The following is a 140,350-nucleotide window of genomic DNA, read 5'->3' on the forward strand; positions in this document are numbered from 1 at the left end:
AATACTTTTCATACAAATAGCAGCACAGTAATTGTCAATTTTACATAAGAATTTAAAAATTGTTACTATTATGTTAGAAAAAGGAAGTTCATTCTTTTCTTAATTATAATACATTATACATTTAACAATATTAACAATTTGTATTACTTATATAGCGACAAACATGTACTGTTTTGTAATACTTTACATTCATAGGAGATAAAAGTTAAATGAATTAGGACTCATTATTCCTATACGTATAATTTAAAATTGTTATAATAGAAAAGTTTCATTTAAGATCATTATTTCTATTAAATAGAATAATTACATTCTGCAATGAGATTAATCTGTATGTATATTTATTTATTTTTTATGATATGCTTTTTATATATTTATTCTTTTAGAAATGACATTTTTTATATACACATCATTATTCAAGTCTTATATAAAAAGTGTCAAAATATATTTTTGTAGGAGTAAACTATATAAGTAATTAGTTATATATTCAAAGTTTCGTATAGACAAGTGTCTATAAATGTGTCGAAGAAAAAAACTTAATGTCTGAAATTGAAATCTTATTTTATGAAATTGCAAATAATAGGTACATTTGTATGTATCAGATTATGTAACTCTGTGCTTAAAACAGAAAAGAACATTCACAGAATATACTACCTTTTATTATATTTTCTCTGTGTTCAGACCTTGTACTTTAGATTATTTTATATAAATTCATCAAATTTATTATTCAAATCTATTTAAATAAACGAATTACGAAAAAAGCATATTAAAATGAATGTATAAAATTATAAATAATAACAAGATTTAGTAAATTTTCGAAAAATTGGCTTAAATATTTACTGCCATTTAAATAGTTTATATTACAAGTAATTTTTTAAATATTATGTATCGAAAAACCAATGAATTTTAAAACAGTGTTTATCGTGTATTATAAATCCACTAAAGAAGTAATAAAATAATTATTTCTTATAGTAATTTATATATACATGTATTTAAATTTTTATTACTATTCTACATCATTTATAATTTTATGTTTTATATTAATTAGATTTCTCTAAAGTGTTTCTTTGTACTTCAACTTCTTGCTCTTGTTGTTGTTGTTGTTCAGACATTTGCTGGGCTTTAAATAATTCAATTAATTGTTCAGTTGCAGTCGGTTCTGTTTTAACAGCTGCACCGATTTCTTTCTGTAATGTCGATAAATTCGAATTTTAAATATATCTACAGCGCGAAATAAATTTTTGTTAGGTTCAATTACATATAAACATTTAATTATATTTACGTTAGGAAACTGTACTAAATTATGGCTTGGATCTCTAAATGTTAAAGGTGTCCATGGTCCTTGAATAGAAGGAAATTCTGTATGCCAAAATTTTCTTATACGCAGTTTTGGACCATCATGAAATTGAGTACGTAATACTTCCATCCACTTTACGATATCCTCTCTAGCATAATTACTAACATTCATCCATTGTCTCTCTCCGTTTACTATAGAGGATACAATACTTATTTTACTTATAGTATATTATTATCAAATAAAGCATTGTCACTACTTACAATATTCTGCAACTATTACTGGCGATCTATGTCGTCTTGGTTTCAAATATACAACAATACCAGGGTTTTGGTTGGAAAAGTCTATCAAATCATGCTCCAAAAAATCTCTGAATAAAAGTGAAAAATCAATATTAATTTTTTTCATATTATAATAAACAGTACAATAAATAATTCAATAATATATCTATATATGTAGGTCTTTAAAAATAAATTCATTATGTTAACTTAACAAGAAAAAGGAAAGCAACTATAACCTACCTCATTCCTTTATTGGAACCAAGACTTTTACAGAACTTTAATGTCACTCTTTGTAATTGACACACATAACGACCAATTCCAAGTCCTAAAGGAGCACGTGGAAATCCAGATTTAAGAAATAATACTTTATTTGACATTTTTAATTAACTCTAATTATATGATCTCAGAGGTAAAAATAAAAAGGATCATTGCATGCTCCAAATAGGAGCTGTTAAACTTGATCGGTATCGAAATTTTCCAGTTATTCATTCAGTAGATAATTTGACATTTGAACGCCATCTAGATATCAAAGATTCGACTAATTTACGCTCCCTGTTGATAAATGGTAATATCTTTGCTTGTGTGTCATGAAGCCATAAAAGCTTACAAGTTCACATGAGCAGCATTAAAAAGTTAGCATAGAACTTCAACAGCTGAAAAAAGTGAATAAGTGCATTTAATTGCTAGCTATTTGTTAATTCAGAATCCATAATTGCTAACTTTTTAAATTAATTATTTAATTAGTTATTAATAATTATAAATGTGGATACCGTCATGAATGGGAGATATGTTATACGCATGCGCAACCACAAATTCAAAGCGCAAGAACACTTTGAAAAAAATCTTCCACTCATGACGTTTCCACATTTGTAATTATTAATAACTAATTACATAATTAATTAATAAAGTTAGCAATTATGGATTTTAAATAAGCATTTTGTTAGCAATTTAGTGCACTTATTCATTTTTTTTGCTGTTGCAAATTACGTTACTTTACTTAGAAATTAACAAAAAATGTTTACATTTTCAATTATCAATAACTAATTAAATAATTAATTTAAAAAGTTAGTAATTATGGATTCTGAATTAGCAAATAGCTAGCAATTAAATGCACTTATTCATTTTTTTCAACTGTTGAGGTTCTATGCCAACTTTTTAATGCTCATGTGAGCTTTTATGTACTTCTATATTCTTTAGTCATATATACGAAAAATTTTCTGACAATGCATAGAAATATTTTAAACATAATCCATAATAATATTTTACTTATTCGTATTTAATTAAAAAAAATAGAAAAAACATAGCAAAGAAAGATAAGTAAAATTTATATTCGAAGAAGGTATTTTTACTGAATTATAATACATAACTTTAGACATGCTGCAATTGATTTCGTAAATAGGAGAATTGTATAGTTTCAAAATATAATAGTATGAAGTTATGTTTTAGATGTTGTTGAATTTCTTGAAGGTGGTCTGCTGGAATCTCCACCATCAGACTTCTTGCTAGTGCTGTATAAAATAAAATAGAGTAACTGTGTTAAAAATTGTAATTAAAATAATTAAAAAGTTTATAATGAAAACAGTAATAAAATAATTAAATTAATTATATATACCTGCTGCTTCTGTTACCTCTTTTAAACATGTCAGATAATTTCTTTTTTAATTTTTTCTTCTCTTCTTTAACATCTTCATTAATGCTCATTTCAGAGCCTGAAGTCTATAAGAATTGAAATTTAAATATTTACATTTTATTTACAACATAGTTAATAAAAGTAAAATAATACGATTTCGTTTTACTCACTCGATAGTCTAAATTCATGTTTGCGTCGTCAACACTGCTAGATTTAACAAGCTTAGTTCGAATTTTTCCAATTATACCTTTATTGTATTTTTTCTCTCGATGTAACATTTCGCTCTTCGTGGAATCGCCAGACAAACGGCTAATATAAATAACGAAGACAAAATGAAGTAGTACAATTTATTTGTGATATTAATGATTTAATATATTTAAAATACATATACCTATCCACACTAGAATCCCGTTGTGAAGTAAATGCTCGTGGATTGGATTCCAACGATTGTAGACTGGACATGTTACTATCAGTACCCCAAACATTTTGAGACTGAAAAACATATTATTTCATAAATATTTAGTATTATTGTTATATGATATATATGTAATATTCATATATAAAAATAACACATTTTATTAATATATTGCCTATTGTTAAAATAATTATAATAGTAATATTAAATATAACATAGGGATAATAATATTATTATTTACATCTATGCTTCCTCCTCCTGTTGTTTGCTCTAAAGACAAGCTTTTCACTTTCAAACGTGGTTTGGAAGGATTTGGACTCGTGCCTCTTCTCGTTGTATTATCTACAGATGTTGATCTATAATTAAGAATACATTATTAAAGAAATATATTGTATAGGATCAATCTTTTAAAAAAAGAAACGTTTTCTAATGGTATTAATAATTCACCTTTTACTAAGTTTCATCAACTGCTTAGCACTTATGTTATCCAACGTTTTTTTAGATTCTTTAAGCTCTTTTGCTACATCCATTAATTTCTTTATGGTATATTCTAATTTTTCTGTTCTATTTTCCAAATGCTGCATAGAACCTACATATATGCATAAATATATTATTTATTATACATATGTATTAAACAAATGTTATTACAAGAAAACAGAATTGTAAAATACCGTTTTTATCTTTAATATCATTTTTCGTATCGAGCATAGGTGATGATTCTCTCGATTTAGGACCCTGTAAAACAATATATATTTATGTATATATTTTACTGTTATTAATAGAATTAATTTGATTATATTATATACTTTTAATCTTCTCGGTGGTGTTGGCGTGTATATTTCTGATTTTTCTGGAGTATGTTCATCATGTAATTCTGGAAATAGTCTTTGAAGATCATCTACTTGTCTTAACAATATATTTATGTTCTTCACTTCGGTATTATCTAATTCTCGTTGACGTAATATTTCATTCTTCAAGTCTTGTCTTTCTTTTTCATGACGTTCTTTTTCGCGTCTCATTCTCTCGTTACTTGTTCTTAATTTCGCGTGAGCATCCCGTAGTTCCAATAAATCACATTGTAACTATTTGAAATATAATAAAATATTGTAAAGATTAAAGAAAGAATATTTGAAAAAATAAACTTATAAAATTTGATCTTACTTCTATTAATTTTTTCTTATTTTCTTCTTTTTCTTCGTCAAATGCTTTCTTTAATTGATCTTGCTTTCTTTTATTTTCAAGACGTTCCTTAGCACGTTCTCTTTCAATCTGTAATGCAAAATTCATTTGAAAATATTCATTATTTTCATTATTATTATAATATTAAATCATTTAAATGCAAAATTAAAATTTTAAACCTCGAACAATGTTTGCCTCAAATCTCTTGCAAGAGTAGCTGTTTCTTCTAATAATCTTTGTTGTTCTTTTCTTTCCTTTTGCCAAGCCAATTCCATGCGTACTTTAATGCCTGGAATTTTTGATCGTCCACTCGAAAGAATACGTTCTTCTTCAAGCTGAAATTTGTATAAATATATATAATTTTGAAAATATTTTTAATGAAATAATTGTTTTTCTTACATATTACTGACCTCATTAATTCGAGATTGCATTTCAGATAATTTAACATTCCAGGCTGATTTTTCGGAAACTAATGACGTCTTCAATCTAGAATATTCAAGTTTAGTTTCTGAAAGTTCATCTTCCATGCAACTAATTTGTTGCTCTAAAACTGTAATATTAGCCTTAGAGGATTCTTCATCCTATAACAAAATTTTGTTACATCTTTTCTTTTCAAAATATATACATTATAACTTTTTTATATTTCATAACTTAATACCAACCTCATCTGATTTTTCAGAATTTGTATAAGATTGTTTACGTTGTCTAACTGACTTTAGGTCTGCGATTGTCCTTTGGGCACCTTCCAACATATGCTTATACGTGTCTCGTTCACGTTTATAACGTGATAATTGATTTTGTAATGATTGCATTTCGTCACTAATTGCTGTAATTCTGTGTTCATAATGCATTTTACATTGTGCTATATCCGCTTTTTTCGTTTTCTCAATATTGGTCAAACTAGTTTTTAATTTCTGTATTTCTGATTCAAGAGACGTTGTATCAGCTGATAACACTTGATGAGCTTTTGATACAGCATCATAATCTTTTAATTTATTAACTAAATCTTCATTCTATAAGGAGGAAAAATATAAATTTATAAACATAAACAATTTTTTGTTAATTAGTTATACATTATTCACTTACTACTTCTCTTGCATTATCTAATCTTTTCAACATTACATCGTTCTCTTTTTTCAGGCTATTAATTTCCGTTCTTAAGTCATTAATTAAAGGCTTGTGGGATAATGCTTCGTATTCTTGAATACGTTTCTGTGATAATAATAATATATATGATTACTATATTGATGAATATATACGATTAAATAAAAATCATATTTTAGTTACCTCAAAGCTAGATTTTTCTAATTGCCATTCATTTTCTTTTTCTTTTATTAAATCTTGAAGTGATTTTATTTCTGTTTGATTATTATTTAAATCAGTCTTGTATTGCAATAATGTACTGTAATAATGAGAGTAGATATTACTACTAAACTAAAGAGAATAATACATGCATTATTATATAGCTTCATATTTAATTGATTGAATTTACCTATTTACAGATTGATTTTCCTCTTCAATCTTTTCTTTTAAAACTACTAATGCTTTATTCTTTTCATTTAATTTATCATAGTCCGCATTCATTTTTTCTATTTGATTTGTGAACTCTAAGAAAGATACAATGTTAATATTTAAATTAAAAAAAAAAACAAAGAGAAACTACCATAAATAATTCAAATTTTCGAGCTGTAAAAAAGAAAACTTACTTACTTGAAATTTTATCAGAATAATTTGCTTTCATTTCTTTGATTTTAGTAGCATCTAAACCACTTTTTTCTAGAGACGTTATTTTGCTTTTAAGAGATGCTATTTCAGACTCTTTAGTAGATTTCTCTTTTTCTATTTGAGCAGTTAATTTGTCTTTATCTTTCTTAACATTTGTAAGCTCCGTTTTTAAACTCGCTATTTGTGTTGCCGATGAACGCCTAAGATTTTCCAATTCTTCTTTTAAATGTTTTGCTTCCTTGTCAAGTTGATTTTTGGTCTGTTCTATCTGTTACATAATTTCATAAAATAATATGTAAAATATGGTTACAAAACACTTATAAGAAATGATTAACTGAAAATTTTACAAAATGAAAAAAATAAAGTTACAATTAAACAATAAATCAATAACAATATTTACATTTGATATTGTTTCTGTCATATTTGCTTCCCGTTGAGTACACGATGATAAATCATTTTGTATTTCAGTGCACTTCTTCTTTTCTTGAGATAATTCTTTTTTTAAATCATTAGCTGTTGTCTCTAATCTTTTAATTTTATTTGTATACTCTTTCTCAGAGGACCTTATGGCTTCTATGCTTAAGCAAAAGTTAATTAAAATATTGTATATATTATATCGATATTTTATTATATTATAACAACAAATTTTAAAAAGTATAGTAAAAGAAAACAGTATATATATTAATACAACAAGAAAGGATTACACTATAGTTATAAATCAATCTCACCAGTATCTTTTTTTAACTTTTCCAATTCTTTATAAATTTTAAGCTTTTCAAACGATAATGATAATAATTCTGACTTAAGTTTTTCTTTTTCCTCTTCCCATGCTTTTTTTTCTGTCTCTCTAGACGTTACAGTATAATCCAATTTCTTTTTCACTGTAAATTTATATAATTTATATATTTAAATATATTATTAAAACGTACAAACTTATATCTCAAATAAAAATTCTTACTATTTTGAAAATCCATATTCATTTTATCATCTGTTATTTTTCCTTCGCGATGTTTATCTTTATCTTTGTCTTTGTCTTTGTCTTTTTCTTTATCTTTTCCTTTTTCTTTTCCTTTTTCTTTTTCTTTTTCTTTTTCTTTAATTAACTCCTTAGAAGTATCTTCTAGTTTTTGTTTGATTAATTCATAATCCCGTAATAGAGCATCATATTTCATAGTATTCTCATTGTTTTTCTCACGAGTAATATTTATTTCTTGTCCATCGTTAATATTAGCAAAAAGTGTAATAATATTATCTGGAAATGAATAATCAAGAGTAAACAAGAATATTGAAATTAGATCTGATAATATATAAATAAATATATGCAAATAAAAATAAATAAATAATTAGTAAACACCTATTTGTTTCTGCATATCATCCACCGTTTTTTTAAATTGTACTTTCGTTCCAAGTTCTGTAGGTTTTAAATCAGTTCTTTTTTTGGAATCGTTGTTTATTTTCGTCAACATCTCCTCTATTTTTCTTACCTACATAAATAGGTTGTAAAATAAAAATCAATCATAGTAGAAGATTAAAACATGCGTATTTCAAAAATATTTTACCTCTTGTAATCTTTTTTCAAAATCATTTTTTTCTTTCTGCAATTGTTCTGTCGTTCTTTCTAATTTTCTTAATTTAAATGAAAGAATCCGACTATTTTTATTTGACTGTTCTAAGGACTTTCGTAAGTTAGTGTACTCATTTGCTTGGTCCTCCCTTAAAGACATAAAAATTTCTTTTTTGAATACAGAAATATATGTCTCTTTTGACTTTTAATTATTTTTTTAATTCTATGAATATAATATCAATGGATACCTAAAATTATCTTGCATTTCACATATTTCTTCTTCCAATTCTCGGATTTCTTTCTTCATATCTTCATTTTCATCCATCAAAGATTCGCAAAGAGTTTCCGCTGCTTTTAATTTAGATTTTAAATCTTCACTTGTTTTATCAGTATCGCGTCTATTTAACTTATAACGTGATTCATTTTCTAAGTCTCTTATTTTTGATAATAGCATAGATTTTTCTTCTGTAAGAGCTAAAATTTATGTCTGATGTTAAATTATATTATTATTATTATTATTTTATAAAATACTGTGAAGCATTATTAATTATTTATACATTTTATTCATAACTGCAATTTTTTACTACTGAATTAATATTATATACCTTTTATTGACTTTTCTAATTTAATTACTTCACTCACAGATGTTTTATTCGATATTGTATCCATAGTACTTAAACGACGAAGCAATATTTCACTTTTTTCTTTTTCTAATCTCTGACATTTTTCTTTCATTTCATTTAAATCTTTTCTTAATTTTTTAATCTCACTCTAAAATAAACATGATATAAATTAAAATAATAATTTTTATTTTGTTTTGAAAATAAAAATTTGCAATAGAAATATTACCTCTTCCACGCCATTTTCCAGCCTTTGAATTTCATTTACTGATACAGTTTTTGTAGGAGATTTTTTCACCTAAAATGAAATTTAATATTTGAAAGCTCTAATGCTATTTGTACAACAACTATATACAATGAATAAATAAATATACCTGAATAATAAATTCCACATCGTTCCCTGCAGTATTTTCATTGTTTTTAATAACTTCTTTGATCTGTAATTTTGATGTGGAATCATACAATTGATTTTTAGAAGTAGAATTTTCACCTATTAAAGAAAGCCTTTTATCTTTTGCAGTATTTTGTTTCTGCAATTCTGAGACATCATTAAGTTGATTAGCACTAGTAGAAAAGTTAGACGTTGATACAGAATTGAGCGAAGAATCCAAGTTGGATGATCGAAGATCATTTTTAGTCAAATTTGTCGTCGATGCCCAAGATCTTTTTCCATCGCTATAGTTCAATGATATATTACAATAAAAATTCTATTTATTGATATTTTTGTTTTAATTTAAAATACTTACCGCTCTGATGAACTGTGTAATGAAAGATTAGGCGTCGATGATGTTACGTCCCTTAAGTTACCTCTTTTTTCACCATGATCTTTGTAATCTCTAGTAAATAAATTCTATGTAAATGTATATGTATAAATGTATTTAACAAAAAGTCGTCTGTAGGAAAATATTTATATATTATTATTTATATATTATTATTTATATATTATAATTTATATTGTATAAAACGAAATAAAATTAATTTATTTAATGAGATAAATAGTATTGGTTTAATAACAAAAACGAGAAGAAACATAATGAACGATCAAACGTCATACGATAAAATAATAAAATTTCAAATATACGCGCCATTACATACTACAAAATTCTTCCTTACCGACTGTAATTATTATTTTACCGCTTTTTGTTCTTTGTCTTTCAATGAAACTATTTTATCGACCAAATCTTTTCAGTTAAAAAAAAAATGTTTATATACATTACAGTTATAAAAATAAACTATGATTTTATTTTAGAAAGTCTATAAATTTGGTAACGAAAACTAATGTAATTATTTGAAAAACATGAAGTTTCTTATAATTTTGCTTTTATTTTTCCACTATGAAATTTCATACTTTAATGTTATATAAAACATACTTGTATAATAACTATTTGCATTATTTTTGATTAATAACGTAAGATCGGTAAAATTCCTCTATCTTAAGTATAAATATTCACGTGAAAACTCTGACGCATTTACGTGAACGAATCGTATTTTGGATAAGTTATATATATCTTTTCTATTCTTAGATTTATGCAACGATAGGATATGTGTTTGTCGAATACTATAAATCACTTTAATCTGATAATAAATCACGATAGTTTGTGTATTTGAAAGATGGTAAAAAAACGAGCCATTTATCAATGATTAATTGGTAGATTTATACATATATACATATATGCATACATTGTTACTAATTGAATTTCTTAAATACATGTAATTAGAAACTAAAGAGTTCTCGAAGGATCTGGTTTAGCTCAATCTGTTTATAGAAATCCGCTGTGACCAGTGATTGCGTACCTTGACAAGTTGGCAACACGAATAATGTAATTACCATTTATATTCAAATATACAAATGAGTTTTGATCATTTTTATTATGATCATTTATCGATCTTCGTTATTTTTTAATAGGGCCACGTGCAAAAGAAATAAAATAACTTTATTTTTTATAGTAATTTCAATTTTATTTTATCTAATATATTTATTATTAAATTTAAAAAATAGTAATATAAATATATTACCTGAAGCATCGTTTACATCGTGTTGGCCATCGAACCTGAGGATGGAAACCAAGAGGGCAAAGAGAATCTCCTTTTTTGGAGGAATATGCGTGATGCATTCCTATATTTTAGTTATTTTCAATTAATTAATATATCGTTATTCATTATTTATTTATTTATTTATTAAAATGATATTTTATTTAACTTATAAGTAAAATTATGAAAAATAACAAAAATGCTGGAATTTGAAATTCATTTGATTAGCAATTTATATAATACGAAAAACTTAGAGTACGCATGCGTGATATATGCGTTTTATTTCATTATTAAAGTACTGTATTTAAACAAAATATATAATTTTATGATTCCTTTAAATATAACAAATAATAATTATTCATTTTATTCGTTTAAATATTGCTGAAGAATTTTTTATTTAATGTTATATTTCGAAGTATTCAATTTCGTCTTAATTTAAAATTTTTTCCCGCCAAAGCGATACATTTTAAAATTTTAACAAAATATTCTTTATATAAATATCTATTTCTCGAAATAAATGTATCGCATATGTATGCATGAATAAAATAGAACGTATAATTATATCTTCGTAGATATTTCAATATAGAAGCTACGTACGTATTATAATCAAATTACAAAATCTATTGTTTGATTGACTTACTTTTATTAATTCAAATAATGATTCGCTGAACGAAAAGTACTGTGATTATACATTTTTACAAACAATAGCACTTTTATCATCCATGTTTATGCATAAAACATTTATTAGCTATGAAAAGAAAAATAATAAATGCTTCACTACATAATACGGAATCACTGTTTAATAAGTTTAAATTAAGGCAACATTGTATCAAACTTCTTTTTACTTAAAACTCCATGTTACGTATTCACAACCACATTTGAAACATTTTTCTGTGGCTCGACGTTACGCGGCGTCACTAATAGCACTGAAACTGCTGCTATTGTAGGATCAGTTGAGTAGTCATCGTTGTAAGATCACCTGGACTTTTGCCAGAATGTGTATTTGCCTGAAATATATATATATAATATAATACATATTCCATAGATATTTAATTACATCTTTTGAATGAAAATGGATTAAAATAATTATTATATTTATTTTCTTATACAAAATGTAATAAAAACATAAAATAATTTTATATTTACAAGTTTGTTACAATTTTTAATAACAATAACAATTATTGCATTATTGTATATATATATCACATCTTAATATCATCCAATAAAATTTCATATATATAAAAATTATTATTACACAATTTTATTAATTATTCTTATTTAAGAAACTTCTCCACAATGTCTTTCACGAACCATTCTTCTGTAAATTGTAAATGATCGCCTTCAAGAGAAATAAAATGTATTTTGCCTAATTTATCCATTTCTTGCAATCCCAGACGATCCTAAAATAGAAAAATTATGAAATAAAATATAAATTGATGTAAATTATATTAGTATTTACCTCTTTGTATAAACTAGATTCCTGTAAGCTTTCCAATTCTACGCTTTGGCCAGGTTTATAAAATCCAAACCATCCTGTTTCTTTAGGCTGTACAATAGTATCATTTTCAAACATTACCAGAACTAAAGATTTTAATTTTTTAAGATTACTTTTATATGTCTAGAAAATTGTACAAAACACGGTCATTTATTTTGCCATGAATAATGTATTGATATTATAATCATTAATTATATAAAAATAATTATATTATTTTATATTAAAGCAACATACCTCATTTATATTTAATTCATTATTAATATCTGCTAAAAAACGACTTTTATTTTTATACTCGTCTGTTTTTGTAGAATCATGCCAATACCCTGCTTGGATTATACTTTCTTGGACAAAACTTGATAAAGAAAAAATATATACATTAATAAGATTTCTTAATGCTTTATAGTAATTTTTAAATATAATATATTTAAGTACTTAGTATATGCTGCTGAACTAAGTAGCTGTCTAAAAAAATTACACATTTCATTATTTATAGCAATACAATGTGGTAATCCAAAAACACCTTGATGTTGACCACCAAAAGATATTAAATTTAACATTGGTGGAGTTGTACATCTTTCAGCTACAGCACGTCTGCAAATGGAGTAACAAATTTGTTTATACAAATATTTATAAGATACATGATACAAAATAATTTAAATGAAAATCTAAAGGTTTTCATTAGAATTGTATATATAGAATTTCTGATTCTACTTACAAAAATTGTGCACCCTGGGATAAACCAATTGCATTGTAACCATTTTGCAAGTTTACATCCATTTCTATTTCTTTGCATACTACCTCTACATCATTATTAATATTTCCCAAATAACTTTTTTCTATATCCTATGAACAAATAAGAACTTACTGAATGAATATACTTGATCTTTAATTCTAAAAGTATACTAATTAATAATTAATATTACCACAAATATATTATTTCCTTTATGTATGCATTTGACATAAACTCCAGATATTTTGTCTTCTAATAATTGTTTAATAGAATTGATACCAGGAGCATAACAACTATCACCTATCATTAAAACAAATCATTCATTTCAATTTAAATCTATTTATAATGAATCTTAATAATAAAAATATATAAACATCAATACGTACCCATACCATGCCAGATAACAATTGGCGTGGGAGAATTATAAAGAATAATTTTTATGTTCGTAAAAGTGATAAATATACTTATTGTAAACAATAACATAATGCAACATACTACTGTAAACTTAATATAATATAACATTGCAACCATGATGACAGATTATAAATGAATGCGAATACGTATGTAATTAATAAACTAACAACTTTCCTTTTAAAAAAAAACAGAAATAACCACAATTATTTTACATAATTTACAAAAATTTTAATCGACATCACAATGATAAAAAATAGTTCTGTCATTTATTATTTTATGTAAGGAAGCTCGAAGGATGATACTTCAGCGCCAAGTGTGGGTAAAATATGAACTACAAAATCAACAAGAGAAATCCCCTCTATAGACTACTGTTTTGGTATAAGTATGCACATTTATAAATTTGCTTAAATTTGCATAAGCTTGCACTATTTATCATTTTTTTTCTCTTTTATGTACTCCTAAGATTTCGAATTTTTTCTACAATAATATAAAAATTAATAAAACATAACAGGGTAGAGGAAGGTTTAAGAAAGAAGAAACAAAATATATTATTAGACTATTTTTCTTTCTAAATTAGAAATTCCATGAACACAAAATGTATATATACATTAATTTTTGTTTATATATCTATAACTAGATAACTTCATATTACTATAACTGAAGCAACATTAATCTTACTAAGCGAACATTTCCATACATTGAGAAAAAACCTAACAAGGGAATAGCAAACATGTATAACTTCTGATTTTTTTCGTTACACTACCAAAGCAAAAGACATAAATGAACATAAGAATTTTTGCAAAATTTCTACTCCAAAATTTCTGGAAAATGCAATGTACATTCCTCATAAACCACTGCAAGTGTGCAAAGTTTGAAAAAAATCAGAGGTTGCATATGATTGCCATACCCTTATGAGATAAACATTTTTTATTGCTTGTAAAATTATTAATATCATTTGTTAACTATAGCAGTTGATATAAAGACAATATTTATAGAACTGAGGCACTTACAGCTTTTGGCACATAGTTTGAATGTATTTATACAATAACAATAAAATAAACAAACAAAAAGTTACAAAAATACTTGGAATCAAACTGTTGTAAATTCTGTAGTATGCTGTGAAGGATTGTGATATAAACTAGCCATAGCTTCTTCTAATGCCCTTAAACAAGCAACATGTGCTTTAAATCCTCCTGCTCTTTCCGCTTTTGTCTCTGCACGAACATGCGATATGTATCCTCGAGTTTGAATTTCACGCCAACTAGGAACGTCTGGTCCTTCTGTTTGTTGTCTAATAGGATTATATGTAAACATTGGTCCTTCTTCTACTTTTGGAATTTGCAAGTAGCTTTGCGTTCCTTGTTTTCCAAACTTTATTCCCGTACTAAATTGAGTAGCTTTAGGAGAGGAGGTCCTTGCTTCTTTCTTGGAATTCTGTATCGCTGATGTAAACGTATCAACAATACTTTTAGCATTCCCTTCTGAGAATGTAAGTTCATCTATTAAAGCCTCTTTATCTCTGATTTTTTTCTTCTTTGCTTCCATTTCTTCTTTAGCAAGTTCTAACCGTCTTTCTTCTTCTTGCTGTTTTTCTAATTCTAAAAGTTCTTCCAATTCATATTCCTTTCTACCAAGTTTGGATTTACTCTTATTTATTTGATCCTTGTTATCTTTCTTATACTGATCTATTTTCTTATTTGTTTCAACTACGTCAATATCATTGGCCAAATTGTATATTATGTTTTCAACTGCTTCTAAATAATCATTGTATTCTAGCAATGTAGCAAAATCTTCTTCCTTTTTGTTAAAATCCCTAAGTATCTTTTTTCTTATATTTACTTCCTTCTCTACCATAGGATCTTCAAACATTTGAACACGGAAATTTGTTCTTCGTAGTGGAATATGACATTCTGGGCAGGATCCGGAGCCTTAAAAATAATTATATTTTATAAAATATGATATAATTTGCATGTACAATTGGAACTTTTATAAAATTTTATTAAAGTATATCACACAAATATAACAACAAACCTTTTAAAAATAATAGATCTACACAGCTCTCGCATAGAGTATGTCCGCAAACATTTACCATCATTTTTAATGACGGATTTCGATATTTTGTAGTTTTGCATCTTGGACAAGCTTGATCATCCATTTTGGTCAAATATTTATAAACTAACAACGCTGCTACTATAATACAATTGTATTATAATATAATCGATAAAATATATTTAACTGCATTAACAAATAAAATAATGTTCTATAATCTTGAAACACAACAAATTATTCAGTAACAAATTAATCATTTTAAATAGATAGATATAAATAATGAGATATATAATCGTAATCCGGTTAATAATTAATTAATATTAATAATAATAAAACATATAAAAAAATACCACTCCTGTAACTTGTTTACGAACAACATTTGACTCTAACCCTCAAAACCTTACTTTAGATTTTTCTGATGAGTATAACAACGAGTTTCAAACTTGCCATTCATGAAAATGTGTCTTAAGATTACTTTTGTAAACGAGTGTCAGCTTAGAGATAAGAACTGTTACAAATTTTAAGACAGAATGGGAATTGATTTCCTTAATAAAGGCAAAAATTTAACATCAAAACAAAGTACACAAACAAAATTTCATAAATAGAACCGACAATATCATAAAAGCTTATTATTAATTTGTCAGAGGATTTTCGTATTTTCCCGCGTCTTTCAAGACGATCATGCGCTTGCGTGTGCCTACGTGTACCTACCAATATGTGTCAGTTTTTTGACATTCTTCTGACATATAATAAATAATTTTTCGGTTTTTATCGAATAAAAGTTATATTTTTAACATGTGTATTAATTACTTGTCTAATCCGATTATATCCTGCTCTTCCTCGTTTATTTTGTGATCCTTTTTGGACATACAAAATTATCTGCATCATCATAATTCATAGATAATTTTTACGTTTTTCTTGACTACGACAATGGACGAAAAATCTTCAGGTAACAGCTGTACTTCATCATTCCTTTTTTTAAATAACGATTGTTGAAATACATAATGATTGGTAAAAAACGATATATACTTTTTTAAACTATTAGATTACCGTTTTATAATCTAACTTTTCACTTAAATAAACATAAACATAATAAACTTTATGTTGATCTACAATATATATAAGTAGATATTTTATTACAAATTATATAAATATTTTTTAATTCATATAAAATTTTGGTTTAATAGATAATGTTATTTCTGCGCAAAAGTCATTACCATCTTCTTACGATTCTGGTTGGAATGACACACCGAAATGGGCATCCCCATATGCAGCAAATACAAATATATCTACAAAAAGAATACTAAATAAAAGAGTTCCATTTCCTTTAATTTCTGGAGAATTAATGAAAAACAATAATGAATGTCAATCAAGTACAGCAGGCATGCCATTGCCACCACCATCAATTCCTCCTTTAGGTTTGAAGACAACACCTCATGCTCCTTTAATAACGCCTTCCGATACAAATACACAACTGACTTGTACTGTAACAAAATTTGATAAACAACAAGCCTTAGTTGATACAATGGCAAATTTGGAATTGGTAATTAAAAAATATGTTGTAGAAAATAAAATAGATGAGGTTCAAAAGAGATTAGATGTAATGAAATCTTGTTGGCTTGATAATAAATTAAATGATTCTATACAACAGAAAATACTTGACATTTCAAAGGGTGAGTTTAATAAAATGTATAATTATAATATTTTTTAATGGATAAAACACTGAAATTCAAATAATGAATTGTTAATACTTTTAGCATTGAAAGAAGAAGATGTTGATAAAGCAGACAAACTTCATATTGCATTGATGATAGATCACACCAGTTTGTGTAGTGCTTGGATACCTAGTATTAGGCATATCATTTCAGCTTTAAAGAGAAGAAAATCATGCCCTAATGATTTATAGATATATGCAATGCTTTTTTTCATAAAAAATATATTGCAAAAAATATTTTACTACTTAGGAAGCTACTTAGGAAGTTTTAGAATATTTTTTGTGTGCATTTTCTTTTATGCGGTCTCTATCTCCCACAGAAAAACAGATATGAGTGTATATTCAAATATCATTTAAATGAAATTCCAAGCAATTGAAACGCCGTTCCAGTGCATTACACCGCAAAAAAACTGGATATATAATATATAAATCTTCCATAAAGTAAATTGAAAATTTATTTATTAAAATACAGGTATATTTATTTATTATATTATTAATATATATATATATATAACTTACTTTTATGTATTTTTTCTTTTATGGATATAATTAGTTCAGTATATACAATATGTAGGTATAATATAATATTATACATTTATTTCAAAAGAAAATTTGTTAAATTGGAATGCACCATTTAAATTTTATTTTATTGTTTTCAATTATATTATACTCTTAATGTGTTATATCATAAAAAGTATGTTTTATTCAAATAATTTATTGTCAATTTACCTGAACTAATCAAAATATTTTTATCATTACTATATATTTCAGTTTTACGATAATCACTAACACAGTTTCATTGATAAATTTCAATGATTGTTGTTGCATCATGCTTAAGCTTATTCACATTGGATATAACTTATCAATTTATGCACACTTTTGAAAACTCAGCTAACACTCTGTTTAATGAAAGATATTTGCAAAATGCACCATATCATTCATATAATATCTTACAACTCATCATTATCACTAGGCTTTGCCAAATTAAAATCAAGAATTTCATCCGATGTTAAGAAGCGAACATCACTATCTTCAGAAAGAGAAGAATTTCCAGTTCCACGCTTATAAGTTTTTCTTCTTGTAATAATGAAAAATGCTACTATTGAAACAACAATAATTCCGGTTAATATGCCAATAATTAAACCAATAATACCAGGTCGTCCAATTTTTCCACTGTTATGATGAAATTTTTTGGGGTTTTCTATTCTCACACTTATTTCTGGATCTAAAATTAAATATTGAATGCATTATATTCAAGAAGTAAATATAATAGCATTAATTCAGTTATTATAAAGTACATAATCTAATAGAAACTAAATACATTACCATATTGTTTAGTTATTTCAACCTGTTTTGTAGTTGTCGTTGGTTTATATGTTTTCTGTGTTGTTGATGTTTTAAGTAATATAAAAGGTTCAGTTCCATGAGCAGTAGTAGTGCTCTTCGTAGTAGGTTTCACAAATATTTTTGTTGTTGGTGCTTCTGTTTCTCGTAGTTTTGTTGCATTGGGTTCAATATAATCTTTTGGATCTATTGGTATATGATTACGATTCATGGTTGTTGACAAAGTTGTCGTTTCATATTTCATTGGTTTAGTAATATTTGGTAATAATCTTGTAATATTAATTTTGTTTTGATTTGTAGTAGTAGTAGTGGTAGCTTCTGTAATCTCCTGAGTAATTCCATCATCTGTAAAAGCTGCAAATAATCTTAAATTAATTTCAAAGGATAATACATTATATAATATTTCTTTTTACAAACATTAAATTAATATCGCGATTATTTACACAATAATATACTTAAATAATAGATCACTACCAAGAACACAGTATTCTGCATAATCTGGGCAACAGAGAGCATATTCTGCACAATCTGATGTGCATTGGCACTGCTCTACAATGTATACATGTGGTTCTTCATCTTGTGGCTCAAGAGTAATGAACATAGATGTAGGTGAATTGTTACACCTTCCTTGACAAGTTTGCGCTGCACTTACTATTTCAACTTGATCTGAAAATTATATAATAATGTTGCATAAGTTCTAGTAGAAGTTAAAATTATCTTAACAAATTAATTTAATAATCATTATTATTTAATAGGTAATATACCATTATTATTAGTTGTCATGGTGGTAGTACTAATATCACTTGTGTTAGTATCACATTCTTTTCCTTGCAAAATAGCAATATCATCAACAGCAATATCACTTACATAGCTCATACCTCGTACACCTTCAATGATTAACTACAAAGCAATTAATTAATAGGTGAACTCTATAATTTCAAATGAAAATAAAAATTATATATTATAGCGTATATACTGACCTGAAAATTCTTGTCTACTCTTGGTAAAGTAAAAATACCATGTAACCATTGGTTTCCTTGATTACCCTCCTTATGAAACATTAACTGTAGTTTAGTATCCGTTTCTAATTTGAAATATACTCGTAGGGCACCGATCGCAACACCATACATATGATACCTAGAATTAATTAAAAATTATATAAATATATATGTTTGTGTGTGGAAAAGAGAGAGAGAGATAGATACATTATTTAGATATTATTTAATTACCAGAATGAAAAGCATCCAGATTCTGTTAATGAGGCGTTGTACAGAGGAGAGATAATTCTTGCTGTATCATTTACAAGACGTCCGGATGCCTCAATGTAAAGGTAATATCCTGAAGTTCAACAAATTAAAATCAATTAGATTTTTGTTTGATTTGATAGCAGCTGTTAAAATTGAAATATTAAAAAGAAGATTAAATAAGTACCTTCATTTCCAGCTCCCAACGTATGATCATGTGTCGGACCTGTACCAATGTGCGAGCTCGGTGTTTCAAAATTATATCGCCGCCAATCAAAATCGTGTAGAGGATCCTGTTCCCACCAGCATAAATCCGGCTTCTCAAAGTCACACTTAGTAGGTGCAGTCGCGCTCGTATCTATTTCATTTTCATACTCATTTTCCTCGGATATATACACACGTTAAAGTATATATGCTCGGAATATTAAATTACGAATAATCTATAAAATTACCTCTGCAATAGGGAGCTGTTGCATTCCAACTATGACCATTGCAATAAATTTCAGATGTCCCAATTAAAGCATACCCAGGTTCGCAGAAATACATAAGTATCGCACCATCATGCTTCTTAGCTACTAAAGCGTGTTCGGGTTTAGGAAGAGCCGCACATTCTGCATCTGTTGATATACAAGAATAATTATTTCTACTATAAAAATAATTACTATAAATAATTAATGTTTCTCTCAAATTAATAGTTTAATTTATATATAAACCAAACAAAATAACACTTACTAACACATACTGGTGCTGGTGTATCCCATTGTCCATGTATACACGTAGAATATCTGTTCCCCACGAGGGTGTAACCATGGTTACAATGAAATCTAACGATTCTACCTCTAGCCCGTGCACGTACTCTTCCATTTAATAATCGTAAAACGGAACATCGATCTAACAAGGAAGTAAATATAAATATTTAAATGTTATACAGTTACGCTTCATTTTTCAAATCTTCCTGAGCAGTATCTTCCTATAGTGAAACTTCGATAATCGGTATTATTTGTAATACTGTATATTACTGTATATTACATATAACGTAATAAAACACATAAGCACTATCAATTTAATTAACTTTTTTTAAAGCATAACATTAACTATTAATAAAGATTTATAATATAATTAAAAAGAAAAACGATATAACTTACTTTGCGGTGTTTCTTTTGAATAAATAACACACTGACTTAAATAGATTGATAATAAAGAAAGTAAAATAAACCACTTCATCACTATTACACTTTTGCTCAAATTAATAAGATTATTTGAAATTTAGATTGAAATGATTTTGTTTGGTATACGCATCGACGTTTCAATTCGACCGAAATAAAAAATTTTTCTTCTTTAGTAATAATTTGAAAAGAACTAAAATTATTATAACTTTTTCAAATGGAATTGTAGAATAAATTGTGATTAATACAATTTAGTAATTATCAAAAATAATAAGCAAATCGTTTTCAATATACGAAAATAATGTTCAACGATTAAACGAACTAAACGTTTGAATTCAAAAAGAACCTCTTGTTGATTGCGATGATCCTATTCTTCTGGTGGAAGTAGGGAGACGACTTCCGCTGATGCGAATACGATTCGGTCCATATCTGCTTCCACTTTCTTATCAGTCCTGACTATTGTCAGGCCTTGAAAGGAAATTTCAGAGAAGGCGTTTCATACGATATATATATATAAGTTTAGAATGTATATATACCATTAGTAGATAGCATAGCTAGAATTAGTAGATAAATATTTAAACAATAGAATCTATGATTACTTGTGTTAATTTTAATTGGTAAACAATGAGATATTTAATAAATTAGATGTCATGTATTTCATGAATAATTTTTAAATTAATTATATTTATATATATATATATATATTTACAGATTCATTTTATTATTCTGATTGAATTTATATGAATCTTAGAGACAAATAGTAGACTAATTTCACTGTAGCATAAATAATGAAGATTATTTAGAAGTTGTTGGTTTCCATGGTATAACTTTTGGTCTTGTTGTTGAATAAGGATAGTAAGCCTTAGAGGTGCCAGAAAAATTTGGTTCGTGATCTAACATCCATTCGTATTTTGGTCGTGATGGATCATGATGAGGTGGCAAATCAGTCTTATAGTGTAACCATCCAAACCATTCTGATGGTACTTGAGAACCATCATAATTTAGTCCTACTTGTTCTGAGTATATGACCCATCTATTACGACCTTAAATATATATTAATCGTATCATTTATGTATCCTAATCAATTTCTTTAAATATTAATACGCATATACATGTATGTATATACAGAGTGTTCAATGGTTATAGAACCATTCTCCACATATTATCATTCTACATAATAAACTAAGTCAAAAATGTAGAATAAAATTTATCATATAAAGCTTTTTTTGTTTTCGAAAAGAATAAGTTTGAAAATTTATCAAGTACGTGTACCACAAATTACTGAACACCCTGGATATATTTGAACTTACCTACAAAATACATATTATTCTCATAATATTTATTTCCATATTTGTCTTCACCAACCAGGACTCCTGTTTTTAATTCATCAGTTCTATTAAACATAAAAAATAATGTTAAAGTACAATATGTAAGAAAACATCATTTAAATTAAATGACAAACTTTCTGTATATGAAATTAGATTAACACATGTAGTATCATTTTAAAGTTATTATTTGATTACATAATGACATTAATATTTGGTTATAACAAAAAAGTTAATTTTCTATAGAAGACAAAACTGCATATGATAAATCTTATTTATTCATTAAATTTAAAGATTTGAAATAAATAAATTGACGTAAAAAACTTAGCAATTCCAGTAGAAGATTTGAAAAGAGAAATTGTATATGTTTTTTTTTGTCAATATATTTTCATGTAAATATATATGATAAAAACAATAACCTAAATATTGTCTTCACTGAATTAATAATTCCCTTATTCTCTTTTATTATTTTGAATAGTCTTGCGAGCTTATCCAAACCTAACAATTTCGCCATATTTATTATGCACTTCGCGAATGTAACATCAACATGTATAACTAACGTAATTCATCTATCACGTATCTAAACTGGACAAAATTTTGTGTATTCAATGTGCAGATTCTTCGTTCAGAGTGCGCTAAAAACAAAACCTTGATCATGTAATCGTTAAGAGTTAACATAAATTAATTTTACCTCGGATTAATCAATTTAAACTATTGATTATTTACCATTAAACTATGAAATATTCTCGGTCAGGTATTTTTATTGTTATAATCGTATACCAAGAAAATTATGATATGGCATTTTGATTAATATGATCGTATGCAGGAATATTTCTAGCAACAGCTGTTATAAAAAAATTTGACACTATATATATACACAGCTTATCTTATTAAATATAAATGAAAAATGAATTTTTTTTAAATCCTACTTAATCCGTAGGGTTAGGTTAGGTTAGGTTAATGAATAATTTGTTGATCCTACACCATCAATGGTTGGTTACAATCTTAATAAAGGACCTATACTTACCATTTTTGTAATATGAAAAAAAATAATATATTTATTTAATAAATCTTATAATTCTATATATATATCATAATACTTTAATTTTTATTTACATGTATATCTATTACAAAGGGTCCTCATGATTTTCTTAATTACTACCAATAAGGATAATTAATTTATTTTATAATAATTTATTTAGTTTAATAAAATTTTATTATCTTGATACACGCATGATAAAATTATTTAAGAGTTAGAATTAGCATTAGGTCCACGCCGACGTCCAAAGCTTTGAACAACGTTTACGAATCGACGATTGTATTGAATACGTCTTTTGGCACGACCAGTCTTCTTTTTGCTTTTTTCTTGCTTTTCAACCTGTTAAAGAATACAAATATATTTAATAAACATATTCAAAGAGTTGATTTTAAAAACATACATAAATTGTACATATTTATAAGAAATTAAATTAAAATTCAGTACTAAACTTCATTTTAATTTGCTTATTCATATTGCACTAGTACTTTTTTATAATTTGATTATACAAATCATAAATTAGATTCAATAGTGTATAGCTAAAGTTATAGTATTATTTACCTTAGGAGTTTGAGCCTTTACTTTTCCAGCACGTGCTAAAGAACCATGGACTTTACCTATAATAAAAAGAAAAGCAGAATAATTAAATAATAAAGAATAAATATAATTAAATTGAAATTAAAATGAATGCTAGAATTAAGTTTACCTCCACATAGAGGGGCAATTAATTCTAGGGTTTGGAATTCAAGATCCTTAACAATAGTATCATCTTCTAAGGGACGACCTCCACAATAAAGATTTACATCTCCATCAATGTTTACTAGCTCCTCAAGCTTTTCCTGTAAAGCATAATAATACAATTATTATAACAAGTTCCTAATGTAAATGTAACACATTGATTACTGAATCAATTTCATATAAATTGACATATTCATGTAACATTTTTCATAAGTTCTTGTAAATTTTTAAAATAAAGTTTGGCAAGTTAAGTATTACTCACTGGTATTAACCCTTTTGATACTATTAGAGACTAAAGTCACCTATTCGATGCTGATGGTGTACTATTAGTGATTATATTTTTAAATGCATTATGTTGTAATATCCCATGCATTATCTACTTCATGACAAAATATACATTAACATTGTAACTGTCTCATACAATGAAAACCTTATTCGCAATGAAAATAACTGTACAGCATAAGCATACTCATGAACGACATAGTGAAATTGAAAGAGTTAATCCAGAGTTAAATAATTGTCGAAAACAAGCACAAAAACAAAGTGTACAAACTATTGTTATCCGTACACAAATTAAACACGTTTTCTTATTACTTTTGCATTATTGCTCGTTCTAACATTGCAAGTAAAGCAATTGTTAGATTATCATTTAATGCAGTCATTGTATCTGATATAATAAAATAAAAAAATAAAATCTAGATAAAACTCTCAAGTGGAGATGTCTTATCTTAGTTAGATAAACAAAAATGGCTGTTTCAATGAATCATATATTTAATGATTTAAATTTATAATTTCAATATTTTTCTCAAATTAACTATACCTTGATATCCAAAATAGTGGAATTCTCTTCACATTCAACGATATGCGTTTGCTCGCCACGAATTTGAAGAAGCATGTTTGTAATTTCTGCAACATAATTTTTAATGTAAGTCCACGTGTGAAAGTCCGACATAACCGATCTAACAAAACGTCGTGTACATGTAAATTTTTATAAAATAAAATACTTTCTACATATAATACGTACATATTTGCGGAAATAAGATATATAAAAAGAAATGTTTAATTTGAGAATATTTAAAAAATAGGAAAATATTAATTATTAAAGCATAATGAATTATAAACCTTGCTAAAACGTAGTATACGATGAAAATGATACTGGACAGGATGTAACACTGGATTGCCGACTGATTTTCACGATACAGCACAACTTAACTTAACAGCGTACTGAACAGAAGTGAATCCAAACAGGAAATGACCGAGGTAGTTTATTGACTTTCTTATATACTAACTCACTAATGACTTCAGTAGCATTCAGGTCTACCAACAGATTAAATAACCCTATTTTCGGTTATTTCGGTTATTGTTTCCAACTTTAACTTCGGAACATTTTCAAGTATAGGGGTTTTTTAGTGATTCGTACTATAACCTATGTAGTAATTTTAAGTTTATTTCGAACTTAAGTTACCAACTATTATTCAAAATTAGATAATTTCAGATCATTAGGAGTTCAGAATTATTCATCGTAATTATATCATAACCTATGAATCTCTGTTTTAAGTAAATAACATAATTTTTATTAACAAAAATTGTAATTAATAATTATAATAAAAATGAATGCTTTTAGTATTCATTATTTTTTAATTTAAGCAATATAAAATGGCACGCCTTAAAGGTTGGAGATATGGAATTTTTGTAGGAAGTTTTGTAGGAGCTATTGGAGCATATTTGTGTGCTGTATTGATTCATCCTATGATGAATCCTAATCATTACAGTACGTATATATAAATTTGTAACTTATTTAAATTATTGGAAATATTAGTGATTGCATAATCTTAAAATGCTTATTTTAGAACAAATAAGAACAGAGGCAAACAAATATCTTCCCCCTGATAAAATTGTTTAATAAATCTATCTTATTGAATTAATTATATAAAATTAAGTAAAATATAGTATAATCTTATAGATAACAATCAATGAAATAATTAAATTATATAAGGTAGTATATTAATAATATAAAAGCATCTCGAAAAGATAACAAATGTAATTTTCAATCGTTTTTATCAAATAATTTTGTAATATATATTTAAATAATAATAAAAAATGAAATTTTAGGTCAAAGTTCTATTTATAATGACTAGATATTAATTGTTTGTTTTAATTAATTAAATATATGAAGATTAATAAACTTTCCTATAAAGTTTTTATTTATCGCAATAAAAAATTTTGAGTATGTACAAAATGTAAATGTCGCATATACAACATTGTTTTGTTAAAAATCATCATCACAGACATCAAGGAAGACATCAAAAGCTTCACGGTTACAACTACCATCTGGAGTAAACACATACTTATGAAATGTTCCATCCATACATACAGCTGAAAAAAATATGAGGACATATATTTAATGTTGTATTAATAAAAGTTAAGAATTATGGAAATAATGAACTGTACCTATCACAGAACTTTTCCTACCAAATGCGCAAACACAAGCACATTCTGGTGGTACTGTAAATGTAGCCATTGCCCACTGACTTTCACCATAATTTCCCAGGAATCCCATCTTTGAAAAACTATAAAGAGATCAATCTTTTAAAACTGGTATTATATTTGATACAGAAGTTAGTTAAATATTAATTCACATACGTAGATCTTCTGTTCAAATGAGTATCTTTTATAGCAAATATGTGTACAGTTCCCTTATCACTGGATACGCAGAGATATTCTGAATCTCTACTGAATGTTATACTAAAAGAATCAGATATTAGAAAGAAGCATAATGCTACAATATAATATATATATATATAATTTTAAATAATACCAATATACTGTAGCAGGGTCCGCACCTCTTCTTAACTCAATAAGTAAATTTCTGCGTAAAGAGTCCCATACTCTAACTAATGTACCCTTGGTAGAAGCTGTTGCTACCATTGTGCCACTTCCATTAACAGCAATGCAAGCCAATGCACCCTAATATAAGAATTTACAAATGAAATATCTTTTTAACAGTTATCGTATAATACAGTAGAACATTGATTATCTGAAAATTGGTTATTAGAATATAGAATAAAACATTCAGATATATAAATCGTTCATTTATAAATCGATGTTATAACATAATTAGGAATTTGATTCTTTCAAGATTAATTATCGAAACGAATTCGTTTCCCAATTTATTCAGATAATAGACATCTTATTGTATATATGTACGATAGGATGTTAAATATAATACTTGATGCGCTGCAAGTGTGGCAGGAGTAGTAGAAGTTCCTGCTTCTGTGGCACCTAAATCTAATAACTGTACACTACCAAGTTTGTTACCAGGAAAGACCATTAATTGTTTTTGCGCAGTTGCTAAAGTAGCTACTTCTATTAAACCTTTAGGATTGTCTCTTGTTTTCAATGAGAATAATCTTCTTGTAGGCATAGGGAATGAAAAGACATGTATATCTGTTTGAAGGGCCACTATCAATCTAAATCATAAAAATACGTTTTTATAATTGCTATTACATTAAATACTTTCTAATAATAATAAAAAAGTATAAAGTACAATAAAAACTTTTGTAACTTACTTATCTCTGCGTAATCTAACAGCTTTAATTGGACTAATAAAAGTAATTTCCATTACAAATTTTTTCGAAAGATCATCGTAAATAAGAACAGTATTTTCTGCAAATCTTGGATGTGTTCCTCCACCCACTATAGCAATAACATTTGTTCGCCAAAGCATTTCCCCAAGTGCAATGCTACCCATAACATCTTGGTCAAAGTGGGCTTTTTCAACTAAAGGTTCTACATTAAATATCCTTAAACCAGATTCCATACAACATGTAAAACATCCTAAAGTAATAGACAAAGAAAAATCATTTTTGATTTAAAAAAAATAATCTTATAATGTAATCAAGAACATTCATTTTAAGTAATGACTTAACTACACAAATGTTCAATTTCATTAATTTGACAACAATACGTACCTTGATCTTGATTAAATCGTAAATCAAGAATATCTTTTTTCCCTACCATTATTTATTTTTTTTCAACAGGCTATGGTTTTAGCTAACATAAGACTTTTTTGGTTGTTGAAATATATGGTTGTGTTCGTTTTTAATCTAATATCAGCCTGATACATAAATTACAAAACAATTCTATTTTTCAATGAGTGTTTTCATCATTGTAGAAATAACTCTTAGAGGCTCATTTTTGTAAGCATGATTATTGGTTATACATTGAAAATTGAGCTAATATTTCTATAATGGCCAATGAACGCTTAACATAGCTTTCAGAGTTTGCAATGGTACACATGGAAATGGAGGTTAATACCTTTGTTTTTGTGTATCACGCGACTGCGCAATTGATTTGCATTTTTGAACGAATAACAATGTACATAGAAGGTAGATAACAAGTTCTTATTATTTCATTAAATAATATACTTTCTATCTTTATTAAACATTTGAAATAATTATGACGTTTTTAATATATCATAATTAAGGTTGTAATATGAGAATTTTTTAAAAATAGAATTTCATTTATATATATATTCATTATAATATAAAGGAAAAAAGAAACATAATAGCAAGGTCGTTAGCAGTATTTGCAAAAGGTTTTTCATGGCTCTTTAAATTATACAGGGTTTCTTGTAACTAGAGGTACAAACAAGTAGGGAGAATTCTCTATGAAAAACTAAGTAAAAAATATAAAATAAATGTGCACGCGTACTCTATAAATTTTCAAATGTATCTTTTTTTAAAACAAATAAAAATTCTAGATTTTCAACTTAGTTTTTCATGCAAAATCACTTCTTGCTTGCTTGTATCAGTTACAAAACACTGTATAATTATACATGTTATAAATTTTTTATAACGTATAATATAATATTAGGTCATACATAAATTTCTCTGTATTAAGACTAGTAATGACCACTTTTATATAATATAATATAATATAATTTGATGAATTTTTTATACGAACTTAATAATAGAAGTGCAGTTTTAGTAATTCAGAAATCTCAATAGTTTGTTGAAAACAGTATGTATTCATTATCAGTCCAAATTGTAGCACATTTTTAATAAATTTCACTACAATGTCTTAGACTTATTCGGATACCCTTTTTGTCTGTTTTCTATCTTCTATTACTTAGTGCTAATATTAAAACACATTATGGTGTTAAAATGGAATATTTATTCCAATGCAGCAGCACCAGAAATAATTTCAATCAATTCTCTAGTAATAACAGCTTGTCTTGTACGATTAAATGTAAGAGTTAATTTGTCAATCATTTCTCCTGCATTTTTACTGGCATTGTCCATGGCAGTCATGCGACTGGATTGTTCGCTGCAGGCTCCTTCTTTCATTGAATAGAATAATAAGGATGCCAATGAAAATTCTAAATAATTTTGTATAACATCATCATCAAGAGAATCATAAACACTCAATTTAGGGGCACTTAGTACTGCATTTTTATCGAATAAAGGCAGTTGATCAACATTATAGGATACTACAGATTTGAATCGGTTATATACAATGCGACCAGATCCAAAAGTATAACTGTAAGTATGTAAAAACAATATGAGTAATGTATATAATAATATTTATATATATATATACTGAACAATTTTTACATACCCGCTGTTCATAATTTCTATAGCAACTTTTGCTGCGTCATTAAAAGTAGGTGGCTTACGTCCTACTTCGGATACAACAAATAACATATTTTTAGCGAACAAACGTGACAAAATAGCACGTGATTTTTCTCCAACGCAGATAATTTTAGTATTTTCTCGTTCTGCGGGATCTGCTAATAAGGCTTCTCGGATATTACGTGAAACGCCAGTATGAATAGCACCACATAAACCACGGTCACTGGTTATTGCTACAACTAGCTTTTTTGGTTCTTCTGATGGTGCAGCTATCTCAGCTTGCTCATAAAATATTTTTGTGCCAAAACCGAGTGGACGAGCCTGTTTTAAATCACGTTCTGCCCTATTATATTTGGCAGCAGACACCATCTTCATGGATTGTGTGATTTTTTGAATGTTTTTAACTGACTTAAGACGCATGGAGATAGCCTTAAGTGTTGCCATGCCCCGTTGCTGTTGCTCTTGCTGCTGTTTCGCAGCAAGGCGAATTATTGAAGACATACGATTGCAAAACATGTTTGTTGTAATTGTTATATATACTCCTGTAATAATATAAAAAGAAAATAAATAAGAGATTAGTTTTATTCACATTAAAAATTATACATTCATAATTTATTTTACTATATATAAAAACATTTCTGAATTAAATGTCAGTCATTTTGAAAATAATGAGTGAATTTTAAATATAGAAATGGTTTACTTAAAAACTGATATGATAACAGAAAATATGTAAAATATTAAATAATAGTATGAATTAATTGTTACGTAGGATTATTCATATTTTATAACATAGTTTTATTTCTACATATAATTTTTGGGTGGTAATCGCACATTTATGTAACTATTACCAATCAAATATGGCAATGTCAATGTCGTTTTTGAAATTTCTGTACTACTTTGTTTCTAAGCGAGATCTTCTAATTGTTCTTCATATTTTTTAATTGAACAAAAGAATTTATTTAAAGGTACAAAAAACTCACCAGATAAAATAATTAATCGAATTATGTAAACTCGTAACTATTACGGCTCGTCCACTATTCTGGCACGGAATAGTAATTTCATGTGAAAGGGGTACAATCTATACTATACTCCAACATAGTCAATGTTTCCTTCAGCTTTTTTCGTCTTTATTCGACGAAAGCTGAGACTGCGCATTTAACCTAACAGTGATGACAGAATGGCGCCAATTTTCAATTACCAATAAAATATTTTCAACAAATATGGTGTTTAACAAAATTTATATGTCATTTTAAAAATAAACAAAAAATATCACACATAATCGTCATTATATAAAAAAGTATTTTAGTAAATATTTACATATATTTTCCAAAAATGAAAGAATATTTGTGTTAATCACATGAAATAAAAAAATTTGTTGGTATCACTGCTAGAGTGGTCAAATGAAATTTTATGTTATAACGTTTTATGCACTATGTTTTCATTCAGAAGTAATTTAAATTGATGTGGATTTGTTCTATGTATTATTTAAAAGATATTTATTATTATGGAATGTGAAAGTGTTAATAAAACTGATTTAATATCTTTAATTAAAGATGAAAACACATTACATATGGATATTGAACTTGTCAATCCTACATTTAAAAATATTTCCATAAGTCCTACTATTTCTATAAAAAAGATTGAAAATAAACAAGAACAAAGTTCTAATAATGAAACAAATGTGGAAACAATACAAAAGTCTTACATCCCAGACAATACCAATGAGATATCTATTGATCATGCACCATATATAGTCAGTATTTTTGAAATATTTTTCATTAATATATGTATTAAAAGTTACAATTAACTTTATTGATACCTTATTTAATATATATACATTAAATGTTATAGGAATCAAGTGTACCTTCAGAACTAAATATGGAAAAGATAGAACCTAATTTATGTGAGAAAATTGAAGTAGACAATATAGATTTAACTTCTAAGAATACAACAGATGATTCTTTTTGTAGTTGTAATTGGATTGTTTCACCAAAGTTGATATGCATTGCTACTAAAGAATATCAACCAACTACATCCTGCGAAAATTTTACAAAAGGCTGCCAGTGGTCTCCGGATGATACATGTTTATTAGTACCATCAGAAGATTTTAGAATACGTTTATACGAACTCCCAACAACATTTTATTCTAATAAAATACCATTGGACTTTACAACATTAGATCTTAAAGCTGCTGTAGTTGTCAAGGAAGGAGGACTTGTATATGATACCTGCTGGTATCCTTTCATGAATTCATGGAATCCTGCAACATGTTGTTTTCTTAGTACTAGTAAAGAAAGTCCAATACATTTATGGGATGCGTTTACAGGAGAATTGCGAGCTACTTATAGAGCTTATAACGAGTTAATATTCATTGTTATGCTTATAATTATTTTATTACAAATGTTAATTGATTAAATTAAAATATTATCTGTTCTATAGTGTCGACGAAGTAGCAGCTGCCATTAGTGTTCAATTTATTGATTATGGTAAACAAATTTTTAGCGGTTTTAAAAATACTCTACATATTTTTGATACTAATTATCCTGGACGACAAATTGAGACCATTAATTTTAAGAAAGATTTTCCAAATATCAGCGGATTGGTATCTTGTATTCGTGAAAATCCATTAATGCCAGGCTTGGTGGCATTTGGTACATATTCTAAAAGTATTGGTATGTATTGTGTTCAGCACATTTATATCTTTTATGATAATCGAATTGTGTTTTAATTTTAATCTATATTTTATTTTGTTTTATGTTTTTTTTATATTTAGGACTTTACAAAGATACACCAATCTGTACTTTTAAAACAGCAAGTGGTGTGACGCAAATTGAATTTAGTCCGTGTGGAACTAAGTTGTATTCAGCTGTTAGACGTTCCAATGAATTTTTATGTTGGGATCTTCGTAATCCTGGTACTGTACTTTATTCTTTTCAAAAACGGCAAGCAGATACAAACCAGAGAATACAATTTGATATCACAAGTCATGGTCACCATCTAATATCAGGTATTATATATATCATTTATTAAGAATTTCATGAGAGATACAAATTTAATTTACTATTTTTTTCTTCCTTTATAGGAGGTGTAGACGGGAAAATTAATATTTGGGAATTATTAGAAGGTAAAAATGACGATGAAATTGAGAATCCAAAATATGAATTTAAAATATCAGAAGATAGCGTGAACGGTGTGAGTATACATAAAAATTTGCCAATTGTTGCAACAAGTTCAGGACAAAGAATTTGTGATATTGAAGGAGTAAATAGAGATAATAGCGTAAAATTATGGTGGTTCAATTAATTCATTACACCATAACAGATGCTTTTTTAATTAATTTATAGATTCAGTAGTAATATACTTAATGAGATATATTTGTACATTATATATTATTTTTATATATTTTTATAGAAATAGCTAAAAATATATATTTTATTTTTATTACCACCAAAACTGAGTTTTGTCAAAAACACTGAATGTTAAACTATACATTTAATTGAAAATAATTTTTAATAACATTTAATGTAATTTTGATTTTTTATGCAAAAGAAATACTAGACAAAGGAAATGAGAAGTTAATAAGTAATAAGTTAAAGCTAAGTGTACATATCTATAAGTAAAATTAGTTGATAAGTAAAAGTTAAGTGTAAGTCAATAAGTAGAAGAGTATATGTACAGAAGTTATACAATATAGATTATTAAAGTACATGTTTAGTGAAATTTCTCGTGGATCTTCTTACTCTAGCAGGAACTGAAATTACAAAATCATTAAGTATATGCATTTAATAATAATTTGACATGTTACTCACTTTTTGGAGAATCCCATGAAATCAAATCTTTATTGGGCGAAGGAGGTTTTATAGGTGTATTATTCTCTTCTAAGAAGCTCAATCTACCTTTGCTACATCTAAAATACGGTGTCAGTGGAAGATTAAATTTACCTTCTACACAGGCTTCGCAATCTTCAGCTAGAAAAAGTTATTGTTATTATTTTGTGAACAATATACATTAGTTATTATTTGAAATCATATCGTTATTTTATTTTTACCATTAAACTTCACACTTTTTCGAGAGGATCTTCTTAGCTCTTTTTTTACATTTACTGGTGTGACACAGATTTCTTTCTTTACATTAACTTCCTTTTCTTCAACATTAATTGACTTTTTTCGTGATTGTTTTCTTGACTTCAGAGGACTCTTATTTTCTTTTTGATTATTTTCATCCTTTTCATCAATTAAATCCTAAATTAATGTATTGTTAAATAAGCTTTTAAACAAAAAAAAATAAAATAAAAAGCGTACTAATATATATTGAATCATAAAGAAATTCGATTACAACTTACTTTAATATCAGTTTTTCTATTTCTTGTAGACATTCTATTTGTAGAGTTTTCCGTTACAATGATTCTGTTTCTAAGAGTTCTCCTTTTAGTTTTATTTTTTGCAGATTCCTTTAATGACATATTTAATATTTTTTGATTTTCTGGTGAAGAAGCATTTGTGACAAATTGTTCGCATGTCTTATCATTTAGAAGAATATCGTCTTTCTTGTTAGTTACAGTAGATGAAAGTAATTGCTTAGTATTAACTTGTAAATTATTTTCTGTATTTTGAAAAGAATCATCGAATTCGAGTTTTCTTTCAACTTTCACGTTATCATTTACGTATTCATTATCTAAATCATAATTGTCTATTCTAGCTAATCTAGCAGCTAAACTATCTTGGGCTTCTTCATCAATAGACAGCTCATTCAAGCTCACTTGGTCATTAAAGTTAACTTTCTGTGTGGATCTTGTTAAATATATATTATTTATTGGAAGATCATCAGAACGTTTTAATATGCTTTTACTTGGTGCTTGCTTAGAGTTAATATACGATATGGAATCGTCTAATTCAATTTTTGGCGTTTTGTACATTTGGCTTATTTTCATTATGGTCATTGGAGTTTGTATAGTTTTACATGTTTCCGTTAAAAGAGTTTTTTTTAATAAACTTTGTCTAGAATTTCTGTTTGTAGCAACTACAGATAATTCATCTTTAGAGTCTGTAGATTTCAAATGTTTAATATCACCGTTGATCACGATATCATCTCTGTTTTCTATATCAATATTATTTACGGAAGTTAAAGATTCATTCGTATCTTTTTGTAATATTTTTGAATTGTTTGTATTATTTTTCATTTTTTGCTTAGCAGCCAAGATAAAAGCTTGGACTGAACTTTTCTTCTTAGGCACAACTTTCTTCTTTGACACTACTTTTCTTTTAGGTTTAACTTTGGCAACAATTTCTTCTTTTTCTTCTTCCCAGCCTCTAGAACGAAGCTTTTCTAATGCTTCAAATCGTGAATCACAATTTTGAATTTCCATGTACATCATATCCCAGAATCCTTGTAAGTCTCTACAAGTAACTAACATTTCTCCTTTACCACTCTCGCAGTCAGATACTAGTCTTTGAAATCTTTCAAATTTTTTATTTATTAATAAACGTGTTTGTCCTATAGCTTGATTAATTAGATATTGAGCGTCTTCTGTAATATTTGATTCTTTTTGAATATCTGTCCACTTATTGATAAGTTCATTAAGTTTGTCTGTTTCTTTTTTTAATAGGAAAGCAAAATATTGCGCAGTACGTTCTTCTTCTTCAATCGATAAGTTAAGAGTTTGCATAACTGTTTCTTTAGTAGGAATATTATCATTTGGAGAGCCAATACCACGACGTAATTGTTGTTCCTTTCTAGCATTACTTTTACCTCGACTTGATACTATGTATGGTGAAAAGTATGCTGGATCTTTAAATAAATTAGTTTCTGTTAAATTATCCTTTGTTGAAGAAGGTGTTTCTTTATTTGGACTGCTATTTATATTTTGAAAGGACTTGTTTATAACCTTTTCCTTAGAAATATTTTTTGAAAAAGAAGTTTTAATTTTATTATTGCTTGAATTTTTGTGTGTTTCTTTTTCTGTCATGATGACTGAAATATTGCCAGGCGACAGTATCATTTTTGAATGACTACTATCATCGGAAAAAGTACTATTTCTAAGAAATTCTCCTTCTTTGTCAGGAAAGTCAAATGTCATTTCACGATTATTATTTAATGTTTCTATTGAACCGCTTATTATGTTATTATTAGGCATTTTATCATTTATATTAGTTGTTTCATTATATTCTTGATCTAATGATTCTGACTTTTCGTTCAACGAAGATATTCCTTCTTTAATTTTATTGTTAATTGATTTTGAATCTTTTATAGGTGTAAGTATTATATTCACACGACCAAATAAAGGCATACTTGTTATACCGCTTGGAGCAGTAAACTTATAATTACTGGGTGCAAAAGATTTTTGTTCAGTTTTAACGTTATTTTTTCTTTTATTTTTGCCTTCAGATTTCTCTTGTTTTTTTTCTATAACATTTTGTTTTGGTGGTACTTCGGTAGTCAATATCTCTTGTTTCCTAAGAAGACGTTTTTCAGTAGCTCTGGTTATTCTTTTTGATGGTAATGCAGGTTGTGTAATTTGTTTTTGATTGTGTAGAGATGATTTAATAGGAGGTAGTACATTAGAATCTTTTATCGGAGGAGAATAGTAATTATGATGGACTACGCCTACTTTGAAGGCAGGTTTTTTCTTTATCTGTTCCATTCTTTTAAGCCTATCACGTTCCGCTCTCCATTTTAATAGCTTACGGTATCTGTTATCCTTGACATCTAAACAAAAAATATTATTAATTAATAAATATAAATATATATATCTCATATATAAAAATATATATATATATCATCTCTATCTCCATTGCTTATTCATTTATATCACATAGCCAACTCATTGCATTGATCAAGTACCATCTACTTTAAATTTTCAACAATACTATTATTTCCCAACCTTTAATATGCTTAATTATAAACCAAATACAAACATTTATAAATATTAACAATTTTGGAAGTCAGTCATTAGTTTAGGATAATCTAAAATTTTCTCAATTATGAATTCTTTTACAAAAAATACTTAGTAACATTGAATTACCTTTTTTGTAAAGATATTAATCAATAAAAGTAAAAATTTATTTCTATTTTATTGAATAATTTTAGTAAGACGTATAAACATACATTTAACAGACTGTCATATAAATTCAAAAAGTTAATCTTAAACAAATTAATAAACAACCTTATACATTACTTGGTTATAATCATTCGAAAATTATTAAATTTCTAGTTTTATTGTAATAATAATAATAATATGTATTACCTTCCGTTTTTTCATCAGGAATAATTTCTAATTCACGGTTTTTTGCGAAGTCCTCAATTCTCTGTTCTTTACGTTTGAGTTCGGATATTCTAGCACGCTTAGCACGATTATTTTTAATGTTTCCAAAATTATTATTTACCTTATATTGACTTTGATAATTAGCCATATTCAATGTCAATAAATAAAATTTAAAAATTTTCAAACAATATTAATTTGAATAAAATAATAACTCCCTTTACGATAACTCGATATCTCTTAAAAGCTTACTGGAAGTATAACTGAAAATGTTTTCAAATATAACATCGCTTCTGAATTGTTTAATATAACACCTTCTCGGATTGGTCAATACTAAACTTATTTTACAACGATGGTGTTCTTTTTGTCTAAGATTCCACCAATCAAAAAGAATATTTCTAGTACTGTAATTTAACGCCACCTATCTCAGAAGCGACGCAATAAACTCGAAAAAAATTTGGCGCCAATGCATTTCGTGCTAATCGTGTATAAAATTTCCAATGTATACGTGGTTGTAACTACATACATAGATAACATCTTAACAAAATTATCATTTACTCAGTGTCGTGTTAAATTGTTGCGTTCAACATTAGTTGTACGTATTTATTTATAAGGTTTTTATGAAAATTCATTATGCATGTTACAAAAAACCTGTAAAAATAATACATCTCAAGTAATTATCACAAATAACCTAATCGTCGAGTTTGTAATTAAATATAGGGAAAAAGGTACATTTTTCTAATAAATTAATTTGAGATAGATAGCTAAGGTTTTAAAAACTATCGGATTAAGAAAAAAATTCGTTTATTTGGATCTGTGATGCTTTGCTTTGCTTTGCGATAAATATGTAGATTTGAAGGGTTGTATGAGAATTGCATGAAATATTTTAACGTGAGTGCAACTCCAGTGCAATCGAACGTTGGTATTAGAGATATTGGCGTTGCTTCCAAAACAACAAATGTTTAATGCTTTTGTTTCGCCTAGCTTAGTAGAGTATCAATGTATTCTTTTTAGAATATTAAGATATTGTGCGTAATACAGTGTTTTGTTAAATATAGATTTGTGTATATGTCGTATACACGATCGTGAATACATCGTCGATTTAATTTCTTGGAACTATCCAGAACCCTAGAAATTATTATCGCATTACTAGCGCGTGCAGAATTTTCCTACTGATCAAATTGTACCACATAAAATTCTATTTTCTTTTAGGGCTTCAAAACGCGCTACGAGTGTTTTAAGCGATGATTCAATTTCGATAACGCCTTTGTAAACAAGTGAAAAGATATGGCTACGGGAACGCAATCTTTTCCTAAGATTCTTAAAATGCTACGAGAGTCTAGTAGCAACAAGGAGAAGAAAGATGCTTTAACCTATATTCGCAAGTAATAAATGTCAAGTTGTTTTACTTTTATTTTATTGATTTTATTATAACAATCAAAGATTTATATATTTATTTGAATCATTTTGAGATAACGTAATAATTCAATTATTATTTAATTTAAATGTATACATTTATTTACAAGTACAATTGTTTATCTCTAATTACGGAGTATACTTTTTTATTTTATTTTTACTTAACTTTTATTTTTAGCAATCTCAAAAAGTTAGAATCTTCAAATAATATTAAAGAAGAACAATATAAGGATCTCTGCAAGTTAGTCATAGATGCTTCTACGAGCAAAGATCAAAATATACAACATGAGGCATATGATACGCTTACTTGTATTGTGCAAAATTTGAGGAATCACAAATTAAATTTATTTGAATCAATGCAACATATAAGTAGAAAGGACAGGTTTGATTATTTCTTTTTTTTTTATTAAATCAATGGGATCTACTTTTTCTACTTCGTATTCATTAACTTTGATATACATTTTATGATTTTAGACTAAAAATTCTTAAATTACTAGACGTGGTGGATGATATAGCCATATTGATAGCTGCTAATGATAAGTCAATTGTTAATTTATTAAACGATTGCCTGCAAACTATACAGCCTGCCACAATGAATTGGCTTTTACCAACAGCATGTACAGAAAATTTAAATAAACTAACTGAAGTAGAAAACAAAGCATTATCCAATAATCAGAAGATCGAAGAAGAGATGATTAATTATAGTCTTAATTTGTTGAGAAGATTATACAAAGTAGCTGTTGAGATGGCTGATACTAAAATACAGAGGGTATATAGATCAAATATTCTATTTTTATTGAAATATATTTCATTTAAATATTCTATATTAATTTATATATATATATATATTATCATTACAGTTCGATGAAATACTAATGGAGAAAGTTATATTATTAGCTTATATGGGTCATAGGCGACAGCGTACTCCTGCTTTAAAACTTTTACAGCAAGCAATCACAACTAATCTGACCACACATGTTCGTAATGATTTACCAGATGTTTGGTCACAATATAAGACAGATTTGCAATCTATGTATTGCAAACGAATGCAGCTTTTAGTATCGGTGTGTGAAATTGACTGGGCTGTTCAATGGAATATCAGCGTTCAATTGCTTGGTACCGATCTTCACCGTGGTGCAAGTTTGATAAATAACTTACTCAGTGTTGAGGAAAGAGCCTTCAAATCTTCTGATGCTGTTATACGGAGGTTTGATATATATTGATTGTTGATATTATTGATAAATAATGTCTTTTTTTAAATTATATATTTATTGTTTTTTAGGCAAGCTTTCCTTTCATGGAAATTGTTGATTGACAATTTTGCTTTAGATCCCCAAGAACTTGGAACTACAAGAAGAATAAAATTGTTGTGTATACCATTAAATGCAAAAAATAGTAAGACTGAATTAATAGCTCTCACTAAATTGGAAGTTTGGTGGCATTTGATTATTAAACTTTATAAAGATATTGGCAAATTTGTTGAACCCGTGTTAACGCAATTTTTGAACTTTTGCTTTGGTCCACTTGGAGATACACCATTACTTTCATCTAAATGCGATGTTGCCTCGCCTGGCAAGAGATTTTTTAAAACAAAATTAGTTGCCTTGGATGCTTTATCTCAGCTTCTTGTCGCAAAACAAGAAAATCATATGCTTTATACACCAATTTTAGAAGAAATGCTTCCAAATTGTATATGTGGTACAGTTTTTCAACAATGTTTTAAAAGTATCATACATAGCGTTGGAGAAGCCATACTTATTTTGAGCCAAATTAATGATAAAGAAATGAAAAATCGATATCAAGTAGGAAAACTTTTATGGTCTAGTTTAGTTAATTATGCTCAAGAATCGAAGACAGAAATAAAGGTGAGAAGCAAATATATCAATTATAGATTTTTTTTTCTGTGTACATATTAACAATTAAATACAATTTTCAGGATCTCGTTTATAAAGACATTTTATTAATAATAAATGAATTGGTAAATCATATTGCTGATAAGCCAATGATCCAGGATTTAATTCTTGATGTTATCGTTATTGATTTACCTAATTTTAAGGATATTCAAATCCACAGAGAAATGTTATTGGACTTATTGTTTAAACTTTTCTCTACTTCAATTCTGCCAAAAATCAAGAAGTTAGTATTATATATATTTGTTGTTTTCAAATAATATACATATTATTTTAAGATAGATTAATTTTATTATGACATTTAATTTAAAGGAATCATTGCAAAGGACTTAATTGTTTATTATGGGAGTGTGCTAAGTCAAAAATAAGAAAAGAGTATAGCTCAAATATATTGGATTTCTTGAAACAGGTTTTGGACAAATTAATAGAGATTAATGTAGAAGATAAATCCACGTGAGTTAATTAAATTTCGACTAGAAAGCGAATAAACATCATATTTATATCATTTATTTGTTTAGAACTATTATACCTGAAGTATGGTGCATCGTAGCAGAAATATTAATAACGTATATAGAAGATACAGGCAAAATTAATGAAGGCAATGCCGCCCAACATAATTTCAAGACTACAGAATATATTTTAAAATTTCCATTTACGCAAATATTATCGAAGGATTTAAAACAGGTTTTTATATTTATATATAATTACATATACATTAAATAATATTATAAACTTAGTAAATTGGTAAATATATTTAATACGATTTATTAATAGATTCTAGAAATTAGTAACACTTGGAAAAGATTATACAAACAATTCGATTTACAAGGAGATTTGATTGTCACAGTAAAATCTAATGAAATACTATTAAATACCATGAAAATGATGCAGAGTTGTTTAAATAAGAATAAGGATTGTAGCATTTACATATCTTACTGTTTTGACATGTTATTAAGTAATATAAATTATAATGATTTACTGGGTATGGTAATATGGATCTCTATAACAATTTAAAAAAGATCTATTTATCCCGTGATATTTATATTTATTAAATTTTTACTTTTAGTTCGAAATGAAGTAACATATTTTATGGAATATTTAATGGATCTCATTACAACTAATCTCAATAATTCACAATTTACTAATTGTGATATCGTCTTGAAAGCATTATCTACAGTGCTTATTACTATATATGGTTATGATAAAAAAAAGGCATTATTATGTTTGCAATATTTGAGATCAGTAATTGAAACTGTGCTCATATCTTCAGCGGAAACGTCATTGAAAGAGGTATGATAATCAAATAAATGAATTTTATGCGATACTTTATTTCAATGTTTATCGTTAATAATAAGATTTATTTATTTGTAGAGTATAGGTTTATGGGAGACAATACTTATCATTATTAAAGGTCTTGACAAAAGCTATAGTTCAGAATTTTTGTTGGTATTTAAAGAAGTTATAATCAAATCTGTAAATCACTCTAATATGGAAATAGCAACGCACACATTATCGTTTTTGCAAGAAGAAAATAATTTCGATGATAAAGAAAAAAGCGTAATTCAAGAGATACATAATAAAATAAAACCAGATAAACTGCTATTTAAATTAAATGATGAGGGAAATAAATTAGAAGATAAAGAGAAATCTGCGAAACAAGTTAAGATGGCAGGCAGTTTTTTAAATAGAAAATCTGCAAGTTCTAAGGATGTATTTACCAGTGCACAGAAAGAAAATGATGAAAAAAGGGTATCGTTACCTAATCCAGAAACACAGGTAGATATTTTATATATATATACATACATACATACATACATACATACAGGGTGTTAATTTATCAAGTACGCGTGCACTCGATTCAGTTTCAGTTCAACAAATGTGATTACTTAATTTTCGTTTTTCTTAATATGTTTAAAAACATTGTCAGTATGATATTTTTTGTATCGGTTCTACTCTTATGCTTATCGAATAAGGCTTTTGGTTTCCAGGCTTATAATTCCAGTCAAGTGCATATGTATTTGATAAATTTTCAAATTTGTCAAGTACACGTAAACAAATTTTCTTATACATTATTTACTTAGTTTTTTATCTAGAGTCACTACTTGCTCGCTTGTACCATCAGTTACACGACACCCTGTATATAAATATCGAAAAACAAGTTTTTTATGTTCTATATTTGTTCGGGTAGGAATACGTTTATATTAAAACAGATGTAAAATACGATGTTAATCGTTTGACTGAGCATCAAAAAGAAATATTAAAAAAGAAAAGAGAAGATATCCCTGCATTGTATAATGACCTTTCACAATCAACTTCACAAAGTAGTCAGCATTTGCAGGAATGGTTTGATAAAAGAAGTAAACATATTAATGAGGTTGATCATGCACAGGACACTAGAAAAGATGATACTGTAACAGAAGAAAATATTGATCATGATGCTAACAAAGAAAACACCATTGACTCTACAGTAACGGAATATAGAGTTGCTGATAAAACAGACACTATTAGTAGTACTGATCTGAAAGCAGTACAACAGAGTGTTCCACCAGTACAATCTACAAGTCTAGTAAATGAAAATAGTACATCTGATGATTTATTCAAAGAACAGACTAGTACGACATCTGAGACTTCTGGACTTAAAAAATTGGAAATATCATTCAATAATGATAGCCAGGAAATGTATGAGCAGGAGTTAGATTCTGTTGCAAAACGATTAAATTTCGAATCTCGAGAAGAATTTCCAGATGAAAAAGAATCTGAGCAGACATTGTCTCCATCGATATTAGGAAATGGTAAACGACGAAATCGTAATAGTACGGCGAAGGTAGATACCAATGAACAAAATTTTGATAAAACAACAGATATTCAGGTTGAACAAAGCGAACCTAAAATAATAAGAAGATTGAGAACGAAATCAATTATAACTAAACAAAAAAGAGGTATAAAACGTAAATATGCTTCAGATAGTGATTCTGATGAAGTAATTTGCCAACGAAGAAGAAAAAAATATGTTTCTGAAATTCCTAGTGATTCTGAGAGTGTAAGATCCTTAGAAAATGAAAATTTGGATGAATTAAAAGAAGAACGATTGAGCCAACGTACAAAAAATGAGATGTCGAGGCTAAAAATAAATATGGTATTTTACAGTGCATTAACAAATCGTCGAAGATCCAAACAAGAAAAGGTACAAGAATCTGATGGCGAGACTAAAACTGTACGATCGTATGTACGAAAAAGTCCAGACTCAAAGAATAGCGATGAAACTAAGCCAAGTGTATGCGGTCAGTCTACATCTAAAAAGGAAAATAGGAAAAGTCTTAAGTTTGAGGGAAATAAAAGTGAAGAATTAAATATGATTGATTCAACGGAGAATTCTTCAGAAAAGGAAACTAATAAATATGATACCACCGGAGGTTCTAGATCTGATGAAAGTACAAACGTATTGCCTGAAGTAACAGATAGTATCAATGTTAATATTCAAAATGAAATCACAGATAAGGATACTTCGCCGAATGTTGGAAAAATAAAAGAAAGTAAAAAGAAAATGAAAGAATGCAACGTAAATACAAATGAACATGAAAAGACTAAAGACTGTATAAATAAAGATGAACCATTATCATGCCCAGAAGATGGAATAGAGGATATTATACAAAATTCACAAGTAGATAACACAATATCAAAATTAGAAGAAAAATACAATGATAAAAAATGTTTCATTAAAATTAATAAAATTGATAAAATCATAAATGTTCCGGTAACGAAATCTTCTAATAAAGATAATGTTTCGACAGAATCTACTCCAGTAAAGAAAAGTACAAAAGAAATACCCCATGTGCCTAAAAAGATTTCAGAAGATAACACTAAAATTGATGGGACATCAAACATAGGAGATAACACTGTTGAAATGGTTGTAAGTACTTCTTCGGATCATGAAATTAGATGTATTCAACGTGAAGATGAAAAGAAGACAGTTTTGGAAGTATCCCAAGTAAATAATTCACCTACAAACAAATTATCTGCGGTAGTTGTATCGTCACCTACAACTAATATTAATCAACTTTTAAAGCTAAAAACTTATCGAAATAAAGGGGGTCGCGCTGCTCATATGTTGGGTTTAGTTACAAAACAAATAATAACGGAGAATAATAGCCAATCTGTAAAAGCGGATGAGGATGTAATGATGGTAAAGAAGATTAAACTTAATAAAGATGGAGAAAACGAGGCGCAGATAGGAAAAAAAGATAAAACGGCGATATTTAAAGATAATGATAAAATTGTTGGTCCATGTAGTAGTCGTCAAGAAAAAATATTTAATAATATGAAATCTGGGGAATATACTATTCCATCATCTTCGCCAGTACCATTGTTTTGTACTTTAAAAAATAACGGAGAAAAAATTTCACCCAATGTGGATAAATCAATACCTGATTACATGCTAATCAGTTTGGATAATGTAAATGAAGAAGGAAATGACGGAAGTTTATCGCCTTCTCAAAGAAAGTCAGAGCTACCTATGCTGGAATGGTCCAATGCAAATCCTCCGTCATTAACAGCATCACCTAGTGCAAGTATTTTGAAACGTAATCGTTTGAATCTAACAGAAAGTGATTTAGAAAATACGACACCAAGCAAGGTACTTTATTTCTTGTTTTATATATTTATGTATGTATTTCTGTATCTTTAGTTAAATTTTAACTTGTTTTTTTTTTTTTTTCTTTTTTTTAGAGAAAACGAGTGAGTTTTGCGGATCCTCTAGTTTCCAAACAGATGGGTTATGAGATTGTGATTACTGAAAGTCCCGATAAACCAAATAAATTATCTTCTCGAATTGTATTGATTCATAAGAATTCGCCGTTACGAGCGAAACAAACGAAACTTAAATTCGTTCAAATTGATTCAGATAAAGAGGATAAGGACATTGAAATGCAACAAAATTACGGATGCGAAGTTGACTTACAATGTGAAAGGGAGAACGTATTATTAACACAATTAGCGGAAGAATTGGAATCTACTGAAAGTATGGTTATAGATGATCCTACAACCTGCAGTTTTTCCGAGAATATGAACGAGAATTCAGAAACAAAGTTATACACTACTGTTTCACTTGATAATTTGTCCAAAGAATTAGAAATGGTAGGGAACAAATCTATCTTTAAAAAGACATCGTCGCTTTCATCGTCGACTGAAAATGACAAAATATTCCAGTCCCAAGAATCTGAAACTCAGCAAGATATGTTTGGCAGTATAGATGACAAAAATAATATACAACAGCCAGAAAACAAGGATAAAGGTGTGAATAATCAAAACGATTCAGCAGATCTTTCACAATTAAGTATTATAACTAATGAAGACATTTTGGAAGATACAGTAGATGTGGGAAATATTACTAGTTTTAATAGTACAGTAAATTCGGATGAAATATGTTGCACTAAACCTTTACAAACAACTAGTACAGAAAAATTAGAAAATATTGCAGATCATGATACTTTAACTATAACAGATTCAATTTTTGGAAGTTTATCTCCAAGTCAAGCAAGTGAATCTAGAGTAACATATTCTAATCCAGAACTCTTTGATGACACAGAGGCATTTTATCAAGAATTGGTGTCATGTCAGCAACCTATAAATTCCTTAACATCATACTTAACTTATCCATCGTGGATTAGACAATTGAATTCTTATTTTGCAAGTAGAAATATAGTCACTGTTGGCGATTTTGCACAGATGACCGCGCGTGAAATAAATAGGATGCCTATAAAGCATCATGTAAATAAAGTTAATTTTGCTAAACAAATTTTGGATCATCATATTAACAAAAGTTTACTGAAATTAGAATCTATGAAGGGTTGTCCAGAACTTAAATGTAATCTTTCGCCTATTGATAATGACACTGAATCGACAACTCGTTATTTGCAAAATAAGGAACTTGAATTATTGAACCAAACAGAATCGATTACAAATATAAACATCAATCCATCTATTACAGAACCAAGCGACATTAATGTTTCATCGCAAAAATCACCAATTATTGAGATATCGATGGTTGATCCAAATCATACGACTAGATCTATCGGAGTTTGTACCGATCCTATTTTATGTCCAAAACCTCCAAGTGTAGCAACGAAATCTGTTGAGGCTCAAATGGCATTAGAAGATCTTTTGGACGAAATTGATGTTAATTTAGTAATGCAAAGTGCCGTCAAACGATCTTCTCCTGAAACAATACTTGGACATTATAAGGTAAGAAAAAGTATAAGTTTTATTTATGTTATTTTTGTTTTCATATAAACATATAACGTAATGAAAAAACAAAAAATATTAATTTGTTATAGCTGAAAACGAGATCTTTGCCAGAAGCAGAATTTGAAAAAGAAACCCTAAGAATACTCGGACTTAACAATACTGAAAGTTACTGCGAAGCGAAATTAAAAGCTGTATGTCGTGGTTGCGGTGTTAATAAAGTTCTTTTAAGACTTCCCGATATTTTTAGTGGCGATAAAAAATTTTTCCATAAAGTTCTCAGTGCTTATAGAAAGAAAATAACGATTGACGATTGTATGAACGTTTTTGATTTAAAGGAAATAAAAAATTATGTAGGTGAACAATATACATCTGAGGAACTGGCCGCAATGTTATCAGTGACATTGAAAAAGGAAGAAGAAAGTGGTATTAAAGCTCCTATAAGAGATCTGTCGTGTTTTAGTGATATGTTGAAGAGACTTCCCATGGATGTAATAATTAGTCATACTGTTGCAAACGATGAACTTATACCACCGCGACTCGTTTTGGATATTGCTTTGCAAAATAGTAGTATGACCGATATAACAGAAACGCTCACATCACAGAATTCAAATCTTATACAAGAAGTGTTCAATAAGTTGTGGTCTACTGAATTAGTACTTTCGCGTGTAGAACAAACAAGTGAAAGAGAGGAATTACTGAAAATTTATAAAGCTATTAGTTCAAAACTGAAACCCGAAGAATTATTGGACGCATATCATGAATCGATGAAAAATAAATTATCTCTTGATGCTGCTGAAAAATAAAAATAAAAGATTATTTCTATAAAAATATTTAAATAATCATTGCAGAGTTATTATTAATGAGTATCATTGATGTAATCATTCATCTTACATTTATATCTCATTTAATTACATGAATTTAGTATAAGCATATTATAGGACAAACGAACGAATCATTAAACATTATTCGCTTTATTTTCTTTATTCGTTGTGATATTTGGATATATAATGTATCTAATTGTCATATAAACACACAATATATTAAATCACTTTATAATTGAAACGAAAGTAAACAGCTTTTATTGTGTGCTGGATGTGTTAACGATATTCTAATATTGTATATACTTACAAGCTTTTATAAAAGCTGAAGAAATTGTCGTTCTTCTTGAATGTTTAATTTATTCGAAAATTGATCAAATAGAAATCATAAATTGTCAAGCGAAATAAGAAGAGTATCCATTCTTTTTCTACTTGTTAATTCTCGCTAAAGTAAATTAGGATAAAATAACGATATTTGAAAAACAATCTCTCAAATAGAGGGATAAAAGGTAGATTTTGAATAATTATTCTTCATCGATGAATTAAATTTGAAAAGAGAGACTATATCAAGAAAATTACGGTTTCGCGAGAACTTTGATGATAAATTTTAGAGGAGATATTAAGTAATCTTTCTACGTCGTCATATTAGAATTAAGCATTTATTATTGTAAATACGTTCATGTATATTGGTTATAATTATTAACAGTCAAATATATTTAACGACTACCATTCTTCGTACAAAATGTTCCATTTCAATGTTTTTCAGTATTTTATAATTTCTGTTGTCGAATAATTAACACATGCATAATTCTATAATGAGTTAGATATTTTGACGTAATTCTGATGCAACCCTTGCTATTTATGCTTTTTTAATTAATTAAAAAAAAAAAGATGAAAGAATCACATTTTTTGTCGTTTGTTCAAAGTATATGTATGTACTGGTAATTATGACAGCGAATTAAACGATAAAATTAATAATAATTAATTTATATTATAAAATGAATTATTATATGTTTAATATAATAATATAATGTTAATTTTAATTTAATTAATAAAATGTTTTCATATATTAATAATGTTATAATATTATTATTTCATAAATTAATAATTTTTCATTTAGTCCTCTGTCATAATTATACTGTCACACACAATACTTAGCCGTATGTCTGCATACAATCGGCACTTTCTCCTTTTGTTCGACTATAGTTGCTATTATTGACTCGTACTACTGATCTACCCACCGGCAGTACGATTATTGCCACCCATGTACTTACTACTTGTTCGTTGAACTTTTACCTTATAAGAACTATTTTTCTCTATGATATTTACATCTCTAATCTTTTTTTTTTTTTAATAAAAATATCTTGACATACTTTATAGTAAATTTTGTTTAATTCTAAATAAAAAAAAATTCACATAATGATATTGCAGATTTCAACTCGTTAGCCTGAAAATATCAAACAACCTTAGTAATCGGATCGTCTTATATTAGTCGAGAATGATTTATCTAGTACACACATGGTTTTCCCAGAGTACGGAGTAATCCCAAAAGACATGGTTTCAAAATATGATGCCAATCGTATTCGACTTTACTGAAACATAAGATATCACGGTTCTCGTTTCCTTTTCCCGAGGTACGAGGAATTACGTCATGGGTAACTCAGGATGCTTATTTCTATTTGCGTATCCTTATCTGACTTTTATTTATATTTTCCAATGTTAAAAATAGGATTTGCGAGATGAAATATACGTCCTCATCTAAATATGTAAGTATAAGTATATATTTAAAATATTACAAATAACGAAGTAATTGAAAATGAACAAAAGAATAATGAAAAAACGAAAAGAAGCTTTTTGATTTTTATTTATTGAAGGATTTGTTCGTTTTGGTAAAACGTACGTTCTTTCGCGGATATATATATGTACGTATATACATATATATATGTATAAATAAGTAGGTTTGGAATGGGCACGAATCCCAATACCCTTTATACGTAAACAACGCTTGAAATCAAATTTCCGGCCGTCTCGTGAAAGCGTACGCACTCGCGCGCACGTGTCACATTTAAAATAGTTATCTTACACTAGATTCGATGTTTTCACGAACATTTACGAATCAGTCGAGTATTGTTACGATACGTATTCCTTTTTAGAGCATGAACATCATAGATTGAACATACAAATATTGTAAGTAAAATTTATGCGATAAAAATATTACGTTTTTAGAGTAAATGGTTTAACTATATACATTTAGGTACATATATATATATATACATACACAAACAATTACATACTATACTTTACTACATATATATATATATGTGTGTGTATTATTTTAATTTTAATTGAAAACTGTGTACAATTTGTACAATTCTTCCAGACTTTGCAATGAGCAGGAGAACAAGTTCCGAATTAGAGAAAAATAGATGCAGATAGATACTAGATAAATATAGTGCGGGTGTGTTCAATGAAATATGATTGTAAAAATGAAGCTGGAAGATACGATTTTGGTACTTTTTTTTTAACTCTTTTTCTTTTTCTTTTTTTTCCCCTCAACACGCAATAATCCTCGCATATTAGCTTCGGTCGTGATTTTAAAACTGCCTTCATTTCTTTTCTTTTCCTTTTTTTTTTCTTTTTCTCCACCTCTTTCGTTTCTCTCTCTTTATATCTCATTTTTTCTCTCTCTTTTTCTGTATCTATTTCTCTCCCTGGGGTTGGCTCGAAAAACAAGAAGGTTGGAAGCGCATGAAATATACGCGTATTGCGTGCCGGTTACACCATTTGATGCAGGTGTGCGTAAATATTCAACCACCATCGAGTATGTAGGTGTTCCTATGGGGGGTCGAAACGCCTGCGCGGGGTGATTTCCACCTTATATAAGGAGCCAACGCTGTACGAAGCGGTACTACTCACTTTTGGAAATCCGTCTAGAAAGGACGCGTGGTATCTTCATAGAAAATGGGCTTCACTGAAAGCTACCTCGTAAAGCTACTTCTTTACATCGCCATAATCAACGCGATTTATCTTCCCACGGTGAGTTATATTCCCCCATAACGTCACTGCGAATACGCATTTTGTTGTTGTTTTATTTTTTTTTTCTTTTTTTTTTTATATACATATACTATTTATTCATTTATTTATCCTTTTTCTTTCGTTTAATTAATTTCTATTTGTTTCTTGCCATTTTTTCAGTTCAACTTATTATTTCTTTTTTTTTTTTTTTTATTTTAATTTATTAAGATTATAAAAGTTAGATAAATATTTAAAAGTATTCGTATTCGATTCGATAAAAAAGTTTTCTTATTTTTCTTATTTTCTTCTTTGAATTTTAATCAATTGCCCACAATTCCGATCGTTTAATTTACAATCAGTGAAATTAACGAAACGCGTAGGAGAAATTATTGAGGAATGTTCGATGATAGATTGATTCGAATGAGTAACGGTACGAGAGTAGAATGTTAGATTCGTTATTCATACTCAATTTTCCTCGATTGAAAGTTCCAAATTGTCATGATTTTCGGATCGTGATGTAGAAGATCGATGGGATCACATTGAAGGAATCGTGATTATTTTTATCTTTTAAGAAAATGCAAATGTTATTGGAGAAATTCGATTTATTCGGTTGCTCATTTCCTTGTTAACACGCGCGATTTATTATTTATTTATATTTATTTATAGATTTAGTAGTTATCAGTGGAGTACTACAAAAGTGATCTCTGATAACGTCTTTCACGCGTCAAGAGTTGTTTGCGAAAGCTCTACTTTAAACGAAAATTGTAGAATACTTGTTAAAGGATACTCACGATCACCATTAAGCTCATTGACCTAGATTCTTCGTGCGTATTACAGTGTATACTTTTCTGGTTTGTGATATACGTAATACTTTTTGTTTGATAATTACATAAATAAATGCGAACAAATATAATTTTCAACCTAATTGGGTTATTCGAAAAAATTCCTGTCGATTTATAAATATGATATATTAGATGAATATTTTTTTTTATATAGAATTTAATAGCATTAATTATTGAATCGTCCGAAAATTTTTGGCCAATTTACAAAAAAATGTATGTATATATTAAGAATATTAATCAAATATATATATATATATATATATTTACAAATTGACACGAAATTTTCAGTTATTATAATAATACCAATAAAAATATTAATTAATGGTTGTTAAGTTTTTATAAAATAGGTAATCTTCTTCGTGTATTTTATCTCTTTATTCTTATTTTCTTCTTTAAAAAGTTTTTTAATTTAACGACGTCAATTTGTACAAATACTATTAGCAGTTTATCTCCTTCTCTCTCTCTCTCTCTTTTTCGCTGTCTTTTTATTTTCTGACAGTTTCTTCAAGGGAAGAACTTCTTTTCCTCATAAGTCTTTTCGCAAACTTTTCCATCCTCTCTTTTCTCGACTACTTTAAGGACCTTAGTACTTATATACTTACTTATTTATTCTCTCCAAGAAATATATTTCCATGATCGCAAAACCCTTGTATCTTTTTACTCGTGATAAATGGATAAATCTTGTTATTCAAGGTAAGATCGTATAATCGGAAGTTCGATTAATACAAAAATATAAGATAAAATTGTAAATAATATATCATATTTTTGAGGGACTAAATTTTTCTTTCGTTATTTTAACGATAAAAAGATAACAAGATAAAAGCTTTGTAATTATATATTGGATATTTTATATACGTACGTTTTATATCCGTTCCTATAATAATAATATATAAAATATATGAAATAGAACTTATTTTTCTCTTTCAAGCCACGTGCGTTTTATAACGTTCGACATACTAATTTTATGATCCTTTACACGAGCTTGTAGTTTTGTAAGATTTCGAGAATTAATTCTCGTAAAAGAGCGTCGTCCACCAACGTGATTTGTGTGAGCGATAAGCCAATGAATAGGACAGCAATTAACTTTCTACCTTACTTTTTTTCATAAAAAAAAAAAAAATCCTGATTTCGATTCGGACTTTGGTTAGCATTATATAAATTTAACAGATTGTAAATTTATGCAACGAGAAAAAATTCGAAACAACTTTTCACCACGTATCTTATATTTCTCATTATATTTTTTCCATCGATAATTTGTTACGAAGTATTTCATAAATATTTCGTAAAATAAAATGAAACGTTTTATAGTGGATAATATTAATTGGAGAATTTTCGGATTGTTCAATAATTATATATATATATATATATATATACGTTATCTTTTAATTGTAAAATTTCGCATGGTTTTAGTTCTCGATCGATTATCGGGTTCAGTTAACTTCGTTTTATTGCATACCGTCCAGGTTTCTTGTTTCCTTCTTTTTCTTTTTCTTATTTTTCTGTGACGTACCTATCATATTAATTCTTGAAAAAAAAAAAGAAAGAAGAGAACACAAAAATAACAGGAAAGAAATTTATATTAAAGCATCGAAGATTTAAATACGTTTTAAATTGAATGAAACGATAAGTGGAAAAATAATCGTAATACAAGTATTTGGTAACAAGTTGTGGGTGTTCTTTAAACTGAAAATAATAAAAGGAATACGCATATTTTGTTCAATATATGTTAAATGATTGTTAATTAATTGAAAGAAATGTGTATTGTTGTCTAAAAGCACGGATTATAAGTTCGACGTACCTTCCTTTTCAAAATCCACTGTTAGCACGTTGGCACGTTGTCCTCTGTGAAAGTTCTTTTATTCAATGTTGTTTATATGACTTTCAGTAAAAGGAAATTCTATTTTATGTATGTTATATATATGCAACCTTCGGGAAGCCTTATAAACATCATTCAATAAAAGAACTTTTATACAGGACAATGTGTCAATCTAACGGGAGATTTCGAAGAGTTGAGTACATAGATCTTGTAGATCGCACTTTTAGACAACAATATACATTTCCTTGGATTAATTAACAATTATTCTAATACACTAATACACTCTACTTATATTTCAGATTGTTTAAACACATGTACATTGAATTAAACATTACATACTTATTAACATACTTTGAATATTAAATAATTTTTATCTTATGTTCCATGAGACTAAAATTTAACCCTCGAAGTCATCACTGCGCACAGGAATGTTAAGAAAAAATATACTTTAGTTTAAAAAATTACATAAAGATTAAAAGAATGATCAAATTAGAATGTTATAATCTTAAATTTACTTTATAACGAATATTATTCCCGTTATAGACATGCGTAACTTTCGAAAAGTCATATAAACAATATTTAATAAAAGAACTTTCATAGAGGATAATGTCTCAGTTTAATGGGTTATTTCGAGGAAGATGGTGTACCAAACATATATATATATATATATACATTCCCTTCGATTAATTAACAATTATTTTAATACTTTAATCCACTCTACTTATATTTAAGATTGTTTAAACACATATACATATATATTTCATTAAACATTACATATCTATTACCGTACTTTGAACAGAAAGTAAAATTTTAATATGTTTTTATTTTATATGTTTTTTAGACGAACGTTCAATCTATAACAACGGACCGTTTCTGTACGTTATTTTCGTATTAGTTTAATTCACTTGTTACAAATAATTCTTTCAAGTTAAACTCATATATATAACAAAGATAGGTATACTAATATATTTATTTCTAAATTGTCTTTATTCTAAACACATTATATCAATAGTTTTCAAGTAAAAATCTAGTAAGGGTAACGGTATACGATTTTATGTGATACTCATTGTATATATATACATATGCTAAAATCGAAAAGGGAAGGTATACATATAGATAATCGTGAATGGATACTGTATGTTATATGTAATACATGAACATAAAGACCATGTTAGGTAAATGTAACAGAGGGTATAAGCAAGCAAAGGACAATTGTCTGTTTCCCCTTTCTCCAAGTTAGATTCCTACTACAATATCGAAGAAGTTCTTCGTAAACTAGGACGATTTTTTCAATTTAATCGTAACGAAGAGAAATAATAGTTATAGAGAATCCGGAAAACCGCGTGAGAGTTGATTCTTGCCAATGTTACTTTTACCTGAAAAAAAATGTGTTCGTTAAATTTTTATAAAAAAAAATTTTTTCTTCCTTTCTATTTCTTTCTTTTTATTCATTACCAACTACCCGCCAAAGAAAGTTAATTACAAGTTCTGTAAAAGATCGGTTCGTTTTTTAAAACGATTGAAGACTTACACGCCAATCGAATTGGTAAAGGAACGAACATTCGAGGTATAAAGTCCGACGTTTAAACGAGATCTTAGCCGAAGCGAAAGGCAAAAGGGGAGGATAACGAATCCTCTAAGAAGATCCTGTTTCGCTTTTCAAGTAAGGAATAGGTAGGTCGGTTGGTTGGTACGTTTAATTGAACGGGAATATTATACTGGGTAGGAAAATAACATAATTCTTTCCATAATTTATCAATACGGAATAATTAATAAAAATAATTTATCATTTATTATAACTATGAGATAGAATTTTAATCGGCGAACGGATTAAAATTACGTATATTGCTTTGATTAATAACTAATGTCGGTATTTGTGGTATTTACTATCTCGATAAATAATAGTAATATTTGGTATACGAATAAAATACGAATAATATTTTTATATTTGTGTGTACTTTTGATAATATATTATTATTATTATTATTTGTAGTTAATGTATTTATAAATATTTTTCTTTTATTTTTTGTTAGATTAGATTTTTCAATAAAAAATAATATTTCTTTTTATTTATTAAAATGTAAAATATTAGAGACAATATATAAAACGTTATTTCTTGACCAATTCCATACGTTTTATTTTCTTTTTCTTTTAAGATACATAAATGAAAAAGATAATTAACGTTAAAAATTAACTTGGCCACAATAGACGTTTCTTTCATCGAGAATGTTTACGATACGCGATGTAATTTGAATACTTCGAATCAATTCATAAAACCTTAGGTGGGAATAAAACGCATTAATCATATCCACGCGAGCGAAGCACGATGTCATCTGATATGTTCCTGTCTATAGAATGGTTTCGTACGCTTGCTGTGATTTATTGTTGTCATTCACAGCGGCGACGAGTATGATAAGTGGTGTTTCCATTGATGAAACTTTGACGTGCCTCTTCTTCTTTCTTCTGGTTATATTTTTTTGTTTTTCCCCCCACCTCTTTTTTATTTCTTTTTACAACGCTTTATAAAAATAATGTTCGCTTATAGCTTTGTATAGTAAATTTGACAAAATTTCCATATTTTCTATTTTTACTTAATTTCATTATGTACATGCATTTACATTATAGATTAAAATGAATTATTAGAGAAAATCAAAGAGAGAATCTTGTGATTCAATTAACTAAGATAAGTAAAGGATAATAAGCATGAAAATGATATTTGAAGTTGTGTAGATCTTATTAATTCTATAGATCTTTATGCAACACATACACCACAAATGTAGCTGTTTCTAATTAGTCGAAAGTTATTTAGGAGTATTCACAGCAAAGATCCTCTTTCTTTCTCTCTCTCTCTCTCTCATTCTCTCTCTGTTTCCCTGTATCATCGTTTTGCAAGGAGTTAAGCTCGAACTAATGACGCAGAGATCTCACAAACTTGACTTACTGCTAATCCGTGGATTCTGTTTAACGTTAGGAGGATCTCTCTTTCTCTCAGTGTCTTCATTTTCTAATTATTCGAGAACGATATAGTTCCATCGTCCTTCCCAATTTATTTATCAAACTCTCTTTGTGTATGTGTGTGTGTGTGTGTGTATGCGTATACTTTTTTATTTCTCAGACAAGGACATTTTCGTGGGCGGTTTACTTTGGTATTGGTTGATTCAGAGAAGAGTAAACGATGTCAATGGTACAGGGTCGTCCTTTCCAGGACGTTCAAACGTCGTTTGAGGGATCGACTTGAAGGTCTGATATCGATGTATCAACGATATGCCATTAAAAGCTGACTTTAGCCATATATATATATATATATACATTGTATATTTTTGTATATATATATATATATATACCTTTCTCTTTTTCTTCCCCGAACGAAATTTTTTTTTTTCCTTTTCCTCATCGGATTATCGATGGTCGCTCGTGCGAAAAGCTTGTCATTCAGTGGGCGTTTCGATTTTGTTCAATAAACGTGACTAAAAGATATAATAATAATAATAATTTATACGTACCCCTATATCGTTAATGCTTCTTTTCTTTTTTATTTTTCCATAAGAATGATAACTTCTTTTATTCGTGAAATTTATCTTTCGAATGATTCGAACAAATCGTCCGGACAAAAAGATAACGATTAGAAATATTCAATGCCAAGTTACACGTCAAAGACATCTATTTCTTTTTTATAGAAGATATGTATACTTACCTTACTTATATATATATATATAATACCCTTTAGTCGTATTAAAGAATATGACGAAACAATATCGTACTTCTCTCTTTGAATGATTTTTCTTGGAGGAACAATTTAGTACTTTTTGATACATCCCGATATAGATATTACTTTTTCTTCTTTTCTTTTCTTTTCTTTCATTCTTTATCTTTTACTCTTTCTATATTTTTGACAAAATTTCAAGCTTTACGTTTAGGAACGAGGTCGAGGTATTATCACCGATACCAGATGATATCCGATTTTTTTTAAGCCAATTCGCGTAGACGTATAAGTATATATATATATATATATATATTACGTTCAATATTCGGGACCATCCCCTATTTTCTACGAAAACGTTCTAGGTCCGTTTATTTTTTTGACGTCATTTATTTTTCCTTGAACTGCAAATGATTTATAAAAACCGGAGACGATTCTAGTACACGCAGGAGAACGAATTACTGTGAATAACTGTGTTATTTCGAACTCGGTTAGTTAGAAATTTACGATGGAAAGTTAAATCGTTTACGTTTCTTAATCGAATTCGAAGCGGAAAATTGATTTACGAACGATGAATGATCGATGGAACATACTGCTTCTCGTAAGATTCGTAAAATTGAAAATATCAGTTTATGGTGAAAATAATTTTAATTGTTCGATAATCGTTACGATCGAATCGTATGAGATCGAACACTAGAAGTTCGTACTTTGATCGAAAGTTCATATCGAGGGGATGCTTTAAAAAGTTTTATCATTCTTTTACGAACAAATCGTAAAGTTCTTCTTTTTATCGTACAGGTAAATTCGATAAAATTCTGTCATTGCCTTTCGAAGAATGTTCTTCACTCGGAAAAAAAATAACTTCGAAGAGTATTCGACTATTGGTTACATTTATTGCGATTTCTATGTCACCCTTCCTTCCTTTCTTTTTTCCTTCTTTCCATTTCGTCGAATATTTCACAACTCGAAGGTCCGTTTTTTATTTGTGATTTTTTTTCTCCTTTTACTTTTGTTGACTTTAGTACTAAAATACTTGTGACGAAGAATGATTTAGATATTTAACTAATGTTTAGGCACTATTTATACCAGTTAATTACTTTCCAGGCTCAAAAGAATCCACTCAGGAGAACTAGTAAAAAATTAAACCTAACTGAAATAAATGACAATCATAAATGACATCTCATTGGAGAAACCGTCCATGTTCTATCTTTTTTCACTTATATAATAATTTACCAAATGTCTACGGACAAATTGTAAAGATGTATGGAGTTAATACAACAACAACAAAATTACTCTCCATATTTTCGAGTACTCTTAGGGTTCCAACATAAACAGAATTCTAGAGTTAGTCGAAAGTACAACTTGAGGAATTTCATTTAATCTTAGTGCGGTAGGAATAATTAACAGTTAGTTTTAATGAAACGAAATAGTAATCAAACGCTACGCTTTCTTACACCTCTCCCTTTCTTTACATGTAGCTTAACACACGTGATATAAAATATATTTATTTTTAAAATTAATAATTTAGGAGATTATTTCTAAAATTATTATCATAATTTCATCATGATTTAATTGAACATTTACTATTTATTTATTTATTTACAATTGAATTGAAAAGATTGTATGGAATTTCGCGAAGATACATTTGAATATATCTTGAAGGAAAATTAATTATACTAACTAACCTGATTGATTTTCGTTAATGAAAGAAAAGTGATATGGGAATTAAACGTCTTTGGAAAAAGACAATTTAAATGATAGAAACGTATACTCGATTTCGAAATAACCTTTACGATTTAGACATTGCATTAATATGTATGACGAATGCGAAACGGTGAAGCGATGAAATTTATGTCTGACGTTATGACGATCATTTAATAACGTTGCAGCTGTCAGCCGATTATTTTGTTGAATGGAAATACATATGAATTAATTATACTGTATCATGTTTCGAGGAACTTTGTAATGCTATTAATATTCCGATTCCTACATTTCATTTTTAGTCCTCTTTTTTTTTTTTCTTTTTTTTAATATCATCAGAACGAAATTCCATAGAAATTTTCTAGAAATACATTTTTGTCACGTTTTTATTGGAAATTCACAGGTGATACAGCAAAGCATTCACGCGTGAAATTGGGAATGTATTTTACGCTTTTTCTTTACATTTTATGATAGATGTATATATATATATATATATATCATACTAGGAAACCAGTGTAATATGAAGTTTGACAGGATCGATATCTTGTATTGTGCGATCGGTATGAAAGGAGTACTATAATGTCTCCGCTCTTCCAGTACGCGTGATTCCTGTTATATGAAAGGGCTTTGTATGATAGAGGAATATATTATGTGTATATTATATTATATATTCCAAGTGAAAAAAAATCTCTAGTTAACCAACGAGATGTTAAAAGATCGATTTTATCGGTTAATATCTCGAAGATAATTTATCTCATTAGTAATCCTATATCGTAAATCTAATAATGATTATAAATCTTTCTTTTTTTTTTTGCTTTATTACTGTTAAAAAGTGCGTACGTGTAGGCTGGTTTTTTATCGAACATATCACTGAAACATATATAAATGAATTTTCTGTTACAGGTTTTATGTCAGGAGGAAGAAGACAACAATCAATGCATACCGAAAAAGGTTTTCATCGCACTATTGCGTCTTCCAGAAGCAAGCTCGAATTTAGCAGCTTATTCGCGCACTGCTCGGATTATTCAGGATGCAAAGAATCGTAACGACATGGCTCATTTAAAGGCACTCAGTACCGAGGAAAACGATGATTCAGAAATTTGTATACCGGGTAGTCTTTATTTGGAACTCTTTAGAGATCCAGCGATGCGAGCTCATTTGATGTCGATTGGTAAATCATCCAAATTACCGGAATATCCGTTTGGGCGTTCGTTCGAGGAGAACATCGAAGAAGTTGAGCCATTAGCCGAAGCGGAAAAACGAAGTCTCGCGACCTTGGCAAAGAACGGTGATCTTCCGGTTTCTATTCAGGAACGTAAAGAAGAGAGCAACAATAATGACGACGAGGAAAAAAGAAGTTACGCTTCGAAGTGAGGAAGATACGCCTTTTTTTTTCATTGATTAAATATATAAATCACGTATATAGTAGGTGGTAGGATAAATGAAACTAATTAAAACGAATTTATTTCGAATTAAATAGGTTTGGTACTTGGACCGATGAGAGATTGGCAACGTTATTGCAACATATGACAGAAGATTTCGGAAAAAACATACCCGAGATTATTCGTCAGTATACACTTCCCAATGGTGAATTGGATATCGAAGCTTTGATACGTAATTATCCTTCTGAGAAGAGAAATGTAGGCTCGTTGGCACGAGACTTTGCTTTACCACCCACAGCTGGTAGAAGAAATATTGCTTCACTGGCACGTGATCGTTCGTTATTAGCTTCAAGTGGCAAGAGAAATATCGGTGCCCTTGCAAGGGATCGAGCATTACCACCAATGGCAGGAAAAAGGAATGTTGCTGCGTTAGCTAGGACCTATATGTTACCACAGTCAGGTAAAAGGGATTATTTGTCCGAAGAGATGTCACCGATTGAGAGAAGGTATTTGGGTTCTTTGGCTCGATCAGATGGATTACCAGCTTTTCATACCTCTTACGATGAAGATAAAAGAAATGTTGCATCATTGGCCAAAAATGGAGACTGGCCTGAATACGTTAAACGAGCTTATGCTATTCCTCCATACGGTATGATCGTTCGTACTATGAGCCGTCATGGACGATCATTGAAGGAAAAACCTCTCGATCTTTATCAACTCACTCGCGAAAGACACGACGATGGAAACTCTGGATCCTTCCTTGACGATAGATTGGATTTTTTGATGCGAGACTCGGACGATAGGAGAACGAAAAGGCAAATTGATTTCTCCGACGAGTATCCATTACCCGTCATGCAGAATTCGAATGTTCTTGATTACGAGGAAATGATCGAGGCCCTGACCGGACAATATCCCAACACGGAAAAGAGATTCATGGGTGAGAATATATTTCAACGATTTTTAACACAATATTCTAATATTGTAATTATCAATGATTATTGCAGGTACATTCTATATAGATTAATTTAATACATAAATTCTTAGATTAGTGCGTTAAGTTTTTGAGAGATCCAACGTATCTTATAGTCGATATATATCAATTGAAAAATATTTAAATTAAATTTAATTAATTCTAAGAAAAGAAAAAAAAGAAATACAAATAGTGTTTGACTAATTCGACATGTTGGATCTTAAAACGACATATCGTCTACCCTTTGTAGTTCATTTAATTACCTTTTTGGAAGTGGAAATTGTAAGAACAAAAGAAACAAGATTCTGACTCTCAGGAGCGGAATCGGCTGGGTTGGAGTTGCCGACGGACACCTCGATTCCCGTTGGATATCTCGAGACATTTCAACCAAGTAAGAGACATATCGGGTCTCTGGCGCGGCAAGGTTTGCTACCATCGATCAGGGCGGCACGATTCTCGCGATCACCCAGATATCTGGTCGACAGGTCAGACCATTAGGCTCTCGTCCGTGCGCCACATTTTCTCTCACGTGTTCTCCGCACAAAATCTTCTCCTACTTCGATGTGATGTCGTCAAGTTGTCCGTATCTGTAATCAGTAGATCATATTTTGTGTCACGATGTCTAATTAATTATTGTTCAAACGATATATCTCTTCCTCGTTAGTTACTGAATTTTTTAACGACAAGAACAACAGTACAAATTTCAACAACATCAGTATTTGGACGTTTAATCTCACGTGCATCGTTTTCAACAAAAAATTCATTCACGAATCGTCCGTACCCTTTCTTTTTCTTTTTTTTTTCTTGATTCTTTATCTGCTCATATGTTTCTCTCTCTCTCTCTCTCTCTCTCTTTTCTCTCTTTTTAAATATTTTTTCATAACATACTTCATTCGTTTCACGATCTCCAATTGTGTCGTCTTCGTTGGATTCGTCACGGTAGATAGGTGTTGTTAACATTTAAATGTATCGTTCTCGGTGTCGTTTCTTGATGTTAGACAGATTAGATTCTAGTCAATTAGATCGTATAATTCGATGTTAGAAGGCTAATATTTCATAGAGGGTCAATGTCTGCTGCATTTATTTTATTTGTTCGTACATTTTTTGTTTGTATCTCTTTTTTTTATTCGTAGACCCTTATCTTCGTGTTTTTTCTTTTTTTTTTTTTAAATAACTACTTGACGTTGGATATTTTTCAAACGAATTATTCATTCTTTTTCTTTCTTTTTTCTTTTTCATGCGTAAGTATCGCGCGAGTAGAATTTTATAAAGTTTTATAAACATTTTAATATACGAGTATTTAGGATTATGTTAGATGAACGCTGCGCGTTCCTTTTGAATGGTTATCCAGTGGAAACAATGTCATTTGCATATATTATCGAATGGAAATTAATTGAAAGATACAAATGCATTATTCTGTATTTTTTTCATAAAAGAGTTTTCTTTGGATACCATTGATGCAATTGATGTTGAATGTTGAAGGTAGCTCTCGAAGATCAAGTGCTCGCGGAATCTAAATGTCATAATGTGAAGATAATTAATTAATGCATTTTAATATCTCGAGGATAGTTTTCTATTCGGTCTGATGTCTCTTGCAGAACTAAACAAGATGCTTTGATCTTTTGTTCCATTCTCGTTAATAGCTCTCCACGAGTGCTTACGTATTCTTTTTGTTGTAGGAAGCATTGTTTTTTCCTTTGTTCGAAGAAAAAACCCATTATGATCGAGTCATCAACGTTCCTTGTTAAAAATCTATTTATATATTATACATATACATACGTATATATATATATATATATATATATATATATATATATGTATATATTTAGACTCTGATTACACGAGCATTAATTTGATCAGTATAATGCGATAGTATAGATTTATTAATATAGTTTATTTGTCGCTATATATAAATGAAAACTATGATCGGTAACAATTCATTGATTATCTACTTTAAAAATATATCATTTTTTAGATACTAATTTTGTTTTATAAAAATGGAGACAAAATTGTTATCCATCATCGTTGCGTTTCATACCAACTGATAGTTGTTTAGTGTTAATTAGTTATAAAAAAAATAGCAGCTGTGTTAGTTTATAAAAACTGTGACTGATTAGACATAAAATATGTGTGAGTGTGTGTACGCGTGTGAGCGCGCGTGTCGATAAAGTAGAAATACTTTCTGATGTAACAACACATCGATCAATTTCAGGGAGAATTCCGCAGATGGGCCCACGTCAAACTACTCCTCCAACCCGACGACTTGGTCGTTAAGGCCCATTTATGGTTCTGGCCCTCCCAGAATACGCTTTCTCCAGTCATTGTGCAGGTATTGTCACCATGGCTTCCGAAGATCCCGTTCTATTACCGACGGACGATAATTTTCTTCATCACCGACTGTGTAAATTGTTTAAATCGTGCAAGTAGCGATGGGTATAAACATATTCCTTACGTTTTCAATATTTTTAATCCTTTGAAGAATTATAGCTTTCTAAAACGCTTTTTATTTTTATTTGTAAATTATTCGTGAGCAAGATAAGGAAAGATAAGTTAATTATAATTTGTTAAACAATAGATATAATATATATAAATGTGAAATAGGGAAAGCATGTAAAAGACTGAATCGACAGACCCATCGCTAAATGCAAAATCCGTAATTAATGGCTCCATCATCATCGATGATTAAATTATCGTCGTGTAAACGTCACGACGGAATCATACGCAAATCTACAAAATATCGAAAATAACGACGAGAAAGAAAGAAAGATTACCCCTACACCGATGTAAATATTTTGTAAACTTACAATTTCGTGCTTGTTCTTTTTAATCCATATACGGTACTCCTTAAAGTTCCATCGAAATTCTGAAAGCTCTTCAATTCTACTACTACATAATTACTTGCAATAGATGATTTATTTTTTGAAGAATCGAATTTTTTAAATCGAAGAGAAACGAATTTCTCGTCGTCATCGTCGTTGTCGTTGTAGTTGTCGTTGTCGTTGTCTAAACATCTAATAAATTAAATGAAACGAATGTAACTTTCGTTGTGAGAGATACCTACGCGTTCATTGACAATAATAACATTGACAATAATAACATTGACAATAATTTTCTGCTGGATACTTATATACTACATACGATTAAGATTAAATTATTCAAACGATAAGAGTATCTAAAAAAAAAATGATTAGAATCGTTCGTCGTTCATAAGACAATAAGTATATCGTTAGATGATTATTATTATTGCCTGTGCTTGTATTTTCCTTCTATCTTCCAATTAATTAGGATTATGCTGCGTTTAATAGATAAAAAAAAGGTCTAGCTTCAATCGTTTTCGTTAATATAAGATAAAATAATCTATTAAATATTCTTACCTGTATTCTCTTTTTTAAAAATCGATCATCGTCCTGTTACGATAGAACGGCTTACGAAGTCTAAACGCAATTTCCTTGCACGTAGTAATCTTTCACAGTATTATACAAAAAAAGAATAACTCGAATTAGTGATTACGATATGCACTGATAACGAGAATTAAGTTCTTTCTTCGTATAACGTATTACACATAATTCGACTATTATTAGTGACTATCGTCGTGTATAAATGTATGTGATGTTGTATGTAATAATTCAATAAATATCAAGAGAGAATATTGGATTTTTCGAATATTAATAATTATGGAACGTTGATTAAATGAATTTTGAAAGAAATTTTCAGCGAGACTTTCCATTCGAGAATGTCTTCGTATAATTGCTGTGGATGACATATAAACACCTTTACGATTCTTTATTATTACAATAATATATTATGTATTTAATTATACTGTAATTAATAAACAATGTGACAATAAAGCGGTAATAGTATATTAAAATAAATATCTAATTATTAGATCGATAAAAGTAATTTTATTTTCATTTACAGCTGCCATAAAGATTTAAAACAATTATTTTAAATATTTACTATTATTTACATTTTTAAGTACAATACGGATAAATGTATTACTACGGAGGTCTTACTAAGTAGATAATATAGAAAAGATCTAATTGTAAGTAGATCTTTAGAGGTTATAATTTTCCTGAATTAACAAAACTTCAGTTTACATTATCCTTACTTTCTTACACTACCAGAATTAACATTATAACCATTACCATTTACATCTATTAAATTACCATTTTCAGTATCATTGCTGTTAAAAGCAATATTAACACTGCCAATATTTCCAAAATTATTAATAAAAAGAAATGATTCCAGATTTTTGTACTTTATTATTTTCTATGTTACCTTGATTTGAATTATTGCCGTTATCGTTTCCATTAACTATACTACCGTTTTTACTATCGTTTTTGTTAGACACATTACTGCTACTGTTATTATTTTTTGAATTATTGATAATCAAATGATAATCAAGGGATACTCGCTAGTACTTGAACCTTTCTAAATTTCTACGTCATCTTGATTTGAATCATTATTATTACCATTTTCAGTAACTGTGTTATCGTTTCCAGTATCATTTTCATTCGAGACATTACTATCGCTTTCACTGCTTTCTGAATTGTCAATTATAGGAGGTTTACCTGGTTTCGATGCTTCCACATTCCCTACATTACCTTCATTCGAATTATCACCATTGCTATTTCCATTAACTATATTACCGTTTTCACTATCGTTTCCGTTAGAAACGTTACTATCACTGTTATTATTTTCTGAATTATTGATAATCAAGGGACTCTCGCTAGTACTTGAACTTTTCTGAATTTCTACGTCATCTTGATTTGAATCATTATTATTGCTACTTTCAGTAACTGTGTTATCGTTTCCAGTATCATTTTCATTCGAAACATTACTATCGCTTTCACTGCTTTCTGAATTGTCAATTATTGGAGGTTTACCTGGTTTCGATGCTTCCACATTCCCTACATTACCTTGATTCGAGTTATTGCCGTTGCCATTTCCGTTTACTATGTTACCATTGTCATTATCGTTCCCATTAGAGACATTACTTTCACTATGACTATTTCCCGAATTATTAATAATGAATAAACGCAACACAGGATTCTTTCCGTTTCCTTGACTTGCAGTATTTTCATTGTTACTTCCATTAATAATATTTCCATTTTCACTATTGTCTCCGTTAGACACATTATTCGAATTTTGACTATTTCCTGAATTTATGATAATTAATTGTTTTATGCTAGGTTTCGACCTTTTCACATTCCCAACGTTACCTTGATTCGAATTATTACCATTGCTATTTCCGTTAACTATATTGCCATTTCCATTATCGTTGCCATTGGAAATATCATTATTACTATCATTATTTTCTGAATTATTAATAATATATAAATCTACAACAGGTCTATCGTTTCCTTGATGTGCAGTATTACTATTCTCCGTTCCATTAATAATATTTCCATTTTCACTATTGTCTCCGTTAGATACAGTATTCGAATTTTGAGAATCTCCTGAATTTATGATAATAAATGGCTGTGCACTAGGTTTCGACGCTTTTGCATTTGCTACGTTACCTTGATTTGAATTATTACCATTGCTATTTCCGTTAACTATATTACCGTTTCCACTATCATTTCCATTGGAAATATCATTGTCACTGTCCTTATTGTCCGAATTATTAATAATACGTGGACTAATAACTGATCTTTTGGCTCTTCCGTTTCCAACGTTACCTTCATTGTCATTATTATCATTGCTATTTCCGTTTACTATATTACCGTTTCCACTATCATTTCCGTTTGAAACATTACTATCACTGTTATTATTTTCTGAATTATTGATAATACGTGAACTTATGCTAGAGCTTGCAGCTTTCTGATTTCCAACGTTACCTTGATTAGAATTATTGCCGTTATCGTTTCCATTAACTATATTACCATTTCCACTATCATTTCCGTTTGAAACATCATTGTCACTGTTACTATTTTCGGAATTATTGATAATACGTGGATTTACGCTAGAGCTAGCAGCTTTCTGATTTCCAACGTTACCTTGATTTGAATTATCGCCGTTATCGTTTCCATTAACTATATTACCATTTCCACTATCGTTTCCATTGGAAACATCATTGTCACTGTTACTATTTTCGGAATTATTGATGATCCTTGGACGAATACCAGGTTTCGATGCTTCTGCGTTATTTACGTTACCTTGATTTGAATTATTACCATTGCTATTTCCGTTAACTATATTACCGTTTCCACTATCATTTCCATTGGAAATATCATTGTCACTGTTATTATTTTCTGAATTATTGATAATACGTGGATCTACGCTGGATCTAGCAGCTTTCTGATTTCCAACGTTACCTTGATTAGAATTATCGCCGTTATCGTTTCCATTAACTATATTTCCGTTTCCACTATCGTTTCCATTGGAAACACTACTATTGCTGTTATTATTTTCTGAATTATTGATAATACGTGGATTTACGCTAGAACTAGCAGCTTTTTGATTTGCTACGTTACCTTGGTTTGAATTATTGCCGTTATCGTTACCATTAACTATATTACCGTTTCCACTATCGTTTCCATTGGAAACATCATTGTCACTGTTACTATTTTCGGAATTATTAATAATACGTGGACTAATAACTGATCTTTTGGCTCTTCCGTTTCCAACGTTACCTTGATTGTCATTATTATCATTACTATTTCCGTTTACTATATTACCGTTTCCGCTATCATTTCCGTTTGAAACATTACTATCACTGTTATTATTTTCTGAATTATTGATAATACGTGGACTTATGCTAGAACTAGCAGCTTTCTGATTTGCTACGTTACCTTGATTTGAATTATTGCCGTTATCGTTTCCATTAACTATATTACCATTTCCACTATCGTCTCCATTGGAAACACTACTATTGCTGTTATTATTTTCTGAATTATTGATAATACGTGGACTTATGCTAGAACTAGCAGCTTTTTGATTTGCTACGTTACCTTGGTTTGAATTATTGCCGTTATCGTTACCATTAACTATATTACCGTTTCCACTATCGTTTCCATTGGAAACATCATTGTCACTGTTACTATTTTCGGAATTATTAATAATACGTGGACTAATAACTGATCTTTTGGCTCTTCCGTTTCCAACGTTACCTTGATTGTCATTATTATCATTACTATTTCCGTTTACTATATTACCGTTTCCGCTATCATTTCCGTTTGAAACATTACTATCACTGTTATTATTTTCTGAATTATTGATAATACGTGGACTTATGCTAGAACTAGCAGCTTTCTGATTTGCTACGTTACCTTGATTTGAATTATTGCCGTTATCGTTTCCATTAACTATATTACCATTTCCACTATCGTCTCCATTGGAAACACTACTATTGCTGTTATTATTTTCTGAATTATTGATAATACGTGGACTTATGCTAGAAATAGCAGTTTTCTGATTTCCAACGTTACCTTGATTAGAATTATCGCCGTTATCGTTTCCATTAACTATATTACCGTTTCCACTATCATTTCCGTTTGAAACATTACTATCACTGTTATTATTTTCTGAATTATTGATGATCCTTGGACGAATACCTGGTTTCGATGCTTCTGAGTTATTTACGTTACCTTGATTTGAATTATTGCCGTTATCGTTTCCATTAACTATATTACCGTTTCCACTATCGTTTCCATTGGAAACATCATTGCTGCTGTTACTATTCTCGGAATTATTGATAATACGTGGATTTACGCTAGACCTAGCAGCTTTCTGATTTCCAACGTTACCTTGATTAGAATTATTGCCGTTATCGTTTCCATTAACTATATTACCGTTTCCACTATCGTTTCCATTGGAAACATCATTGTCACTGTTATTATTTTCTGAATTATTGATGATCCTTGGACGAATACCTGGTTTCGATGCTTCTGCGTTATTTACGTTACCATTGTTCGAATTATTACTATTGCTATTGCCATTTACTATATTACCGTTACCATTATCATTTCCATTTGAGACATTATTATCGCTGTCACTGTTTCCTGAATTGTTAATAATGAATGGACGAAACACAGGCTTCCTCCCGTTTCCTTGACTTGCAGTGTTAGTATTATCACTTCCATTAATAATATTTCCATTTTCACTATTGTCTCCGTTAGATACAGTATTCGAATTTTGAGAATCTCCTGAATTTATGATAATAATGGCTGTGCACTAGGTTTCGACGCTTGTCTATTCCCTACGTTACCTTGATTGTCATTATTGCCATTGCTATTACCGTTAACTATATTACCGTTTCCATTATCGTTTCCATTTGAAATATCATTATCACTGTTATTATTTTCTGAATTATTGATTATACGTGGATTTACGCTGGACCTAGCAGCTTTTTGATTTGCTACGTTACCTTGATTCGAATTATTGCCGTTATCGTTTCCATTAACTATATTACCGTTTCCGCTATCGTTTCCATTGGAAACATCATTGTCACTGTTACTATTTTCGGAATTATTGATAATACGTGGATTTATGCTAGAGCTAGCAGATTTTTGATTTCCAACGTTACCTTGATTAGAATTATTGCCGTTATCATTTCCATTAACTATATTTCCGTTTCCACTATCGTTTCCATTGGCAACATCATTGTCACTGTTACTATTTTCGGAATTATTGATGATCCTTGGACGTATACCTGGTTTCGATGCTTCTGCGTTACTTACGTTACCATTGTTCGAATTATTACTATTGCTATTGCCATTAACTATATTACCATTACTATTATCATTTCCATTTGAGATATTATTATCGCTGTCACTGTTTCCTGAATTATTAATAATGAATGGACGAAATACAGGATACTTTCCGTTTCCTTGACTTGCATGATTTTCATTGTTACTTCCATCAATTATATTTCCATTTTCACTATTGTCTCCGTTAGATACAGTATTCGAATTTTGAGAATCTCCTGAATTTATGATAATAAATGGCTGTGCACTAGGTTTAGACGCTTTTGCATTTGCTACATTACCTTGATTTGAATTATTGCCGTTATCGTTTCCATTAACTATATTACCATTTCCACTATCGTCTCCATTGGAAACACTACTATTGCTGTTATTATTTTCTGAATTATTGATAATACGTGGACTTATGCTAGAAATAGCAGTTTTCTGATTTCCAACGTTACCTTGATTAGAATTATCGCCGTTATCGTTTCCATTAACTATATTACCGTTTCCACTATCATTTCCGTTTGAAACATTACTATCACTGTTATTATTTTCTGAATTATTGATGATCCTTGGACGAATACCTGGTTTCGATGCTTCTGAGTTATTTACGTTACCTTGATTTGAATTATTGCCGTTATCGTTTCCATTAACTATATTACCGTTTCCACTATCGTTTCCATTGGAAACATCATTGCTGCTGTTACTATTCTCGGAATTATTGATAATACGTGGATTTACGCTAGACCTAGCAGCTTTCTGATTTCCAACGTTACCTTGATTAGAATTATTGCCGTTATCGTTTCCATTAACTATATTACCGTTTCCACTATCGTTTCCATTGGAAACATCATTGTCACTGTTATTATTTTCTGAATTATTGATGATCCTTGGACGAATACCTGGTTTCGATGCTTCTGCGTTATTTACGTTACCATTGTTCGAATTATTACTATTGCTATTGCCATTTACTATATTACCGTTACCATTATCATTTCCATTTGAGACATTATTATCGCTGTCACTGTTTCCTGAATTGTTAATAATGAATGGACGAAACACAGGCTTCCTCCCGTTTCCTTGACTTGCAGTGTTAGTATTATCACTTCCATTAATAATATTTCCATTTTCACTATTGTCTCCGTTAGATACAGTATTCGAATTTTGAGAATCTCCTGAATTTATGATAATAAATGGCTGTACACTAGGTTTCGACGCTTGTCTATTCCCTACGTTACCTTGATTGTCATTATTGCCATTGCTATTACCGTTAACGATATTACCGTTTCCATTATCGTTTCCATTTGAAATATCATTATCACTGTTATTATTTTCTGAATTATTGATTATACGTGGATTTACGCTGGACCTAGCAGCTTTTTGATTTGCTACGTTACCTTGATTCGAATTATTGCCGTTATCGTTTCCATTAACTATATTACCGTTTCCACTATCGTTTCCATTGGAAACATCATTGTCACTGTTACTATTTTCGGAATTATTGATAATACGTGGATTTATGCTAGAGCTAGCAGATTTTTGATTTCCAACGTTACCTTGATTAGAATTATTGCCGTTATCGTTTCCATTAACTATATTACCGTTTCCACTATCGTTTCCATTGGCAACATCATTGTCACTGTTACTATTTTCGGAATTATTGATGATCCTTGGACGTATACCTGGTTTCGATGCTTCTGCGTTACTTACGTTACCATTGTTCGAATTATTACTATTGCTATTGCCATTAACTATATTACCATTACTATTATCATTTCCATTTGAGATATTATTATCGCTGTCACTGTTTCCTGAATTATTAATAATGAATGGACGAAATACAGGATACTTTCCGTTTCCTTGACTTGCATGATTTTCATTGTTACTTCCATCAATTATATTTCCATTTTCACTATTGTCTCCGTTAGATACAGTATTCGAATTTTGAGAATCTCCTGAATTTATGATAATAAATGGCTGTGCACTAGGTTTCGACGCTTTTGCATTTGCTACATTACCTTGATTTGAATTGTTACCATTGCTATTTCCGTTAACTATATTACCGTTTCCACTATCGTTTCCATTGGAAACATCATTGTCACTGTTACTATTTTCGGAATTATTGATAATACGTGGATTTACGCTGGACCTAGCAGCTTTCTGATTTCCTACGTTACCTTGATTTGAATTATTGCCGTTATCATTTCCATTAACTATATTACCATTTCCAGTATCGTTTCCATTGGAAACATTATTGTCGCTGTCACTGTTTTCTGAATTGTTAATAATGAATGGACGAAACACAGGATACTTTCCGTTTCCTTGACTTGCTTGATTATTATTGTTATTTCCATTAATTATATTTCCATTTTCACTATTGTCTCCGTTAGAAACATTATTTGAATTTTGACTATTTCCTGAATTTATTATAATAAATGGATTTACTTCTGGTTTTTCTTCTGCCACTTTGTTTGCAACGTTCCCAGAATTGGAATTATTTCCGTTATCATTTCCATTCACAACATTTCCATTGGAATCGTCATTACCATTAGATACATTGCTACTGCTGTTCTTATTTTCCGAATTATTTACGATCCTACCAGATGCCTCTGTGGTGGAATCTTCATTTCCATTTTTTGGTGGTTCTTTAGTGGTAGATGTTGGTTTACAGGGATCCGGCTTATTAGCTATACATTTTGCTTCCGTTGAGCAGATTCTTTTAACTTCATCGAAACCTTGGTTGCAGGCACAATTTTGCAAAACTGGCTCATATTTTCCTCTGCTCGTTTCGGCACAACGTATATACTTTTGACAATTTTCTGTAGGTTGATTTTCAGGTCCTCTGCAAACTCTGTTACATTGTCCCGAACTAACATCAAATTTCTCGTAATCTTTGCATCGTCCAATGACATAAGGTTTTCCATCAACGCAAGTCCCATAAATTCGGTCGTCTTTTGGATAGGTGAAAAATTTGCCCTCCTTACCCGAGCAACTGATTGTAACGCAGTCGATTGAATAACGTATTAATTTGCAATCTTTTATGGATGCATCGTAGACATTGTTAGGCGGACAAATATTCGTTGTTCTATAACCGTTCACGCAAATGTGATATCTGGTGCAACTTCTCGGATCTGGATACACGCCATCGATTAAAGGGCAGATGAATTCGCTCGAAGAGCAACCGTTTGGAGCTGCGCTTGTACAAAGACCAGTATCGCCATCGCAATAAGGTCTTAAAGGATCAGAACTGCAATCTATTACAGCTACCTGTTGGAATTTGTTTTTGACTGGCAAACACAGTTTCGAATGCGTGCAATTCAAACACTCTCTTGTTGCAGAGCAAGGATCCGAGGGATCACCCCCGACGATTACGTTCGCTCTTCCGAAATCGTAAATGCTCGAAGCCGAACATTGCACGATGCTTCCCACGATGAATATCTGAAATTATTGGAAAGTTTTTCAACACATATTGTTAGTTTATCGTCCTCGATAAGTTCATTCGAAATTTAATAAAGTTCGAATGAAAGTATTTATTAGGAATTAATAATGATGATGTAATTTTTCTACGTAGATATATCTGCATACTTACCAACACGATTGACAATCTAAGAGCGTACATTGTGTCGCAGTAGTATGAGACAATTTCGTTCTCACGTAGCTTCTTATATGAATTCTAATTTTTTCTTTAACAGCTCATCCGATATGTTATGTAAACATGTGACGCGATACGTTTGAAGAAGATCTTTCTATTTGACGGAAAGTAGGCAATCAATTTATTGCCCTGATATATGCTTTCCAAGAATTTTCACCTTATCTCTTATTCTCGTTTAAATAAATAATTAAAATTATGAAATCATAAGATTAATTGATCTCCGAAAGATCACGAGAACAATCCTTCGTTCTTGAACTCATTTGATTCGTTAGACAGACATTGTTTAGATAGATTGTTTTCGATAGAATAAAAAAGGCGTATGTAAACGAGAAAACATTATAACTTTTCTTGACAGTGTTGATAATCGTTCGAATCCATGTGCATACAACAACAGCAGAGATCACGTAATTATTCGTGACATCGATAAACAACTTGAGAATAGCTAATTTCATTAATCGTTACGATCTCGTAACGTAGCTTAAATTTTATAGATAAGATTTAACAAGGTAGAAGAAGGTGATCAAATTATCACTTGGTTTTGATGATAAAGCGTAAATGTATTATGTACAAAGTAAATTCGATCGACGTGTTCGGATTATCCATCGGATCGAGAAGCATCCTCGGCTAGTATATTCCACCCACGCTGCGATGATAGTTGAGTTGGGCGTGTTGGGTATAGTCGTAACTCTGGTCGTACCATTCGGCCGTTGTGCTAGCGGTATTCGCGGTATTCGAAGAGTGGGTACCATGAGCTGCGTGGACGGCATGTTGATGGCTTGTCATGTGACTCGACGAATATTCGCTACCTTGAAAATGATTGAACTGGCCCCAAGTTAGCTGTGACCTGGACCAATCGGTGTTCCCTTCAAAAAATAAAATAAAAATATAAAAATATTAATAATGTAATATTGTATTTTTTTTCTTTTCTTTTAGAAACTTGGATTTGATGAAATATCTGTCAAGGTACCAGTATTAGGAGTCAAAGATGTTGGAGCACCATGAGCAACTGGAGGTTGAATGGACGGAACCTGACCGATTTGCATGCTACTGATATGTTCAGAGAGGGAAGTCAAGTGTCCCGAAATTGATGCAGCATGTTCTTGCAAACTGTTGCTCATCGTCGACGGTATTGGTGGCATCGACGGAGTCATCTGGGAAACGCTTCCGGCAACTTGATGAACGTTGCTTGGTGTTTGATGCAAAGCCGTCGGGCTGTGATGCAAACTAGTTGGTACTTGAGGTATTTCACTTGGCATTTGAGGTATTTGAGTCATCTGAGCTAATTCATGACTCCCTGCAGCGTATTGACAGGGTGTCAAAGGTAAACTCGGTACAGAATGTGCTAAACTTCCTGAGTGTTTACGTAGACGCGCTCTCCGATTACTGAACCATACCTAGAAGATTGTGATGTATGACGACAGGTATAAATAATCTTCAATGCCGATTTCTTATTCTCAATCGGTTATTTGAATTTTCTTTGCCTCGAGATATTTTTCAAAAAAGATCTCGACGAAAGAGTAAACAACTCACTTGTATCCTTGCTTCAGTGAGACCCGTTCTCTGAGCCAATTCTTCTCTAGCATAAACATCTGGATATTGAGCACGTTGAAAGGCAGTCTCGAGTTGTTCTAGTTGTTCCCCACTAAACGTCGTTCTGCTCCTACGTTGTTTTCGTTTAAGAGGTATACCTGGCTCACTTTCAGTATCAGAATCATCACCGCAACGGCCTAATCATAAAGAGAAGAGATAGTAGATGTCATCGTGTTCGTTACCTTGTCATTTTCCAAGACTGTTGTAGTGATTCTTTCTCAGACACATCTTCCTATTCATAAAATGTAACTATATTTTTTTGAAAACAGGATCGGGACACAGGAAAGGGACACACACGATCGGAATAAATGACGACAAGCTTTTACGATTAAATGAGCTATAATTGGTAATCGATAAATCCTCGACGAAAACTGCTAAGTCATGAGACACGAGTTTATCGTTGCTCCGATGAACTTGCCTCTTTTACTATGAATACGATATTGATGAGTATTCTTCTGTGTCCACATCTTCAATACACATGCAGATATTCTATACGCGAAGATCATAATCGTATAACGAAGTCATCGGATCATTTATGATGTAATTGTCTCCGGTGATATATAGTATCTAAGAAATCACGTTTATGGAAGAAGAAGTTTAAAACGCGTATAATTAATATGAAATATTATGATAATGTATAGTCCATTAAAATATACGTAATTACTAATTAATACTTAAAGGAGTTTTCCATATTCGTGGACGTCTATTCTCTTTGATTTCCCTTTTGGATTTCTTCATGCCGCATTATACGAAAAATTTATTTTATTGCTTTACTAGTCGGTGTAAAAGAGTACTTCTAATACGCTCACGTGTGTGTTCGTACGTGAAATGAATTCTATTTTATACCTATATGTACATATACACATATAGTATATATATACTTAGATAATATACATAAGTATATATGTGTGCAGTCATTAAGGTATCCATAAAGTCCTCGTAAAATGAACGTCAAACATGCCATTTTGTTCGACGTAAGAGTAAAGACGCCATTTTGTCGAGTGTTTCAAAACTATCTGTAGATAAGTATATACCTAAGTCTTCTCATAAAATCACAATACTGCGGTATACGCGTCCAAGATATTAAATATTGGCCAAGAAAAACATGTTAACTTGAGATCAATTTCATAGAAATTCGTTTTTATTTTTCTTTAAAGAATAAAGGCCGATCTTTCGATTGTGTCCCTTATTTAGAATTCCTTAGAGTATTTCGAATAAGTTTGTTTACAGACTATTGATTCTTACGCGTGCAGATCTAAACAAGAAGATAAAGAGGGTCTGATCTTTCTGTTTGGGACTTAGCCTTTTACCGTAACTAACGTTGAATCCTTTCTAAGCCCATCAGGAACCTTTTAACAACAGTTTGAGTTTGCTAGTTCGCACTGACCAGTGTATTGATGTTTATTTGTGCGCAAACGACGAGTAGCTCGTGCTTTTTCTTTTTTTTATTTATCTTTTTACTTTTATATTTTCTTTATTATTCTTTTTTTTTATGCAAACATGGATAGAAGAGAAACGATATGTATGGGAAAAGTAAGAAGAAATTGAACTTTATCCTGACCACCGACGTAATGTTTGCTCCATAAAGTGAACTTTCATTGTTCGAATGTATTTTTTATTATCGTTCAATCGAGCATCGATCAGCTCACATTGTGTAGAAAAAGTACTTATGTTAGGATCAAAATTGGATATATTGTCGGTATACATTCAGATGTGCATCCACAGTTCTTTCTTATATTCCCTCTTATTCACGTTCTATACTTTATCTCGGATCATCTCTGAAATGGAATTGTTATTTACGCCTGATTTAACAACGAATAAAATGAACGGCCAATATTCTAAAACGTCAAGGAGATCGAGGGAAAAATAGGATGAGTAGCTAGATCACTTTGTTCGATATTTATTCGAGTGGTTAAACCGTGTTTAATTTAAGTTTTTCTTATGGTAAAAATTATTAAATGAATTATTATCGTATAAAATTTTTGTTATAAATTTCCAAAGTTGTGTGATGTATAATATTAGCGTGTAAATTAATACTCGTTTCAATCTGACAAAATCCTGACAAAATCTGAAGGGTATAAACGTTTACTGAAACACGCGTTAAAGATTGATCGAAATTTTTTAAGGACACATTGTGAATGAATATTTAAATATTTTTGATTTGTTTCACTTGCAAGAGCTTAAGATCATTTCACCCTGCACCCCCACCTGTGCTTAAACACACCACATTGATGCAAAATCCTCTGGACATTCTACTAAGTGCCCGGGATTATGTACATTCACCGTAATATATTTATATTAAAATCTAACGAAATTGACGTGTTTAAATTTATACAACCGTAATATGTAGTTTCCTATTGTACTCTATTAATAATAATAATAATAATAATAATTTAATAACTATTAATTAATATTAATTTCCGATAAAAAAAAGTACACAATCATGACAAGAACACAATTCATGAGCATTTCGCAATAAAACCAACCACAAAGGAAATTAGATAAAAGTAGCAGCGTCGGATAATAATTATTGATTTACTTTCGTACCTATTATAAATTATGCTTAAAAAATGTTGTTTGGCCTGTAGCACAGTACGACTTGCCTGATAAAACGTCGCCGCCGCATTCAATACAATATGAATTGCCGTTCTTTTCCTTGCGGTTTTCTCGTTGGGGTAAAAGTCAAAAAGAAGCGGTAGCCTTTTGAAGACTAGAATTTGATCCTCTTCGTTCCTTTGTCCTTTTTCTTTGCCTTTTTTTTTTATTGCGTAGGAGTCAAAGATCGTTTTTCATTGCGTGGTCCTTTTTTTTTATAATCTTTTAGTACCTTCAAATTTATTACATTTTAAAATCTAATTTACGACTGGTTTTTCGTTAAAATCTCGTTAATTAATTATCGAGCATCCGTGTAAAAAAAGTAAACACAGTTGGCTTTTAAAATAGTTAACAGAGACAGTATTCGATATCTTTTCAATAGCTTATTTTTCAATATTGACTTCTGTCGACTTCTCGTAGTTACAACAGTTTGCCCTTTCAATGGGCCACCAACTCTCTCAACGGGTGTTCATTCACGTGAACGATCGATGGTATTATATTCCTTAGGCTTGTTGTGAAATATCGTCGTACATTTTTCGGCTTGAATCTTTCTCTTTATCTTTCTTTTCCTCACCCTCTTCCTCTTCCTCCCCCTGCTCCTGCTCCTGCTCCTCTTCCTCCACCCAGCCGCAACCTTCCTACTTTAATGCACAATTTCGTTTTTTCTTTCTCTTTCTCTCTTCTAGTCGGTGAACGAGGTGACAGGAATTTAAACCGTGGGTCTACCAGCGTTATTGTAGATGCAACTTGTCTCCATGACCATTCTTCCATTCTTCCTTCTTGTCATACGAAGAGACACGGTTTGTAGCCGCCAAAGAGGCCGCCAAAGGGAAAATATATCTCGAAAGATTCACTGATGTCTTCGAAAACAACCAAAGAGGAAAACTTCTGGCATTCGAGTTTGGTTGCTCTTGAGTCACTGTTGTTTCTCTCTCTCTCTCTCTCTGTCTTTTTCCTGTTTCTATGCAATATTACGTGCTCTGCGATCGAATCGCATTTTAGCGTAGGAGAAGACCAACAATGTTCACTTCTTTTTAATATTTTACCAAGAAACTTTACTGTTTCTTTCGAAAATTTCAACAGAACACATATGGGTGTTCAATAGAATAACAATAACGTGTATGTCATGCATACGTACGTTGCTTGACGATAGTTGGTTTGTTTTCTTTTTTTTTTTTATATTGTAAAAATCAAAAGAAGAAGAAGAAGAAGAAGAATAAAAAGAATAAAAAGAAAGATTCATTTAAATAGGCCTGATAGATAATCAATTGACATAATTAGGTTTTAAACTCGTGGTTGACCCGTGTTATCTAATTTTCTAGGGGAGTAAAGAAAAAAAAAAGAAAAGAAAAGAAAAGAAAAGGGTTGTTCGCGGCGATGTGTCCAGGTGTATTTCACGAGTGCTACGAGTCTAAAGAAAGAAAGAAAGAGAGAGAAAGAGTGAGGAAGGGAAAGAGAAATAAAGAAAGAGGAACTTTGAAGAAAAGAGAAGGGACGACGCACAGGTCGGAGTCGAGTCAGCATTCCTTCATGCGCCCTCTGACATCGGCGGTCCTCTCAGAAGGTTGCTCTTCATCTCCTTTTGCTTCACGAGCCCACCCATTCTTCTCTCTCTCTCTCTCTCTTTCTCTTCCTTGAGTCGAAGTGCGCGTGGAGGAAAGAAGAAGAAGAAGAAGAAGAAGAAAAAATATGAAAAAAGGGGAGCGAGGCTCGAGAAAAAGAAAGAAATGGAAAGATCGGGTGTGATCGTTTAGGTGCCCATATGTTGGACTTGTAATAAGAGAACGTGCTCTCAGGTTGAGACAAGGAGGCGGGTACTCGATGAAATGCTTTATAGATTATTATCTCCCTCTCTCTCTCTCTTTCTCTTTAACTATTGTTTTATTCATTTGCTCTTTTTTTTCTTTCTTTTATTACTCATGTCGATTTATAAAGAAATATCATTTATATGTTATCTGCGAGTGAGAGGACTCACGCGAAAAGGGTACACAAATAACGAAATAAACAACTGCTAAACAGAATGTATAGAAATTTACGGGATGACCTATCGATAAGAAAATAACAATTTGACTCATTAATTTTGTTATATTCATTTTTTTCCCTTTCAATCGTGTCGCGATTCGTAAAGAAATATTAATTATATTTACGAGAACACGCATAGGATGCGGTTATAAAATAACAAACGGATAACAGGTTGAACTAATAATACAGAAACTTATGGTGGATTATTGGTAAGAATAACATAATTTTAAGAAGCTGGAAAAATTCAGTTTTACAATCCGTGTTTTCGAACTCGTACTTTCAAAGTCTTATTATCAAGTGATAGGAGTTTATGCGAAAGTAAACCAATGCAGTTGCAAAACACTATTGTAAAAACAGCTCGGCGCCGCGTATCATATTTCAAATTGGTTTTTTTTTTTTTATTTTCTTAGCAGATTGCACAAGAAGGTAATGAACAAACATAAATATATCTGACGGGAAAGATTGCTGAGAGATTTCGTTGTCATTGTTTTTCTCTTATTAATTTATAATTATAAATATTTATTTTTCTCTTAAAAATTAATGAAAAATTGTGTGTGTGTAAAAATAGAAAAACAAAGAACGTCGAATGTTATATATGCGATAGTAGATTCTAATAGATTTTAGACACACACTCACACACATACTCATATATTTCTATCTCTTTCTCTTTATCATTATCCCGCGAGTCGTCCGGGTTTACTCGTTGATAGGCACAATCAATATCGGTTTCTTGAGGATGAAAAGCGTCCGATCGGTTGAATAGATCGCGTGAAAAGATGCGTGTAATCAATTAGAGGGGGCCCGCGGAGTCGAGAGCAAATATCTCTTTCGTAGCAACGTCATCGAGAAATGTGCCGGTCAGCATCCCCGCTGTGTTCGATTGTACATCTATCGATACCGGTCTGAACCACCCATTCGAACGTATATCTACATACTGTCGCGTGATACTTCGCACGCGTTCAACTTCTTTATTTTATCATTTACAAACGACAACTACAATTACAGTTACAATTACAACGACAACGACAACGACAACGACGACGACGATGACAATTCATTTTCTGTAAATATTCTTAAACACGCGATAAAAAAAAGTATTCCAGCTAGTTTGAATTTTATTTCCACCAAAACGCGTGGCTTTTATCTAGTCTAGACTGTATTAGACATAGATAGATAACAAATCCTATTTATCTGCTATAAGAACTATTTAAATATGGGGTGTGGGTGGGGTGGGGGTGGGAGAGGACTACTGGTAAAAATGATTCCAACGAAAAAAGCTTGACTTTGTATCCAAAGAAATATCTGTTTACTAGATTCACGTTTCCGGATCCTCGTAATTTTCTTGCGGCTTCCTTTTCGTATATTTTTTTCTGCGCGTGTCGAATTAAGGTTTGAATGGTGGAAAAGGTGCTGTACCTTCCAAGGTTATAAATCTTATACTCTTCCTTTCTCTCTCTTTCTCACTAACTCCTATCTGTTCTCATCTTTTTCTAGTCGGTAGATACTTCCCGTAGAAGAGAAATGGATATCTGCAGGAGCGCGTGTGAGGTCCCCTAAATGGTAACAAATGTCCTTAAAGCGGTTAACAATAAGAATGACCGAGGGTTGACATTAGAGAAGTCAGTGAGTTTTCCTGTCAACGCCCGTCTGAAACTTTCATAGAAAATACGCCGACTTTTCGCTTTTCTTATTTTCGAGAAGCCGACTTTCGGTGAGTGTGGGAGTGAGAAAGAAAGAAAGAAAGAAAGAACGAAAGAAAGGAATGAAAGAAAGAGAGAGAGAGAGAGAGAGAGAATAATGGTTAAACGAAATTCTGGTGGTCACATTAAGGTACTCGTGAACGTTGTCGGAAAATCACTCCCCTTGAAAACCATTAAATGCTGTCGTCGTTGGTGGTCCGTTCGAAGTTCTTCTAAGTAGATGACAGGTCCTTAATAATTGGTTTTATATTTCAAATCCGTAACTTTAATATTTAGTATCGGATTTGACAATAATTTTCATCGAATTTGATAAAATCTCTCGATGAAATTTTCGTGGTGTGCGGTCGTAGAAAATAAAAACTAGGCCAACAAAAAGTGCAGTTGTTTTATTCTTATCAAATTTAACAAAGTAGATTTATCTTAATTATTGGAGAAAAAAGAAATAAGGAAATTAAAGGGAGGAGCATGAATAATTCTGTACTTTAATTAATTTTAATTTTGCCAGGCAATATACAAAAATATCTCAATATACTACTCTTATATCTACATATTATAAAGGTAAGACACTTTTAACCGTATTATCATATTACAAAGAAATTATCATGAAAATATATCGTCACTTGATAAAAAATTATACCAAAATGTATTACGTAAAAGTAAAGTTAACGTATGAGGCGAGAAATGGGAACAAAAGAGGTTGGAGAAAGGATGTATTTTGGTGGAACGATGAAAATGATGGAAGAGGAAGGAACACATTGGTAAGAGTGGAGTCAATTTGGCGTATCCTTATTCCAAAGTAAGGAATTAACATTTTCCACGAAGTACAAGAGAGTACCTACAGAGTGCCCGGAGTGTTAAGTGAGTTCGATCGAATCTACCGATTTAATGAAGGAGTCGTAGGAGTGTATGGAAATCTTTCGATGGTGTAGACGTGAACGTGTACGTGTACGATAGAAGGAGACAAAGAAGGAAGAGGGTAGCAGTTTGGAAAGGTTTTGAAACGCGTTAAAGCCGATGCCACGTACGATATATGTCGGCACTAGACTCTTTCAAGGGATTACACGATCACGCGACAAGAATTGCACGCTCGCTATAAAGCTCGATATCGTGTAACGTTGATTAGATACGCTCGCTGATATTCAGCTTCGACGGTTAGCTCGAATCTACCTTTAAACTCTTCCTGCCAGCTTTTACTCTCTTATCCAATCATTTTTCTCATCCTAATACATCCGGTTATATCGATGGATTCTACGGCACATGAGACTCGGTCTTAAATATATTATTATACCGCGGAATGCTTTGAAGTTGGTATATAAAACATTTTGTTTGATCTCATTTCAATTTGGTTTTGGAACAAATCCATGTACTCGTTTACTCGCACTTATGATTTAGGTATTTTCCATGATGTATTATATTTACATAGGTAGATAATATATATTTTACATACTTGTTTTAATGTATTTAGGATCCGCGAGATCATCGTGGTGTAAGAACTTGAAATCGATGGATCACCGTGCGTCGATAAAATCGACGAAGCTGATCGTGAATCACTTAGCGACGTTGTTCATCGAGCACGTTGCTCTTAGATCGTTTGGTATATAGAGAAGAAGAGAAGAGAAGAGAGAAGAGAAGATGAAGAAGGTGGGAAGACGAGTATGAAAGAAAGAGAGAGGGAGAGAGAAAAAAATCGAGATGGATATACATATTATACGCGTGTGGAGGTGCAGTGGGAGAGAGAGAGGGGTGGGCAGGACCCATTAGGCTAATCCCTCGTCGGCGGTCGAAGCCAAAGGAACGGAATAAGAAGGAATAAGAAAGCCACAGGCTACGTGTCATTCCTGCTCGGCCTGCCGACACCTATACCCTGGACCCGACACCTTCGACCGAGCTACGAGTATATCCGTTCAGAGGTGCTCTCTATCACGAATGTCCCTCTCTTAAGAATTACTATTCGCGAGTTGATCGCGTTTATTTGATTACGATACACCTTTTTTCCTATACCATACTTTCAACGTTACCGAGAATGAAGAACCACCCGAAATGATCTTGTTTTATGATCTTCCATTAATAGCTTCTCCTAGAATTGAGATTTATTATTCTACTTGTCTTTAACAATTTTTCTAACGATCCATATTATTAATTTTTACCAACCGATGGTTTTGACGATTCAATTAAGAATTTTTTTTTTAATTAATTCGATATTAAAATTGTATATAAAACGTGGTACGAGCAAATCGATAAAACACAATAATCTCGAGATTATTTAAGAGGTCATGAATAATTAACCACATTCGAGCCGATAAATATCTTTAATTGAGGGTTACGACACGAAACTCGTGCGAGGTTTCCTTCGTGGATAATATCCTCCTACTTGGAATTAAACGCTATTTACACCTGCTTCCAAGCAAAATTTTCATTAAAATTCATTAAACGTTATCGTACGCATAAACGAAATTAGTTTTATCGAGTGATTTTTTTTCCTTGAAGGGTTTAACAAATCACAAATCGTGATAAAATATTGGGAATTGAGTGTATAATTTTTGGATTTACGATTAATATCAAAACAGAATTTGATTTAAACGATTAGAACAATTATTAGAATTCTCCGAGTGAACGAGAAAGGGCTGGAGGATGACGTAGGGGGGGGAGGTTAATTAATAAACGAGGAGAAACAATTAATCGTTGAATTAAAAGAGATTGTTGGGTGATTCGAACGATGCCCGAGATGAGCGCCACTGTCGACGTGTGGCAGGCGGTTCGTTTGATCTCCGCGGGACCCTCGCGGGGCCTCGAGGCCCCGGGCTCTGCTCTTCGCTCTTGGCCCTCGACTCTCTTTCCTCGCATTCCCTGTTACTCCCCTCGATCCTTCTCTTCCTCCTCCTCCTCCTCCACCTACTCTTTCTCCGACCACACCAGCATCCTCGTCGAATTAACTTTTAAGACTTTGGGACACCTGTACCCACTAATTCTTTCATGTCCAACGCCACCACCGATCGTGATACTCACGAATTCTTACATCCTTTTTTCGAAGTAAATGAATGAGAGTGTGTTAGAGAGAGAAAAAAATCTTTGTTTCGTCCTCGATAAATTAGATACTCGCTAATTATTGACAAAGAAATTCGCGTGAGCATCTATCTGTCCTCGTTAAAAGACGGACGAATTAAAAAAGAACTAGAAAAAAGTAAGTATAAAAGTATCGAGGTAGGATAAGATTAAGAAATAAAGAAATAAATAAAGAAAGAAAGATAGTAAGAGAGATGAAGAAGTCAAGAAAGAAGAAGAAGAAGAAGAAGATACTCGCGGCCGTCGTCGGGAAGGCCAAGCAAAAAGGAAGTACGTATTTCAATCTGTTCTTTAAATTTAACGCTCGGGGTATTCCCCCCCCGAGTTAAATCAATAATGAGGCTTGAAAGTACTACAGCAAGCAAAAACTAATGACAGTTTTCACGAGCAATTTGAGAACGTTCGGCAAACACTTTTGCCGTGCGAGAAGGGGGGCAAGAAAGTTTGATGGAGTTGCGAAAGAACGAAGAAAAGAATGAGAAATGAAATAAAGAAAAAGAAATGTTAGTACTTATACCTATGAAAGACGAGGAGCAAGGAAGAGGTTATATGAAGGATGAAGAAAAAATTTGTTAAAAGAGGATCGCAAAGGACGCAAGGAAGAAAAATAAGAAGAACATGAAGAAGAAGAAGAAAAAGAAGAAAAAGAAGAAGAAGAAGAAGAAGAAGAACGTAGAGGAAAGAAGACAGGAAGAAGTGGAAGAAGCAGAAAAGGGATAATGCGTGCCCCGTAAGATATTGACACTCCTGTAATCCGTTTGTCGGACGTGTGGGCAACCTGGCTAATCCTGCTCACGCCCACCGGAGATTAAATCCTGCCGGTCTGCCCTGCTCATTCGGACTAACTCGGCCTATCCGACAGTGGACCGGACTTAAAGCGCTGTACACACGCTCGCGTACGTCAAACTCGCTTCTTTCGTAGCAGGAGGTTAAAAGCTTCCGACGCTGACCGACGAGATGAGAGAACGAAACGTTCGACTTCTTGCCTTATTCATCCCTTTTTGTTTCATTTTCTTATTTCTTTTGTTTGTTCTTTTCTTTAATTCGTGTATCAAGATATTATTCCTTATTCTATTCTCCATTCATATAGGTTTGAAAAATTTATAGTACATATTGTAAATAAAATCTTTCAAGATAATTGTATTGAAATTGAATTTAAGGATATCAAAACGAAAGAAAAAGAAAGGTTTATTTTAAATTCGTATCGATGCTTCAATCTTCGGATCGCACGAAAAACTTGTTTGACATCATAGCGTATCAGGGATTATTCTATTCGATAGTTTTCTTACAAATTGTTGAATAAATTAAATAATTCAAATCTTATCCCCCCTACCCCTTATTTTAATAGTTGAAATTTAGTCGAATCTTAAAGATCTCGATAAATACGGGTATAAAGTCGTGAACACCACGTCGGATCGGTTGTGCATTTGGACACAAAACGAAATACGTCGTAGTAGTACCACGGCGATCAAGATCAATGGAGATCACGGGGATGAAAGAGAAATGTAGTACTTAAGTGCTACTCACTGCCTCCCAATATGCCGTCTATCGTGTAATCCTTCTTCCCGTCTTCCCCCGGTCGTCCACCCCGAAGTAGCCTGCTGATGGAGCTGACGCTAGGTGGATCGGAGAAGCCTTCCTGCGTGCAATAAAATAAAAGCACGGGGCCTTTTTGAAAGAGGTAAGATTAAAGCGAGTAGGACCTATGAAAGTATCGTTCCCTATGACTTTCCATTTCCATTTATTATTATTATTATTATTATTATTATTATTATTATTATTAGTTTTTTCTTTTATTTAAAAGGTGGTTTCTTTTTTTCTAAAGAAAAAGTGAAAGAGATAGAGACAGAAAGAGAAAGAGAGTGGATTGAAAACGGGCGTGAAAGCCTAGCTGTGTTGTTCCCTCGTGAACAACATCGGACGAAGGCCGTGCTCGCAGTTTCGCAACTGCAGCTTTACCAAGGCGTACAATTTCGCGCGATTATTTTCGTTCGCAACGTAGGTACACATTTTCTTGGACGATTCAACGTTATTACGCATTGTATAAGCTAGCTAGGCACCGTTACGCGCCTTTACTACGCTTGCTTGCTTGCTTGCTCGCTCGCTCGCTCGCTTTCTTGCTTCGTGATCGGCCGAACTCCGTAGGTAGGTAGGTAATGTTGAAGAAATTGAAAGGAATCGCTTGACACAAAAGCGTATTATGAAAAAGAGAACGCTAGATATATAAAGAAAGAGTAAGAATGAGATGTAGATAGGGAAAGAAAATTTCTACACCGAGATCAATTCGATAGAATATATCTAATGGATTAAATTTCTAGAATGAAGATCACGTATCGAGATCTTTATCGACATATATATATATATATGTACATATATGTATATATTCTTTTATATCTAAAAGATACCTCGAGAAGTTGCGAAAATTTCATCGATCGATATCGATCAAGCTTCTTATCTCTGGTATCGATCATACAAAGCGTAACGCACGTGCATGCGAAAGAAGATGCGGGATAGAGATGTAGCGAAGAAGAAAAAGATGGGAAGATCATAGAAGAGAAGGAAGAAGAAGAAGAAGAGGATTATAAAAGGTTGCATCTCTCGCTTTAACCGAGGATTTAAAAGGCAAAAAAAGTGCGGGAGGGGGATGTGGGTGGGGGAAATGGGGGTCGTTCGGTGTCGATCGCTATCTCTCGCTTCGCCGATCTCAGAAACAATAACGATCCTTCTGCCGGTGGTGGTCGAGGCTTTGGGTCCGGGGTGATGACAGGAAAGAAGAAGGAAGGAAGGAAGGATTGTGGGTGAGGTGGATGATTTCAGGGAGAAAGAAGGATGGATGGTGAACGTTGGATAAAGAGAGAAAGAGTAAAGGAAGAGAGGAAGAAGGAAGAGTGTGCCTCAGGGCCTAAGGCCCCGGAACGCCCCCTTCCAGCATTAAATGCCGTATTAATGCCGGCAACGACCGCCTGCCTCCACAGAGGCGTACGTGTTCCTAAAATTGTTCTCAGTCTTTCATATTCTTTCTTCTTTATATACAGTCTCTCTTTCTGTCTCTCTCTCTCTCTCTCTGTTTTTCTTTAGTTCTTTCCTTGCTTTCTACACTTATCCTTCTCGTTTCTTCCGTCAGATTTATATCTTTATCAAAGAAACATTAGATAGGATCGATGATACTATGGAGAAAAGTTTGTTAAATTATTTTATAAACGATATTTTGCTTACTTTTAATTGGATTTGTATTATCAATTAGAGTATACGCGCGTTTACGTTATTTTTCTTTTGTTCTTCATGTCAGAATTTTGTAAAAGATAGTATTAAGGATTTTTGTTTATTAGAATAAATATTATCGATAAATATTTGTACATGTGAATAAGTATTGAAATGTGAATAAAATATATATAGAAAATTAGACTTTTTTAAAAAATAAACGTGAGAAACTATTGATCTATCGATTTCTATTATATTTTGTAAGGATATCTTAGGCACGTGAGATTATGTCTGATAAATTGCGAAAGAGGTAAGACAACTAGGACGAGGAGAAGAAGAAGAAGAGGAAGAAGAAGAAGAAGAAGAAGGAAGACGACGACAACGAAGAAGAGGACGAAAGGTATTACGCCAATGAAGTGTGGGTGTAGGCGGCGAGCAGTAACGTATTAAAGGACACGCGAGTCGCCTCGAGGTACTCACGTACTTACATACGTAGAAGAGAGCCCTACTCGGCTGGTGCACGCCTCGTGCACGCCTCGCGTACGCCTCGTGCGCAACATTAAAAACTTCCATTGAGAGTGATCTTCGAAGTGAGATAAGGACCATGATCGAACGTTTTCTCGAGTCTTCCGATTTTCATGAAAATATTTCTAATCTTTTTTATTTGTAGTTTTAATATGAAGTTTTCTAACAACGTATAAAAAAGGATTTTGATTTCAATCTCTCAAACGATTGGAATAATAAGTTTTATTGAAAAATTTAAAACTATTTTTGTGAATAAGTCGACGTGATTTAGATGTTAAATATACAGTTAGATCGATTATGATAAGTTACATTCTTTACCTTGACCAGTTTGTCACGTATCTCCCAAGAAAAGATACCAGGATTGTTGCTCTTCAATTCCTCGATCTTAGCTTCAATTTCCGGGGTGGCAACTCTCGGTTTACTGCCACCAATGACACCAGGCCTAATAGACCCTGTCTCTTGATAACGATTGAGTATTTTAGAAACGCAACCGTGGGAAACACGAAGTTGTCTTGATATTACGCAGGGTCGTACCCCAGAGGCCGCCATTTCAACGATTCTCAAGCGAATGTGATTTGGTAGGGGACGGCCGTTGATGAAGACACCGCCCAGCTGATTCATTCGGCCTTGCCCTGTAAACATTCGATCGATGTTTCAGCGATAGATACCTACATGGAAAAATGATGAGGAGAATGAGGAGGTGGAGGAAGAAGAAAAGACATGTGCGCGAGAGCGACTCGATAAGCTTGAAATTATTTACGGAATCCGTCGAGCGAACACGTGAAATCGGTTAACAGCCGGTAAGAGGCCGGCATATACGTTAGCGCGGAGGATACCAAAAGCCACGTTAACAGCCGTAAAATTGAAGAAGTTATGCTCACGAGAGGGCGTGCTCGGCCATTTCCAGGACTAACGAGTATAAAGTTGGATCGTTAGTCGAATTAGCCACCCTTCCGTACGTGACATTAGCTACCTGTATCATCAGTCGCGTTCCGATGTACAGCACGAGGTAATTACTATGTTTACGCATCACGAACACTCTCCCGGCCCGTTGTCCGAGTAAACAACGAAAGCATCCAATTATTTTAATCGTCGCTCTGAGAGTCTTTGCATATTCAATAAAGTCCACACGAGAGTTTCACCGTTCTTTATTCTATTTATCTTCTTTTTGTTGTTTACTTATTATTTATTTTTTTATTTTCATTTTTCATCTTACTTTTTGACGAACTTCTTTCGACTCTAACAAAAATAAAACATTACTTGAATGACAATGAATGACGAAGTAGGGTGACATCGAGCTAACCTTGGAATGGATATCCACTATAGATAGGTCTCATTCTACTGGTGACATCCATCTTGTATGGAAGCTTCTATAATCTTCCTTGCATCCAACGAAGATAATGTCCAGAAGATTATACACGAGTCACACACTGACACTGATACAGTAGAAACAAAACGACCGAATGACAATACGACAGATTAATTGGACGCGAATTATTGGTCCGAGGCTAAAAATATTTTTTGATTTATTTGTACCCCTTTTGAGTTTTAATAAAAATGAGCTACGAAAAAACTGTTAAAAAAGTTATACGAATTAATTGAACAACGCGCGATCGCGAATTGTCGAACCGACGGAATATATTCTTGATGTAAAACGTTCAGAGATGACGTAGGGAGTAAAGAAGAGAAAAGGAATAGAAGCGAGCACGCGTGGCTTTCGTTGCGAGGGGTACCGCGGCAATAACGTATTGGAGTTGGGGTACTGGACCCCTCTTTACCCCACTCTCTTCAGCATGCTGGCTGGACCCGAGAGAACAGAGTGCGAGCAACATAAGAGAAAAATGAGACCGCTGCCTCGTTGGGACTTATGGTACCAGAGTAGTACGCTCATTGGTTACGCCCTGCCACGTGGTTGGTAAAGCTGGACCTCACAATGGGCGGTTCTACCCACGGAACCGCCTACGGAACGTGCTCTCTTACCCACGTATTCCACGATATATATTATCCTTCTTTGTGTGTACATGTAAATACATACATTCCCAGATCGAAAACCTCTTGATGTCTCTTGAGTTCAATTCTAAATGCTATTTTCATTTAATCCTATGCGACGATATTTTCTATACCTACTAATTTGATTTAAGATTCTATCTATTCTCAGTTGGATATCTGGATACTTACTTATAATACTTACTTACTTACTTACTTACTTACTTCCCTGCTTTAACTTTGCTAAGAGGATCTAGTTACGTAACGAATGCAATTTTTCTTATGATTGAATACGAGTTTGGTGTAGCAAATTTTTATTGATGTTCGAATGATTTATTTGTTCTATTGTTGAGTTATCAATGTCCATAATTTCCTCGTAAGGATCTTCCAAAGTGTCAAATTATTGTTTAGCGAAATGTTGCTTGTAAAAGAAGATGTTTCTAATGAAGTGTCGGTTATTCGGTATTCTGCTGGAAATTGACTATTGTATAAATAAAAAATAAAATGAGAGAAAATTTACAGCCATCACTGTTTAAAAGTTAAATCATAATGAACGTATGATTGACTGATATAAATTTTTTCAAAGGTACAGCTCGCTCGTCTTCTCTTAATAATCATGCCCATGCAGCTTGTAAATCTTTTCATACGGTAGCGAAAAGTTGGTTGGCTGCCTGTGGAAGCAGCAGGAGGTCTTCAGGACCGTATACGTTCGAAGTTAAGATTTTTTTAAGGACTCTTAAATTAATCCCATCGATCCTAAACCTTATCGAATAAATCGTGAAATTAGAAGTTTACCAAAACTTCATTCTAAATATATAAGTATATTATTTGTATTATACATTGATTATTCTTGGAATTAAATTGTGTTTGAGATCAATGCGTTGGATCTGACAATTTTTGTGAATATTTTTACTAATATAAAGAGAAGTATACTTTCGGAAACGCAGTAGATGTCTATTTATATTGCATTTATTGTTCTGCCTTGTTACTTAGAATACCTTCGTATAAAGACTTAAAATTGATTGTGGATATTATAAAAGAAGGATAAAAAGGTCACTCTGCAAGAATTATTCTTCATGATAAACACAATTCAACGAATGATGTTCTTCTAAATTTAACTTTTGTGTGAAAAAAAGTGAAATCGAAATCCCTATTATAACGAGAAAAAAAAACAACAAAATGGTCAAGGAAGAAGAAAAGTAAGAGGAGGCGAGAAAGAGCATAGAAGGAATTTGACGATTTGGTTGGAGAAAACGTAGATAGAGAATAGAAGGAATTTGACGATTTGGTTGGAGAAAACGTAGCGTGTCATTGTTGGGAAAATAAAATCTTAAGTCTATTTAAATTCATGTGATTTTTACCATATTTTCTCGAAGATTTAGTCAATTCACCGTGAATTCTTTGCTTTTGAAAATGTGATCCTCCTGGGGTTATTAAATGACAAGGGTCTGGACTCCTGATTCTTCCAATGTTTTTACTGTTTCCGAATAAAAAGAAGAAGAAAAGAAATAACATCAGTAGCTTTCGTCAAGGTCACTCGAATAAAAAGAAGATCTCTAAATTGATCCGAAGAAATATACAATGGTAGCTGGTTGGATAGCACACGCTTTAATGCGTAATAAATAGGCGATTATTATAGATTTCTTTAGAACTCTTACTACGGGATACTTCTCATCGTTCGACTTAAATGTTTTCAGAGATCCAACTTGGATATTTTTAGGACGAAATTCGACGAATGACCAATTCGATCGTCTATAAGTTACTATTTTCTTCTACCATTGTCAAAATTCGTGCACGAAATATTATCATTTGTCTTTTTTTTTTTTTCAATTTATCTAGAGATTATTGTTAACTGGTACGAAAGTAAGGAAGAGGAAATAGAAGTGGATGGAAACGAAAGAGGTAGATAGTGTGGCGAGGACAACATAATGATTAAAAAGACTAGCCGAGCAGCTCGCATTTAGGTTCCAGCAAACAAAAAAACAAGAAGGAAACAAAGAGAGAGAGTGAGAGAGAGAGAAAGAGAAAGAGAGAGAAGTCCAGTTGGACGCGGGTTAGTAAGGGAAACTGGACGAAGCATTTAGGAGTTCCTTGCGGCGTTCTGTTGCTGCTGTGGTACCCAATTCGAGGGCAGCGCGCCCACTAAACGGGCACATTAAAAATTCTAATGGAGCCACGCATATCCCAAGTTTCTCACCTAGTTTAACATAACAACGACAGGGGCTCAGTTAAAAAAAGAAAAAGATAGATACATAGAGAAAGAGAAGGAGAGAGAGAGAGAGAGAGAGGGGGAGAACGAAAAAAAATTCCTTGCTCTACTCATTCTCCGATTCCATCCACTATTTCCATCTCTTTCATTTTTACATCGGTTCCTCGTGTTTTCTATCACTCTTTCTTTCTTCTATATTCTTTTCGTTTCTTTTCTTTCTCTTATTCTTATATCTTTTTCTTTTTATTTTTTTCTTTTCTTGTTCTTTTTCTACGAGTTAGAATACGTAGTGTAAATCGGTGTGGGCTTCCCCGCGGGCGTCTTTGACAACGAGACTGATGTCGGCGTATCACTCATAAAGATTTATCGAGACTTAGACTAATTGCTGCTTTTAATAGAAATTCGTCCCTCTATGTGTCCGTCCGAGAGATCCTTCTTTTTTCATTTTTTTTTCATATTTTCAATTTCTATATATATAATATATATATATTATTTTTTCCGCTTCGTTGGAATCGCTTACATTTAAGACGCATAATCCATAAGTTTTGAATGAGTAGTAGGGTAAAGTAAGGATTCTTGGACGTTAAAAGCATTCGCTTAGAAATTGATAGGAGGGGGAGAGGAGACACTTGTTACCACGATCTTATTCTTGCGATAGATATAATAAATCTTTCTAGTATGAGATGCAACGGATATTCGGGATGATGGAGAAAATTTGACCTTCGTTATAGGTACAGATATGGTAGGGTGGGGCAGGGGTTTGTATAGGATGAATAGTTCGCTTTAAAAACTGAGGACCTTATGGTTTTAGAACAGCAGTCCTTGTATTTCTTAAAAGCAGCGTGTGGCTTCCTCGTTAGACTACCAAATGTTTCGAATATTTTCCTGATTAGCTTATTGACCGAATGAATGCGTCTTTTGCATAACTTTGGAACTCGTATCGTGTTAGCAACTTGACGACCACCCAGACGAAAGATAAAGGGAGAAAAAGAGAGAGAGAGAGAGAGAAAGTGAGAAATTATGTAAAAATCCTCTTCTCTATCCTCATTGTGAATTATTATACCATGGCTTGTCTTTTTTTTTTCTTTATTAAAAAGTTGCCTTGTGAGTTTCGATGGTAAATAAATGGAATGCTTCTATTGTCAATATTTTTTCTCATATTCTTCAAATATTACTCGATAAGATCATTTTCTCGAAATTTATTACATATTTAATATCATAGAATATTAAAAAGCGTATGATCATGAAAATAATAATTACATAATAGTTTAGACATTATATGGAAGATATTTGTCGCGCGCGCGAGAAGAGATATCAAAGTATTTCTAGAATCTGTTAGGCGTATCCCAGAGTGAAGTTTTTACGGTAGAAATAGTCATTCAGTATTAGCTATCCGTGGCGTCGCATAATCGACGTAAAATTTGCCGATAAGTTTTCTTCGTCTAGCGGAGGTGGTTTGGATCAGTTCAGCGGCACCTTTGAGGGAATTAGTCTTATTGGGCACAAAATTGGAACAGAGGCCTCCTGACCTCCGTTGTGAGTACGGCCCCATAAGGGACTCGAGACTACGTTGGTCCTGCCTTCTACCACTCGGTCCAAGTATAACGAGCTGAATTATGTTCATACCCCTGTTCCTTGACGTTTCGCCGCGCATACTTCGCAAGGCCCACGAAACTGCCCTCACACGTAGAACACGGCCAACTTACGGTCTTTCTCCTTCTCTTCTTCTTCCTCTTCATCTTCTTATTTTTCCTCCTCCCCACCCCCCGCCCCTCCCTCCTTCTTCTCTTCATTTTTTTTTTATTCTTCGAGCTAGACTCGCAAGGGAACACCCACAATGTGTGAAGAAGTATATACTGGTAACACTCGATCGTGTATGATCGATAGATTTGAATTTTTCTTTCTTCAGAGGACCATCTGGAAGGATACCAGTCCAATATAAATCTTGACGAGTCCTATGGGACAGATTCCACACTCTCTCTCGTCTTACTTTTCCTTCTGGTTATTATTACCGACACTCGTTTTTGAAGATTTAATTGGATTCTAGTTTTCTTTCTTTCTATTTTTTTTTTACAGAATAATAATACTCGAAAAAGAAAGATACTTCGGTATTTACGTATGCATATCAGGCAGTAGTTGGAAAAAAAAATGACTTGTCTATTCTTTGTCTTTTCCTCTTTTTCATAGTTTTTATTACTTACAATTCACGCAGAACGACTGATGTGGCGCTAGTGCCAAAGGTCAAGGAACATACTCGGTACGTGCGGTAGCAAACGCTCCTGAACGTAAATCTGTACTAACCGATAGGTATTGGCTTTGCTCATAACTTACACGATGCTTTAAGATATGTGGCGACCTTCGACACTTTACGTGTCTCCCCGATTGTCAGAAGAGAATCCTTTTGCTTTTTAGTATTCACCAGAGTATCGATGATACCTTCACTCGCACATTGTGCAGACCATGCGTATACGTTTCTTTTTTCTATTACAGCATATCGTATTTAACCCATTTAATTCAGTCGTACCTTTAACTTGATACCAAGATAGATAATAAATGATATAAGACTTGATCGAGTACATTAGCAAATAATTGATAATAAATTGTATTATACACGATTCAAGAAAAAGTCAAAAGGTTAGACATCTATGGTCTAAATAGTTTTGACTAATTTCCATCCTAGCGTAGAATACTCAGGTTGAATATGATGTTCACTTTATCAGGGTATTTAAAGGTTTGATGAAAATAAAACGAATTTCCGTTGTCATCTATTAAAATTAATTTCTCCATTTATTATCATATCATTCGAGTAGACCATTTAACGTAAAGAGAGTGCGAACGAGGAAGGTATATATAAAGAAAAGAAAGAAAGAGAGAAAGAGAGAAGGGAAAGGGTGTAAAACTGTGTATAGAAGGTGGAAGAGGAAGATGAGGGGTGGGAGAGGGAACAAGAAAGGAAATGGTAATTCGCCATATCGGCGTACACGCGCGGCTATAAAAGTAACTTCGGTAATGGGATCGAGTCAGCCGACAAAGGGCTTTATTTAAATAACTCGCGGCGAACTTGACGATGACTACGACGACGATGACTACTACGACGAGGAACTACAAACGTTCTGAAATTCTAAGATGACGTGGTGAACTTCTATTTCCTCGAATCCAATCCGAAGATCACTAAACGCTAACTAGACTCATTGTCATTTGATTGTCATTTGATTCTCATGAAGATTATTTTCTTAATCTGTCCGAAAAGTTCGTGCCGATTTATATCACGTTTATGTTTAATCAAAAGTCATTAACCAACATTTATAATAAATGTAATAATATTATTAATAAATGTGACAAATCATTTAATTGAAATAATAATATTATAAATTAATTTGTATTGATCTTATTAGCTTTCATTTTTGTTTCTATTACAAATTGTTCTAATACACGCGTATCAATTTTTCCCTAAATCGTCACGAACTTTTCGTGCAATCCAATAATTAATAAATATCGCTTTTAACGAGTTTATTATATCATTTAAATATGTTTGCAGAGAGGTACCGTCATAAAATGAAAAGTGAAAAGTGAAAAGTGATATAAACGAGATATGTGAATGATGGTTAAAGATCGTGTTAAGAGTAGTAGGTAATATTAAAAGGGATTTCTAATCGTATGAATTATTGATCTACATTATTCTAAAGTTCCTTGCATCGAAGAAAATCCACTAAACGGTCGGTGGCCCTAAGGCACTAGTTGGATGGAGGAAGTCTAATGAAAGGCACGCGCAGTCTGACGGCCTGGCGTGAGAATAAAATAATTAACCGAGTTGCCTTCTCTATCTCTCTTTCTTTCTCTCTCTCTCTTTCCCTCTATTTCATACTCTTTCTCTTCGTTCCACAACAAACGTAGTCCGTGTTTTCTCTCTCCCACGCTTTGATCCTTTCTCTATACTTCTCTCTCTCTCTCTCTCTCTTTCTCTCTCTGTTTCCCTGTTTCTCACATATACTCGGACACTTTTTACACGTACGTACACACACAGATTTGTTCTCTTTTCTCTTTTAAAGCCTTGTCTCACCTTCTCTCCCGCTACTCCCGCTAAGAAGAACGGAACGAGAGTGTCGAGGGAGACGAAACGAGACTGGAAGTGGTTGAGATGGAAGGAGACAACCGGCCGCGGCCAGGTGGGTCGTAAAGCCTTAGAATGATGCTCTAATAAATCCCTCTGAAAAATTGCGAGCCCTCGGGCACGCTGAACGAACGAACGAACGAACGAACGAACGAACGAACGAACGAACGAACGAACCAACGAACCAACGAACCAACGAACGAACTTCTCTTCACCTTTCTCGGGACCACTCTTCCTTCTACAAGTGCAAAGAAGAGAGGAAGGATCCACTATCCTGTGGAGAACAGACGCAAGTCAGACACATCGGCAAACGCGTTCACCTCCGTAGGAACCAAAAGAGTTTTCGTCCGTTTAGCCGTTCCGCGTTCACGTTCCTTTCGTGACTTTAATGTCTCGAAAGATAGAAGGTGTTAAGGGTTGAGAGAAGGTTCTTCTTCTTCTTCTTCTTCTTCTTCTTTTACTTATCTCTATCTTTCTTTCTTCAACCTTTCTTTTGGGACCTTAGTTGACCCTAACTGCGATTAACATGTCCGAGAAAATGTTAGTTCAAGTATTTATCAAATTTTAACAAATGTCATTTGTTATTTTGTATGAAATTTTACGATATCTATTTGATTTTTTTTTTTCATTTTCCATGTAAAAAAAGATCTCTCGCGTGTGTGTTTGTTTGTATTTTTATTTATTTTTATCTAAGTATGCATAATGTTATATCTTTATAATACACATTGCCAGAACGGAGAATTCCGGTTATGGAAAACAGCAGTTATACTCGGATTTCAGTCACTCGGAATAGTATTTGTGTATTACGAGTCGAAGATAAATACCGATCTTTCGTTTAATTATACCCGGAGTGGAATCGAAAGATCTGGCGAGAGGCTGAACAGGGAATGCAGGCTAAACGTTGCAATAAACGTTCGAGGATTAATGTTCGTACGCTCGCGGGAGAAACGTTTCCTGTGGCAGGCAGCAACTCGAGCTCCCATCTGCGCACCCTTTCTCTCTTTCTTTCTTTCTTTCTCGCTCCATCTACATTCCCTTGGTATCACTCTCTCTCTTTCTATCTCATACGTTTCTCTTTCTCTTCACCAACGCAGAGGGAGTAGTAGTAGGACTCGCGCCCATTGTCCGTTCGTTCGCGAGTTACACGTGTGGATATGCATCGTCCAGCAAATAATCCGAGTGTTGCTGTTGTCGGTGATGATGATGATGATGATGATGATGATGATGATGATGATGATAATGATGATGGTCATGATGATGATGATGATGATGATGATGATGATATTGACGATGACCATGATGACGTTGGTGTTGGTGGTGGTAGTAGCAGTAATGGTGGTAGTAAGGAGTCGCGGTTAGCGTAATACGTCTTACGATTTTATGTTTAGCCTTTACCAATGAGTAAACCTCTCGCTAACGTGGCGGCACCTTTGTTCTTATACCACTATCGGTGTTATGAGTTTCGCCCGATATCCGATAGCCATTACCATCGACGGTCAATCGAAACCGATCGTTACTCGGTTTATTCGAATCTAACTTTCTGCTTTATGATTCCTTCTTAATCAATAGGATCAACAACACTAGTATCCGCTTACCCTCACTTTCCTTCTTTTTTCTATTTCCTTTTCTTTTCTTTTTTCTTTTCTTTTTTCATTTCCTCTTCTTCATCATCAGTCATAGTGGGCAAACAAAAAAAAAGAAAAAAAAAGTACATACTATAGGATCCTTGGATCTTTTTATGTACACGAGCCAAGTGACTAAGAAATAAAAAACGATATAAGGGATTCTCTCCATCTTGCTGGCCGATTTCATATCCCTGGTAAATCTGAAGTCTCAAATTTCGTCACAGTTCGCTTCATTCGTGAACGCGGATTTGATTCGGCCCGGTGTCGCTAGTTCTCTCGCGAGGTTCTACCATTTAACGATTATTTGCCGTGTCCTCCTCTTAGTCTAGAAGAACCCAGATATGGTCCCGCTAGAGGAACACAACCATTCTCGCAGAACTTCTCCGTTAGGACCCTCCTGGTAGGCCTATCTCTTTCTCTCTCTCTCTCTTTCTCTTTCTCTTTCACTCTCTTAGTTCTCTATCACTGTCGATGATTTCTCGCAAGCTACTGCCTTTGCAGCTGGCTAACTCAAGCTAGACGAACAGAAACTGGCCTACCCGTTACTAATCTATACAAGAACGAAGAGAAATTTCTTCAATGCCGGAAACACCAACCAGCACTACTTGCTCCCCCACCCGTCGGCTCTTCTTTTTGGGGTGTTCTTGATTTTTCTTCTTCTCTTCTTGATCTGTCCAATGATGATCGAAAAGATCGAATAATAATGCTAATAATAATAGTAATGATGATAATGTAAAGATTTTCATCTTGAGGACATTTTCGAGTAGTGATCCCATCGGAGTAAAAAAATTTTTTTAAATGTCACTAAAGATGAACATTGGTATGACGTTGCATTATTTTTTTCGAGTCTTCTTTTATTAGAGTACAACTTTATTTATATTTTCTTTAAAATCGATGATAAATATGTTAGTTATTAAAAGCATTAAATAAACGTATAATTCAATAGAGTAGAGAGGGAGAGTATCTTATTTTAGATTTATTTTGAATAAATTTGCTGAACAAATGAAAAGAAAACGTATTTCTTTTAGCATAACACTTGAGAATGACCTGAAGTTGATCTAAGGTCCTAAAAAAACTGTACCTTTTATACCTTTTTTCTTTTGTCAAACGATTTGTGGATTAGGCGTATAAAAATAGATAATACTAGAATTTACTTGAACAAACGTCTGGAAAATATGATTCGAACCAAAATCGTATTTGTGGATCAAAATAAGAATGTCGACAACAAACAATTGACTAAGAAGATTTTGAAAAAAAGAAGAAGAAGAAGGAAGAAGAAGAGGTGATCGAAGTTCTTGACACTCGTCAAGCGGACCCCCGGGAAGAAAATTCGCCATTCTTCTATATTCCCTCTCAAAAGGTTGGACTTAGTTGGTGGATAAGCCGCGAACCTGACACTAACTCTTCTAACTCAGTTACCTGTCCTGAATACTGACTTTTTAAACCGTTGTTTAATAACCACTGAAGTTGCGACAAAAGTAACCTGGTGTGAAAAATATCCGCTTTCCTGGATCCCAGGTAGCGTGAAAAAAAAATGGAAAATATATAAATAATAAATATGCATATGTATAAATAACATACTAAAAACGTAATCGTGTCAATTTATCATATAAGAAATATAATAAACATCACATTTATTTGTACTATCATTTTCAAAAGTAAATATCGAACGTTACGTATACACCTGTTATATATGACAATTATCATATTGATTGTCATAAATGAATGACATCAAATTTTTCGGTATACAATTAATAAGAAATACTGAATACGACTATATCATCGTGATAACTAAACGAGACTAATCCATACCGACAAATGCTAGATGTAACACGCACACACACAGACAGACACACACCAAAGTCCCTTTGGTTCTAGCTACTTATATTGAAAAAAGAGGCCACCGTCGATGTTTTCTATCTTTCTTTCTCCCCCTTTTCCTCTCACACACACACACACACACACACACATCCATACTTATACGTGTACACTAATTCTTCGAATCCTAAAAAGAGATTCTAAAAATTTTTTTTTTCTATTTGTTTGTGTTTATACGCTGTCATGTATGTGTATGTGTGTGAATATTGGTATAAGTATACGAACCATTGCCCCAAGCCTGGGTGGTTGCTTTCGGAAAAATTCGTTAGGGGTAGAAAAGTGTTTCCTTCAGACCCGAAGTCGCTTTTTCGACTGCCGACTTAATGCACGCTTAAAGCATATTTTTACGCTTTGATTCTTACGCACGCCACCCTGGAGTTAAAGCAGAGGGGAAAGAAAGAGGGATGATGCTGCTAACATATACCAAATCTTTTCAGTAGACTATTTAACTGAATCAGAGTGAAAAAGAAAATGAAGGAAACTCGAAGAATTTAGGTTTTTTCTTTTGTCAAAGTTTGAACGATTCTTATGTCATTGTTAACGGTTCTAAAACGTGATAGGTGACAACTAGCTCAGATGAAAATCTTTTTGTTTCCTTTTCTTATTGAGTTTTTCTCTTTCTTTCCTCCTTTATTTCTTTCCTGTTCCTTTTACTTTAGATCAAAATCTTTAACTTCCGTTAGAAGAACGACAGATTGTTCTGTTATCTACTTTTTTATCTCTTATAGTTATATATATATATATATATAGTTTTATCTTATACTTATTTATCTTATATATATTAGTGGAAAAATACGAATTTTGTAACAATATGTAATCTTTTAGTAGAATTACGAGAGCTGTCATGTTTATACTCTCTCTCTCTTTCCTTATTAAATATTTTTTAAAAATATGCATCTCTTAAAATATTATCATTGCTTCATCGCAACCGACCTGTCACCACAATATTCACAGATTTTGACAAGTATGTATCCAAATTTTGATCTCCGTTCTGATCACCCGATGAGAAACCTCGCATATTTCTTTGTCCATTGCAACAAACAATGCATTAGAAAATCTTTTTTCCAATCTACAAAGGGTTGTAATCCGGGATCGATACGATTCCGGTTCTCTTGAAAAAGGTAGAAACAAGTTTTTCTATACTTTTCTTACCCTTTCAAATCCTCTTCTCTCTGTTCTTCTTATGTTCTTTTTTCATAGAACCACAATATTTTTAAGAAAGGATTTCATGAAACGTCAACATCATTATTTTCTGGTTATGTTTTTTTTTCATAAATCCACAATATTTTTAAGAAAGGATTTCACGGAACGTCAACGTCATTATTTTCTGGTTAGCAAGGATCACGGATAATCCCAATTATTTTCACCGTTTTGATTGAAGTTTTTAAAAACTTCGTAAGTAACTTTTCGATTCTATGATACGTCTCAATGGCAAAAGAAATAGGATTAAACGATTAGAGTTGAAATCTGGAATTTATATAAATATCTTCTCAAGACATTTTTATTTGATTACTCTCTGGTAATAATATGGTTACAATAATGGCAAACTTGATTGCAACGTAGTATCAATAAAACGTCGTATCTATTCGTGGAGTATCCGACAAGAAGCAATAAACGATCGTTAAAGTGTTAACGGATATTGTTCTATAATGAGAACCAAGTACTACCACCATTAGTATAGGCACGTTCGTTCAACTATTATTATGCCGACTTAATTAAGTTTCGTGGAATGAAATGGACTCGTACGTCTTGGCTTGCTCGCATATCAAAATTTTCCTTGGTAAAACGATTGCAGGATATTGCAACTTTATATCGGGAGATTTTTTTAAACAGGAATATTATATTTATATGCATACTAATTTATAAATTATAATACAATTATCATGCATTACGAATTATTTTTATGGAGATAATCGAGAAAAATATTTTTAATTCATTAAGAAAAAAATTATTAAATTGTATTATTTATATTTCATATTTTCTTTAACGTTAAGGTATTCACTGATCTATCACAATATTGAAAGAGAAAACGAGCGTATTCAATCGCAATTATTTCGGTCGCGACGAAGATTCTGTTCAGAGCTTTTTGGTGACGGAAAGAGAGACAGATGATGAAAAATAACGCGAAGATACACTGAATCGGAATGTGTGTACCCGTGCCGTGGAACTAGGAGAAGGGAGACCCTGAAGTCAGTCTTTTGGGTAGAACGAAGCTGGTAAAGCGTGATGACATGCCTACTTACGGCACTCGACGGCGATGCTTTTACGCTTTTCGTGCGGCTAGCATCGGTGGAGAATTTGATTAGGCCAATTATGCGCCAGCCGATCGAATCTCAACGTGAAATTAGATTAGCCACGTCGATTATTAAGTCACTATTGCCCTTTTTTATCTTTTAATATAAACGCCACTTGGTAGCATATTGATAGTAATCGTTATTTAATCTATCGTTTGGTAAATTTTTTTTCGTCGTACTCACTAAACAATAGTTATTAGCCAAGAAAAATTAGATCTAACGATTTTCACGTAATATCATCTCAATTAATATTGTGTTTAATAATTATTATAAGACAAATCCAATAAGGAACATAAATGATCGATGTAGGACTATATCGATTTTGATAGGTAATTAAGAAATTATGTTAAGAAAAATATAAGTTAACTGTGAATATTAGAAAGTTTCGTAGTTGGTTGGTAGCGTTGCCCTTTTTGAAAGGAGGATGAAACTTGGGAAGTTTTACGGGGGAGCTGGTTAGGGGTAACCCCAATGTGTATAGTATATGCGCGGATCGCTTTGCAAAAGATCGACAAACGCGGCGTGATGCGCGACCAATCAGCACAGTATAGCCAGCTGCCGTGCGGGCAAACCGAACCAACCAAGCCGACGTATACCTAAAGCGCTAAAGCTTCGGTTCATTCATCAAGCTTCTGGTTACAGGGTGCAATCAATAGCTGTCCCTCTTCCTTTATCTATCTTCTCCAAAGAATATCCATTGTTTCCTCCTCGTTCTCGTAGTTTGTTTGAAAAAAGATCTACAAAAAATGAAAACGATAGATCTTTCACTGTTCTTTGTAATAGATCGACAAAGATCACTGCGAATGTTGATACGTTTGAATACCCAGAGATAGGTAGAATGATTTCTATTTATGCGATATAATATATGTTTTCGTATAATTTATTAGGATACTTTTCATCGACGTATTTCAAATAATTCGAATCCATCGGTAATCTTCGGAAAAACTAGGTATATATATATTTTTATTGTTTTTGTATAATACATCGAACGCGTTAGGTATAGCTTAAGAAGAAATTAGAGGAGCAAGAAAGTAGATCGTGTAAGGTTGTGTTCGTTCAAGGTATACTTCCTGTGTACCTTGATAGCTTCATTTAAAATTAGTTTGATGGAGGTCCAAGTAAAGATTAGCCGATCATCTGAAGATCTCATGAAGGATAATCGTATCTCGTAGGAAGTTAGGTTCTCTTCGTCGTTGTTAAACATCGTTAAATTAGTAACACTAGGAAACGTCCATGGGACGTTATGATATTCCCATATCACAGTCTAACCTACGTACCACGGTGAACCTATATACAACGGAACGAACAAACGAAGGTACCCTACGCCGCTCGATTTGCACGCTTTTCATTGGCTCGGTTAAGTTTGATTAATCTAATCGGTTGCACCATTGTTCGAAACGTACCGCGCCGTGTCCCATTGGCTGCCTGGCATAAGACCTTCTCATATATGTGTATACATGTACACCTATTACTGGGGGGTCCATGGTGTTTGCCATTAAGGCTGGGAGAAGACGTGCAAGCAGCCATTACTAGCCACGACCGAACTGGTTTTGTGTGTTTTTCGCTCTGCCCATTTCATTCCTTCTCCCTGTTTTGCACCCCTCTTCTTTCCCCCCTTACGCCAGTTAAGTCGACGATGATTTGTGCCCCGTTTGCAAGGCGTCCCACGTCCTATAGGGAAAATGGCTGTTGATTTGAACAAAAAAAAAAAGAGAAAAAAATAAATTAAAAAAAAGAAACCAAAAAGAAACGATCTCCTCGTTTTATTTTTATTCTTACCTTTACTTTTTTTATTTATTATTATTCACATATTTTATCGTGAGACTCGATAAATTTACTAACTCGGTATACTTTCCTAACGTCGTAGTTTGTATCTTAAGTTTGACTACCAGCAGGATGCTGAATTCGTAATATATTCTCATGGATATTTGTAAATACCTACTACTACTCCCCTACCTATCCACGGGGTGCAAACTCAAAGTTTCGTAGGTCGTTACGCTCGTTAAGGTTTCTCGTAGACGATACATCTGTCGAAACAGTTAATGTTGTACAAATGTCTCTATGTATTTTCTTCAGAAATGAATGAATTTTTAATTAAAACATTTTCTTCAATTGATATTGTTAAATTTTTCTCAATAACAACAATAACAACAAATAAATAATTTCGACGGATATACATATGTATGTATACGAACTGTGAATTTTGAAACTAATTTTAAATAAAATTTGAAATTCTTTCGATACTTGAAGAAATGATCGAGGATTAAATTAATAGAAGTCGTATGAGTTTTACCAAGAAAGACTCGGATCGGATAAATGGAAAACAATCCGTACTAGGAATCCAGTAAAATGTCTACGATTCTCGGTATTGTGAATTTTTCGGACCGCACATATAGTTTCCAGCCAACTGAATGATTCCCCGCCCATTTTCAAGCCCCTCATAGCTTACAATTCTGGGTTGCCATTCGAAGCGGCTTCTTTGAGTTCAGTCCCTTTTCTTTCAGCCCCTATCACCAATCCTGACTACGTACCATCCTCCAATCTGTTGCTTTCACAATTTTCTTACCCTTATGTTATATGCGGTAGGTCAAGGGTCTCTTACGACGAAACTTTTTTTATATCTAATAATAAATTACTTGAAATTCATAATATTCTCATTGAACAATATTTATTTTGTTGTTATTACATTAATCTCGATCACTAGTTAATCATATTTTCATATACGTTTTCATTTGTTATTTTATTTAATCGTATTGTTTCGAAATTGTTTAAATGATTAAATCGAGAAAAGATTGGTAAAATGATGTGAGCCGAAAAATGCAACCGTGTCTTTCCGTTTACGGGACGATATATTTATGTCATGATAGAGAAAAGCGAAGAAGGTCCGACCACCTACTTGGCGAACACAATGGGCCACAAATGCGTGGCGACAGGACTCGTAGATATACGGCAGGCTGATTGCTCGTTGTCACTGTACACTCGATTGTCGGCTCTCCTTCTGGCTTTTCACTTTTTATATTTCTTTTTATTTTCCTGTCCGTACGATTTCAAGCACGGTAAGCTCGATCATTAATATAATCAATATATATATATATATGTATATGTATTTTTTTGTTTTATAACATTTTATAATATTGTTAACAGGCAAAATTTTGTTGAAGCATATACTTACCATATGTACAATGTTTAAAACAATAATAATGGTGAATTATAATAGTAAGATTTATTTGATTAGATTTTTGAATGCGGACTGTAAGCTTTGTTTATTTCATAACGTCGAATTAATACAGCATAGCTATATCTATCAATTGAAAATATTCTTATATGAATAAACCATAATATCTTCTTTATGTACAATAACTATATGTGTAAATATATATATAAATTTACAATTAAATAAATCGTTTAGAATAATCATCACGCAACTATAATAATAATAATAATAATAATAATAATAACAATTTCTTTAGTATCAAAGTTAAATATTTTTAAGCTGTACTTAAAATCCCGCTCATTATAAATAACGCTTATTATTTTTATTTGATTTGTCTTAAACGTTTTATAAACAAATTAAATCAACATTAGTAAAAAAGAATTACTTACGATATTAATTTAAGGCAGATAGTATACATTAACACTCTGTTGGTCGTCACGATAAATAATTGTTCGAGCATTATTTTTTGCCCGTATATTACAATAAATTTGTCATAATAATTTACACCGACAATACGTTTCTACGGAAATTCACGTAGAGACGATTAACGTTTACGTATAATTACATATATCTACAATTATTTGAAATTTCTATTTAAACTAATGAAGATCGTATTATTAAAAGCACAATGGACACAACATTTTGGCTAAAAAAAAAAAGACAAGAAATAAAAACCTTATCGTTTTTCAACATTGCTTCCAAGTCGGCTGAGAAAAGCAAGCTGACTTTGATCAAGTGATTCATTCGTGTAACCGTTTAGTGTACTTCGACCCTGCGATACTGGAACATTGAAATCGTTCGACCTTCCACTTGACAAGACGAAATCCGGGCCGTGTACTCTTCCGCAAACTTGTGAATCGATTCCACCCAAATATGGATAACCACTTTTTGCCTCGCCAGGACTGTGAGGTGCAACATGGTGATGAGCAACACCAGTGCTACCTGGTACTGTTGAACTCGCACTTTGTACCATACAAGCGCTCATGTTCGAAGCCGTTGGACTGACGCTGCCACCAAGGCTACTCAAATTTAAATTGCTGCTACCATAGTGGGAGGTGTTGAATATTCTGCAAACCAAAGCACGTCAACGATTTCTAAAAGAAAATCGAGAAGAATCGATTGCTTCTTCGTCGTATTTTTATTCAAATTTAATACGTTTCTTGAATATTAAGGCCATTAAAAATGAATAACGAATACATTTTTTGTTAGTTTCGTTACGATACAAAAATTATCATTCGTTATTTCATTAAAAATCGATTAACACACATTTATTTCAAATATTGTTTATATGAAAAACACTTATAACAAATTTGATTTAATTTTATGTTACTACGCTAATGCAATTTATATTAAGAAACGATATAAAAGAATGTTGTATCATTCGTTATTCACATTATTGCAAGAATTCAATCGAGTTTGTTTAAAAAAAAAAAAAAGAAAGACAAAATTGAGAAAAACGAATGGACGATTAGATTAAACTAATCAGGGAAAATTATGTTGAAGTTCACCATAATCCTGGGATCTCGTTACCAAAGAGTCGTTCCTTTTCGGTGTTTACAAAAGTAATAAAAGATGCGCGTGGGCGCACGAGTTCTGTGTGTGTTTCCTACGGGGCGTGCCGAACGTTTTGACTCCCGCGCTTTTGAGCGCGGTACCTTTTGAACCGCGTTAAGGACTCTAAATCGTGCCGATGCACGACCCCTGCTTATTTTTCTTTTTTTCTTACTATTTCTTTCTTTCTCTCTCTCTCTCTCTTTCTATCTTTTAAAACTCCTTGGGGGAAGCAGTTATGAAAAGAAACGCGAAGAACGTAGCGGAAGCCTCAGCCGATTTATCGAATTTGTGTCCCCCCCTTTTCCCTGAAAGTCCTTAGAGTCAGTTGTAAGCTTATTCTTCTAAATATCGATAGTAGATTTCTAACGACCACAAATCATCCCTTTCTCTATGCCGCGTTAATGACTTTGCAATAAAACTAACAAGAAAAAACAGTCGAGGAAAGGTCGATCTTGAAATGAGTCGAATCATAATTATATTCTTATTTGGGACACGTTGAGTTATTAATGACGGTGATGTATGCACGTGGGTGAATTCGAGAAGGAGAAAATAAAGAGAAAGATAGACAAAGAGAAAGAGAGAGATAGAGAGAGAGAAAGAATGTGAAACGTGACAGATCCATTCGTAGGGGCGCACGGTTAGAGTGAGATCGATCGCGAAAGAGTATGCGTCCCGCGTAGAGGGGTCCTTGGATCGGCCCGGAGGATTATTAGCCGGTAGCGTTTCATTACGGAGGCCGAAGCAACATAATTGAGGACCACACAGAAAACGGTGTCGGTAGACGTCCGGGGAGAGGGAATGAAAAGGTAAAGAAGAGGGAAAAAGAAGAGTCAGGAACATGAACGAGTAGAAAAGAAGACCAGTCGACGAGGATGATGTTGGGTTCGAACGTGTGCGAGGACAACACAAGGTTACATGGCACACTGTAACAACGCGATCACCCCGGCAACCTGTTATTACGGCACAATGGCTGAATTAATTGTTGAAGAGTGCGCGCACAGCTCGAGAACCTTTGCTCGGCTTTCTCTGCTCACCTGGTTCAAACCGTTTTAAACGTTAGCGGTGTGTTGGGATATTACACGGGGAAACTCTCTTTTTCTATCTCACACGAAGTCTCGTGGGAGGTCTCTTCTTCTTCTTCTTATCCATAGGACCCCCAACATGGAATTTTACTTTCTCTTACTTTTAACGTAAAGAAGAAACATAGACCGAGGAAAAGATTTTTTGTTGGTCTCGTTTTTGTTTTCTCTTTTCTTTAATTTTTTCTAATTCGACTCACCCGTAGTTCTCGGCCGTCGCTCTGGTCCATTGCTGCTGTGCGGCGTAATAGTTATCCCCGTAGTTGTAATGCTGCGGATAACCAGCCGTTGTCGCTGCTGCCGCTGCTACGCTGACTTGCCCATAACTTTGATAACTTTCAGCCGCGCTACCGTAATGTTGACTCTGAAACGATTGTAAACTCATCGGGTTGAACGCGTTCGTTTGTTGACTGTTCATCTGTTTCCGTAGTCTCGCTCGTCTGTTGCTGAACCACACTTGAACTCGTGCTTCTGTCAGTTTCGTTCTGAAAACAATGACGAATTTTAGTTAGTAGAATAGTTAGAAAAGATTTGTTTTTTTTACATATTGGTAGTTCTAATTTTGATTTATACTTACTTTTGTGCCAATTCCTCTCTTGTATAAACGTCCGGATATTGAGTACGAACGAACACCGCTTCCAATTGTTCCAATTGTTCCCCTGTAAAAGTAGTCCTACTGCGACGTTGTTTTCTTTTAAGAGTTATGCCAGGTTCACTTTCCGTCTCGGAATCGTCCCCGCCGTCGCTTCCACCTGAAGTAACGACAAGAATTATGGCGTCCGTGTTGATTAAAATCCCTTATACATATATTTTAAGCTTGGGTTTGTCTCGATCGTGTGTCTAACTTGCCGAGTATCGAAGGTACGTGTCATGAACCGTATAACAGTGAAAGGGATTGAAAGATAGAAAGAAAGAGAAAGAAAGAGAGAGAGAGAGAGAAAAAGAAATCTTTCAGTCCAGCACGTGCTGCACGTCAGATACCGAAGATAGGAAGCGAGTCGTACCCGCCCACAGTTCACACGCCGGACTGAGCAACCCGCTATTAAGACCCGCCTGATTACAGCCGTGGCAGCCAAACCTATACTAAACTAAAACACCGGAGAAATTAGGGTCCGCCGCGAGAAGAAATTAAGTTCTTTGACATGTCCCGTCCCATCTGAGCTAAATGAAGGAGATTCGTCGAACGTTTCGATTTTATTTAACCGATCAATAAGAATATTAACCTTTATTTTTCTAATCTTTTTTCCGAATAAAAGAAAATAAATACCTATACTTTATAGTCATTGTCGGGGAAAAAATTGTTCAAATATATCAACGAAATTCTGTCGAAATTCGAGCAGAAGCGCAAAGGTGCGGTACCATCGAGAAAATTAAAGACCACGAAACTGAAACTTTGCCATAAATCTTATAGCCGGGCTAACGATTTTGTAAGATCTATTAACGCGTATAGTAGCGACGAAGATTTCTTTTTCTTTTTCTTTTCTTTTTTAAATTATCTATAAAATTGTAACGTTCGTATTTAATAGAAAAAAAAAAACAGTTTATTTCTAATTAACCCATATTTGCGTTCGGAAGTGTAATAATCCGCGTGAATCACGTGACCGCATTATTGTATCACTGGCAAACCTAACCTCTCCAAATAATTGTTCAAACGTTTCTCATAGTAAATAATATTTAATTACTATTCCTAATTGAAGTTAATATATACAAATAAACTGTATTTCGTAATTTAAAATTCAAATGCGTAAAGATACAAGGGGGAGAGGGGTATAACTGTCGTTTGTGAAGTTATTAATTTTTGAAGATAGCCGCGTATTTGGAACTTGGATGTAGGAAGGTTTACACGTGTAATGAGTGAAAGAAAACAAGGATAGATGGATAGAAAGAGAGATAACGGAAAGATATATAGAGAAGAAAATTTAAACGGACGGCATCAACGGCTAAAGCCGCAAGAGAGAAAAGAGTAGTAGTAGTAGTAGTAGTAGTAGTACGTCTCAATCATGGGAAGACCGCAAGTTTGCCCCGCAGTAAGAACATCTAAATCAATAGAGGGCGCTGCTATTCCTCGAACAAACTGGCAGACCGAGCTGTTGTTGGCGGTTTGTAAGATTAGAGGCAGGCTACGAGCCGAAGACCACACGCCGTGTGCCGCGAGAGTATACTCCAAGTTTCTTCTCTTCCCCCTTTTCTCTCCCAGTCCCCTTTTTCTCTTTTTCTTCCTCTTATTTCGCGCGAGGAGGAAGGGAACACCAGTCCTCCAATCTTCTTTTATCATCCTCATCCCCCTCTCTTTCTCTTTCGTCCGATCTCTTTTATCGTTCTCTTCCCATTCCTCTACGATTCGCAATAAACGCGACTCTACAAACTTATTTACCCCCTCCCCCCTCCAAGTTTGTTTTTTCTTTTTTCTTTTTTTCTCTTCTTTTTTTCCCCGTATCACTGGATGGGAAAAATACTGCAAACATTTTCTTTCTTTCTTTCTTTATCTTTGTTGTTTTTTTTTTATTTTTTGTTACTTTTTCTTACGAATGTGACACGAGATATTATTAATTCGAAGAGGTATTTAAAAAAATATATATTCTTTTCTTCTTTCATCGGTCCAGGGACGACTTTTCGTTCGTTCGTTCGTTCGTTCGTTCGTTCGTTCGTTCGTTCGTTAGGACGAATAATCATCACGTCTTTAAACCATCTCTCGTTGTTAACAAATAAAGGACTCCCCTTTGGAGAACCTTCGGAATAAGTGTGAAAAAAATAAAAAAAAAATAAAAAATCAAAAGAAGGTAAAAGAGAAAGAAGATGGTTCTTATTGTTCCTTTTCGGATAGGGTTGGACTCTTCGTGCTTTGCCATTCTTCGTTTTAACTCTTCTCTTTCTTAGCTTCGAAGACGTTCTTCTTCTTCTTCTTCTTCTTCTTATTCCTTGACTTGACTTCAAATTTAAAGAAGTATATACATTGGTACACAAACGTGCTTGACTTCGTCATCGTCTACAGACGTGTCAACATGCATATGAACGAATTTTGAAGGAGAGAACAACCAACGAACCGAGACGTGAGCCCGTAAAAATGATAAAACGGATCTTTACCAAGATGGTGGTGTTAATCGAACCTGAAAATTAAGAGTCCTGGAGTGCTTCTTTCTTTTTTTCTTTCTTTCCCTCTCTCTCTCTCTCTCTTTCTCTTTCTCTCTCTCTCTCTGTTGTAATTTTATAGTATACGTCTAATCAAAACTAAATCTCTCCGACAAGGTAATAAACTCGACACATCTACGCGCCACGGGACGCCTAATATTTCTTCGCGAGCGATCTACCGTCGGTGATAAAATATAAAGAAACGAAAGAAACCAATGAATCCTCTCCTTCTTTTTTTCTCTTTTCTTTTTCTTGTTGTTTTTGTTTTTTATATTCCCTACCAACCAAACCTATATTTCTGCTATTCCTATATTTCTTCTTGCATTCTTTGAGAATCCTTTTTAAAGAATCGCAATAATAATATTTTGTGTGTGTGTGTGTTCTTTGTTATTTCCGATCTTGTCAAAAAAAAGAAAAACAGAAAAAATAAAGACAATACTATAATAAATCTGAAATTTATTTGCATTGATGAACTACTTCACTAATGAATCATTTGAATCGTTTTATTTGTAGATACACCGTCAATCATTTACGAACTATTTTATAGAATAATATTTAATTTCGCTTAGAGTTTTTTGATATTAATACTATGAATTATTAATTGAAATTATCATTGAAAATGTTCATTTATTCTTTCAACATATAATTATATAACTAATTAAATTCAATTCAATAATTAGCGTTACCCTGAGTAAACATTATTTCGTTAATTGAATAAAATATTGCTTAACATTGCATTAAAACACAGCGAACGGATTTCGCGGAATTCATAAACGACAGGAATACGAACGTCTGTTTTTCTCTCCTCGGAAGAGAATGTTACTCGGGCGTAGGATTTTACGACGTCGTACGATATGTTTCGAAAGGCTACAGGTAAAATATGTAAGTATACATACATACAAGTCGTTGAATAATTCTGACAATGAGATGGATGTATCATCGGTTCTGTTGCGTCCCATCGAAATGATTTGCGTTATACCTAAATACGTACTCGATGTAACAGTTACACGGATAATTAACTGGAAGTTTCAACGAGTTTTACTAATTGGCGTTAATAAATGTTCATTTATTAAATAATCCGTTAATACGCATTCGTATATTTTCTTATATTTACAATTATAAAATTATTTACCTATTGTATTAATAATATATTTCTTTTGTTTGAAATTAATTTCAAATGATATGCAAATGTGACGATTATAATTTGGTATAGAAGAAATATTATTATATAATATATGTGTATTAATTATAAGTCAGGATTATATTTCAGTTCATGTCAGATAACTAAAGTCAAGAAACGTGGGCACGGTTAATAAATGGGTGGTGATCCTCGTTTGAAAAAAGAAAAACCGTATGTTATTGACTACAAAGAGGCGGTAAAAGTATGCGACCTTTTTAATAGTATTGGATAAGTATGTAAAGGTGTTCATAGACAAGAGATTCGAAATTGTATTAAAAATTTAGAATAAAAAGTATTTATCTTACCAAGAATTCCATTGATAGAATGATTCGTTCCAAGATCATCCACACGACGAATTTTATTTGGCGAACCACGAAGGAGCCTTGAGATGCTAGAAACCGATGGTGCTGATGCCTTGTCGCAAACGCCATCCTGCTGGCAGAACCACGTTGGACTAGTTAATATACTAGTTGATAATAATTAATAATATCATATAAAGCAGATAAATATTTATGAATTATATAAATGAACGGACAAATGTCAACGGACCTTTATTAATCTTTCCTTGATCTCCCAACTGAGAATAGCAGGATTTTGTCTTTTAATATCTTCAATCCTGCTCTCAACTTCCGGAGTTGCAACTCTTGGTTTGCTTCCACCAATGACACCTGGCCTAATCGATCCAGTCTCTTGATACCGATTAAGAATTTTCGACACACAACCATGAGATACTCTTAATTGTCTTGATATAACACAAGGTTTCACACCTGACGCAGCCAACTCGACGATTCTTAATCTTATGTGATTTGGTAGAGGACGGCCATTTATAAAGACTCCACCTAACTGATTAACACGACCTTGTCCTGAAACGTCATACAAAAGATTTTTATTTAATATATAATTTTTTTCTATTTGATTTATATATTCTATAAGTATTTAGACAAATAAGTACGATATTATATAATAAATACAAAATTAAATATTATCTTCGTCTAATTGCGATCAAATTTTTAGCAATTTATACCATAAATCGTATAAGATATTATTTTAATATCAATAATCATCATGTAAATGAATAGTATAAATAAACTAGAGAGTTTGTTTGTTAAATAGTTTGAGGTAGTTGTGTAGTAAGCAAAGAAAGAATTAAGAATATAGGAATTTCAAGAGTAAGGTAGAAACGAAATTGTAATTCTCGGAAAGATGGAGACGAGGGCGTGTACGAATTGCAAGAAACAACGAAACTCGCTTTACTGGATGTACAAAGAGAAAGAGAAAGAAAGAAATAAAGAAAAAGGTGATGGACCTGCATCGTGCATAAGACTCGTCGTTTGGAAGAACTCAGTGACACGCAAGGTGCCGCTCAAACGTTCCTAATTACCGGTAATTAGGGTCCCTCTTAATTAACTTAATTATAATCACGAAGTCAAACAAACCGCGTGTTACGCGCGTCTTTTGCGGCATCCTAGCAAAGAAACGAATGAGATGCGCGAGTTCTTCGTGTCGAGTAAAGTCAAGTCAAGTCAAGTCCAGTCAAGTCAAGTCGAGTTGAGTTAAGTTGAGTTGAGTTGAGTAGAGTTAAGTTCAGTTGAGTCTGAAAGAAAGAAAGAAAGAGAAAGTCTTGAGCATGGACCCGAAAGACCGTAGCGTTAAAAGAACAAGCTCGCGTGCCTTTTGCGAAACGGGCTCAAGATGAGGAAGGCGTTTGCGAAGGTTTTGTATAATACTAAGCGCTCCTTACGGCGTTCTCTCTTACGGTTTTGCTCGAAGCAGTAAAAGCGACGGAGTTGGGACTGCAACTGCGACCATATTTGCGCGTGTTAATACAATATAAAAAAGAAATAGTAGGAGGAGGATGTACAAGGAATGAGAGAGGGAACACAAAAAGTTACCCAGAATGAGAAGTAAATAGATATACCTCTGTCCAATCCCCTTCCCCCTTTTCCCAGTCCCTGTTTACAATAACTAAAAACACTAACTTGGAGAAGGAAAACTCGATAAATCATTATTCCATAAGAAAATATAATATAATATTAATCAGAAACGATTACTCTTATTTCATTAATCCTATATTCGTTTAATCGGATTCCAGGAGAAATCTAGAGATGGCGATCGTCGGGCCCCGCTAATTATCACGAGGACGGGGATTCAGAAAGGAGATCCCATCCATCCTCCCACCAAAAAAGAAAAACAGAAAGGGAGAAAAAGTGAGAGGGCAACGCGTAGTCCCGTTTCGTCGTTCATCGAACGCTTCGAGATTTACATCCTTCTCCCTACTCCTCTCTCTCACTCTCTCTCTCTCTCTCTCTCTCTTTTCTTCTCTCTCTGAACAGGCAAAGCCAGGTCTCTGCAAGCCTCTCCGGTCTCACTTTGTCTCTTTCTTTCTTACGTTTGGGATCCTAAGGACACACATCCGTGAGGGAGCCAGGCCAGACCCCGTACGGTCCCGGCGTGTGTGTGACGTCAGTCGGGCCGCGGGGCCCGACGGGATTACAGGCGAGATCAAAAGACGCCGACCGCCACCGCCGACACCGCCGCCAATGACGAGGACTTGCCTTTGAATGCGCGCCCTACACACTCCGCGAATTACGGAATAGAAGAAGGTGTACACCATTGCTTTTATTTTTTTTTCTCTTCTTCTTTTCTTTTTCTTTTTTCTTTTCTCTTCTTTTCTTTTCTTTTCTTTTCTTTTCTTTTCATTTTCTTTGATTTATTTCTCTAGGTTTTGTCGTGTGCATATAAGTATGGAGTTGTTTTTTCTTTTATTTGAACGTTAGAAAATAAATTTACGTATACCTATTATTACGTACCTGAGTTGAATAATAATTGATTAGTTTAAATTACTAAAGAATATATTTTTCTATTTAAATTACGTCATTTTATTTCTTTTTTCTTTTTATTAATGTGTGTGTGTGTGTGTGTGTTTATTTCTGATTTAATTATTTTTTTTTGGATTAGAAGGAATTGATTTATGCATCAACATTGATTAATATTTAATTCGATTAAATTTGACAAACTATTTGATTTTATTTAGAATATGTTATTGTGTTATACATTTGATTAATTGTAGGTGATTAATTTGTTCAATGTTGTAAAATGGATGTTAGATTTTATGTATTTATATTGTTTTATTAATACATATTATATGTTTTGTTGAAATATTAAATCAATAGTTGTTGATGATAAAATGACGTGTTTACGAATTTAATGATTCAATGAATAGAAGAATTCATTGACTTACTGTTCAATTAAATAGTTTATTAATGGTTTATTGTATATCTACAAATAAAACGATTCAATGATCTACTTTGTCTACAGTGTAATTCATCAATGATTCACGGTGTGTCTACGAATAAAATTATTCAATGATCAATGATGTTACTACAAATAAAACGATACGATAATTCAACAATATACCAGTTCAAATTGATGAAATACTTTGTAGATATATATCAGAAATCATTGAATTATTCTATTCACATACAATTCATCGATAAATTTTTTTCGGAGACATTAGAAATTTGACGAATATTTAAATTATTAACAAATTGCTCCGTAGAATCATTTCCATCACATTTATCATAATGATTTATTTTGAATTGCTAATAATAAAAAAACCAACATCGATACCATAGAAGCAAATGTTAATTTGCATGACGGTGAAAGTTTGATGTATTAATAATTAGTCCAACTTATTGATTTTATCGTATCGTACGATTAACATTATCGTACACGAATAAATGAATAAATAATTAAATTTAAATATTTGTCATATTAACTTATTTATTACAAGTTTACATACGTCACGTAAATACAAAATTACGAACGATACTAATTCAGTATTACGAACTTCCTCGATCATAACTTATAACCCGACACTTCATACTAATCGCAACCCTTCGTCAATAGTTTCTCGTTTCTAAAGATCCTACCTCCTATTTAAAAACAAAAATGCTTATAGTAAGTCAATGAAAGGTTGCAAACGGTACAAATAATCACGAAAATCAAAGGAAACGACATATTTTCGACGACATCGAAGAAAATATTTGTCTTTTAGAATTTTATAGGAGGGGGAGGGGCGTGGGGTTGGGTTTGGTTAGGGGTTTGGAGGAAAGAGGAAAAAGAAAAACGAAAAATCAGAGAAAAATTATAAAAAGAAGTAGTAGAAGAAGAAGAAGACCACCCTGCAAGCGTGGAGCGAAATGATGAAACGACGAGGAGATAATTTAACGCATGAATTATTGATAAGCGGCAATTGATTGTGAGCGATCCACGCTAATAACCATGATCGGTGGCAGCGATGTGACGCGATAGAGAGAAAGAGAGAGAGAGAGAGAGAGAGAAAGAGAGGTGATCGAACCGATTTGAATACGCTCGATGTATCGCTCGTCATTAAACTTTCCTTCGAGGCCCCCAGTTCACCCTCTTTCTCTCTATTTAACACTCTTTCCTTTTCTCCGAAGTATTTCAAAAGTTGTATCAAAGAATAACACCACCAGGTGATCCGGTTAGATCCTACTATCTAAATTTATGGTAGATCTCATCGATTAAATGAACTGTCACAAGATCACGAAAAGGATTCCTCTGGCGCGAGAAGACAATTTGTTCAGCTTTCACGTAGAAGTTATATTGGTTACGTTTACAAGAGAAAGTTTTTGCATGCAAGATCTTTATTTGGATTCACATTCGTTATTTATATGTATATGCATATTTTAACAGATGTATACAATATATATATATAATACAATGAACAATAATATCGTGTATTTATACCTTAGTTTTTTAATAATAATATAATAAATTAGATTGTACATAAATGTATGATACGTTTAAAATTATTTTTAGATAATTATAATTCGTTGCTGTGAAAATTGAACAAATATTTAATCAGATTCAAAGTTGTCAATCTAATCAATCGATTAAAATATAATTTTTCCTCATTTTGTTTTGTTTTGTTATGAAACAATCGTATGATTGTTAATAGAAAATTATTAATAGTAGTTATTATGTATATTATATATTTGATTTTCTTTTATTTAAGCGTGATAGTAGAAAAGTATAGAAGGTAAGATCGTGAAAGAAAAGATCGATAAGATCTTTGGTTAAGGATCAGATAAGGATCGAACCCGTCAGAATCTCTTTGTCCAAGAAGATTGAATATTCTTTGCGTCGTTGGTCGTCCAGGAAGGGTTCTAAAGAAATTACAAGAGGAAGAGAGGTGTACACGACTATGTGCGATTATCTACGTGCAGCCAAGGGATGCATGTACTTAGCGTTCGGTGTGAGTTCCGAGTTGCAAGGCCTCAATCATCGCGCCGTCGCCTGGGGCCAATTCGATATCGGACATTAGGTACCCACGAGTTCTCTCTTTCTTTCTTTCTCTACCTTTTTTTTTTCTTTTCTTTTCTGTTCTTTCCTTTCCTTTCCTTTCTTTCCTATCTTCGTATCTTTTTCTTTCTTTTGATATATCAGACTTGTCTTCGTTTCAACGCCCACAATACTAACTTAACTCCGTTATGATTTCCTATTTTTTTCTTTTTTCTTTTTTCAATACTATATATATTTATTTTTGTAATAATTTAAATCCAATGATAACATTTTAAGTAGGTCAAATTTGTATAATTAAAGCAAGCGGAAGTGGTTGTATAACTACATTTCTTTATTTTGTTAAATCAAGGTACAAACGTTTCCCTTTGTCACAAATTGTTTTGGAGTTTTTTTTTAAATAAGATCGGTAATAATTTTCAATATAAATTATTATAGTTATATATGTATATCTGTTTTTAGAATCATATTACGGTATTAGGTACCGAGGGTGTTCGAATTATTTGAAACAATTTTTAGCCTAAAGTTTCTAATAGTGATCTTTATAATAAGATCCAAATGTTATAGATAAATGGAAGAAATATGAACAAATTTTAATATTAATCTCTTTTTTTTTAATCTTCAGGTTCTATTCTAATGTTATCCGACAGATATCTAAATATAAGAAAACTAACGAATGCTAATTTCGATCGTTCTTTTGTTTTCTATAGGTTCCATAAATAAATACCTATTTGCTCGTTACGAAACTAATCCTGTCAGACATTATATCGTTGGTTGTAAAACTTGTTTGTAAGTCGTTAAATGAGTTTCGGAGTAAACGTCTAACCATCTATCGTATTGTCCTTGGACATGTACATTACGTACAAGAAAAATGATTTCAAAAAAATCGGTGTTTAAGATTGTTCAAAAAATTGAATAATATCGTTGGGATTATCGAAATAGAAACAATTGAATCGAGGGTACGATTTTTGGAATTTTCGTTTGTTTATATGTAATATAAATAAAAAGAAATATTAACAATCGACATGATCATCTCACCTTGAAATGCGTATCCAGAAAAATACGGCGTCATTCGATGTTGACTAAGCGCTCTGACCGCCATCTGGACCCCCCTAATCTATCTTTAAGCCAAAATTATTTTCTCCCTCCACGTTTTCACCGAACACTTCTCTTCTCTTCCGTAATATTTAAATAATGGTATTGGTTAAGAAACCAAAAAGTAACGAAAAAGAAAAAAAAAAAGAAGACAAGAAAATAAAATTAAAAAAATATAACAAAGAATTAAGACGACTGTAACTAATATTTCCACCCTGAATTGATTTTTTCAGTAATATAACAAACACTTATAGTCGACGAGATCTCTCCAATTCCTCAAAAAGAAAAGAACAAAGAAAACTCGATCGTGTCCTCAAATTACGTTCCTTCTTCTTATTATTCTTCTCTCTTAAGTATTTTCTTCTTCAAAATTTTGGAATTGCACGATTGAAGACACCGCTTACGTACCCTGAGTACTTAATTATTATTATTTAATAGTACTCAAAAACGTAATTTAGTTAACCAACAAACAACCGAATATGATATTTCGGAGAAGATAGAAACGAGGAGGACCTGTTTGCTACGGACTCTCGACTCGGACTGGCCAAAAGGCTGAAACGAAGTCTTGAGGGGTCTCTTCTAGCAAGCGAGATGCTGCTTAAGGAAAAGGTAAGAAAGAAGTAAGATAGACAGAGATGGATAGATGGTAGGTCTTTCCAATGGGGGAAAAGGAAAGACGATGATGAAGGCTCCGCCTTTATTCGTGAGGCCCCTTTCGATAAGAAACCAACACTGGTCCCAGACCTTCTCTACTCGAAGGCAAGTCAAACGGGAGCATGGTTGTGAACAGTGTATTGGCATTGGTCACCATGTTAGCTGATTCCAACCTCACGGAGGTGGTCTCAATCTTGACTCCGCCCGAGTTATTCTCTTCCTCTTCTCTTTATCGTCTTTTACCTTCCTTCTTCTTCTTCTTCTTCTTCTTACTTACTTACTTCCTTCCTTATTTTCATGCATTAGAACAACACGCATGTAAGAATGTTTTTATATATTTAAATTCTTTCAAGTATAGTGTTTTGTGCTTAAAAGTATCTTTTTAATATCTCAATATGTGTATCGAAATATTTTATATAAATATTATCTTTGAAAAATTATAATTATTCGTAAACGCAGTGATTTATTAATAGGAATATATAGGAAAATTTATTTACTTTTGTTACATGTTATTTGATTAATATTTTTTCTTCGATAACTTTTTTCATACGTTTTATGTAATATTAATTTACTTGTAAATTATTGCTTGTTTTTTTTTTTAAATCGATTCTTCCAGTTCTTGTAATAATACTCGTGTAATACGATTTTTATATTTGTTTTTTAACTAACAAAAATAAAAAGTATAGAAAATTTTATTACAATTTTTGTTTTGTTTTTTTATTTCGACAATACAATAATAATTACATTTATATAGAAATACAGGCGTAATTCAATAATTTATTATGCCAGATTCGTTAGTAGTTGTTTAAACTCGTTCACGTTGTTTTCATATTTTTATATTCTTTTTTTCGTGCTCACATTTGCCCTCTCGTTTTCGGCTGATTCAACGAAGGTGAAGCGTCGCTTGTAATTTGGTTCGCATCGTTAATTATAATTAATCGAGTTGACCGTATAATCGTATGTTTTAATTGAATTGCTGTGAAATGGTGCTGTGGACAGAGTACGTACGACCGGTCAACTTTCGGCAAGTGCGACGAATCCTCGCCACGTTTTAATATTAAACGATCAACGAGGTTATTATTTACAAATTTTTCAGATTATTAACGATTTACATGCCACGTTATAACAATGATCACACTTTTTCTTCTTCATATGTATATATATATACAAATACATGTATGCTTTTTACACGCGTGCACGTTAAATTTGTGGTAAAATTCAAATAACAATTTAAATTAATTTCTTTTTTTTTATTCTTACATAATATCGTACCGACAGACGATCGAAATAATTTGAGGAAAATATTTATTTTCTTTACTTCGTTTAAAATAATATATTTTATATTATCGTATTATGTTTAACAAGTTTCAATATCTTTTTATCTTCTTTTATATCGGAGCTTGGATAATCTCATAAAATGTCTAATTAGAATCCATTTTTTCGACTTTCAATCAAATTCATTCTACGATACAAATCTTTTGACAAAAATCTGTGAATATGATTAACAATTTCTTACACGTATTTACGTACGTGTATTATACACGCGTATTCTAAATACGTATCAATCTTACATTAGTATAATTTTTTGAAAAGAACAATCATAAACATTTCATTTATTGTATATGTACATATCTACTATATGATACTATTATCCATATTACATTTAATTATTTGTTTATATATAAAAAATGATTTGAAATGAAAAAAAAATAATACTTCTTTTCGACATATATTTTTCTATACAAAACCAACTATTACTCCAGATTACCAATCAAGTCGATAAATCAACTAACCGATATAAACCTTGTACAAAAAATATTATACCAAGTAAATTAATTAGTCGAATGAAATAAAAAAAAGAATTATTTGTAAAAAGATGTTACGATAAAATGAAATCTGTACGAATTTGTACCAACAAACATTAACAACGTTTGTCAAAAAATAAATTGTAAGATAAAAGAATGAATAATAAAAATAATGAAAATAATAATAATGATAATAATAATAATGATTTTCCGTAGATCGTGTTAGTAAGTACGGGTGCAATCGTCAAACAGGAGAAGAAGGAGGAAGATTCAAAGAGGGTGGTTGGAGGATGCGCTGAGTTCAGTACGATAGCACGTGTCGTGATTGTAGTTTATGGGGAGCTGATTGCAGTCAAGAGCGTGGGTCGGTTGCAGTAGTGTGTGGATGCCACGAAACATGCTCGAGTGTTCCGAGTCCATTCATTCCACCTCTTACATATCCATTCCAGTGTCAGTGTTTCGTTTCGTAATCATTAAGATATGCATTATACTCTTAATGACGAGCAACCGTGGTCGTGAGAGCGTGTCCGATTCGCGAGCAGAAATCGTTTGGCCTAAGTCACACTGAAACATAAATTTTCTATAATACGCCTTTGACTTTATCGTATCAGTTTCTCGATGATTATTTTTTCCTTTATTTTTTTTTTTTATATACTTATCAACTTACCTAAGAATTTATCACAATCTATCGAAGATTCTTATCGAATCGTTAACGTACTCATTATATTTGCTTTTTCCTTTCAAAAGCACTTTTTTTAACCAATATTTTGTAAAATACATGTGTAAGGGAATGTTATCGTATTTTAAAATCAATTTTTGTTGTTGTAACGTTGGTTATTAATTTTCATTTGGCTTTAACTCTAATTTCAGATATTTCTTTTTCGTAACGAAATTGACGGCGATTATTATACTCTTAATGTGAATATTTTATTTGCGTTATATATGATAATAATTTGTTGATATTTCCTGATAGATGATTTTAGGATCGCATAATTCTGGGTAATGTTAATCGGATCTTGCAATACTTTCGAATTATCATACATACAACACAAATATCGATAAATACGAATAGAACATACGATAACAATGAAGACATAACGTTTGTCAGAGTTTATCGATCTTAAGGGTTCGAAAGACAGATTCGTTATCTTTCTATCGAATGTGTCCGGTCTCCAAAGGGTCGACCTTGAAGAGATTCGAAAACGTAGGCGAATAATCGCAAAACACCCGCTGTTCGGATGATCAATCGGTCTGTCGGGGAAAGGCGCATTTTAAAATCGTCATAATGGACGAGAAAAAGATGATGTAGGATGTGCCTGAAATATGAGATAGACATTTTTCTTTTTTTTTTTTGGTAGAAAGTTAGAAAGATAGAAAAAAATTTAGAGTTAGAATGATTTTGTAACTGTGCCATATAAAAAGATATTTCTTAAATCATATATATATCTAGGGATATAATGTAAAACGATTGGCTGGTCGTTTGACAACGACTTACCGAGAAGAAACGTACCCATGGGTATCGAAATTGAATCGTGATGCAAAAGATCGTGGTCCCATCCTTTCCCCCGATCGTTTTTCTTTTATAAGGAAAATAATTCCCGAAGGAATAAGCGTCCACCTAATTGTTCCCCATTCATTCCTGTTTTCTTCTCGTAGGATACTTCAGTACAGTACTACAACTATTGGGGGTCTATTATTTTCCTACCATCTATGATATTTTCTTTCTATTGGTTTTGAAAAAGTTGCTACCTTTAAACTTTTATTACTCGCGAAGACGTATCGACGTATTTTGACGGGTTTGTTGGTACCAAACAGTGGCAAAAGTTTACCCTACCTTCTATTGATAAACTCTTAGTGACTTTAACAATAATTTGCATATGTAGAATTAAACCTTAACGGGAGGCGTGAATTTTTCTAACGATTGATGATGTTTTTGAAGAAAGTAATAAAAGAGGATGATATTTAGTATTGGATATAATATTTTTCAACATTTTTAATAGATATTGTCAATAAATGATTATTTCAACGTGTAATATATATGATTAGTATTATATAAATTTACAGAATTCATTGTATAATATTAGTATTTACCTTGTAAGTAGGTTTGATGTAACCTTGTTCCTACAATAAATGCTAATCATTCGTCTAAAATACTGACAATTTATTAATTATATTTAACGAAAATAATACTGATCAAATAAATAGAAATCAAAGAGAGACAAAAGTTATTTATTTTTAGTATTAAAGTATGACATTTAAAGTATGTTAAATGGTATGCCCTATTCAATCCAAATGTACACGTATTTGAACAATCTAAAATATAAGTAGAGTATTCAAAATGAATGTTAATTAATCGAAATAAATATTATATTGTTGTTTAAATACCACTTGTACTATTTCTTTCTATTATTATTATTATTATTATTATTAATAATCATTTTTCTCTTTAGTTGATACGTAAAAGACATTGGAGAGTGAACGATCAAAGAAATCCACAATAATATATACTACGATCTAACTTATAGCAAGATATACCCGATTGGGTGGAAAAATTAAATATAACGAGTTTCGCGCTCACATAAACGATAGTAGATGGCTTGCATGCCAATCGTTCTTGTTGGTGAGAGCCATTAAAAGCGCGTGGGCTCTTGACTTTCGTGCGCGCACACGCGAAATAACTGCATACATGTTGTTCAACCGGAGAAACGGAGAAAGATGTTTCGAAGTGTATGTGTGTGTGTGTGTGTGTGGGAAAGGGAGAAAGAAAGATGGAACGGCACGAAGCAAAGAGAAAGAAAGAAAGAAAGACAGAGATAGGTAGAAAACGCATACGAAACTCTCTCTCTCTCTCTCTTTTTCTTTCTCTCTTTCTTTCTTATACGATTCGTGCAGGAACAGAGAGGAAAAGGGAAGTCTCTCGGCCTACAGACTTGGCCCGCAGTTAATTGCCAGCATTTAATGAGCGCTCTTTGACGCGCCGCGCGAACCGCCACAGCACAGCCAGTCGTAATGGCCGATGCTTTTCTGACGACTGCACGTACCAACTCACCAACCGTATACAACACCACCGGGTCCAATACCTATTTACAAACCAACACACATCTTTAGAAATAAGTGAGTTGGTACGTATGTATTATATACATATATACATGTGCTTCTACATATACATATATATACATGTATGTATGTATGTATAAATGGCGAAAAATAAAAATGGCTTCTTGCGAGTATTTATCGAACCGACCACCCTTCTTCTTCCTTCCATATCCCACTCGCACACCGACGAAAAGCACTTTAACGATTGAGATATTAGTTTGACTGTGCTAAAAACTCAGCGAGAAGTACTCGTTTCGACGATCAGACGGTTGAAAAGGGATAGGGAGAGAAGGTGTAGTGACCTTTCCCCGCGTGTCCATAGAAAAATTAGATTTCAAAGGGCCCGAACACATCTTTTCTCGTTTTACTCTCATTATCCTCCAACCCCTTTGCTGATATTTTACGATATATAAATCGCTTCGCGTATTCTCAACTATTGTTTTCCTGTCAACTTCTTTCTTTCTTTTTTTTTCTATTTTTCTTTTATTAGGGTTGAATGACATTAAAAGATGTCGGATTTTTAAATCTATGTGAATGTTGAAGCCTTTATGTATTATACATTTTTTTTCGTTACGCATAATGATAATTTTTTTAATATTTTTCTGCAAAAGTGATGTGAGATAACTTTAATAATTTTTTATAAAATTTTTTGATAAGAATTTTCATTTCGATACAATTACCATTCTAGAAAATATTTTGCTTATAAATAATCGGAACAGGGTAAATAATATTAATGTATTTAATCTGTAGAATATATCCAAATTCAGCGTAGAAAATTTTCAACAGTCAGTATGGTAGAAATCTGTAATCGAGATATTATCAATTGTTAGAGATGGAGGAAATCTTTTATTTGAAAGTTACCGACTATCGACACAATTGTAAGAATTAAGTAATTATAAAACTACTTATTGTCAGTATTAGTAGGAATCGTCAATAATTATAGACATTTGATATAGTCAAAATTGGTAATAAACAGCTGGTACTGTAGAATTTGACAGTCGGTACGGTAGGAATCGTTGATTATTTCTTACTGTTGGTATGGTAGAAAAATATTGATAAGCTGGAAACTATTCAAATGTAACATAGAACGATATTTGACCACATTTTTCCGTTTATTTAAAAAAAATATAGACTCATGCGCTGTAATTGTGAAATACGTTTATTCTTCTGTTTTCTTTTTTTTCATTTTATTATTAAATATCTTGAAATTATTTAATAAAAGGCTTTTAGATTATACATTTATTTCGACGTAATATTCATAATACTGGTCATCATATTAGCATTGATTTTACCAACTATTGTTAATATCACTTTCGTAATGCCATTTTCTATCTTTATGTCTCGAGAACCGTTTTATTGATTTGTTCTTAAAATAGTAAAACTCTTATCCCATCCTGGATAAAAACAATTAATCTGGATTGACATCCAAATTAAAACGACGAGTATTGGGTGTGCAAAGTTGAAGAAAAAAATCATTCTAGGTAAAGTTACATGGGCGTCGTATAAATAAGCATATCGAAACGCGCATTTTAAACGTAGAAGAGAGATAAAATATATATAATGTCAAGGTCGATTAAAAATGAACAAGATGTTATATAACAAAAGCACATTTATTTTACTTCGACAGAGTTTTTTATCCCGAGCACGAAGCTCGCGTGGGATGTTTTTTTTCTTTTTTTTTTTTTTTTGAAGTTTTTTCGATAAAAACGTTCATCATCCATGTTTTTCATTTGACGCGATTGATATTGTATTTATAAATAATTAATTATTCGCTTAATTAATGATAAAATTTAAATATAAACAAGAAATAGGAACTTAAACAATTAACTGACTGTATATTTAACAAATTTGATCTAAAATAAGAATAAAAAAAAAGTAAATAAAAACAGCGAGGAACGATTGGACTTTTAATGTTCGTTACTACTTTCTTTTGATGAACTTAGGGATACACGAAAATAAGTGGTGATTTCACATTTGTCGAGAAGCACAACAGCAAAGATCTTCTTCAGTACCCTGTTCCAAACAGTCGCTTTTTTTAACGGTCAATAGTGGAGCCAGTTAGCAAAGGCTCTAACCTTATTAGCGAGCCTACGTGCTTAACCCAAATAGAGTAGACTATTCCGTGAAGGCCCGTTATTAATCAGCTGCGAGGATGAATTTAAATGAAATGTTAAATGTGACGTCTTAAAAAGGGTCAAAGGTCCCTGTACGAGCAAGTACAAAAATGACATTATTGGCGCGACTCTTTCCGTTTTCATTTTGTTTCTCCATTGGATACAATAAATACATCGGTATGAATCTGTGTTGTCCTGTATGTATGTATATATTTATGTATGTATTTATGTATGTTCGTATGTATGATGTGTACATGTATTTATAGAACGAACAGATAGAGCAATGCAACATTCGCATGACTGCGAGGTAAACTAGCAGTCGATATATGTATATTTTTATAATATATATATATTTATATTTTATAATATATATATATATATTTCTTTTTTTTATTTATCTTTCTTTTTTTATTTGGTTTTTGTTTTCTGCTTTTTATTCATTTATTTTCTTTTTTTTTTGCAATCCTTGTATTTATAATGCGTCTCTTGCGCTTTAATGAAGACATTCGGTTACATAGGTCTCCCACATATGGGGAAAAAAAGGAAGGTACGACTTTTTGTGCATTTGTTCCTTTTCCATTCGCTCGTTCGTTCTTTCTTTCTTCCTTTCTTTCTTTCTTACTTACTTACTTACTTACTTACTTACTTACTTACTTACTTACTTACTTATTTACTTACTTTCTTATTTTATTTTTTTATTCTCTTTCACGCTACAAAAATTACATTTATTCTTTTACGTCACGGCCTCGTGTGTCTCCACTCTTTAATATATTTTCTTTTTTTTTTTTAATTTTCTCGCCGTTATTAACGCGCGTCGTTCGATTTGAACGTTCATTCTCGATAAGAATTTTTGATCGACATTAGAATATTAAAAAAAAAAAAGTAACAAAAAACAAATTGTACGATGCAAGTCGATAAATTAATCCCTTTGGAATACGTTTCAATTATAATTACGGACACTATACGTTTTATTTTTTCATTTTACCGTTTTGTATTCCCAAATGTTTTTTGGTTTTTTTTTAAAACAGCCATTTCGTCTTTTATTTTACGATTTGAAATAGTCGATTAAATATTGCAGCTTGCAACGCAAAAAAAAGAAAAAAGATAATATAGTTACCGTAATTATAGTCAAGTCAAAAACTCCAAGATCGAAGGAGATGCGAGTAAATTTGGCAAATTTGGATTCTCGCATTGACACTTTGAAAAATATGAATTTGTATTTCTCCCACCACTCTCCTTCTTTTTTCCTCTCTCTATCATCCCTCTTATTTTTGTATTCTCTTCTTTTTATCCAACATTTCTCTTACTCTCGTAGGTAAATACATACATACATACGTATATAAGTATTACTTTGCTTCACCTTTCGCGCATGCACGCCATAAAGTCGCGGATAATGGAACACGTATGAGTATCTCTTTTCTTATACTCCTCATCATATTGAACACGCATTCTGAGGTAAAATACATATATATGTATTTATGTGATACGAGTATAATTCCTGATGTTTTCCATGTTGATCGCACTAATCAAAAACGAACGACGACGACGACGACGGAAACACGACGAAGTTTGAACATTTATTATTAACATTATTACTTTTTTTTCTCCCTCTCTCTCTCTCTATCTCTCTTTCTCTTTCTTATTCTTTTTCGATAGGAAATGAGAACAAAAAAAAATATAAGAACATATATCGTTACCACGTTCTTGTATTATATCATCCGCAAGTAGGATGCCGCGATCGGTACGGACGTGAATATCGAAAGAAATAAATTAATTGAGAAGAGAATGTGTACACAGGGCGTATCCGAAAGATTTCGTACAACCGAACGGAAGATGATTCTACGAATAGGACGAACGAAAGAAGTAAAATTTTGTTTCGTTTGTCGTCCCATTTTCGATTGAACGGGTCTCCCACTGATACAAATGTATAATGTGAGATGCAATGTATAGTTGGTGCTCGTACTGAAAGGGTTCAATGTAGAATCAGATCTTACCTGATTGTATCATCAGTCCGGATATTTGTTCGTTTGAGGTCCCGTTTTCGAATAAAGTGTTACTTATTTTCTTTATCATTTATTGTTACACGTAGAATTATATCCATTCGGTTTTATCGGTTTTTTTCGGATATACCCTGTATACATATACATTGTATAGATATATATAGGGAATTGACATTATGAGAAAGAGTGTATCTCAAATTATCCACCCTTTCTTTATTGATTGTTGTTCCTTATATTTTTTTTCTTTCATCATCATCATCATCATCATCATCATCTTCTGTTTCTTCTTCTTCTTGTTCCTCTTGAGTCACTTTAGACTTATTTAATTACGTGTAAAAACGTACGTTTGTTGTACAATACATACATACACGCGCGCAATATTTAGAATCGGCTAAAGACTGTGGCTCACGCTCATATTCAAATATATGTATATGTTTATCATAATACATAGTAAAATCTTTCAACCTCGGTTACGTCGATAAAGGTTAGGTACTTACTTATTTATTTATTTACGTACTCACGAGATATTCGAAATTTTTCTTCCACGATATTTTCCTGTCTTTTTATATATTCGTGTTTTATGAGTAATAGTACTATATTGCAAGTTTACATAAGTGTAAGAGTCATCGATGAAGTAAGTAGATGTTCAAAGTTTTTCGATTCGTTTTGCGTAAGTTGTACTGCGCAAGATATACCGCGCAACGCGATCTGTGCAATCGTTTAACTACGAAACTGAGTTATATAACTATTTATTAGCATAAGAATAAGATAAATACTATTATAAACTATGCTAGAATAATATCTTAATAACGAAATAGAAAAATCGTGTCTTCAATTTGCAAAAAAAAAGGAAATATTATATTAATAAAATTCTCGGGAAACGTTCTAACCTCAAAATAAAATGGTTCGAGTACGCGAATCGGTATAATCCACTGTTGTTTTTTCAAGAGAGAAAATAATATCACATGAGCATTGCGAACAAAGTTTTCTCCTAAACCAGAGAACGATGTCATCCCTACAATTATGTTTTTGACCTTTTTCTTAAGCCAACTGGCTATATAGTACTACCACATACATGATTTTTATTTTTTTGTTCATTCCCTTTCTTTTCTTTTCTTTTCTTTTCTTTTCTTTTCTTTTCTCGAGAACTCAGACGAGACGAATCTTCTCGAGACGTACACTGTATAAAAGTTGATAATGTGTATACGTGTTTACACGTATACACACACACGTATACGAGGTACATCATAATCATACATCTACACATCATATATTCATAGATGCATACTTACATACTTACATTCATACACATCATACATACATACGTACATGCATTCATAGATTCATACAACGAGCGAGCGTAATTAAAAAAGGACAGACGCTCGTGCAAATTCTCTTTATCGACCGAGGACGCGACCTTTACTGATATCATTTCTCGTCTACGCCTATAAATGTCGGTCATTTTTTATCTCTTTTTTGCTGTATTATTTATTTTTCTCTCCTTTTTTTAACTTTTTCTTCTTCTTTTTCTTCCTTTCCAAACGATCTCTCTCTTTTCGTTTGTCCCAAAAAGTTTTGCCGAAAAAAGAAAAAGCTCCGACGACGACGACGACGTCTTCAAAGGAAGGAAACAAGATGGCCGACAAATCGCTTGGCACTGTCGATATTTTCCGTTTTCTTTTTATCTTCTTTTAAATTTTTTTTCATCTTTTGACGAGACGATCGGATCGAATCGATCGATCGCAAAAATACGTAATACGTAATACGAGTAAATCTCCCTTTTCTATGAAACTTTTTCCTCGATTACGTATTGTTTATATATGCAGAGTAACATGTGCGATTATTTGTGTTTGATTGTGTGTGTGTATGTTTGCGTTTATTTGAAACGTATACTCGAATACGTCGGGTGCGCGAAATAGAGAGAGATAGAAAGAGAGAAAGAGAGAGAGAAAGAGAGAGAGAGAAAGAGAGAAAGAAAGGACGCTCTTAAGGGTGTCGATTCTCATCAAATGAATACGACTAGGACTTGGCCTATACGCTTTGTGCTTTGTCAAAGCCTTCAATAAGCGTTTCGATGATGAACTTGATCGTCTTCTTGTAGATGTTTTCAACGTTCTCCGAATAACGTTCTTCCAACGTTCTTTCCACTGCGTCTAGGAAGGGCTTCTCGATTTTCTGAAAACAGATCTTCCGTTTTTCGCTTATCTTCTTACAAAAAGAGAGATTCGAAATTGAAGGAAGATATAAAAAGAGAAAGAGAGAGAGAGAGAAAACGAATGGAAATAAAATGAATTCAAAGGGTGCATAGAGTTTCTATAAATATATGTATAAATAAAAATACACAAATAAAATATATATTTATATATGAAAATTGTTCGTTAAAAATATTTTCGCACAATTTCTGTCGTTTACGATAGTCGGTAAGGTAGATCACTGTAATGTTAATGTATTAAAAATAATAACATAATTTGCAAATTATATTCGGAGGGATATGTGAAATGTTATGTTTAATACAAAATAAAAAATAAAAAAAACTACGATGATGCATAAACAATTTTAGGACATACCCAAAAATATTCTCGATCGAAGCCCGGAATTTTAGTGTGCGATGCACCAACCTCATGCAGGTACGTCAGAAATGAATCCATGTCGTCTAAACACTTAATTCCTTCATCGAGAGTCATCATGACCGTTTTTGCATGTTCGGCCAATTCCATGCTCGACGATTGTTGTTCCTTCGTTCTCATATCACGAAATTTTGTGAAGAGTCTCAATAGATCTGCGTTTTCCTCGAATAATCTGCAATTACAAATATCTATCGTCAAACTGCACTTTTGCGTGTGTCGACAATTCAATTTATTATTAAATTATATCAAATTTAATTATTATTATTACATATTTTTGTTCTATTTTTCTTTGGGTAGAATATACCTACGTATTTATTTAGAGATTTTATTTGTTTCAATCGGAAAAACAATTTATTTTCTAATCCAATCAATTTCATGAATCGATAAACGGTTACATGTAATTTCACTTACAATTAATCAAAGACAAGAAGCAAATTAATTCTGCATTATCGTCACGAATTCGATCACAAGCCGCCGAGCTAACCTCAAGGAATTGGTCTGATTAATTAGATCGATTAGATTCATGCTATTCCCTACCCTATTATTCTCCAAGACCATTGTCATGCGACATGTTCAAATTAACGGTCGATAGGTGATGATTTTCATTAATATAATCGTATCTTTAATGATTAATAATCGATATTAATTTTTTAAACGATCTATGATATTTTTATTAATAATCGAGAAAATAATTTGTAACCAGTGTGAACAAATTATTTATTAGAAAATACAAATACATACGTATCGTAAGCTAATGATATTTTGTAATTCGTATTTATTTGTTCGATAATTAACAGCCTTGATTGTTACCTACACGACTAATAAGAAATTTCTATAAACATGTAAATCAATAAACGGCAATGCATTTTATAGTCCTACGTAACACGGGGGTTTGGACAAAAATTTGTCTTACCCGACGTAATTGCAATTATCGGTAAAAACAATTGGTATAGATTTTTTTTATGAATTTTTTTTATCAAACAGTATCAACAAAACAAGCTTAATCAATACGTTATAATATGCTAATTGAATACGAAGAAAAGTTCAAAAGAAAAGAGAACGAAATAATAATTAGCAGATATTTTCTATCTCTTTCGTTAACAAACAAAACAAATCAACAGATAAAAAAGAAGGAAAAAGAAGAAAACAATTATAGTTGTCAACGATAGGTCGATACATTGGCGCACATCTACATCGTTTATTGATTTCCGAAGCTGTTGTGTCGGAGTAAAGGCACGTAGTTACGTTCTCGCGTCTCTCTCGCTTATGCGACATACCTAAATAGCACGATCGAATTTAATTATGCTATGTTAAAAGCTAACTACAAAAATGATCGCGACTATGACAAAAAAAAGGAGATATTTTTTGAAAATTCGACAAATTTTCAATTCCACCTCGCTACTGTTTTTCTATCATGCTTGAAAAAGTAGTATGGGGTATGTATATTAAGAAAAAAAAATATTTATTAAAAAAAGAATCATTCTTTTTTTTTTCCACGAGATAAAATTTCAAGATCGATAAAATAGATGGGTGGAAAGAAAAAAGTAAAAGAAAAAAAGGTTGATACGAATAATGATAATAATAAGTAACAGTTGTTAGTAAAATTTGCAATTTATTTTAGGATGGTAGACATTAAGTATATTAGTTAGTATTATGAAAGCAAAGAAGCGATACGATCAAAGTGCTGAACAGTGCTGAAGGACTTCTTCCGATTGCAGTTTAATTAATAATCCAGTTATCGTCTCTTTTCAAATATATCATTTATCTACGATCTATACAGAAAGTAATCTTCTTTTTCCATTTTTTTCTTTAATCTTTCGTACCATTAAAAAATGATCCTATGCGGATGGAAAATCCTTTTTAGATTTGTTGGGAAATTACGCGAAGGAAAAGTAAAAATTTCTTCAAGGAACAAAAATTATTTTCCAAAGCATCTTATTTAAACTTGGCAACTTTGCTTGCCAGCACGAGATAAGGAACTTTGTTCTCGTTTGACTTTTATTTTCTCGATAAAATATTATATATACCTATATATATATATATGGGAAGAACTTTTTCTACGATAACCTAAACCTATTTATTTTCTTTATTCGATATATTTTCATGTATAATTTCTTGATTTTCTTTTCTTTTTCTTTTTTGATTTTTTACAATAAAATTTATCGTTAGTATACATTAATAATGACTAAACTTTTATCTCTCTTCTTTCTACTTTCTTTCTAATATACACGTTTCGTGGATCCAAAAAAAAAATAACTTTTCCCATTTTTATAAAAACCTTTGTAAAACTATCATCGTATCGTAAGTAAATTATATTATTAAAAAAAAAAACAATAAAAAGGATAAACAATTCGTTTCGTAGTCGGAAAGGTACGAAAGATATAATGACAAAAGATATTTTTAAATCTCGTATCCGTACTCGGAGTATGTGTTAGCGTTAAAAATAAATAGGTAAGAGAAAGAAAGAAAGAGAAAAAGTAAAAAAAAAAATAAGAAGACAACTGACCCTCTGAACGTCGTCTATCGGATGACTCGACGGTTTATAAACGAGTCAAGTAACCGTAAATTTAATATTGAACTTATAGATAAGGACGAGTGTGAAACGGAAGTATACGAAAAATGATGGCAATAATTGCACCTAAGTTTCGAGCTAACTAGGTAAAATGAAATTTGTGGATTGCAACTTTCATTTTCAATTATCTTCGCTTGTAAGTAGACAGAAACTGCAAAATGTTCGAACTCATTCGTGTTCTATCTATTTCTCTCTCTCTCTTTTTAATTCCCTTCAAACTTTCCGAGCTCTTTTCTAACGCTCAGCCTCCGCAAATCCCCAGAAATCAATGTGGAGTACCTTGTTGGAGGAACTAGAATGAGTTTGTACGAGCCTGGGCTAAATTTTCTTCCGATTAGTGTAATTTTATCTCGAACGAACTAACTTGGACCTAGTAGTTTTACTCATCATCGTAATCTTGCCAGTTACCAGAAAAAGTGAATGAGGTGGAGTGAGAGAGATATAGAGAGGGAAGAAAATTACGTTGTAACGACATGATTAACGAAAAATTAAGGGTGTCTTGATGATTACTAGCTTTACCGTAAACTTCATTTCAGATTTAATCTCCCTGTAACTTAGTTTACGTTCCTGTCTAAATAACGATGATACGATGATACAAATTTTATCATCCAACCAGGTACGCTTATTTCATTTTATTTCCTTTTCCAAAAATGTCATGTAGATCTATAAATACACCATGTGATATATATATATTATACAAATTTTTATTACGTTAATAAACGAATCGTCACGAGTTTGTCGGACTAGCAAATACTTTTTTTTAACTATATATATATATATATCGAAATTTATTAATAATAACTTTTAATTAATATCTTAACAATTTGTAGAAAACTTTTCAAGCAACCAGTTAGGTATGAACTAACAAGGCTTAAGTTATTCTAACTTTTACCTAAAGTAAAGAATTAAAACTAATAAAGCAAGTTAATTGTATTTAACTGCAAAACATTGCATAGTATTATACGTAGTTATACAGAGATTAACTTTTCGAATCGAACGAAACTCTATCGTCGTCTTGGTGGAGGGGCGCGAGGGGAGGAAAGAAAAAACACAACTCGAGCTGGTTAATTCTTTTCTTTACATAATAGAGAAAGAAAAGAAAAAAAGGATAATCCAATGATCGAATCATCGTTAATGAAGATTTTGTTAGGGAAATGAAGTGAAAAAATTGTGAGACGAATGGGATGTATATATCGTTTCGATTTCAAACGATTTAATTAAGAATTTAATTTTGGTATTGACAGTGATCTATCATCTTTCTTTTCTTCTATCAACCGACATTGTTCGTCGAAAAGGTGTCAATTTTTTTTGTTATTCTTTTCCTTCTCTTCATTTTAGTTCCCCATGAAAACAAGAAAATTAAGTAACTAGATGGTATCCGCGTTGAGGAAATCGTTCTGATGTGAATCATGATGCTCTTGTAAAGTAATTCATGTAAAGGTTACCTAGGTTCCTACGAATACTAGAAAATCTATTGTTCGTTTTGCGCAAACAAGTTAAAAAGAAAAAGAAAACCAAAAGATAAAGGAAGAGATGAAAAATGCTACAAACGAGTAGGAATATCTGTATCATAGATCAACGATAAAAGAAAAAAAGAAAGAATCCAAAGTTAACCTACGTATGTTTCAATATTTCAACCCTTTGAGTGGTGAATACTCTTAGCTAAAGTATTTTGTAGGGACAGAATAGTTTATTTATTAGTACGACTCTGTTTCCGTGGCATTGATATTATTATAAATTCAAAATCTAATAATAAATTATATTTAATAATTCAAGTTTTTCGTTTCTTTTATATATAATTTTCACGTGACCAAGATTCAAAATAATAATCAATACGCAAAACGTGTTTTAAACGATGGTGAAAATCTACAAAACAAAAACAAGAAAAAAAGGACAGACAATTAATGATTACGGAGTGCATTAGAGATTAGGCTCTAGTAACGTAAAAAAGCAAAAAAATCCTTGACTATTGGTGCTGTTTTATCGACAACGTTATCGTTAGTGATGTTTACTACAATTTACAGACATTACAACAATATATTTTTTGTTGAAGACGGTAGGTACGCCCTATTATTTGACTGCGATAAATTAAACTGGAGGGAAACGAAATCGAGAAAATGAGAGAAAAATAGAGTGGAAAGGGGATCGAGGAGGGGTGGGGGAAAGGGGGGAAATGAAAAAAAAAATAGAGAAGATATTGTCTGCGAATCGAAAAAGGAACTTTTTTTTTTTTCTCGATTAAAACGAACCGATCAATGATATTTCGCGACTAACGTCAAAATTTCTATACTACTTCGCCGAAGTAAGTACCGACGACGTTTGTGCTGTGAACCCCGGCCTCATTCCTACCTCGCTATTACTCCTGCGCTATCGAAAATCGTTACGCACTTTCGAGGGAGTGAGAGAGAGAGAGAGAGAAAGAGGGAGAGAGAGATTGAAAGGGAAAGAGAAAGACGAGAGAGTGAGAGAGAGAGAGTGAAAAAGATAAAAAAACATGTTCGAAAAATTCCACTGTTCGATATTGTAACTTCTTAACAACAAAACGTTGATATGCATACGCCCCTTTTATTTTTTTTTTTTTAATAATTATTTTGCAGATAAATAAGGACAGACAAGCAGACGGGTAGGCAAATAATAAAAGAATTATAGATAATCATCTATCATCTGCATATATATATAGACTTTTAATTTTAAATGCCTTCGTGTTAGTAACATATTGGGATTTGAGGAGTAGTGGGGATGTGTGCACTGATTTCCGCAGTTTCGCGATAACTTAACTCTCCATGTTAACACGGTTATTTGGTTTCGTGTCGTATTGAGATTGTGTTTAGAACGAAATTTTCAGATAATACAAAATTTGTCGAATGAAATTTGTACTATACGGAAATTATGTTTTAATGAGATATAGGGAAAATTGTGTTACACGTTGTCATGAATTTATGAATTTTCTTATATAGAAATCATATTTTTAGAATACTACTGTTTGTTATATAAGAGGTTTGAGTATACATATGTTGGTTGTAATAAATGTTAATAATATTTTAATATCAGAAATAAATTGTATCGATGTAGAAAACAAAAAACACGTACGCACATGTTTTAACGTTGATAACGTTCGACAAACTGAATAGAATTGGTAATGTTGAGGCAAACTTAAACTGATGCAGGTTTCATGATAACCAAGGTGTCGATTTATGCATCGCTACATGTGTCAACGTGTATAGAGATCTTAAAGAAAGGAAAAAAAAAGAAAGGGAGAGAGAGAGAGAAAGAGAGAGAGGGAAAAAGGAATACTCATTTTCTGAAGTACACTTGAAAAAAAAATGTTCTTTAAAGTCAAACGTAAACGTGTTTTTGATCGTTCGCAAAAAGAAAAAAAAATACATTTTTAATGCATGAAGTATTTAAGAGGTTGTTCAACAAATATGAGAGATGCGTATGATTTCGGTCACACCAGGGTGAACACGGAAAAAAAAAAGAAACTAAAAATGCGTTAGGGGAATAATCCCTGACCCTCTTTTGATTTATTCTATCGGTACGTAATGTTTGTGAAACTATTATTATACGTTTTTACCCCTACGATTGAAACGACGAATTGAATTGACAAAGAGACATCAAGACAACACGTCAATTTATATAGAACAATTGATAAAACAAAAATCAATAATTTATAAACCATTACCAACGCATAATTAAAAGAACGCATTGAAAAATTAAAAAACAAAAATCTAAACGAAAAATTAAAAGAATCGTTAGTAATTTTATAATATAATCGAAAGGATTGAAAGTGTTGTTTAACCGTTTGATTAATTTTTAATCATTAATCTGATACGAGTGAAATTAATCTCATAAAATTAATTTTATACATATCTGTTCTCACATTTACCGAATAGAATAGAACAAAATAACTCTCATTAGTTTAATAGCGTTATATACATAATAGAAATGCAAAAAGAGAGAGAGAGAGAGAGAGAGAGAGAGAGAAATTGAATATATAACATGGCGGGAAATTTGAATCACAAAATACGTTGGCACATTTCGTTTAATTTTGTGGAACGATATCAAGCTTCTATGTATATACGTACACACACACACACACACACACACACACACACATTATTCGTGTTATAATACTTATGTACATATTAACACTAACGAGCGTATTACCTATACACGCTAAGCTTTACTTGATACTGTATGTATATAACGTGTACATATATATACATATACATATATAACAATTCAATTATGGATGCGAAACGAGCACGCGAGCCGACGCAAGCACGTTGAATTAAGTCGAAAGGATATATTGCGACTAGTAAAAAGGCTGTTCTTGGAAAACCTCGAGGTACTTTTCGGTAAGAAATTTTGTATACTTCCGTTAGAGGTCCGAAAGTAAAACTAAATTATTTAATATATTAATATCAATGAAATCTCCAAACAATGTGACAAAATAAACGCGTGATTTTTATTTTTGTTTTTAACATTAAATACAAAATAATATTCTTTTACGTTTATGTTCGGGTCTTGATCGTTTTATTTGACAATAAGATAAAATGAAACAAAATAATTTCTTTCATGGGAAAATATATTTTCAATGAATATATGACTTGGATTATATTCAAGGATTTTTTTCATTCCAGATACTCTCTTTTTCCTTCTTCTTCTTCTTCTTCATCATTGTCATCATCATCATCATTATCATCTTTTTCTTCTTCTTCTTCATCTCGAGAGAAAAAGAAAAAGGGATAAAGCACATCATCGGCGTCGTTCGAAAGCAAAGGATCAGGGTGGTTCACTGAATAATCCACCCTACTTTCAGGGTTGTGTTTGACGTTGATGGCGGCCTTGAAGAGCCTAAACGCTCAGCTAATCACGTAATGGCGCGTGACGCGAAGAAACACGGCTTGTTCTACCGTGGAAAATGTATGTGGTGTCGTAGGAAAGAGAAAGAGAGATAGATGTATAGACAAATAGATAGATAGATAGATAGATAGATAGTGACACATAAACCTGTAGAAAGAAAGAGAAAGAAAATCGTTAACGTCACATCTAACACTGACACGAGAAAATTGATGCTTGAGATTTTTTTTTGGCCAACGTCATCGGTGATTTATTGAAAAAAATAAAAAACGACCAAAACCTACAAAAACATTTCTAAACTCTTAGGAGAAATTATGATATTTTTAAAAATTTTGAAAAAACACCTCTCGAACTAATAATTTTTTGTATTCATTTGTTTTCATCGTTTCTCTCTTTCTCTCTCTCTCTGTCTTTCTCTAATAGTTTGCTTTAATTTATTATTACATTCAAAAGATTTCGAAAGATTATAGAACAAAATTATATCGGAAGATTGTATTAATTGGTACGATAATATTATAATAATAAACTAAAAACAATTTAGAAATGTTTTTCTTAATCTAATCGATAGTTTCTTTCTATATTCAAAATTTGGAAATATATTTTTCCAAGTACTTTCGTAGAACGAAGAAGACATTATTCGGACGTTATTCAAAGAGTAACCGTTCGAGGTTCGATCCAACAAACTTGTCATTTATATGCTACTCTCAACGATATCACCATCGATCGAACGACGTGTATCTATTACAGTTCATGTAACTATAGATCCTTTCTATTTTTAAATTGAAACGTGCGCTCTTGAAGAAGAAGCAGCACGAAAGCGTTCGATCGTTCCTAGGGTATTCTCGTTGAAAGTGTAAAAGAAGAGATAGAAGACGCAGATATTTAATGGTTAGATAGTTGACTAGATGAAACAAAATTTCTCCCCCAAAAAGAAAAAAAAAAAGAAACAAATAAAATAATACCAAGAAATAAACAAAAAGAGAAATAAAAAGAAAGGAAGATAAGGTGCAGAAGATAAATAACGAACCTTATGAACATGTAGACACCGGTAGATTCCAGGGCTCTCCCTACGGCCCTCCAACTAGCCATAACAGTAAATTTTTGCTTAGCTGTCAAAGGAAGTCTCGGATCTGTAGTAGTTTGTGGTGGTGGCGGCGAAGCTTCGCGATCACTTTGATTTCGCGATTTCGTGGTTGTAAGCTTACTAAGTTCGCAGCCCATTTTGTTTCGAGATAAATTGATTTAAGACGTAATTTTACGATCGATCCTATCTCCCTACGAGTGTCTCGATTAGTTCTCTCTATCTCCCTTTTTGTTTTTCTTCTTATTGTTTTTGTTAATTTTACACTTTACGAGAAAAAAACGCAACGCAACGCTACGCGCGATAGAAATTTTTCTCTTTTGTACCTCCCTCCCTCCCTCCCTACCTCCCTCCCGACTCCCTGTTCACGCCACCAGATTTGAATCTTCTAACGAGATTCAAAATGGCGATCGAAAAAATCCACGAGCGTGGTGGATCATCGATCGCGAACGCTCGTATCTTCCCTCTTGTTTGTTATAGATCGATAACATTACGTAACTTTAAACGTTCCTCCTTCGTACGAGTGTTTTACTTTTTAAACAAAGGCTTATGCTTTTTCTTTTCTTTTCTTTTTTTTTTTTTCTTTTTGGTCAATTATTAATGGTTCAGTTATAGCAAACGTGAAAGTTCCATTCGAAACTGTCAATTCTGCAGAAATATTTTTAATTTTCTTCGATTCGTCATCGACGACGACTGATCGTCAAACGATCGGCATAAATCGCGATCGTCATTTTAATCGGCAGGTAACCCTCCCCCTTTTTTTTTCTCTTTTTTCTTTAACTCATCTTATCGCACACGCGCACGCAAAAATCTACAAAATTTTCTTCTTTATCTTCTTTACTTTTTCTTTCACTACTATTTCTTCTCCTTCTCTTCTTCTTCTTCTTCTTCTTCTTCTTCTTCTTAGACACGCAACACACGTGTCGTTTGAAATTCTGACACACCGGTTGGATACACGTCGTGGCTCGTCGCTAAGTCTCTGCCGACTCCATCGCAAATCTTCGAATTCAGGTGAAAAAAGAGAAGGAAATAAAGAAACAAAGAAAAAATGAGGAAAAAAACACAACGAGATAATACGATGCTCGTTGAACTCGTTGCTGTTGGTTCTCTTATCTTTTTCCTTAGT

At 31.8% G+C, this 140,350-nt stretch overlaps 19 protein-coding genes and 1 long non-coding RNA gene across 33 annotated transcripts in view; 6 read left to right on the forward strand and 14 right to left on the reverse strand.

The window, feature by feature from the left end:
• Positions 1-805: 805 nt before the first annotated feature.
• Positions 806-2,052, reverse strand: LOC122519261 (39S ribosomal protein L43, mitochondrial). Its single transcript, XM_043638605.1, has 4 exons — positions 1,813-2,052; positions 1,555-1,661; positions 1,280-1,485; positions 806-1,184 (listed from the first exon to the last, which is right to left on the reverse strand). The coding sequence occupies exons 1-4, from the start codon at positions 1,947-1,949 to the stop codon at positions 1,038-1,040; spliced, it is 597 nt and encodes a 198-aa protein (XP_043494540.1). The 5' UTR covers positions 1,950-2,052; the 3' UTR covers positions 806-1,037.
• Positions 2,053-2,895: 843 nt separating this feature from the next.
• On the reverse strand, positions 2,896-11,463 carry LOC122519591 (golgin IMH1-like). The gene is made up of 28 exons (XM_043639159.1): positions 11,377-11,463; positions 10,722-10,821; positions 9,452-9,541; positions 9,080-9,380; positions 8,935-9,003; positions 8,691-8,856; positions 8,334-8,559; positions 8,081-8,234; positions 7,876-8,005; positions 7,480-7,773; positions 7,250-7,402; positions 6,922-7,094; positions 6,507-6,789; positions 6,289-6,403; positions 6,084-6,198; positions 5,883-6,008; positions 5,459-5,809; positions 5,207-5,377; positions 4,976-5,131; positions 4,779-4,886; positions 4,424-4,699; positions 4,289-4,352; positions 4,065-4,206; positions 3,859-3,973; positions 3,594-3,694; positions 3,373-3,511; positions 3,185-3,288; positions 2,896-3,080 (listed from the first exon to the last, which is right to left on the reverse strand). Exons 2-28 carry the CDS (start codon positions 10,817-10,819, stop codon positions 3,008-3,010), a joined length of 4,293 nt encoding a protein of 1,430 aa, XP_043495094.1. The 5' UTR covers positions 10,820-10,821; positions 11,377-11,463; the 3' UTR covers positions 2,896-3,007.
• Positions 11,363-13,843, reverse strand: LOC122519592 (palmitoyl-protein thioesterase 1). 2 transcript variants are annotated; one of them, XM_043639160.1, is made up of 8 exons: positions 13,348-13,843; positions 13,155-13,261; positions 12,947-13,074; positions 12,664-12,822; positions 12,466-12,583; positions 12,196-12,354; positions 12,048-12,136; positions 11,363-11,743 (listed from the first exon to the last, which is right to left on the reverse strand). In XM_043639160.1, exons 1-8 carry the CDS (start codon positions 13,490-13,492, stop codon positions 11,698-11,700), a joined length of 951 nt encoding a protein of 316 aa, XP_043495095.1. In that variant the 5' UTR covers positions 13,493-13,843; the 3' UTR covers positions 11,363-11,697. The 2 variants fall into 2 exon arrangements, with proteins under 2 accessions (XP_043495095.1, XP_043495096.1); XM_043639161.1 differs by having other exon boundaries at positions 11,992-12,136.
• A 228-nt stretch (positions 13,844-14,071) lies between these two features.
• Positions 14,072-15,851, reverse strand: LOC122519593 (CDK-activating kinase assembly factor MAT1). The gene is made up of 2 exons (XM_043639162.1): positions 15,407-15,851; positions 14,072-15,303 (listed from the first exon to the last, which is right to left on the reverse strand). The coding sequence occupies exons 1-2, from the start codon at positions 15,528-15,530 to the stop codon at positions 14,465-14,467; spliced, it is 963 nt and encodes a 320-aa protein (XP_043495097.1). The 5' UTR covers positions 15,531-15,851; the 3' UTR covers positions 14,072-14,464.
• A 239-nt stretch (positions 15,852-16,090) lies between these two features.
• LOC122519152 lies at positions 16,091-20,788 on the forward strand. 4 transcript variants are annotated; one of them, XM_043638444.1, is made up of 7 exons: positions 16,091-16,373; positions 16,612-16,842; positions 16,990-17,097; positions 17,182-17,610; positions 19,589-19,812; positions 19,926-20,062; positions 20,233-20,788. In XM_043638444.1, the coding sequence occupies exons 1-4, from the start codon at positions 16,355-16,357 to the stop codon at positions 17,328-17,330; spliced, it is 507 nt and encodes a 168-aa protein (XP_043494379.1). In that variant the 5' UTR covers positions 16,091-16,354; the 3' UTR covers positions 17,331-17,610; positions 19,589-19,812; positions 19,926-20,062; positions 20,233-20,788. The 4 variants fall into 4 exon arrangements, with proteins under 4 accessions (XP_043494379.1, XP_043494377.1, XP_043494376.1 ...); XM_043638442.1 differs by having other exon boundaries at positions 16,092-16,373; positions 16,612-17,097; positions 19,926-20,066; XM_043638441.1 differs by having other exon boundaries at positions 16,092-16,373; positions 16,612-17,097.
• LOC122519388 lies at positions 17,838-20,668 on the reverse strand. Its single transcript, XM_043638792.1, has 10 exons — positions 20,662-20,668; positions 20,459-20,617; positions 20,179-20,343; positions 19,914-20,084; positions 19,712-19,820; positions 19,463-19,619; positions 19,247-19,382; positions 18,957-19,148; positions 18,465-18,836; positions 17,838-18,363 (listed from the first exon to the last, which is right to left on the reverse strand). Exons 1-10 carry the CDS (start codon positions 20,666-20,668, stop codon positions 18,089-18,091), a joined length of 1,743 nt encoding a protein of 580 aa, XP_043494727.1. The 3' UTR covers positions 17,838-18,088.
• An 806-nt stretch (positions 20,789-21,594) lies between the features above and the next one.
• On the reverse strand, positions 21,595-22,855 carry LOC122519153 (probable NADH dehydrogenase [ubiquinone] 1 alpha subcomplex subunit 12). The gene is made up of 3 exons (XM_043638446.1): positions 22,637-22,855; positions 22,203-22,285; positions 21,595-21,935 (listed from the first exon to the last, which is right to left on the reverse strand). Exons 1-3 carry the CDS (start codon positions 22,729-22,731, stop codon positions 21,688-21,690), a joined length of 426 nt encoding a protein of 141 aa, XP_043494381.1. The 5' UTR covers positions 22,732-22,855; the 3' UTR covers positions 21,595-21,687.
• A 449-nt stretch (positions 22,856-23,304) lies between these two features.
• Positions 23,305-25,258, reverse strand: LOC122519154. Its single transcript, XM_043638447.1, has 5 exons — positions 25,114-25,258; positions 24,812-24,897; positions 23,960-24,092; positions 23,815-23,870; positions 23,305-23,595 (listed from the first exon to the last, which is right to left on the reverse strand). The coding sequence occupies exons 2-5, from the start codon at positions 24,884-24,886 to the stop codon at positions 23,464-23,466; spliced, it is 396 nt and encodes a 131-aa protein (XP_043494382.1). The 5' UTR covers positions 24,887-24,897; positions 25,114-25,258; the 3' UTR covers positions 23,305-23,463.
• A 179-nt stretch (positions 25,259-25,437) lies between these two features.
• LOC122519155 lies at positions 25,438-25,924 on the forward strand. Of its 2 annotated transcripts, none has more exons than XM_043638448.1 (3): positions 25,438-25,548; positions 25,639-25,762; positions 25,842-25,924. In XM_043638448.1, exons 2-3 carry the CDS (start codon positions 25,648-25,650, stop codon positions 25,892-25,894), a joined length of 168 nt encoding a protein of 55 aa, XP_043494383.1. In that variant the 5' UTR covers positions 25,438-25,548; positions 25,639-25,647; the 3' UTR covers positions 25,895-25,924. The 2 variants fall into 2 exon arrangements, with proteins under 2 accessions (XP_043494383.1, XP_043494384.1); XM_043638449.1 differs by having other exon boundaries at positions 25,446-25,548; positions 25,616-25,762.
• A 250-nt stretch (positions 25,925-26,174) lies between these two features.
• Positions 26,175-28,403, reverse strand: LOC122519156 (WD repeat domain phosphoinositide-interacting protein 4-like). The gene is made up of 7 exons (XM_043638450.1): positions 27,963-28,403; positions 27,561-27,828; positions 27,221-27,461; positions 26,810-26,958; positions 26,635-26,736; positions 26,443-26,561; positions 26,175-26,367 (listed from the first exon to the last, which is right to left on the reverse strand). Exons 1-7 carry the CDS (start codon positions 28,009-28,011, stop codon positions 26,261-26,263), a joined length of 1,035 nt encoding a protein of 344 aa, XP_043494385.1. The 5' UTR covers positions 28,012-28,403; the 3' UTR covers positions 26,175-26,260.
• Positions 28,404-29,000: 597 nt separating this feature from the next.
• Positions 29,001-30,711, reverse strand: LOC122519157 (ATP synthase subunit gamma, mitochondrial). The gene is made up of 3 exons (XM_043638451.1): positions 30,605-30,711; positions 29,611-30,166; positions 29,001-29,532 (listed from the first exon to the last, which is right to left on the reverse strand). The coding sequence occupies exons 2-3, from the start codon at positions 30,138-30,140 to the stop codon at positions 29,166-29,168; spliced, it is 897 nt and encodes a 298-aa protein (XP_043494386.1). The 5' UTR covers positions 30,141-30,166; positions 30,605-30,711; the 3' UTR covers positions 29,001-29,165.
• Positions 30,712-31,045: 334 nt separating this feature from the next.
• LOC122519130 (telomerase Cajal body protein 1) lies at positions 31,046-33,344 on the forward strand. Of its 2 annotated transcripts, XM_043638400.1 has the most exons (6): positions 31,046-31,377; positions 31,476-31,527; positions 31,579-31,984; positions 32,064-32,296; positions 32,398-32,631; positions 32,707-33,344. In XM_043638400.1, exons 1-6 carry the CDS (start codon positions 31,129-31,131, stop codon positions 32,925-32,927), a joined length of 1,395 nt encoding a protein of 464 aa, XP_043494335.1. In that variant the 5' UTR covers positions 31,046-31,128; the 3' UTR covers positions 32,928-33,344. The 2 variants fall into 2 exon arrangements, with proteins under 2 accessions (XP_043494335.1, XP_043494334.1); XM_043638399.1 differs by having other exon boundaries at positions 31,476-31,984.
• On the reverse strand, positions 33,265-37,191 carry LOC122519129 (disks large-associated protein 5). Of its 2 annotated transcripts, none has more exons than XM_043638398.1 (5): positions 36,868-37,191; positions 33,967-36,329; positions 33,673-33,847; positions 33,434-33,592; positions 33,265-33,375 (listed from the first exon to the last, which is right to left on the reverse strand). In XM_043638398.1, the coding sequence occupies exons 1-5, from the start codon at positions 37,031-37,033 to the stop codon at positions 33,323-33,325; spliced, it is 2,916 nt and encodes a 971-aa protein (XP_043494333.1). In that variant the 5' UTR covers positions 37,034-37,191; the 3' UTR covers positions 33,265-33,322. The 2 variants fall into 2 exon arrangements, with proteins under 2 accessions (XP_043494333.1, XP_043494332.1); XM_043638397.1 differs by having other exon boundaries at positions 33,673-33,865.
• Positions 37,192-37,355: 164 nt separating this feature from the next.
• On the forward strand, positions 37,356-48,080 carry LOC122519128 (telomere-associated protein RIF1-like). 5 transcript variants are annotated; one of them, XM_043638395.1, is made up of 16 exons: positions 37,356-37,610; positions 38,095-38,267; positions 38,477-38,680; positions 38,773-39,067; positions 39,159-39,505; positions 39,581-40,163; positions 40,235-40,434; positions 40,521-40,661; positions 40,727-40,892; positions 40,983-41,190; positions 41,275-41,498; positions 41,580-41,984; positions 42,397-44,841; positions 44,934-45,341; positions 45,414-46,448; positions 46,541-48,080. In XM_043638395.1, exons 2-16 carry the CDS (start codon positions 38,170-38,172, stop codon positions 47,252-47,254), a joined length of 7,473 nt encoding a protein of 2,490 aa, XP_043494330.1. In that variant the 5' UTR covers positions 37,356-37,610; positions 38,095-38,169; the 3' UTR covers positions 47,255-48,080. The 5 variants fall into 5 exon arrangements, with proteins under 5 accessions (XP_043494330.1, XP_043494326.1, XP_043494327.1 ...); XM_043638396.1 differs by having other exon boundaries at positions 37,358-37,610; positions 44,934-45,498; positions 46,195-46,448; XM_043638391.1 differs by having other exon boundaries at positions 44,934-46,448.
• A 1,308-nt stretch (positions 48,081-49,388) lies between these two features.
• Positions 49,389-49,794, forward strand: LOC122519750. Its single transcript, XR_006304356.1, has 2 exons — positions 49,389-49,456; positions 49,650-49,794. It is a non-coding gene; the product is annotated as an uncharacterized LOC122519750 (long non-coding RNA).
• Positions 49,795-50,161: 367 nt separating this feature from the next.
• Positions 50,162-63,439, forward strand: LOC122519749 (neuropeptide-like 1). Of its 3 annotated transcripts, none has more exons than XM_043639419.1 (5): positions 50,162-50,305; positions 59,247-59,713; positions 59,824-60,662; positions 61,012-61,180; positions 62,908-63,439. In XM_043639419.1, the coding sequence occupies exons 1-5, from the start codon at positions 50,231-50,233 to the stop codon at positions 63,074-63,076; spliced, it is 1,719 nt and encodes a 572-aa protein (XP_043495354.1). In that variant the 5' UTR covers positions 50,162-50,230; the 3' UTR covers positions 63,077-63,439. The 3 variants fall into 3 exon arrangements, with proteins under 3 accessions (XP_043495354.1, XP_043495355.1, XP_043495356.1); XM_043639420.1 differs by having other exon boundaries at positions 61,012-61,086; positions 62,908-63,055; XM_043639421.1 differs by lacking the exon at positions 61,012-61,180 and having other exon boundaries at positions 62,908-63,055.
• Positions 63,440-65,126: 1,687 nt separating this feature from the next.
• Positions 65,127-73,004, reverse strand: LOC122519389 (putative uncharacterized protein DDB_G0282133). The gene is made up of 4 exons (XM_043638793.1): positions 72,975-73,004; positions 68,905-72,823; positions 66,077-68,842; positions 65,127-65,854 (listed from the first exon to the last, which is right to left on the reverse strand). Exons 1-4 carry the CDS (start codon positions 73,002-73,004, stop codon positions 65,127-65,129), a joined length of 7,443 nt encoding a protein of 2,480 aa, XP_043494728.1.
• A 603-nt stretch (positions 73,005-73,607) lies between these two features.
• LOC122519507 (protein gooseberry-neuro-like) lies at positions 73,608-89,088 on the reverse strand. The gene is made up of 6 exons (XM_043638998.1): positions 89,037-89,088; positions 88,052-88,365; positions 85,535-85,646; positions 74,568-74,764; positions 74,005-74,431; positions 73,608-73,900 (listed from the first exon to the last, which is right to left on the reverse strand). Exons 1-6 carry the CDS (start codon positions 89,086-89,088, stop codon positions 73,662-73,664), a joined length of 1,341 nt encoding a protein of 446 aa, XP_043494933.1. The 3' UTR covers positions 73,608-73,661.
• A 16,307-nt stretch (positions 89,089-105,395) lies between these two features.
• Positions 105,396-118,419, reverse strand: LOC122519339 (protein gooseberry-like). The gene is made up of 6 exons (XM_043638720.1): positions 118,356-118,419; positions 112,542-112,855; positions 112,298-112,424; positions 108,261-108,435; positions 107,884-108,168; positions 105,396-106,117 (listed from the first exon to the last, which is right to left on the reverse strand). The coding sequence occupies exons 1-6, from the start codon at positions 118,417-118,419 to the stop codon at positions 105,727-105,729; spliced, it is 1,356 nt and encodes a 451-aa protein (XP_043494655.1). The 3' UTR covers positions 105,396-105,726.
• An 11,454-nt stretch (positions 118,420-129,873) lies between these two features.
• Positions 129,874-140,350, reverse strand: part of LOC122519073 (neuroglobin-like) — an 11,560-nt gene continuing 1,083 nt past the window's right edge. The window contains exons 1-3 of the mRNA XM_043638235.1: positions 139,171-140,350; positions 130,649-130,880; positions 129,874-130,256 (exon numbers count right to left, since the gene is read on the reverse strand). The exon at positions 139,171-140,350 is cut by the window's right edge and continues 1,083 nt beyond it. Of these exons, the coding sequence (XP_043494170.1) occupies positions 130,113-130,256; positions 130,649-130,880; positions 139,171-139,364 (570 nt within the window). The 5' untranslated portion in view covers positions 139,365-140,350 and the 3' untranslated portion in view covers positions 129,874-130,112. The remainder of the gene's footprint in view (positions 130,257-130,648; positions 130,881-139,170) is intronic.

This window comes from Polistes fuscatus, unplaced genomic scaffold, assembly GCF_010416935.1.
Source record: "Polistes fuscatus isolate 324 unplaced genomic scaffold, CU_Pfus_HIC Scaffold3, whole genome shotgun sequence".
Taxonomy (NCBI): Eukaryota; Metazoa; Arthropoda; class Insecta; order Hymenoptera; family Vespidae; genus Polistes; species Polistes fuscatus.

What these genes read in the sequence shown, in the direction of transcription:
- LOC122519261 (XM_043638605.1), bottom strand. Translation starts at nt 1,949, where the DNA reads ATGTCAAATAAAGTATTATTTCTTAAATCTGGATTTCCACGTGCTCCT. An exon ending in AGTAATAGTTGCAGAATATT is followed by an intron (nt 1,486 to 1,554) that starts GTAAGTAGTGAC and finishes TATCCTCTATAG; the next exon opens with TAAACGGAGAGAGACAATGG. An exon ending in ATTTAGTACAGTTTCCTAAC is followed by an intron (nt 1,185 to 1,279) that starts GTAAATATAATT and finishes TCGACATTACAG; the next exon opens with AAAGAAATCGGTGCAGCTGT.
- LOC122519591 (XM_043639159.1), bottom strand. Translation starts at nt 10,819, where the DNA reads ATGCATCACGCATATTCCTCCAAAAAAGGAGATTCTCTTTGCCCTCTT. An exon ending in GAAAATCAATCTGTAAATAG is followed by an intron (nt 6,199 to 6,288) that starts GTAAATTCAATC and finishes TCATTATTACAG; the next exon opens with TACATTATTGCAATACAAGA. An exon ending in TTGATGAAACTTAGTAAAAG is followed by an intron (nt 3,974 to 4,064) that starts GTGAATTATTAA and finishes TCTTAATTATAG; the next exon opens with ATCAACATCTGTAGATAATA.
- LOC122519592 (XM_043639160.1), bottom strand. Translation starts at nt 13,492, where the DNA reads ATGGTTGCAATGTTATATTATATTAAGTTTACAGTAGTATGTTGCATT. An exon ending in AAGGAAATAATATATTTGTG is followed by an intron (nt 13,075 to 13,154) that starts GTAATATTAATT and finishes ATTTGTTCATAG; the next exon opens with GATATAGAAAAAAGTTATTT. An exon ending in TTACAATTTACAGAAGAATG is followed by an intron (nt 11,744 to 12,047) that starts GTTCGTGAAAGA and finishes TATATATTTCAG; the next exon opens with GCAAATACACATTCTGGCAA.
- LOC122519593 (XM_043639162.1), bottom strand. Translation starts at nt 15,530, where the DNA reads ATGGATGATCAAGCTTGTCCAAGATGCAAAACTACAAAATATCGAAAT. An exon ending in AGATCTATTATTTTTAAAAG is followed by an intron (nt 15,304 to 15,406) that starts GTTTGTTGTTAT and finishes ATTATTTTTAAG; the next exon opens with GCTCCGGATCCTGCCCAGAA.
- LOC122519152 (XM_043638442.1), top strand. An exon ending in AATACTTGACATTTCAAAGG is followed by an intron (nt 17,098 to 17,181) that starts GTGAGTTTAATA and finishes TAATACTTTTAG; the next exon opens with CATTGAAAGAAGAAGATGTT.
- LOC122519388 (XM_043638792.1), bottom strand. An exon ending in ACCAGCACCAGTATGTGTTA is followed by an intron (nt 20,344 to 20,458) that starts GTAAGTGTTATT and finishes GTATATCAACAG; the next exon opens with ATGCAGAATGTGCGGCTCTT. An exon ending in GTTGGGAGCTGGAAATGAAG is followed by an intron (nt 19,821 to 19,913) that starts GTACTTATTTAA and finishes GTTGAACTTCAG; the next exon opens with GATATTACCTTTACATTGAG.
- LOC122519153 (XM_043638446.1), bottom strand. Translation starts at nt 22,731, where the DNA reads ATGGCGAAATTGTTAGGTTTGGATAAGCTCGCAAGACTATTCAAAATA. An exon ending in TCAGTGAAGACAATATTTAG is followed by an intron (nt 22,286 to 22,636) that starts GTTATTGTTTTT and finishes TATGTTTAATAG; the next exon opens with AACTGATGAATTAAAAACAG. An exon ending in GAATAATATGTATTTTGTAG is followed by an intron (nt 21,936 to 22,202) that starts GTAAGTTCAAAT and finishes TATATATTTAAG; the next exon opens with GTCGTAATAGATGGGTCATA.
- LOC122519154 (XM_043638447.1), bottom strand. Translation starts at nt 24,886, where the DNA reads ATGCTTCTTCAAATTCGTGGCGAGCAAACGCATATCGTTGAATGTGAA. An exon ending in CCACTATTTTGGATATCAAG is followed by an intron (nt 24,093 to 24,811) that starts GTATAGTTAATT and finishes TATGCTTTACAG; the next exon opens with GAAAAGCTTGAGGAGCTAGT. An exon ending in AATTGCCCCTCTATGTGGAG is followed by an intron (nt 23,871 to 23,959) that starts GTAAACTTAATT and finishes TTTTTATTATAG; the next exon opens with GTAAAGTCCATGGTTCTTTA.
- LOC122519155 (XM_043638448.1), top strand. Translation starts at nt 25,648, where the DNA reads ATGGCACGCCTTAAAGGTTGGAGATATGGAATTTTTGTAGGAAGTTTT. An exon ending in GATGAATCCTAATCATTACA is followed by an intron (nt 25,763 to 25,841) that starts GTACGTATATAT and finishes TGCTTATTTTAG; the next exon opens with AACAAATAAGAACAGAGGCA.
- LOC122519156 (XM_043638450.1), bottom strand. Translation starts at nt 28,011, where the DNA reads ATGGTAGGGAAAAAAGATATTCTTGATTTACGATTTAATCAAGATCAA. An exon ending in GTTAGATTACGCAGAGATAA is followed by an intron (nt 27,462 to 27,560) that starts GTAAGTTACAAA and finishes TTTATGATTTAG; the next exon opens with ATTGATAGTGGCCCTTCAAA. An exon ending in CATTTGAACAGAAGATCTAC is followed by an intron (nt 26,562 to 26,634) that starts GTATGTGAATTA and finishes ATCTCTTTATAG; the next exon opens with TTTTTCAAAGATGGGATTCC.
- LOC122519157 (XM_043638451.1), bottom strand. Translation starts at nt 30,140, where the DNA reads ATGTTTTGCAATCGTATGTCTTCAATAATTCGCCTTGCTGCGAAACAG. An exon ending in ATAGAAATTATGAACAGCGG is followed by an intron (nt 29,533 to 29,610) that starts GTATGTAAAAAT and finishes ACATACTTACAG; the next exon opens with TTATACTTTTGGATCTGGTC.
- LOC122519130 (XM_043638399.1), top strand. Translation starts at nt 31,129, where the DNA reads ATGGAATGTGAAAGTGTTAATAAAACTGATTTAATATCTTTAATTAAA. An exon ending in ACTTATAGAGCTTATAACGA is followed by an intron (nt 31,985 to 32,063) that starts GTTAATATTCAT and finishes TCTGTTCTATAG; the next exon opens with TGTCGACGAAGTAGCAGCTG. An exon ending in TGGTCACCATCTAATATCAG is followed by an intron (nt 32,632 to 32,706) that starts GTATTATATATA and finishes CTTCCTTTATAG; the next exon opens with GAGGTGTAGACGGGAAAATT.
- LOC122519129 (XM_043638397.1), bottom strand. Translation starts at nt 37,033, where the DNA reads ATGGCTAATTATCAAAGTCAATATAAGGTAAATAATAATTTTGGAAAC. An exon ending in ATAGAAAAACTGATATTAAA is followed by an intron (nt 33,866 to 33,966) that starts GTAAGTTGTAAT and finishes ACATTAATTTAG; the next exon opens with GATTTAATTGATGAAAAGGA. An exon ending in TTCATGGGATTCTCCAAAAA is followed by an intron (nt 33,376 to 33,433) that starts GTGAGTAACATG and finishes TTGTAATTTCAG; the next exon opens with TTCCTGCTAGAGTAAGAAGA.
- LOC122519128 (XM_043638391.1), top strand. Translation starts at nt 38,170, where the DNA reads ATGGCTACGGGAACGCAATCTTTTCCTAAGATTCTTAAAATGCTACGA. An exon ending in AATGTAGAAGATAAATCCAC is followed by an intron (nt 40,662 to 40,726) that starts GTGAGTTAATTA and finishes TTATTTGTTTAG; the next exon opens with AACTATTATACCTGAAGTAT. An exon ending in TACCTAATCCAGAAACACAG is followed by an intron (nt 41,985 to 42,396) that starts GTAGATATTTTA and finishes TTGTTCGGGTAG; the next exon opens with GAATACGTTTATATTAAAAC.
- LOC122519749 (XM_043639419.1), top strand. Translation starts at nt 50,231, where the DNA reads ATGGGCTTCACTGAAAGCTACCTCGTAAAGCTACTTCTTTACATCGCC. An exon ending in AAAAGAAGTTACGCTTCGAA is followed by an intron (nt 59,714 to 59,823) that starts GTGAGGAAGATA and finishes CGAATTAAATAG; the next exon opens with GTTTGGTACTTGGACCGATG. An exon ending in CACGGAAAAGAGATTCATGG is followed by an intron (nt 60,663 to 61,011) that starts GTGAGAATATAT and finishes TCTGACTCTCAG; the next exon opens with GAGCGGAATCGGCTGGGTTG.
- LOC122519389 (XM_043638793.1), bottom strand. Translation starts at nt 73,004, where the DNA reads ATGTACGCTCTTAGATTGTCAATCGTGTTG. An exon ending in TGGCAATAATGACAATCAAG is followed by an intron (nt 68,843 to 68,904) that starts GTAACGTAGGGA and finishes TCATAAATTCAG; the next exon opens with GAGATTCTCAAAATTCGAAT. An exon ending in TATTAATGGAACGGAGAATA is followed by an intron (nt 65,855 to 66,076) that starts GTAATACTGCAC and finishes TCATAAATTCAG; the next exon opens with GAAATAGTCAAAATTCGAAT.
- LOC122519507 (XM_043638998.1), bottom strand. Translation starts at nt 89,088, where the DNA reads ATGGATGTCACCAGTAGAATGAGACCTATCTATAGTGGATATCCATTC. An exon ending in TAGTGGATATCCATTCCAAG is followed by an intron (nt 88,366 to 89,036) that starts GTTAGCTCGATG and finishes GAATGTTTACAG; the next exon opens with GGCAAGGCCGAATGAATCAG. An exon ending in ATCTTTGACTCCTAATACTG is followed by an intron (nt 73,901 to 74,004) that starts GTACCTTGACAG and finishes TATTTTTTGAAG; the next exon opens with GGAACACCGATTGGTCCAGG.
- LOC122519339 (XM_043638720.1), bottom strand. Translation starts at nt 118,419, where the DNA reads ATGGCGGTCAGAGCGCTTAGTCAACATCGAATGACGCCGTATTTTTCT. An exon ending in TTCTGGATACGCATTTCAAG is followed by an intron (nt 112,856 to 118,355) that starts GTGAGATGATCA and finishes ATGACGTTTCAG; the next exon opens with GACAAGGTCGTGTTAATCAG. An exon ending in GCGACGGCCGAGAACTACGG is followed by an intron (nt 106,118 to 107,883) that starts GTGAGTCGAATT and finishes TTTGGTTTGCAG; the next exon opens with AATATTCAACACCTCCCACT.